Source organism: Phocoena sinus, chromosome 5 (assembly GCF_008692025.1).
Source record: "Phocoena sinus isolate mPhoSin1 chromosome 5, mPhoSin1.pri, whole genome shotgun sequence".
Classification (NCBI taxonomy): Eukaryota; Metazoa; Chordata; class Mammalia; order Artiodactyla; family Phocoenidae; genus Phocoena; species Phocoena sinus.
In genome coordinates, this window is record NC_045767.1 from 103,475,140 (window position 1) to 103,615,244 (window position 140,105).

Here is a 140,105-nt window from a genome sequence, read left to right on the forward strand (position 1 = left end):
TCACAAGAGAGCCAAAGGCACTCAACTGAGATATTTGGAGGACCAACTCCAGAACAGCACTGAAACTGGAAGGTGTTTTTGCCTTCTCCAATAGCAAGAGAGAACAAAGGGTCTGAGGCAGGTCTGAAATGGCTGGGCCTTGTGAACTCTTCAAAACTAACCAATACAAGTTCCAGTCCAGGATAAAGCCCCTACGAACAGACAGAATCAAATACATACCTGAAAGTACACTACTTAAAAACAAAACGTTCAATTTTTTAAAATTAGCATAAATGTACATCAGAAAACCTCAACATACACACACACACACACACACACACACACACACAGAAAACTAATCACAATATGGAATGGCAACACACTTCTATTGATAGCTCAAACACGCAAAAAAAAAAAACAAAACAGCAATATGTAGAAGACTGAGAACACAATTAGCTAGTTTGATATGATGTACAAATACAGAAACTGCATTACAACATTAGTCAGGCTTTTCAAGAATACACAAATAATAAATTTTAACATAACAGGCAATAAAACAAATCTCAATACATTTCCATGAAGTGGAGTCCAATAGATCATGGTCAGACCAAAGTAAAGAAAAAAACATACTTGGTAATTTTAAAATATACTTCTAAACTCACAGATCAAAAGAAAACATGGAACAAACATTTACAAAATGTTTAGAAGTGAACATTAATAAAAACAGTACAAATAAAACTTGTGGGATCCAGCAAATGATATTTTAAAAAGTAAATCTTACCAAAATGGACTTAAAACAAAAATCCTAAAAGGTCATATAACCAATAAGATATTGAATTGGTAGTTAATTTTTCCTCAAAAGGTGGTAGGTTCAGGTGGTTTTACAAGTAAGTTCTATTAAATATTTGAGAAATGGATTATTTCAATGTTAAATAATTCAGAGAATAGAAAAGAGAGAATACTTTGTAATTCATCCTATGTGTCACTCAGCTCTTGGTTAGACAGACTGATGAATGGAATAGAATAGAAAGTCCCAGATGTTTACTTACATGGAAATTGGCCATGTAGATAAAGTTCAGAGGTAAGCATGGATTAGTCACTAAACAGTGTGAAGAAAACTGGCTATCCACACAGTAAAAAAATAAATTTTTTCTCTCTCACACATACACAAATCAATTCCAGGTGGACTAAAGACTATATATGAGATTTTCTTTCAGAAGAGACAATAAATTTCTTAAGACACAAAAAAGAACATGTGAATACATTAAAGTTAAGAAGTTTTCTTTATCAAAAAACAAAGTGAAGGGCTTCCCTGGTGGCGCAGTGGTTGAGGGTCCACCTGCCGATGCAAGGGACATGGCTTTGTGCCCCGGTCTGGGAAGATCCCACACGCCGCGGAGCGGCTGGGCCCGTGGGCCATGGCCGCTGAGCCTGCGTGTCCGGAGCCTGTGCTCCGCAACGGGAGAGGCCACAGCAGTGAGGCCCACGTACCGCAAAAAAACAAAAACAAAAACATAAACAAAGTGAAAAGCCATAAACCAGAAGATATGTGCAATAAAAATAAATGGAAGTATTAGTATCCTATTATGAAGAACTCATGTAAATGAGAAAAAAATAGATAAACTGGAAAAAGGACATCAAGAAGCATTTCACAGGAGAAACTGGAAAGACTAATAACCATGGAAACATGTTCAGCTCAACAATCAAGAAAATGCAAATTAAAGCCACAATAAAATATCATCTTACACCTAACAGATTGGTAAGAATCAGGTCTTACAATAGAAAGTAAATAATAAACTATAATGTAAACTCACACAACCATTTTGGAAAATAATTTCACATTACCTTATAAAACTGTTATGAAGCTGATCAAGCATATGTCTTAAAACCAACTCTGCTTTTAGGTTTATACTCTAAAGAAACTTGCACATGTGTACCAAGAAACTGTATACAAGTGTTCATTTTAGCACTGTAAAAGCAAAAATATGGAAAACTATACCCAACATAAATTATAAAAATGAACCTGCTGAATGAAAACATCAAATTACTAAGACTACATACAGAATACTATATTTTATAAAGCTTACCAACAAAAGTAAACAATGTGTAGCTTTGGTATATTTGTATAAAAACAAAAGAAAAAAAGCAAAGGAATGAATGATTGGTTCAGGACAGTACTCACCTCTGGGGAGAAGGGGAGGCTGGGGACTGGAATAGAGAAGGAACTCAAAAGCAGAGTCAATACTACCAGAAATGTTCTAGTTCTTAATTAGGGAGTGAATACATAGGTGTTTTATTACTGTGCTTAATAACTTCAATGTTACATATATTTTTGTATATGTATCAAATATTACATACAGAAATACAGTGATCAGTGGTTACCAGAGGCAATGTAGCGAGTGGGAGAAATAGGTTAAGGGGGTCAAAAGGTACAAATTTCCAGTTATAAAATAAATAAGTCCTGGGGATGTAACATACACCATTGTGACTATAGTTAATAGAACTGTATTGCATATCTGAAAGTGCTAAGAGAGTAGATCTTAAAACTCATCACAAGAAAAAAAACTAACTATGTGTAATGATAGATTCTTGTGGTGACCATTTCACAATACATACATGTATTGAATCGTTGCGCACCTAAAACTTATGTCAATTATATCTCAATAAATGGAAAGTGACCAAAAAAGAGAAATGGTGACCCTAAATACTTTCATACTGCTATGAAGAAACTATGAAAAAGAAAATCATCTTTCCTTCAATATATATCTACAGATATTTGAGAAAGCAGAGGCATAGGTGGTTAGGTAAAACAGTGGAATTTTTCAGTCACAAAGAATATTGGTCGACCAGTGATTAGTTGTGGATCTTGGGCAAGTTATTGTATTTGAATCTAATCTTTAACTCTCTGGTGGTCCAGCGGTCAGGACTCCATGCTTCCACTACAGGGGGCACGGGTTCAAACCCTAATCAGGGAACTAAGATCCCGCATGCTGTGGGGCTTGGGACTGTAAAGATTAAAAGATTATTATAAAGTGACTGATGGGACTTTCCTGGTGGCACAGTGGTTAAGAATCCGCCTGCCAATGCAGGGGACACGGGTTTGAGCCCTGGTCCGGGAAGATCCTACATGCCGTGGAGCAACTAAGCCCATGTGCCACAACTACTGAAGCCCGCTCGCCTAGAGCCCGTGCTCCTCAACAAGAGAAGCCACTGCAACGAGAAGCCGCTGCTCACCAGAACTAGAGAAAGCCTGCACACAGCAATAAAGACCCAACAAAGCCATTAATCAATCAATCAATCAATCGACTGGTGAAGACTATAAACAAATTGTAGTTATTAATACTCCCCATGACTACTACCCAAATTTAAGAAACTCCTTATGGTTCAGATGGACTAAATTCAGCCACAACCAATAAGATAATGGAAAAATGACTTGTTAAAACAAAAACCACCAGAATTTTTGCATTTAAATAGTTTCCTTTCAAAGACCCCCCCCCCTTTTTTTTCATACTTATGACTCATGTATTTTGCAACTAGAAGTCTGTACCTCATAATCTCCCTCACCTATTTCTCTCCCCTCTCCCTCCTCCTCTCTGGCAACCACCTGTTTATTCTCTGTATCTATAACTCTGTTTCTGTTATGTTCATGCGTTTTGTTTTTTTTAGATTCCACATATAACTGAAATCATACAGTATTTGACTTTCTAAAGATGATATAGACTTCTTTCACTGAAGTTACTATTGCTCAGGGTAATTTTAGAAATCTTCCATTGGAACTGTTTACTTTTGAAAAATTTTTTTCCAGTAGAGGAAAACCTAATTCTTTGAGGGTAGATTTAACCTGTGATAGTCATAAAATATTTTGAATCAAGTCTGATGAATAAAGTACATAGGGCCATTATTAAGATTCTGGTCCAAATTAACATATAACTACGATGAGACTAATTCTCTTGGATGACTTACAAATGGATGTTCAGGTTGTTTTCAAAGAGAAGTTTCAGAAAAGTTTTTAGCAATGGCAAGTAGAAAAACATAATTATAGCTTCATGAGGTTACTAATTGGAAGGACAACATCTTAATGCATAAAGAATCTTATTTCTATATAGTACAAGTCTACAATTGCTGAAGAGACAATTGCTCAAATCAGTTGCCTTTAACCTTTAATTTTTGTACAGGTTAACAAAAATCTTCCTATTTTCAGTTAAGCATAAAGATCTTTTCTTTGAGGAGAAAAATATTCCAGCAACTACTAAATCAATTTTGTATTTGAAGGATCAAGAATAAACAATTACATAGTTTTGAAAAGATTCTATAAAAGCAATCAAACAATGAAAAGCAAAGTTATGAACACTACATAGGAAGAAGTTCCCATTTATAATAGGTACATGCAACATATTTTGAATCAATAAATAGCAACTTTCTGATCTCAGTACTTGGTAGTATATATGATAATTTATTATTTTGATTTGCTGGAATACTACTACACTAACACATGGTTTTAAGAAAATATTATAGAGAAGTTTTATTGCCACTTGTTTACTCCACATAAAGGAGTAAAAGAGACAGAGTCAATGACACCCCAATATAATTTCTTTAGAAGTCTGATACGAGAAACCACAGAAAACATTCTTAACCAATAAGACATGAATTAGATTCTAAATGCATTTTCTGATATAAGACATGGAGAAAAAAGGAACAAAACTCTCAAGTGTACCATTTGCAAGAGTAGTTTCTGCAATTTCAACAATCTCTTATCTACGCATTTAACAGCACTGTAAGTTTGAAATGCTTTTAGGAATTAAGAGAATGAATAATACTCCTTAGAGTACAGTTTATTCAAACATTTAAAAATAAATTAGTTACACAGAATATAGTGAGATTAGTCAAAAACAGTATCAAGTAATTTGTTTTTAAAGTGGCAGTACAACACAGTAAAAGCAGTGGCTTTAATAACTATTCGGGAGACTCACACAGAAGCAACTAGAAATACTTTTCAAAGAAATATGCAAATTTTTACTTTTTCTTTTTTCCATTTATAATTTAGAATTTTAGCTCTACTTTGTCTTTTTGGTAGGTGATCTTAACATCTGAGGTTAAAGGAACAGGCCTCACAATTAAGTAGCCATCTTCTCTGAATATTTCATCCTTCTGTTCCTGTGAATATAATCACCTTTCAGTTGCATGATTCCTTCAGCCTGATTCACATTTCATATCTCAAAGAATATGTTTCTAATAAAGAGACTGTGCATATTGACTCTACTATTAATCTTTTCATACCATTGTCAGGTCCTTCAAGGCTGTGCTTCTGACTACCCACACATGATGTAACAGCCAGCCACATGTTCCATTTACTTCACTTTACTTCCCTTATGAGTAGTTCATATTTTATGGGTAGCTAGGGTACCAACTTAGTAATGTTAGATGACTACTGTATAGATAAAACCAGTAATGGAAATGTAACACCTTCATGTTCCTAAATGCTATACACATGACAAAGGCAGAAATATGTTAAAGAAAAAAACATTTTAAATAATCTTAGAAAGAATAAAAGATCCCCTCCCCCACAAAAATACATGTAACACACTAGTAACCAAACCTAGACAAGCATTATAATGAAAGAACTCCATTAGACATAAGAAATAGCTGAAGCCAGGTTTTGAGCCTTATTCTCCACATCCAGCCAGTTGTAGCCAGTCCACTGAGTGCTACGGAGTTAAATGCTTTTGGGATTGACTGAAATACGGTTATAATTGTACAAGAGAACACTGGTTCAGATCCAGCAATGACTTATGGACTTGCCCACAGGCTGACAGCAAAAAATTGGGACATTTAAATCTGCTTCATGATAGACCTTTATCTGTTAGCTGAGCCCACTTACAATTTTTTCTTCTTATTTTTTTGATCTAATATATCCAAGGCACTGGCTTTTGGAATGTGGCCTTCTGCCTTACTGTACTGACAAGCCTAGGTTGCCATTTAATAAGGACCATCACAGCTACTAGCAATGAGCTTCAGGGCTGGACAGATGGAGTAGTGTTCTTCACTGCCCCAGCTTCCTTGTGAACAAGATGACGGACAGCAGTAAACTATACTAAATTCCAAGGCATGACTAAAGGAAAATTTAGGAAGGCCTAAAAGAGAGGTACCAAACTTGCACTGCAAATACAAAATATAATATTTTAATATTCTTCATAAATATTTATAAAAATATACACATATAACAAGCCACTTTATAATGCTGCTAAAACCATGAAGAGCTGTTAGATCAGTAGACATATCAATATCCTGGGCTTTAAAGTAATGAAATATTTTCAATTAAAGTTCAATAAATATACTGGAGAGAATTAAATATAACAGGAAAAACAGTTTCAATCTTTCTGTTTTTACAATATCTTTTATTGGTAATGATGGACTTGAAGTATTCAACAGTTCAACTACAATCTATAAAGGGTTTTTGTAAAAATGCATTCATTTACTGAAAATAAATAAATCCAGACTCTGTACAGTTTAGAAAAACTATAATGGTGGCAAATAGCAAAATAGAAAGATAATAAATCTTGGGTTCAAAATGAAATGACTAAATCAAAGAAGAGTGTTAAACATATTTCGGGAGTCTCCTCATTAGGAAGTCATATAATGGACACCATTCCCTCTCAAGGCTCTCAAATGGGCACTAGAATAATGTCGACTTTAAAGCCTTCTCCTCTAATATCCCCTCTGGTTCAATTTTTGATTATGAAACAAATCCTTTCGGCATGCAATGAAAAAATAAAACTGCAGATTCGTTCAGAGGGAATTAGTTCAGTTAGATCTTTTGGTGTCCTAACAATTCAAACTGAAATTAAGGGCTTCCCACAGCATTCCTATAAGCTTCTGAAAACACAACTAAAGGGCACTCAGAAAGATGAAACATTTTTCCTATTTCTGTAAATATCCAAGGAATTGAAAACTCAACACCTAGAAAAAGCAAGGCATAAATTCATCAGCACCAAGTAGAAAAGATCTTCAAATGGAGCAGGTCTGTTATGTGTCCTGATATCCTTGTGTTGATGAATAGGTTCCAATCTCCCCTCTAGGAAAAATCCACTGCCTAAGGTTAACACCTTTAGGCAAAAGGTAAAAGCTCAGCAAATGACTTCATTTTACATTTTGATTCATACACACTTTTTAAAAAAAGGAATTTCAAGGTTTTGGCACTCCTTTAAACACATTTTTTTTGGAGGAGATACGGTTTCAGGTTAGAGGGTTAGAGTGTCTTCCTTCCCTACTTCATTATTTGTTAAAGTGGGAAGTATGAACTTTATTACTAGTAGTTTCAGCTACCATTTCAAAAGTTGCACTTAGTCACAATACAACAGTTTACATTTAAATGAGACTCTAGTAGTAGTTAAAACTGTTCAAAGGTGGCCATTACAAAATACTGGTAGTCTTTCTTGCCTATCAGATGTTATTAAATTGTTGGTGGCTGGAGTTCAAGTCACATACAGTCAACCACATTACTGGATCCATGACCTACATCTCGAATTTGGCTAGTTAAACAGGCACACACAGCTACACCTGCTCCAGCTCTGCAGTGAGACACAGATCCAACAAGCTCCCACCTGAAAAGATAGAGGAGAAAGGATGTTATCTTAAAACAAATCATGATTTACTTTACTCAAAAGACAAAACAAAAAAATCCCTATCATGGGACTGGTTTTGAAAGATAGTAAGCTATCCCCAAAGTTTTCTATTAACTACATGTAGCAGCATTTTAGCACTCCGGAATAATCTGTTACTGGAAGATCCCATTAAAGTGTAAAGGAAATAAAAATTACCTATTCAGCACTGGATCAAATGCTTCTACTGTATTTAAGTATGCATTGCCATTATGACCACCAACTGCAAAGATTTTGCCCATCACTGTTGCGATCCCCACTCCACCCCTGGGAGTGGTAAGGGCTGCTACATAATCCCACTTGTTGCTTCGAGGATCATACCGCTCAACTGAACTCAGAGGAGAATTATCATCAAAACCACCTATATAGAGAAAGATTTTTAAAATAGCATTATGTTTCATAGAAATTAACCATTAAATTTCAATTCAATAGCTTCTACAAACCAATCTTTTCAAAACATTTTAGAAAAGCCCAACATCTATCACTACTACCAACTCCTATTATACATATACTACAATTCAAGATAATTTAAATAGTATTTTCTTCAATATTAGGATTAAAAATCTTAAAGTGAGAAAAACTAAAGTCCCTATATTTAAGCAGATAATTTAGGAGGAAAAAAACCCATGGACATTCATATAATTTTCCCTTAGCTTCCTAGAGGCAAGCAAGAAAGTACTAAGATTCCTTCTCTTTGTGTGTACATGTATATATTAGATTTTTAAACAGTAAGAAGGCTTGAGAAGAGAATAAACTACACTAAGTCACTTGACTCATTTAGATATGTCAAAGTTTTCCAACTGTTTCTCTTAGTACTATAATCGTAATCATAATTACAGAGATGGTGGACTATGACTGAATTCTTACCAATTTTTGCCAAAACTACATCTTCATGCTCCCTATTCTAGATGCCGACAGTCCTCTCTATATATCATCTTAACAATGTTACTTATTATGTTCCTGATTGTTAAACACAGAGACTGCTATTTTAACAGTGCTCTTTCCTTTAAAAATATATGTGTCTCTTTTTAGGCTCCACCTCAGTCTACATGGGTAATAGGTCTCCCTGATGACTAAGCCTATTTTCCTGAGGACAGAAGTGTTGGTATTATGACAGTCTATTTAGAAACAAGGTCAGGTTAAAAAAAAAATCAACAAAGTTAACTTCTCTAATGGGTTTAATTTTATTAAATCAACTGAGGTAAAATTCACTGATCGGGAGTTCCCTGGTGGTGCAGTGGTTAAGAATCCGCCTGCCAATGCAGGGGACACAGGTTCGAGCCCTGGTCTGGGAAGAACCCACATGCCGTGGAGCAACTAAGCCCATGAGTCACAACTTCTGAGCCTGCACTCTAGAGCCCGCAAGCCGCAACTACTGCTGAGCCCATGCACCACAACTACTGAAGCCCATGTGCCTAGAGCCTGTGCTCCACAAGAAAAGAAGCCACAGCACTGAGAAGCCCACGCACCACAACAAAGAGTAGCCCCCGCTAGACACACTAGCGAAAGCCCGCGCACAGCAACAAAGAATCAACGCAGCCAAGAATTAATTAATTAAAAAATAAAATTCACTGATCTTAGTTCATAATTCAGTGACTTTTAACAAATGTAATAGTGTTATCACCACCACAACCATGATAAAAAACATTTTTTCACTATAACAAAGGCTCTACTTTTAATTATTGCTAATGCTAATGTAGAAGAGATTAAGTGTTTAATACAGGGTAGTTATATTTTTCACGGCCCTCTTTTTCATGGGCTCCCTATCATTTCCCTAGTTAATGCATATAAATTTCGAACAAAGAACTCAAAGCAGAGGAACAGAAAAGGGAGGATGCAATTAGCTTCCTGTACATACAGTTACCTTCAAAGTTTTCTTGTTCAAATCAGTTGTACCTGTTTTAAGTAGAACTTGAATGACCAAGAGGGTTATTTTAAGGTTCTACCTGAGTCAGTCTTATTTTTACCATGTCTGTTCTACTATAAGTGCCCAGAAGATTTAACAAGTAACAGCAACAATGATACGCCTGTTGAGATATAACATATGTCAATGCCTGTGCTAGATAGGGAGCTGAGAGAGGTAGCAATGGTGTAGTGTAAGAACTCTGGGTTCTCACAGACCCTCTTCAAATTCCAGCCTTGTCAACTTATTTAGGCCTGTGACTATATTATTCACTCTCTCAGTCTCTCACTACCTCAAAGAGCTGCTGTGATGATCGGGCTAGACTGAAAAGGTAAAAAATTATGTTATTTCTCTTCTTTAATACACATAAGCACTGAAATACTCAGTATTACTTCTATTACTTGTAGATGTTTAAGTGCTAACAATATCCCACTCTCTTATCAAGAACTCTTTTAATTTTTTTTTTTAACATCTTTATTGGAGTATAATTGCTTTACAATGGTGTGTTAGTTTCTGCTTTATAACAAAGTGAATCAGTTATACATATGCATATGTTCCCATATCTCTTCCCTCTTGGATCTCCCTCCCTCCCACCCTCCCTATCCCACCCCTCCAGGTGGTCACAAAGCACCGAGCTGATCTCCCTGTGCTATGTGGCTACTTCCCACTAGCTAGCTATTTTATGTTTGGTAGTGTATATATGCCCATGCCACACTTGAGCTCACTTTGTCACAGCTTACCCTTCCCCCTCCCCGTATCAAGTCCATTCTCTAGTAGGTCTGTGCCTTTATTCCCGTCTTGACCCTAGGTTCTTCATGACCTTTTTTATTTTTTTCCTTAGATTCCATATATGTGTGTTAGCATACGGTATTTCTTTTTCTCTGACTTACTTCACTCTGTATGACAGACTCTAGGTCCATCTACCTCACTACAAATAACTCAATTTCGTTTGTTTTTATGGCTGGGTAATATTCCATTGTATATATGTGCCACATCTTCTTTATCCATTCATCTGTTGATGGACACTTAGGTTGCTTCCATGTCCTGGCTATTTTAAATAGAGCTGCAATGAACACTGTGGTACATGATTCTTTTTGAATTATGGTTTTCTCAGGGTATACGCCCAGTAGTGGGATTGCTGGGTCATATGGTAGTTCTTTTTTTAGTTCTTTAAGGAAACTCCATACTGTTCTCCATAGTGGCTGTATCAATTTACATTCCCACCAACAGTGTATGAGGGTTCCCTTTTCTCCACACCCTCTCCAGCATTTATTGTTTCTAGATGTTTTGATGATGGCCATTCTGACCAGCGTGAGACGATATCTCATTGTAGTTTTGATTTGCATTTCTCTAATGATTAATGACATTGAGCATTCTTTCATGTGTTTGCTGGCAATCTGTATATCTTCTTTGGAGAAATGTCTATTCAGGTCTTCTGCCCATTTTTTGATTGGGTTGTTCGTTTTTTTGAGATTGAGCTGCATGAGCTGCTTGTAAATTTTGGAGATTAATCCTTTGTCAGTTGCTTCATTTGCAAATATTTTCTCCCATTCTGAGGGGTGTCTTTTGGTCTTGTTTATGGTTTCCTTTGCTGTGCAAAAGCTTTAAAGTTTCATTAGGTCTCATTTGTTTATTTTTGCTTTTATTTCCATTTCTCTAGGAGGTGGGTCAAAAAGGATCTTGCTGTGATTTATGTCATGGAGTGTTCTGCCTATGTTTCCCTCTAAGAGTTTAATAGTGTCTGGCCTTACATTTAGGTCTTTAATCTATTTTGAATTTATTTTTGTGTATGGTGTTAGGGAGTGATCTAATCTCATACTTTTACATGTAGCTGTCCAGTTTTCCCAGCACCACTTATTGAAGAGGCTGTCTTTTCTCCACTGTATATTCTTGCCTCCTTTATCAAAGATAAGGTGACCATATGTGTGTAGGTTTATCTCTGGGCTTTCTATTCTGTTCCATTGATCTGTATTTCTATTTTTGTGCCAGTACCATACTGTCTTGATTACTGTAGCTTTGTAATATAGTTTGAAGTCCAGGAGCCTGATTCCTCCAGCTCTGTTTTTCCTCCGTTTTTCTTTCTCAAGATTGCTTTGGCTATTCCCCTCCAACTCTATTATACAGTAAGTCAAAAAGCAATACAGAGACACTAACTGCCATCATGCATATGAAATACCTATTGGTTTGCTTAGTCAACACAATTCCCTTGAAATGAAGACAAGAAAAGTAAAGTAAAAATACGGAGGTAGAGTTTTAAACATGAAAGATGAAGATGTAAACAAAGAAGCTTGAATATGAATCTTAAGAATTCAAAAGCCAATCTTAGGACTGATTCCACTTGGGCCTAAATGCAATGTAAATTTGTGTTACTGACACTATCATTGTATGTCCTGTAAAAAATTAAACTAGAGAAATATCCACTCACCAACAACATATAAGCAACCATGGAGCTCACTAACTCCATTGCCTGCTCTTCGCTGACCCATTTCTTTAACTTCTATCCATTTATCGAGATGTGGATCATACCTCTCCACACTAGATAGAGAAGCTACTCCATCATTGCCACCTACTGCATAAACATGGTTCTAAATAAATAAAGAAAAAAAAAACACAAGACATTAGATTTTGAATTGATTTACATGCTGTCCTAATGGTAGACCAGAATGTGCAAGAGAGCAGTATTTCATATAATAATCTGGTGTGTAATCAATATCTGCATACTGGAAATATGAATACATCAGACCTTTCCTTATTTGGTTAGGTATGTGACGCAATGCAATCCAGTGAGCAAGCTGCCACATAACTTACCACAAGAGCCACAGAGCCAACTCCTCCACGGGGAGTATTCATTGGTGCCACTGTACTCCACTGATCAGATTCTATGTCATATCTCTCAACATCGTTGAAGCAAGTGTTGTCATCTAACCCTCCAATTGCATAAATTGGGCCTCCCAAGGAGGCCAAGGCAATTCCTCGCCTGCAAAAACAATAAAAGACACTTCAGCATTCCATTTGTTTCCAGAAAAAAGGTAGCAAAATAATTGTGCTAATGTACCCATTTATCACGTTAAATGTCAATGTGGCTTTTTCCCATTATTTTTAGATTTATCAAAGCTTCTGAATAGATGGCTACAGGGTTGCCAAATTGTGCAAGTCTATGTGAACAGTGCCCTCTGGAGTTTTATAATGCATAGCCTACACAGGTTACTTTAAACTTAAATGAAATAATAAAGGAAAACCCAACAAAATACTATAAATGGAGTCCAAAACATTCAGTTAGTAAAACACTCAGTTGCATAATTAAGAGACTGATGAATTGACAGAGATGGTCTGCTACAGAGGTCAGAAGTCAATCTCATTACTAAATTCACGTAATTGCAGAGCACATTTTGTTGCAGTGTTTCATTACATCACACAAAAGAACATCAATTTTATATTACAAGCTTTAGATCACATTGCTTAACTTCTGAAGGGCATCTATTTATCTTGGAACAGAAGAGACTTAGCCCATGTTAAAAGCTAATTCATCATAATGGTGACTGAAAAAAAATTATATCAATTTCTTAAAAAACACACTGCAGCAATCAAAAGTTGAACTATTCTAAAATTTATCTGTCACTGACCTGGTATATACTTTGGATAATGTGTATTGCTTAAACCTTTACTACCTTGCTTCTTCATCTGTCACCCATTTGAGAAAGCAGTAGACACAACTGATATTAATTTGTCAATATAGGTAATGCACCAAGAACAGTGATTAGCCCATATTCAGTGCTGTGTATTAGCTATTATTATTTCTGGAGAGAACTGCTGCTCTACTGAGATTATAACTCTCAGCTTACCAAAAGAGTATCCTAGGAAAGAATTCTTAAGGATAATGTTGTCATTCATTTTGTGTCCTTAACTTCTTTTCCCTTGAGTATAAAGCAGTGACTTACAAAATACTGTGGTTATAAAAACTTTCAGGTGTGGGTGAACACATGCGTGTACACTCTAGAATATACGAGTGTTATATCGTGGCAGAAGTGAGTATACCATATAATTCCCCCCTCCCTCCACCCACTAAATCACAAGACCATAAGACACTATTGATTATTTCTTACTCCTCAAAACTCTCTTGATTTTTGTGACATCACATGTTTGAGTTTCCTCCTCCATTACATCTCTGGCTGGTACTTTTCAGCTTCCTCTACCAGTGCCTTCTTCTCTATTCTGTCACTGAATTATGAAGTTCCCTAAGGCCTCTTATCACCCTATACTCTCTCTGTAGGCAATTTCATTCTTTCCATAGATTTATAACTCTAATATGTATTTCCAGACATATATACAGCTTCTACTTCAAATCTGTGTGTCTGGATCTTCAACCTTAACTTTAATCTAAGTGAAACTTATTGTTTACCTCCCTGTGCTAGGCAGATTTTAAGATGTCTTCCTCCACAATATTCACCCTCTGGTTTTACTCCTATGATTATACTACGTTACATGGCAAAGTGGAGATTACCCGAATGAGCTTAATCTAACCACGTAAGCCCTATAAAAGCAGAGAGGTTTCTCCAGCTGGTAGCAGAAGACAGGTCAGAAACTCAAAGAACGTGGTGGATTCTGCAAGTCGCTGCTAGTTTGAAGATTGAGGGGAGCACTTGGAAATGGCTTCTAGGAGCTGAGAGTGATCCCTGGCCTACAGCCAGTAAAAACAAGAAACTCAGTCCTTCAATCACAAAGAACTGCGTTCTATCAATAACCTAAATGACCTTGGAAGTAGTTTCTTCCCCAGAGCCTCCATTAGAGCCTACAGCCTACACCTTGATTTTGGTCTTGTGGAGCCTAAGTGGAAAACTCAGTTACAGTTGCTGGACTTCTGACCTGTGGAACTGTGAACTAATTAATGGATGTTGTTCTAAGCTACTAAGTTTGTCATAATTGGTTACACAGCAAAAGAAAACTAATATACCCATTAGAAGACAAACAAAAACTTTATCCTCTACACCGTCTTGCTCTTCCTAATGCAGAAAGTCACACCACTATCCATATCCAGTTGTTTAAGCCAGAAACTTAAGGAGCATCTTAGCCTCTTCCTAATTGTTCTTTTTACCTCCCACATCTAATTATTATAAAATCTTGTTGATTGTACACTTTTGAACTCTCTCTCAAATATGTCCTCTTTCCTCTATCTCAACTTCTACCACTTTAGTCCAAGCCACCGTTATTTCTTCGACTAAAAATATTACAATAACCCTTTTGGTTTCCCAGACTGTTTTCACTCTGGTCTTCTTCAAATACATTCTCCATTTCATAGCAGAGGATCTTTGAAAAGAGAAATCTGATTCTATCACTCCCCTACTATCAAAAAAAAAATGTGTGTGTGTATTTCAAAGCGCACCAGATTAAAAAATCTTGGCAAGCTTGAAAGGCCCTTATTTTTTGCCTGCTATTTCAGCTGTCTGTTGACACTATCCCCTTTGATCTGTCAGCCACATGGGACTTCTTTCATGCTCTCTGCTCTCATTCATCTCCAGATTTTCAAAGACTCTTCATCTCTTTCCATCCACCAACCTTACACCACTCACCACCCACCACTTAATGAGTCTAAATTCTTTTGTTCCTTCAGACCTTAGGTTAAATGGGACTCCACTCTCAAGCATTCTTTACTTACGCTAGTGCTAGCATTATTACCCTTGTAATCATGTCTTATTTCTATCTTGCCTTTTAGAATGTAAGCTCTATGGAGGTAGGGACCCTGACTGTCTTATTTATTGCTGTATCTTCAGCACTTGGTATATCCTGTAATGGGCACTTAACCAGTATTTGCTGAATAAATAAATCAACCCCTAGAGATGCTCTGTTAGGATGATGGGTTTCAATAAAACCATACCTTGAACAAACATCAGTATCCATTTTAGTGAAAAGATGAAAAAGAAAAAGGGGGAAAAACAGAAAACCAGGTATTTAACATATGAATATTATTTTGGAATACACACTGAAACAATGATTTGGGGGGATACAAATTATAAAAACAAATAACATGAGAAAATAAATGCAGTCCTATTATTTTTATACAGTTGGAAAGCTATTGTAATGCTCAGGGTATATTTTAGAAGATTAAAGAAATTCAACTGCTATTTTGTTAGACAAGTTTCACTCAATTCTCAGCTAAAAACCAGCTTAGCATGATAAGGAGGCAAGAGTATAAAGATTAAAAATGTACTTAAGGATTTTCTCCCCTATTTTAATTCATGTGTTAGAATTTAAACTGTTTGTAGTTACCATGTAGCATAAATCAAGCCCTACTAAAGTATTAAAATGTCATTTATAGATAAGTAGCGTATTTTAAGGCTAGGTTTTCCCCACTAAGATTTTCTCCTCATGAGTGAAAAAAAGGCCAAAAATCTCTTTTCAGCCAAACTCTCTTCACATTTCCATGTAAGTTTTCATACTTCTAACACACAAGAAAACTCAGTTAAAAATACTATGTTAAATTAATCAAGAATAGAAAACTAGATGTCAACGTATCCCCATGTGCAAAATTATCTTCAGTTGAGCACCACTAGTACATAGGAATGCAACTATTTTTGAAACTTTTCTGAAAATTTTAAATTATTTCAAAATAAAAAGTTAAATAAATGCTCAGGTATGAGTCAAAACTATGACAATCATTATCATACTCAAAGACATGATTCTATTCTTAAATTCTCAGGAAAATTTTTAAAGTTATAACGAAGCATCACATTGGATGCTTTAACAAAATGTGTTTAGGAAGGTATTTAAAGTTTCTAAAAATGTAGAGTAAAAAATTAGCCCTTTCAGTTACAGGAAGCTTTCTTTATTTTCCACCAACAAATCAAAATAAATGTCCATGCTCATCTACCTCTTTGTGTTCATTGATGCCTTCATCATCCATTTATTATTGAGAGGATCAAACATCTCCATACTACCTAAATGTTCATTTCCATCATGTCCACCCACTGCATACACTCTACCTGTAAAGTAAAGAAGTATTTTCATTTGTTTCCAAGTAAATAAATTTATATATAATCAATATATAATTAAAATAGCACAATAAATTAACTTTCAACAAATATTCTTCTGTTCAACATTATGATCAAGTCACTTCAGTAGTCAAATGAAAATAAATGTAAGCTCCTGCTTAATAAAATGCCTGAAACATGCTGTTTTACAAGTTATTTAAATGTTCAAACATTATCCTGCCCTTAGGTTTCCCAACTTTTTATTACTTAGTAGATGTAATCACTAATCATCCTTGCAAAGAATGTTTAATAAAATGAAAAAATGCTCTTGTATAAAGAAAATATAAAACTCTTAATATATCAAATCTTTTCTAAATGAAACAAATAAAAATTGGAACTATTAACATACCAAAATGGCAACTGTGACTATTTAGGTGTCTGGGTTACAGATGATTTTTGTTTTTTATTAAAATATGTTTTCTTATTTCTCCCCAAAGCATTTATACTTCTATAACTGGAAGAAAAGTGACTTTTTAATTCTCCTAACAATTTATCCATGGTTCTGCGATTAATTCATTTTTAGTAACCAGGTAAAAAACCTCATTTCAATAATAATAATTAGGTATAGAAAAAAGTTAATATATATTTATTATTTGTGTTCAATAAATATTTTTCTTTAGTTTGGTTATTTTGTAAATATAACTCAAAATAGTTTAACTCCCTTTTCCTTAATACTCATCTCCTGTTAAGCATCTATATGCATGAGATTGTACACTGAGCATCTATGGGCATAAAGCAAGTAAACACTCACCAAATAATCTGATATATTGAAACATATTTTATAATGTAGGAATTTTCTTATAGAAAGAAATTCTCAAAGTTCAAATATTTAAAAGAACATTGTGGTGACACGATGTGATTTAACACAAAAGCAGACCCACCTTCCACTGAGATTACACCCACATGTCGCCTTCGACTGTTCATTTCTGGTCCAAAGAACCAACTGTTTTTGTTGATAGAATAGCATTCGATACTGCGAAAGGGGTCACCCGATCCACCTCGACCACCTACACAAAATAGCACACCTAAAGGTAAAGCCACAAAATAGAGGTTAAAATCACAGCTCCCTTTTTTTTTTTTTTTTAACAGCTAATTTTATTTTTTATTTTTTGGCTATACCACATGGCTTGTGGGATGTTAGTTCCCTGACCAGGGATTGAACCCAGGCCCATGGCAGTGAGAGCATGGAGTTCTAACCACTGGACTGCCAGGAAATTCCCCCTAACTAAAAAAAAAAAAAAAAAAAAAAAAGATAAATAAGTGTGGAAAAAACCTTACGAACTCAAAATTTTGATTAACAGGAAAAAAAAAGTTATTTGGATAGCATTTAATGTCATTATACCACTAAAAATCTAATTTTCTTTTTTTCCCCCTCATTTGAACTTTTCAAAGACTAGAATACATCAGTTATCTCAGCTTGTTAACATTCCACTATAATACGGTTGAGTTCCTCACCCACCCTGAAAAATTGCTCTTGCTAGTAAGGTCATGACAAAATCCAACAAACTCATAAAGTTAATTTCTGACTGAATACAATTACAACATTTGATATACTGATCACCCTAGTTTTTTTGGAAACTCCTTAACTCTTGATTTCCATAATATCAAAGTCTCCTTTTGTCTCCAATCATTTCTCTCTTTTCTATGTTTTCTGTTTCATTCTCAGCCTACTTCTCACATACTTCATGCTTACACAGGAAAAGGTCAATCCCTTTACTTAAAATTCCATCTGTATCATAATGCCTTCCAATCTACACTTCTAAGCCACATTTCCACTTGATGTCCCAGAGGCACCTCAAACCCATCATAAAAGATCTCCCTTCCTCACCCACCTAAAGACCTTCGTCCTTCCCTGAGGTATCCTTTCTCTCCCTCGCTATTGCCACAGCCACTGTTAGTTCAGGCCCTCATCAGCTATTACTGCAAAACCTTGTTCTCTCTTATCACTTAGTACTCTTTTGCTTTCAGACTGTCAACTGAATAATCTAATTAAAAGGCTCTTTCAACAGCTTTTCATTACCTGTATCAGTTCTTAAAAATTTTACTGAATGCCAGTAAATTGTACATTTAAAAATAGTTAAAATGGCGATTTTTATGGTATACGTGTTTTACCACAATTTTTCTTAACAAATCAAAACTTTATTCTGGGGACTTCCCTGGTGGCGCAGTGGTTAAGACGCCATGCTCCCAATGCAGGAGGCCCGGGTTCGAACCCTGGTCAGGGAACTAGATCCCACATGCTGCAACTAAAAGATCCTGCATGCCTCAACAAGATCCCGTGCGCTACAACTAAGACCCGACTCAGCCAAATTAAAAAAAAAGGAAAAAAAAACCACCTTTATTCTGATTCAGAATCACCAGAGGAGCTATTTTATAAAACACAGATTGCTGGGCCTGACCCCTCCCCCACCAAGAGTTTGGTTCAGTTGGTTTGGGGTAGGTCCAAAATTTTGAATTTTTAAAAACTTCCCAAGTGAATGCTCATGCTGCTGGTCAAGAGGCCACCACTTGCTTCACACTATGAGAACCACTGCACTACAGGATAAAGCCTTAGTAGAGCATAAAGTCCTTGCATTGTCCAACGCGATTTTCTCCCTGTCTTTCCCTTAATGTTTAAGCTCCTGCATCACCCATATAGTGATCATCCTCAATGTTCTGGTAACAACTTTTGGTAACTCTCATTCATGTAACATACAGTATTGAAATGATCTATGCTGATATCTGTCACCAGAGTCTAAGCGAGATTAAGACAGTGTGTTAAGCGTTTATGCACTAATAAAGACGAGTACAGTGCCTGGCGTGTACTAAACATTCAATAAATGTAAAATAAACTGAATACCCTTTTCTCTAACTGGCACCCAGAAAAACATCTATTTATTATTCAAAACTAAGACTGGGGGTTATTTTCCCTATAAAACCTTTTCTGTCCCTTCCAAAGTAAAAATAACCACTCTTTTTGCTTCCCACTATACCTTTTGATTATATCAACATACCTTTAATAATTTATGGCATTTACTTATTCATATGTCTATTTCTCTAGATCAGACTGAAAGTTCTCTCAAAATAGGAACGGCTGTAGTCTATTTGTGTGTTTACATTTCTAATGCCTAACCCAGAACCCGGCACATAGTAGGCACTTAATATATGTTTGCTGAATGACTACATACATGAATGACCAGAACTGCCTGTGCTATCTTTTCCAACCAATTCAATGTTTTAAGTCAGAGAAATTTAAAGTTGAAAGAGATTTTAAAGATCCTGCAGTCAAAATTATTTATAAACTGAAGCCTTCAGAGATTAAGAAATCTGCCCCAAATTACAGATGCTTTATGGCACAGCTGTATGTAATCATTACATACAGAATGTATGTACATTACATATGTATGTACATTTACATGTACATATGTACAATTACAATGTATGTACATTACATTACAGGAATGTAATCCCAATTATTGATTAGATTTTATTTAAGTGGACCCTAATATTTCAGCTACATAGGTCACCTAGGGACATGACATGGAAGGAAAAAAATTAAAATGAAGTAAAAAGATCACAACACAAATCCTTTCTCCACTGTTCTGTGTAGCCTTGGGCATCCTTTCACTCTCTTTGATTCTTAGGTTCCTCATCCATAAAATGGAATAACACCACCTTTCTCACAATAAGGATCAGATCCTTCACTAAAACCTACTTCATAAAGTTCTTGCAATCATGTAAGAGATCATGTATATGAGGGTCTAATACATTTGGCATATAACCTAGACTGCCAAAATCTTTGAATTCAAGTCTGAATCTGAAGAATTAAATACCTTGACTTCTTGAAACAGGATTCACAACTAAAAAAATCTACACTTCAAAAATTTAATACTTGAAACCAACCTATAAAAGAAAAATAAGCCATTCTTTTCATGTTAAACTATTTAGAAGAACTACTTCTTCATAGGCAGATCTACAACATTCAAATTTTCTTTATGCTATCTAGATAAAGTCCCACTATTCATTACCATGTACTGCCTTTTGTTGTTTTTAGGCTATTCCACAGAACTCTTTTTTTAATAACCACATTAGGTCACAGCAGATGTACAGGAAGTCTGTGTTCAGAGTACTGATTCCAGACTTCACCGACCACATTTATTCTCCCTTATCCCACAAATATATTCTTTTTAAAGAGTAACATAAGTGAACATAAAACTATTTTCTTGGGAAAACATGAAAGTCTGTAAATTATGGCAAATAAAGGCGAAACTGCATGCCTCCTCAAGTATAAGAACTTTATATTCTAAGAGTTTAATGTGGTCTGTTATACTATTAACATTAGATGTATTAAGTACCTTTCTTTTGATGTGATAAAATGCAAAAACAAACATTTAAATATGCAGTATATGTTAAGCTCTATGTTTGGTACCAGGGATACAAAGTTATTAAGATGCCTACCTGTCTCTGAAGGGGTCAAAACATGTCAAATAAATTTCAATGCAACATAGTAAAATGTGAAAAGCAAGTGTCATTTAAGCAAAAATGACAGAGGATCTAATTCTGCCTAGAAGAATCAAAAAGACCCCCAAAGAAAAGATATTTCAGCAGGCTCTTCAGAGTGTATAAGTCTTGTTACAGCTTTAAAAAAAATTGGCTTATTGGTAAAACTATGTGAAATCATGCACAGTAAGAATTCATATATAACCTTACTTGCCAATTATTACTTTAAGACAATCAGATACTAATCATCTTACAACTAGGTTTTGGCAAACATAACCACCCCTCAAATACAACAAAATTCCTTAGAGCAGAGTTGATAAAATGAATAATTTAATTACCAGCAGTATGTTTCCTTGGGGTAGTCCGAATGGAGTATTCAAAGTCAGGTACTGCTCTGCTACTCAAGTGAAGGTGGTAATTTCTTGCTTCATCCAATAAATCTCTACATTTTAGATTTTGTTTGACAATCTGTTCTTTTGCCACAACACCCATAAGAAAATCAACCGGCAACAGCGGCAAACGAACCTAAGATTGTGAATAGTTGTAGATATAAAATTTAAGTTGCAATCGGACAGTTCATTCTCTACTTTCACTGCAGCATGTTCTCTTTTAAAAACTCATTTACCTTCTAAAATCTGAATGAAGCTCAATGTGCCAAGTCCTAAAGCAATTTCCAGTACTGGTCTGTACTAATGATAGCTCAAAGGGATTTTTAAAATATTCAGGTTAAAAAGCAAGTAATGATCTTTCTAATTCAAATAAAACACATTCAGACTTATCCTTAAATGGTTTAGTAAGTAGGAAAGAGTCAAAGCCATTTCCACATCATATTACATCAATGGATAATCTATACTTTTTATGATAAATGGGACATGCTGATTTGCTTCCATATCATTTCATTTCTATACACAATCTTATTCATCCCTACCTGTGCAAGTGTTTCATCCAACCATTTGGAATGATGCTGAGGATTGGCAAGAAGCCACTTGATGGCTGCACTATAGACCTGCTTTTCATTCTCAATATTTAGATCACTGGAGGACAAAAGCTTATGGAGATGCTGGGGTGACACACTTACAAAGTCTTCACACTCCACCACTTCAGGAAAATGCTCACAGGCATACTGATCCGCCATGTCCATTAAGTCTATTCGATTGTGACTTTCTGCAAAGGCTCTTACTGCCAGACAATTGGAGGGATGAAAATGTAACTTCATGTATTCACAACAAGCTCTAGCCACCAGTTCAACCTGTAGAATACAGGCTGCATATAAGAGAGGCTGGACATTGTCAACAGTCAAAGTGAGTCGTGAAGAATAGACAAACTTTACCAAGTCTTCTATTGCATCACCATCAAAATCTCTGATCTCAATCAGTGTTTGCTTGGCTTCAGCCATTTCAGAGAGAAACATAGCTCTGAAGTAGGGAATAACACAAGCCAATACCAGTTTGTGACAAGAGATTAGCTTTGAGCCAACCTGTTCAAAACAAAACAAAGAGAGACTCAGTTTAATATCAAAATTAGCCTGAGATCAGCATTGAGTACATGCTGTATAGCAGGGATAAAAACTCCAGACAAGTTTAGTGTATTTGTTTTAACAATGTAATCCTCTGTCACTTACTTTCAATCTAGGCCAATTTCTTAAGGTCAGGCAATTTTCTTCTTCCAAGTTAGAGTCAAATCTTTTATACATGTATCTATAATGTATTATACCATAAATTATGATTTTTCTGTATTATCTCACATTTCAGAAGCATTTTGTGAATTAATGAGGCTAATAGCAAACATCACCTAGCACTTACTATGTATCAGGCACTATACTTTCTTTTGGTCTAAGAGTTCCTTCTTTTTTTCCAATTTTATTGATGTACAATGTTGTATAAGTTTAAGGTATGCAACATTATGATTTGATATATGTATATATTGTGAAACGATTAGCACAGTTTTAGTAAGCTATTCATCACCTCATATAATTACAAATTTTTTTCTTTCTCTTGAGAACTTTTAAGATCTACTCTCTTAGCAACTTTCAAATATACAACACAATATTGTCAACTACAGTTATCGTGTCAGGCACTATTCTAAGTGCTTTTCATATATTAACTCACTCGATTGTCCCAATGCCCCTATGAGTCAATACTATTATTATCCACAATTTACCAGTGAGAAAATTGAAGCAGAGTAAACAAATCAATGTTAGTATTTACTATGAGCTTAACTGAAGTTTTTTCATTTCCTATTTAAATCATTTTGAAATGATATTTTATAGAAATGTAATAACACTGAAATCTCACCACTTTGTTGAAAAATTAGATTGCTTCCAATAGTCTGCCATTACAAACACAGTAGTGAACTTTGTTGTAGGAGAATCTTTGTTTACATTCTCTATTATTTCCTAGAGATAAATTCCTAAAAATAGAAATGCTGTTTCAAAGGATAAGTACAATTTGGATACATACTACTAAATTGTCCATTTCTGATCCGCTTACAATATTTGTGCCATATTCTGAATGTTATCTTAAGAAAAATCTGCCAATTCAATGTATGAAATATCTCATTGTTTTAGTTTACTTGTTACTAATATGATTGAATCATTCATAAATTTTGGACTACGCTTATTTCTTCTAAGAACTCTATGACTTTTTTTTCTCATTTGTAAGAACTCCTCAGACATTTAGAATATTAGTCATTTGTCATATATACATTTCAAAACTTCTGTTTTATAAGTATGCTTCAAAATTTTATTCACTTCCTATGGACTTTTATATAATCCAATCAATCTTTTTCCTTATGACTTCTGCCTTAGGTGCTATGTTTGAAATGGGAATCATTCTAACAGTCCATAAATATTTACAGGTATTTTTTCTAGTTTTATGTTTTTCACAAATCTATTTCCATCTGGAAGTTTTTGGTACTGAGAAGACAGATATCTTTTTTTATTGATGTATAGTTGCTGTACAATATTATATGTTACAGTTGTACAATATACTGATTCACAATTTTTAAAGGTTATACTCCATTTACAGTTATTATAAAACATTGGCTATATTCCCTGTGTTGTACAATATATCCTTGTACCTTATTTTATACATATAGTTTGTACCTCTTACTCATCTTATTTTGAACACAGTAGTTATCCAGTTTTCCCAGCACTTTATGTTAAATAATCAATGAGTACAAGTAATAGGATAGTAGTGTTTTAGCAATTATCCTGTTTCCATGTAACATTTTGATTATGTAATACACTTATAGTTGTGTTTCATTATTTGGGAACTAATTTTAAAATAAGAACTCCTAAAGAAAAAGGCCTGAGGAATGTTACAATGTATAAAAGGTTTTGCTTATAAATGCCCCTTACCCAGCTTTTTTCACTAATGTAGAGTAAGAATGAATATCACTTATTTCAACAAGTACAAGATGATTGTTTCTGTTGGTTATACTATATTTACTTTGTTAAAATAATTTAGAAGGCAGGATTTAGAGTCTACTGAGATTCAAGTTGTAAACTATACTACAGCAGGAAGCTTGGCATGTTCTCAAATTCACGTTAGCCCTAAAATGGGATCTGAAAGCTGATATTAAACATTTAAAAAATAGTCTAAAAATATCTTTTTTTTTTTTTGATCATCTGCACTGGCCACCACTGAGATTTAGTTTCTATGTAAATATCTGTAAATCTCACATGACGTAAACCTGCTCAATTAAACAACTTACAAAGACTCTATTACATAATAGTACTATAAAATAAGGTACTACAGATGCGGCCAGAAAGGCGGCCGCCCCCTTGCCTGTCACGCACTGCACGTACATTGGGAAACTGGTGCTAAACCATTCGTAGATGACTGCTTCTGGGTCGGGGTTTTATAGGTAGCAGAGGAGCTCCCTCGCTGCAATCTACTGAAAGTCAGCCCTCGACACAAAGTTGTTGTTTTTTTTTAGTATTTTTTTTTTAGGAAAAGAAAGTACTACAATTTTCAGATAAACATCATTTTTACAATGCCTCCTCATCCAAGCTGTACAAATCAATGGCCCTCAAGCTATTTTCATGTTGTTTATAAGGCTCTGTCCCTCTGTAACTTTAATTTGATTCAAATAAACTAAAACATGTATATTTAATATACACACATACACACAAAATCATACCCTTATGCACCCTTTTAGAATAAATACCCATCTTCTAAATAAGAAAATTTTAACATTCAGATATATTCACAAATTTGGGGGAGAAGGTTTATAAACTGTTAATTCCCAGTTAAGGCCCTCATACTGTTTAATGATAAAATGCAAATTTATTCTTGTATGAGAATAAATTCTCGTTGCCTAAAATCCTTTGGTAGGAGTGACAGTGATTTAAAATGCTTCCTTAATCCCCTTGGACAATTTAAAGTTACTGTTATGGACTACGGCTGGTAGCAGCAGTGTTTTCAGTTTTGTGCTGAATTCTGGGAACATTGCTTTTGATTGGAATAAAGGAATTGATACTTGGATGTTAGAGTTCTACAATGGCTGGACATTTTCTTTTGTTTTCTAAGTTTTGTGAATGTGGGGCTAATGCAAACTAACATTTTTGTAAAAATAAATAAATACACATCTTAACTTTAAAAAGATCTTTGAGCCTTATATATGAAATAGGAACATCAAAAAATTGGGGCTTGGCCTCTTGCCTTCCAAGATGGCCCACACTCTGTCTATGGAGTGTGTATCTCCCTGAATAAACCTTTCACTTTACTATGTCTTGCTCTTGAATCCTTGCCTGCACAAAGCCAAGAACCCACACTTGGCAGCCATCCCAGGGACTCAGACATGACTTGGGATGTGACCATCCTCTCGCACCCCACTCTCTTTCCTGCAACATCTTTCCTGGCACCCAATGTGGGGCCTCAAAGGCCATAATCTCGATCCGCCTATTGGGCTATGGCTCCCCTCTGAAGGGTGGCTGGGACTTATCCTGAGCCATGTAGATTCAAGTAGCCCGTTAAGTGGCAGCTGACGTTGCCTGCAGGATCTGGCAGAGACCAGTTCTCTGGCCATGAAGAAGCGCACTGAGGCCAAGGCTTTTCCCACTCAGTCTTTCTCATTCTCCTATTGCTCTATGTCTTTGGACTTGAAAAGATCCACCCAGACGACCACCAAACATCCAAATTAAGACTGCGCGGCAAGTAACTGACAACTTGGTTGGGTCTAAAGAACTCCTTCCAAGGGGCTTATCTGGTGGCGCAGTGGTTGAGAATCTGCCTGCCAATGCAGGGGACACGGGTTCGAGCCCTGGTCTGGGAGGATCCCACATGACACAGAGCAACTAGGCCCGTGAGCCACAACTACTGAGCCTGTGCGTCTGGAGCCTGTGCTCCAAAACAGGAGAGGCCGCGACAGTGAGAGGCCCGCGCACCGCGATGAAGAGTGGCCCTCGCTTGCCGCAACTAGAGAAAGCCCTCGCAGAGAAACGAAGACCCAGCACAGCCAAAAATAAAATAAATAAGTTAAAAAAAACTGGGCTTTTATGCATTTATTAACTTTCCTTTGACACTATGCAGTCTCATATTCTTAAGAGTTTATTTCTAAATTTTTCTTCTCTGGTACATAAATATAAGTATCAATTACCAAAAATATTTTATCAGAAATTTTAAAATGAAAGAAATCGAAGTCTAAAGACTAGATGTTTAAAACTGGGTGAGGGCTTCCCTGGTGGCGCAGTGGTTGAGAGTCCGCCTGCCAGTGCAGGGGACGCGGGTTCGTGCCCCGGTCTGGGAAGGTCCCACATACCGCGGAGCGGCTGGGCCCGTGAGCCATGGCCGCTGAGCTTGCGCGTCCGGAGCCTGTGCTCCGCAACAGGAGAGGCCACAACAGTGAGAGGCCCGCGTACCGCAAAAAAAATAAATAAATAAAAAATAAACTGGGTGAAAAATACACAAACTACAAAATATTAGACATTATTATACCATTTAAAATGATATAAATACTACAGCATATGTCCTTGATACTAGGGAATTTTCTAATTTACATTTTTATTAGATAAGTGAACATATGAATAATTCAAGATGCTTGGGTAAAAGAAAACACGTCAAGCTTAAACCCAAGTAGTGAAATATGTTGAATATCAACATTAACATAATGATCCTTTATTTTTTAACAAAAGCTTGAAATACAAACCGCTAATCCAAACCTTGAGTAACTGTCCATGGATTAGCCAATAGGAATCAAAATACAATGAAACAGGGACTTCCCTGGTGGCACAGTGGTTAAGAATCCACCTGCCAATGCAGGGGACATGGGTTCGAGCTCTGGTCTGGGAAGATTCCACATGCCGCGGAGCAACTAAGCCCATGCGCCACAACTACTGAGCCTACACTCTAGAGCCCACTAGCCACAACTACTGAATCTTGCGCACCTAGAGCCCATGCTCCGCAACAAGAGAAGCCACTGCAATGAGAAGCCCGCACACCAAAACGAAGAGTAGCCCCCGCTCACTGCAACTAGAGAAAGCCTGCGTGCAGCAATGAAGACCCAACACAGCCATAAATAAATAAATTTATATATATATAAAAAATTCCATTAACTATCAGCCCTGACTTTCAAAAGGAACCTATCTATTATCTTACATTAAAGGTCACTTACTTTTCAAGTTTTCTTTTTTCCCCTCAACTACAATATATATTTAAAGTGTAAAATCAAGAAAGTACAGAAAAATATAAGGGAAAAAATTTACTCACAATTCAACAAATACTGTCAACCTGTTGGCATATTTCCTTTTAACTTTTTCCCATGCATTTTGAAACATAATAGACTGTCCTGAACTTTGTCACCTTTTCCTAAGTTTCTGAAAACTTTCAACTCTTCATGCTTATTCTACACAGTGGATGTAACACAGTTTATTTATTCTGATATCAGCCATTAAGACAACTTTTCCATATTTTAAATATAAACAGTATCTTAGAACAGGAAGTTTTTTCAACATTTCAGAATACTTCCTTGAGATAAAATCTGAAAAGCAGAATTAATGAGTCAATAAATATAAGCTTTTTACAGCTCTTGATACATACAGCCAAACCATCCATGAAAAACAAGGAATGAATTTACATATCCATCAGCAGTGTTTGAGAATAATCCCTTCATCAAAATTTCAAAGCAATAAATAATGTTCAATATGTTGATAACTGAACAATTTTTCAATTGATTTAATTTTTACTTCTTTGACATTTTTAGTACTTTAAAAAATCTGGCTATCCCATGAACTATTCTTTTGCAAACTGTTGTTCTTACATAGATTTACTTCATTTCTAAGTATTAATTGTATAATCCCATTACCATGGATTGTTGAAAACAAACATACTAAAATTTTTTAAATCATTAAAAACTAAAGTATATATCAGGTTGAAATGTTTACAATTATGTCACTTAACAGTAACTCAAGCTAAATGTTTGAGACCGATATTGAAATAAAAGTGTAGAAAACACATAGAACAGAAATGAAGACTGGAGGGAAAAAAGCCTATATAACCAAGTCTCCTTTTATGTACATTTATAAGTTGTATTCTAATTTTTCAGTTTAAGCCCTTGTAATTTTGCCCTTTTATCTCAATTAGCTACTCTTTTTCAATAATCCATCAATTTTATTCAGTCAGAGTAGCCATAAACATGTTTAATTGCCAGGTCAAGAAGGGGTTAAATGTATAAGACTCAATGTCTTGGCTTGTAGTGAATTACCATATCACAATGTCTAGTCACATTCACTGTTCTACAATCTTATCTCACTACGTTTACTTTAAAAACCTACACAATGAAAACAATAACTTTTAGGTAGCATTTTGGGAGTCAAATAAACAAGGATCTATGGATATAAATACTCAAATATCCCTTCTTCTGAGCAACATTAAAAATAAAATCAAAATACTGACTTACTATTTGAATGGACAAAAGTAGAAGTGATCATTTTATTAGACTTCTTAACACAGAATGCTTAAGTGTTAAATATAAATTCACTTTTTTTTTTTTAACATCTTTATTGGGGTATAATTGTTTTACAATGGTGTGTTAGTTTCTGCTTTATAACAAAGTGAATCAGTTATACATATACATATGTTCCCATATCTCTTCCCTCTTGCATCTCCCTCCCTCCCACCCTCCCTATCCCACCCCTCCAGGCGGTCACAAAGCACCGAGCTGATATCCCTGTGCTATGCGGCTGCTTTCTACTAGCTATCTACCTGACGTTTGTCTCGGGCTTCCCTGGTGGCGCAGTGGTTAAGAATCTGCCTGCCAATGCAGGGGACATGGGTTCAAGCCCTGGTCCAGGAAGATCCCACATGCCGCAGAGCAACTAAGCTCATGCACCACAACTACTGAGCCTGTGCTCTAGAACCCGCGAGCCACAACTACTGAAGCCTGTGCACCTAGAGCCTGTGCTCCACAACAAGAGGAGCCACCGCCATGAGAAGCCCGCACACCACAACAAAGAGTAGCCCCCGCTCACCGCAGCTAGAGAAAGCTGGCGTGCAGCAACGAAGACACAACACAGCCAAAAATAAATAAATTTGTATTTTTAAAAAATCACTTTCTCCTTTATCATTTCTCTTTTATTAGATTATGCCTGCTCTCCGGTCATGAGTTAACTGCTACATTTATAAGGATAACAATTTTATCATTTCTACCTCTTGGAAGTATACTACTATAATGCAGTTCAAATACTTTGTTTCTCTGCAATCTTTCAGAGCACTTATTCTTACCTGATCAGTTGAAAGTTTTGACAGCCAATAATTATAATACTTAGAGTCTTGAACGTGTTCATTAGAATCCTATAAATACTTGTTTAAAAAAAAAAATCACAGAAACGTGCACTTTCAAAAAAAAGGCCAAACAACATGACTGAAACATAATCAGTGATGGCATCAAGAGGTGATGTAAGGGATTGTCCTCCTCTAATAATCTCTATCAACTTCTTGAGGTAAAATTAACTATGATCTTTAACAAGGATAATGACATTTCCTCAAACTACATAAAACATAAATAAAAGCATCTTTGTAGATGCTAGTCTTGTTGATCTATGATGTATAATTTAAGCATTATGAGAGCTATGCACTACCCCTTTCAAGACAATTTCCCTCTGCCTTTTCCGCACCAAACTGTTGCCCTTAAGAATCTTCCCTCATACATAACTTTAGAGCTGCCACTAGATATACTGTTCTAAAATATTTTCACTAATAAATACATAATAATATATAAACAAGTTTTACCTTTCCCTGGAATGACCTCAAGATTATATATAATCTCCTATGTGAAGCCTTTCCAATCACCTCTCAGACATAGCTAACAGATCCTCTCCTATGCTTCCATAAAAATATCATAAAATGACAATCACTAAATTGTATTTTAGTTAGCTGTGTATGTGCCTATCTCCAGCTAAATTTCAAACTCCCTCAATGCAAGTACAGCACATTATTCAGATTTATTTATACTCTCCATATACTAGGGTAAGACCTTAGTAAATATCTGTTAAATGAGTTTGTTTTTCCAATATCAGTGCTCACTTTGGAATTTAAAAACACACTAATGGCCTTACATATGAACAATAAAACCAGTTTTGATAACTGTCTTTCTAAAATGCTTGTCCTAAAAGCAATAATGATCTAATGAAGCATACTAATAAAAAAAGGAGATGAATATATCAAAGTATAATCCTCAAGGTTATATGAATGTAAAAAGTGAAGTTTGTATTGAACAGAGCATTGTAAACTACCCATAATCCTGCTTGGTTTAGTTGTTCTGTGACAGTTAAATTCTGAAAGTTTAAGAAATGCTGAATTAGAATTAAGAAACAAATCCAATAACAGACCTGCTAAAAGATTAAGCTACAGTTCTTTCTAATAATAAGAATATACTGTAGCAGCATTATCTAATACTTTTGGAACAACAAGAATAGTACACATAATGATCCTAACAGCTGATTATTTATTATTATGTACTGAGCACTGTTATAAGGACTTCACATGTTATCAATTCACTTATTCCTCACAAAAACCTAATCGTCATCATAATTTTACAGTTGAAAAAATAAAAATGATAGCTCCTTTAAATTAGTAAAGTTTCTCATTGCTAAATGACTTCTATCACTGCTTCAAACATAGTAATTTTGGGTTACCACCATATTCTTTTTTTTCCCACCATAGATTCTTCTGAGGCTTTCACTTCAACCTATTGCTGAAGTTACCCAATAAACAAAGAAAAGTTATGAGATTAGTTATTATCACTTGCCCTAAAATGGCTGTATCCTTACTTTTCACTTAAGAAAGTTTACATGCAGTAGCTAGTAAAAATTATTCTAAGATCCAATTATAAAATGTATACAATCAATAATATTCTATTTAATTATTTTCCAACATATACTGATATGATGAACTGATAATCTATTAAATTCAAATAATCTATTTTACATTTTTATTTTTGTCAAATCCAGTGTGGGTCACTGAATTTCACACTTGCGTTGAAAATTAGAACAATGGCATTAAACATAATATACTATACAGATCAGGTGTTCTACACCTACAGTTTAGGTCTTCCTTCATTAAAATTTATACATGGCTAAATTTCACATAAAGCTAGTAAAATTATTTAATAGTTTTCTTCTCAATATCTTAGTGTCCTTACATATTTGTAGGTCCTAATTAAAAGTTTAAGTAAAGAGAATGTAGGTCATTTATTTACAGTATAACACTATACTCCTGGACATTCTGGGCCTAAAACTCAGAATTTATGCATTCAGTTTACAGACTTTTGCTGAGTGTCCCTGATCTGATTCTCTAAGGGTGTCCTCAATCCCCACAACTCTGAGCTCTAAGAACCTGGCTGATCAGGAGCAGAAAGCAAAATCTAAAAGATCCCATAATGGCAAATCTCATGTGGAAAATGCTGCATGTATACACATAAATCCTCAAAAAAATTTAATATTACACTGAGAGATAAGAATAGTAAGAAGTACTTTAAATGAGCTATGAGAAACAATTAGAACACAGGCTCTTCAACACTGCTTTATCAATTTTCCAACTTTATTAAAACTGTCCTTTGTAGCAGAGCAACATGATCATATAGGCCTTAGACAAAGTTTACTAAAGACTTTTTCATCCAAGTCTAAAAAACACTCTACTTCACTGTCAGGTAAAAATAAACAATCTCACTTAAAGACGGTAATATTGAAATAGAGATTAAATTACAGGCATATCTTGGAGATGCTGCAGGTTCAGTTCCAGACCACTGCAATAAAGCAAATATCTCAAAAAAGCAAGTCACATGAATTTTTTGGTTTCCCGGTGCATATAAAAGTTATGTTTAGACTAAAAAACGCTAACCATCACCTGACAACTCAGGGCTGCCACAAACCTTCAATTTGTTTAAAACAAACAAACAAAAAACACATTATCTGAGAAACACAATAAAGCAAAAAAGTGCAGAAAAACAAGATATGCTTACACCAGAATAGGAACACACAGTTAAACACTAGTGCAGTTACATATACAACCAAGAATTCTGACTTCTAACCAACATCAAGAGTAAGTGAATACATCAAGTTGGTTTTTTTTTGGCTGCGCCAGGCAGCATGCAGGACCTTAGTTCCCTGACCAGGGATCAAACCCATGTCCCCTGCAATGGAAGCATGGAGTCCTAACCACCAGACCACTAGGGAATTCCCAACATCAAGATTTTTTAATTCACAAGTTAAAAGCTAATTCCCTGGCGGTCCAGTGGTTAGGACTCCACGCTTTCACTGAGGAGGGTGCAGGTTCAATCCCTGGTCAGGGGACTTAGATCCCGCAAGCCGTACAGTGCAGCCAAAGAAAAAAAAAAAGCTTATCTGGTCAACAGCAATTTATCCATTTCACAAATAATAACTATTTGTTGTTTTAGGGCTCCAGAACTTTCAGAAGTGAAACTAAGAAATAGTGAATATCAACATTTAATTAGTATAATAATTTTATCTTATGCTAGGTTCCCTTTACTTACCCTCCCTTATGTCCCTTCCCCTTCAATGTAATAAAGGGTTGAAACTAAAACCGTTCTGACTATAATAAGTAAAGCACCAAAAATTTGCCTTGCGTGGTTATGGAAACCTTTATTTTACATAATACACTGAAGAGGTTGAGGAAAGAAAAAAAGACAGTCTCACCTTCAATGTGATATCACAGAGTTCTCCATTTTCATAAAACTGAAGAAGAGAACCATGAAAATCTTTCCAAGCTTCATTTGCTTCAAAGATAAAGGAGTCTTCTCCATCACCATCACCAAATGAAGATCTGTTCTTTATTTGCTGGTGCTGTTGCCTCTTCCCCTTTGTGAAGCGATTCCTAGCTTGTTTTGCATTCACAGATTCTGAAGCCATTTGTAACACTCTTCTTTTAATACAGCTCTCTTCTCAAACATCCCTTTTATTCTTTTGTAAAGGACGGGGAAAAGGTTGATGGGGAGAAGGTAGATGCAGTCCACTAAACTTCAGACATTTTTCAAAATGTACTCAACTGCCATTGTCCAGTTAGCTGAGACTGAAAAAAGATAACAACACACACATAAAACAACCACTCAAAAACTGATTACTAGAAATTATAGTTTACCAATACCATATATGTAAAATGACCATATAAATCACTGTTGAAAGAAGAACAGGTGACTTTGTACTTTTACACTAAATGTCACATAAGCCACCTCAGCTAATTGTATCAGTGAAGGGACTCCTTTAAAATCTAATTGGAAAATTGTGGGAAGATGGTGGAGTAGAAGCACAAGGAATCTGTCTCCCCACATAGACAACAACTGCACTGACAGAATCTGTCTGATGTAACTGATTTGAAACTCTGGAGTCTGCTAAAGGATTACAACTTCCAGAAGACTTAGTCAGTAAATTACAGTTGACTTTGGTCAATTTCAGCTCTGTGTACAGTAGCAGCTGCCCACGCTCAGCCATGTGGCAAGCAGCTGTGCATGTGTTTCTGGAGCAGCTTGCACAGAGTTTGCAGAAGCCACAGTAGGCAAGAAGGACTCTACCCTCTGAATATCAGGGATCTCTCCTCTGATTGCTCACTACTGTTTCTGATCACAGAAGTGCAGACAAAGAGGTGGCCAGCCACTGTTATTGCACCTCCTCCCACTGTTGCAGGCCCCTCCCTCTCATCTGAAGTGACTTCCAGGATATTTTAAAGGCTGGTGCCCTTTACCGCTGCATTTTTCACTATTTCCCCTTTTGGAAGTAAGACACTAAAGACTAAGACATTAAAAAACAACTGCATATACAAGGAAAATCAGAAAGTGACCATGCATGCCCAGGAAAAGGCTCAGAAAAGACCTGAGAAGACTTTAAGTTTAAACCTCAAGCTGATCTTCATCATAAAGACAGCCCACAACAATTAAAAAAAAAAAAAAAAAAGCCAAACAACAAAAAAAAACAAGAAGCCTTAAGGAATAGGGAAAAATCTGATTTTCAGAGTTACCACATTATTAGACTCAAACATCTAGTATTTAACAACCAAAAAAATCACAAGGCATACAAAGAAACAGAAAAGTATGGCCTATTAAACGGGAAAAATAAATCAACAGAAACTGTCTCTGTCTAGTAAAAATGCTATTAGTTCTTTTTCAAAGACTTTAAAAAGACTGTCTTGAAGATGCTCAAAGAACTAAAGGAAGATGTGAACAAAGTCATTTGTGTTAACAAAATGGAACCATCAATAGAGAAACAGAAAACCTAAAAAGGAACCACAGAGAGATTCTGGAACTGTAATATTAATAACTGAAATTAAAAATTCATTAGAGGGGGGCTTCCCTGGTGGCACAGTGGTTAAGAATCCACCTGCCAATGCAGGGGACACAGGTTCAAGCCCTGGTCTGGGAAGATCTCACATGTCATGGAGCAACTAAGCCTGTGCACCACAACTACTGAGCCTACGCTCTAGAGCCCACTAGCCACAACTACTGAAGCCCACACGCCTAGAGCCGGTGCTCCGCAACAAGAGAAGCCACCGCAATGAGATGCCCATGCACCACAACAAAATGTAGACCCCACTCGCCACAACTAGAGAAAGCCCACGTGCAGCAATGAAGACCCAATGCAGCCAAAAATAAATAAATAAATGTAAAAAAAATCATTAGGGGGATTTGAAGGCAGATCTGGGCAGGTAGAAAAAAGATTTAGCAAAGTTGAAGCTAAGACAATGAAAATTATCAAGTCTGACAAAGACTGAAGAAACATAAACAGCACCTAAGGGACCCGTGGGACACCATCAAACAGATCAACATACGTATCATGAGAGTCCTAGAAGGATAAAAGACAGAGAAGGGGGCAGAGAGAATATCTGAAGAAATACTGGCTGAAAACTTCCCAAATTTAATGAAAGACATGAACATAAACATCCAAGAGACTCCAAAAAATATGACCTCAAAGAGACCCACACCAAGACATATTATAACCAAACTTCCAAAAAGCTAAAGAGAGAATCTTGAAAACAAGAAGAGAAGTGAATCATCACATACCAGTGATCTCAATAAGATTATCAGCAGATTTCTCATCAGAAACTTTGGAGGCCAAAAGACAATGGGCGGATATGTTAAAAGTACTAAAAGACAAAATGTGTCAATGAAGGATCTATATCCAGAAAAACTGTCCTCACAAAAGTGAGGGAGAAAGTAAGACACACCCAGATAAACAAAAGCTGAGGGAGTTCATGATCACTAGACCTGGTCTGCAACTCAAGGGAGACCTACAAGATGAAAGGGATGAAAGAACACTAGACAGTAATTTAAAGCTATATGAATATAAAAGTAAATACATGGGTAAGTAGAAAAGCTAGTATTATTGTAACAGTGGTTTGTAACTGTACTTTTTATATTTGAGAGACAAATACATTTTTAAAGAATTATTAATGTAAAAAGCTAGTTTTACTGTAATTTTGCTTTGTTACACCAAATCACGTTTCCTACATAATTTAGAATACTTAAAATAATAAGTAAAAAATAGAACTTAAATAAACTTTAAATTAAACAATTTTAATAATTTGAATTTTTAGTTCATGTTTTTAGGCACACAACGTATAAAGATGCAATTTTGTGACATCAACAACTGAAAAGGGTAGAGATGAAACTGTAAAGAAGCAGACTTTCTGTTATTGAAGCTAAGCTAGTATAAATTCAAATTAGAGTATTATAATTTTAGGATGTTAAATGTAATCCTCATGATAACCACAAAGAAAATGCCTATAGAGTATACACATAAGAAAATAAGAAAGGAACTTAAACATTTCACTACCAAAAAAGATCAACTAAACACAAAAGAAGACAGTAATACAGGAAATGAGGCTCAAAAAGCTCTAAGGCACATAGGAAACAAATAGCACAATACCAGAAATAAGTCCTTCCTAATCAGTAATTACTACAAACATCAATGAATTAAACACTCCAATCAAAAGACAGAGATTGGCAGAATGAATAAAAACACATGATCCAATTATATGCTGTCTACACAAGACTCATTTGAGATCCAAAAACACAAACAGGTTGAAATGAAAAGGATTGAAAAAAATATTCCATGCAAACAGTAACCAAAAAAAGAGCCAAAGTGGCTACACTAGTATCAGACAAAAATAAGATTTTAAATAAAAAATATTACAAGAAACAAAAAAGGACAGTATATATTAATAAAAGGTTCAATACAGCAAGAATATACAATTATAAACATTTACATATGTAATGACAAGTCATGAAAACATATGGAGCAAAAACTAAGAAAAGAAGGGAGAAACAGACAGTTCTACAATAATAGTTGGAGACTTCAATAGCCTACTCACAATAATGAACAAAACAACCAGACATAAGTATGGAAACAGGACTTAACACAATAAACCAACTAGATCTAACAGACATATACAGAACACTACCCAACAACAGCAGAATGCACATCCTTCTCAAGTGAATGCACATGGGACGTTTTCCAGGAGAGATGACATATTAGGCCACAAATTAAGACTCAATAGATTTTAAAAGATAGATATACCAAGTATCTTCTCTAACCACAACACAATGAAGTTAGAAATCAATAACAAAAAAAAAAAACCAAAAAATTTACAAAATTGTGGAAATTAACACAATTTTAGACAACTGATGGATCAAAGAAGAAATCACAGAGAAATTAGAAAATACTTAGAGACAAATGAAAACAAAAACACAACATACTAAAACATGAGATGCAGTGAAAGCTAAGCTGATTTCCCACTAAGAGGGAAATTTACAGTTTTAAACACATAAAAAAAAAAAATCAAATCAACAACCTAACTTTAAAACCTCAGGAACTAGAAAAAAGATGAATAAACTAAACCCAAACCTACCAGAAGGAAGTAAATAATAAAGGTTTGAGCAAAGAGAAATTAAACAGAGAAGAGAAAAACAACAGAGGAAAGTCAATCAAGCCAAAAGATGGTTCTCCGAAAAGATCAATAAAATTGAAAAAACTTCAGCTAGACAGACTACGAATAAAAAGAGAGGGACTTCCCTGGTGGTGCAGTGGCTAAGAACACACCTGCCAAAGAAGGGGACATGAGTTCAATCCCTGGTCTGGGAAGATCCCACACGCCATGGAGCAACAAAACCATGTGCCACAACTACTGAGCCTGCGTTCTAGAGCCCGCGGGACACAGCTCCTGAGCCCTTGTGCTGCAATTACTGAAGCCTGTGCGTCTAGAGCCCGTGCTCCGCAAAAAGAGAAGCCACCGTAATGAGAAGCCCATGCACCGCAACAAAGAGTAGCCCCTGCTCGCCGCAACTAGAGAAAGCCCCACGCAGCAACGAAGACCCAACACTGCCAAAGATAAATAAAATTGAAAAAAAAAGAAGGGCTTCCCTGGTGGTGCAGCGGTTGAGAGTCCGCCTGCCAATGCAGGGGACATGGGTTTGTGCCCCAGTCCAGGAGGATCCCACATGCCGCGGAGCGGCTGGGCCTGTGAGCCATGGCTGCTGGGTCTGCGCATCCGGAGCCTGTGCTTTGCAACGGGAGAGGCCACAACAGTGAGAGGCCCGCGTACCGCAAAAAAAAAAAAAAAAAAAAAAAAAAGAAAGAAAGAAAAAAGAGATAAGCCTCAAATCACTATATTCAGAAATGAAAATGGGGACATTACTACTGATTCTGAAGAAATAAAAAGAACTATAAGAGAAAATTATGAACTGTACATCAACAAATTGGATAACCTAGATGAAAAGGACAAGTTCCTAGAAACACAAAACCTATTAAGACTAAATCACAAAGAAACAGAAAATCTGAATAGATCTATAACTTGTAAAGAGATTGTACCAGTAATCAAAAACCTCCCAACAGTTTCGGTCAGAGTGCAGGGAGAGGACTGGGGTTGGCGGCTTGAACATAGCCTGACGGGGTTAGTGCACCACGGCTAGCCGGGAGGGAATCCGGGGAAAAGTCTGCACCTGCCGAACAGGCAAGAGACTTTTTCTTCCCTCTTTGTTTCCTGGTGCGCGAGGAGAGGGGTTTAAGAGCGCTGCTTAAAGGAACTCCAGAGACGGGCGCGAGCCGCGGCTAAAAGCGCGGACCCTAGAGACTAGCGCGAGCCGCGGCTACAAGCACGGACCCCAGGGACGGGCGGGAGACGCTAAGGCTGCTGCTGCCGCCACCAAGGGGCCTGTGTGCGAGCACAGGTCACTCTCCACAGCCCTCTTCCGCGGAGCCTGTGCAGCCCGCCACTGCCAGGTTCCCGGGATCCAGGGACAATTTCCCCGGGAGAACGCACGGCGGGCCTCAGGCTAGTGCAACGTCACGCTGGGCTCTGCAGCCGCAGGCCCGCCCCGCACGCACTGACCCTCCCTCCCCCCCCGCCCCCGGCCTGAGTGCGCCAGAGCCCCCGAATCAGCTGCTCTTTTAACCCCGTCCTGTCTGAGCAAAAAACAGACGCCCTCCGGCGACCTACACGCAGAGGCAGGGCCAAATCCAGAGCTGAGCCCCTGTGAGCTGTGAGAACAAAGAAGAGAAAGGGAAATCTCTCCCAGCAGCCTCAGAAACAGCGGATTAAAGCTCCACAATCAACTTCATGTACCTGCATCTGTGGAATACATGAATAGACAATGAGTCATCCCAAATTGAGGAGGTGGGCTTCGAGAGCAAGATCTATGATTTTTTCCCCTTTTCCTCTTTTTGTGAATGTGTATGTGTATGCTTCTGTGTGAGATCTTGTCTGTATAGTTTTGCTTCCGCCATTTGTCCTAGGGTTCTATCCATGTTTTTTTTTTAAATTTTTTTCTTAATAATTTTAATTTTAGTAACTTTATTATACTTTACCTTTCTTTCTTTCTTTCTTTCCTTCCTTCCTTCCCTCCTTTAGAAAACAAATCATCCCAAATTGAGGAGGTTGTCTCTGAGAGCAAGATTTATGATTTTTCCCCCTTTACCTCTTTTTTTGAGGGTGTATGTGTAGGCTTCTGTGTTAAGATTTTGTCTGTATAGTTTTGCTTCCAACATTTGTCCTAAGGTTCTATCTGTCCCTTTTTTTTTTCTAAATAAGTATTTTTTAATTCAATAACCTTATTATACTTTATTTTATTTTACTCTATCTTCTTTCTGCCTTTTTTCCTTCTTTCCCTCCTTCCTTCCTTCCTCCCTCCATCCCTCCTTCCTTTCCTTCTTGCCTTCTTTCCTTCTTTGCTTCTTTCTTTCTTCCTTCCTTCCCTCCGTTCCTTCTTTCTTCAAACTTCTACTAATTCTCTCTAGTTTTTCTCCCTTTTATTCTGAGCCGTGTGGATGAAAGGCTCTTGGTGCTCCAGCCAGGAGTCAGGGCTCTGCCTCTGAAGTAGGAGAGCCAACTTCAGGACACTGGTCAACAAGAGACCTCCCAGCTCCACATAATATCAAATGGCGAAAATCTCCCAGAGACCTCCATCTTAACACCAGCACCCAGCTTCACTCAACGACCAGCAAGCCACAGTGCTGGACAACCTATGCCAAACAACTAGCAAAACAGGACCACAACCCCACCCATTATCAGAGAGGCTGCCTAAAATCATAATAAGGCCACAGACACCCCAAAACACACCACCAGACGTGAACCTGCCCACTAGAGAGACAAGATCCAGCCTCATCCACCACAACACAGGCACTAGTCCCCTCCACCAGGAAGCCTACACAACCCACTGAAACAACCTTAGCCACTGGAGACAGACATCAAAAACAATGGGAACTACGAACGTGCAGCCTGCAAAAAGGAGACCCCAAAGACAGTAAGATAAGCAAAATGAGAAGACAGAAAAACACACAGCAGATAAAGGAGCAAGATAAAAATGCACCAGACCTGACAAATGAAGAGGAAATAGGCAGTCTACCTGAAAAAGAATTCAGAATAATGATAGTAAGGATGATCCACAATCTTGGAAATAGAATGGACAAAATGCAAGAAACAGTTAACAAGGACCTAGAAGAAATAAAGATGAAACAAGCAATGATGAACAACGCAATAAATGAAATTAAAAGTACTCTAGATGGGATCAATAGCAGAATAACTGAGGCAGAAGAACGGATAAGTGACCTGGAACATAAAATAGTGCAAATAACTACTGCAGAGCAGAATAAAGAAAAAAGAATGAAAAGAACTGAGGACAGTCTCAGAGACCTCTGGGACAACATTAAACACATCAACATTCGAATTATAGGGGTTCCAGAAGAAGAAGAGAAAAAGAAAGGGACTGAGAAAATATTTGAAGAGATTATGGTTGAAAACTTCCCTAATATGGGAAAGGAAATAGTTAACCAAGTCAGCACTACCAAACCAGCTTTACAACAAATGCTAAAGGAACTTCTCTAGACAAGAAACACAAGAGAAGGAAAAGACATATAATAACGAACCCAAAACGATTTAGAAAATGGGAATAGGAACATACATATCGATAATTACCTTAAATGTAAATGGACTAAATGCTCCCACCAAAAGACACATATTGGCTGAATGGATACAAAAACAAGACCCTTATATATGCTGTCTACGAGAGACCCACTTCAGACCTAGAAACACATACAGACTGAAAGTAAGGGGATGGAAAAAGATATTCCATGCAAATGGAAACCAAAAGAAAGCTGGAGTAGCAATTCTCATATCAGACAAAATAGACTTTAAAATAAGGACTATTAGAAGACACAAAGAAGGACACTACATAATGATCAAGGGATCAATCCAAAAAGAAGATATAACAATTGTAAATATTTATGCACCCAACATAGGAGCACCTCAATACATAAGGCAAATACTAACAGCGATAAAAGGGGAAATCCACTAACACATTCATAGTAGGGGACTTTAACACCCCACTTTCACCCATGGACACATCATCCAAAATGAAAATAAATAAGGAAACACAAGCTGTAATGATAGATTAAACAAGATGGACTTAATTGATATTTATAGGACACTCCATCCAAAAACAACAGAACACACATTTTTCTCAAGTGCTCATGGAACATTCTCCAGGATAGATCATATCGTGGGTCACAAATCAAGCCTTGGTAAATTTAAGAAAATTGAAATTGTATCAAGTATCTTTTCTGACCACAATGCCATGAGACTAGATATCAATTACAGGAAAAGATCTGTAAAAAATACAAACACATGGAGGCTAAACAATACACTACTTAATAATGAAGTGATCACTGAAGAAATCAAAGAGGAAATAAAAGAATACCTAGAAACAAATGACAGTGGAGACACAATGACCCAAAACCTATGGGACGCAGCAAAAGCAGTTCTAAGGGGGAAGTTCATAGCAATACAAGCCCACCTTAAGAAGCAGGGAACATCTTGAATAAACAACCTAACCTTGCACCTCAAGCAATTAGAGAAAGAAGAACAAAAAAACCCCAAAGCTAGCAGAAGGAAAGAAATCATAAAAATCAGATCAGAAATAAATGAAAAAGAAATGAAGGAAACAATAGCAAAGATCAATAAAACTAAAAGCTGGTTCTTTGAGAAGATAAACAAAATAGATAAACCACTAGCCAGACTCATCAAGAAAAAAAAGGGAGAAGACTAAAATCAATAGAATTAGAAATGAAAAAGAAGTAACAACTGACACTGCAGAAATAAAAAAGATCATGAGAGATTACTACAAGCAACTCTATGCCAATAAAATGGACAATCTGGAAGAAATGGACAAATGCTTAGAAATGCACAACCTGCCAAGACTGAATCAGGAAGAAATAGAAAATATGAACAGACCAATCACAAGCACTGAAATTGAAACTGTGATTAAAAATCTTCCAACAAACAAAAGCCCAGGACCAGATGGCTTCACAGGCAAATTCTATGAAACGTTTAGAGAAGAGCTAACACCTATCCTTCTCAAACTCTTCCAAAATATAGCAGAAGGAGGAACACTCCCAAATTCCTTCTACGAGGCCACCATCACCTTGATACCAAAACCAGACAAGGATGTCACAAAGAAAGAAAACTACAGGCCAATATCACTGATGAACATAGATGCAAAAATCCTCAATGAAATACTAGCTAACAGAATCCAACAGCACATTAAAAGGATCATAAACCATGATCAAGTGGGGTTTATTCCAGGAAAGCAAGGATTCTTCAATATACGCAAATCTATCAATGTGATAAACCATATTAACAAATTGAAGGAGAAAAACCATATGATCATCTCAATAGATGCAGAGAAAGCTTTTGACAAAATTCAACAGCCATTTATGATAAAAACCCTGCAGAAAGTAGGCATAGAGGGAACTTACCTCAACATAATAAAGACCATATATGACAAGCCCACAGCCAACATCATTCTCAATGGTGAAAAACTGAAAGCATTTCCACTAAGATCAGGAACAAGACAAGGTTGCCCACTCTCACCACTGTTATTCAACGTAGTTTTGGAAGTTTTAGCCACAGCAATCAGAGAAGAAAAGGAAATAAAAGGAATCCAAATCGGAAAAGAAGAAGTAAAGCTGTCACTGTTTGCAGATGACATGATACTATACATAGAGAATCCTAAAGATGCTACCAGAAAACTACTAAGAGCTAATCAGTGAATTTGGTAAAGTAGCAGGATACAAAATTAATGCACAGAAATCTCTAGCATTCTTATATACTAATGATGAAAAATCTGAAATTAAAATCAAGAAAACACTCCCATTTACCACTGCAACAAAAAGAATAAAATATCTAGGAATAAACCTACCTAAGGAGAAAAAAGACCTGTATGCAGAAAATTATAAGACACTGATGAAAGAAATTAAAGATGATACAAATAGATGGAGAGATATACCATGTTCTTGGACGGGAAGAATCAACATTGTGAAAATGACTCTACTACCCAAAGCAATCTATAGATTCAATGCAATCCCTATCAAACTACCACTGGCATTTTTCACAGAACTAGAACAAAAAATTTCGCAATTTATATGGAAACACAAAGGACCCCGAATAGCCAAAGCAACCTTGAGAACGAAAAACAGAGCTGGAGGAATCAGGCTCCCTGACTTCAGACTATACTACAAAGCTACAATAATCAAGACAGTATGGTACTGGCTTGAAAACAGAAAAATAGATCAATGGAACAGGATAGAAAGCCCAGAGATAAACCCACGCACATATGGACACCTTATCTTTGATAAAGGTGGCAGGAATGTACAGTGGAGAAAGGACAGCCCCTTCAATAAGTGGTGCTGGGAAAACTGGACAGATACATGTAAAAGTATGAGATTAGATCACTCCCTAACACCATACACAAAAATAAGCTAAAAATGGATTAAAGACCTAAATGTAAGGCCAGAAACTATCAAACTCTTAGAGGAAAACATAGGCAGAACACTCTGTGACATAAATCACAGCAAGATCCTTTCTGACCCACCTCCTAGAGACATGGAAATAAAAACAAAAATAAACAAATGGGACCTAATGAAACTTCAAACTTTTGCACAGCAAAGGAAACCATAAACAAGACCAAAAGACAACCCTCAGAATGGGAGAAAATATTTGCAAATGAAGCAACTGACAAAGGATTAATCTCCAAAATTTACAAGCAGCTCATGCAGCTCAATAACAAAAAAACAAACAACCCAATCCAAAAATGGGCAGAAGACCTAAACAGACCTCCCTACAAAGATATACAGACTGCCAACAAGCACATGAAAGAATGCTCAACATCATTAATCATCAGAGAAATGCAAATCAAAACTACAATGAGATATCATCTCACACCAGTCAGAATGGCCATCATCAAAAAATCTAGAAACAATAAATGCTGGAGAGGGTGTGGAGAAAAGGGAACCCTCTTGCACTGCTGCTGGGAATGTGAATTGGTTCAGCCACTATGGAGAACAGTATGGAGGTTCCTTAAAAAACTACAAATAGAACTACCATATGACCCAGCAATCCCATCCTGGGCATATACCCTGAGAAAACCAAAATTCAAAAAGAGTCATGCACCAAAATGTTCATTGCAGCTCTATTTACAATAGCCCGGAGATGGAAACAACCTAAGCGCCCATCATCGGATGAATGGATAAAGAAGATGTGGCACGTATATACAATGGAATATTACTCAGCCTTAAAAAGAAATGAAATTGAGCTATTTGTAATGAGGTGGATAGACCCAGAGTCTGTCATACAGAGTGAAGCAAGTCAGAAAGAAAAAGACAAATACCGTTTGCTGAGACATATATATGGAATTGAAGAAGAAAAAAAAATGTCATGAAGAACCTAGGAGTAAGATAGGAATAAAGACACAGACCTACTGGAGAACAGACTTGAGGATATGTGGAGGGGGAAGGGTGAGCTGTGACAGGGCAAGAGAGAGGCATGGACATATATACACTAACAAACGTAAGGTAGATAGCTAGTGGGAAGCAGCCGCATGGCACAGGGATATCGGCTCGGTGCTTTGTGACCGCCTGGAGGGGTGGGATAGGGAGGGTGGGAGGGAGGGAGACACAAGCGGGAAGGGATATGGGAACATATGTATATGTATAACTGATTCACTTTGTTATAAAGCAGAAACTAACACACCATTGTAAAACAATTATACCCCAATAAAGATGTTAAAAAAAAAAAAATCTCCCAACAAATAAAAGCCCTGGACCTTATGACTTCACTGGTAAATTTTACCAAACCCTTAAAGAACTAATATCATTCTTTCCCAAACTTTTCCAAAAAAATTGAAGAGGAAGCAACACTTCCTCACTGATTCTATGAGGTCAGCATTATCCTGATACCAAAGCCAACAAGTGTTGGCAAGGATGGGGAGAAACTGGAACCCCTGTGTACTATTGGTGGGAATATAAAATGGTACAGCCACTGTGGAAAACAGTGTGGTAGTTCCTCAAAAAATTTAAAATAGAATTACCATATCATGTAGCAATTCCACTTCTGGATATATATCCAAAAGAACTGAAAGCAAGATCAGCAAGAAGTACAGCTGATTTACAATGTCATGTTAGTTTCAGGTGTACAGCACAGTGATTCAGTCACATATATACATATGTATATAATATATATTCTTTTTCAGATTACTTTCCCTTACAGGTTATTATAAAATACTGAATATAGTTCCCTGTGCTATACAGTAGGTCCTTGTTGGTTACCTATATGTTAATCCCAACCTCCTAATTTATCCCTCCCCCCCTCATTTCCCCTTTGGTAACCATAAGTTTGTTTTCTATGTCTGTGACTCTGAAAGCAAGGTCTTGAAGAGATATTTATACACCCATGTTCATAACGGCTCTAATCACGATAGCTAAAACGTGGAAGCAACCCAAGTGTCCATAGACAAATGGATAAGCAAAATGTGGTATATACATACAATGAAATATTATTCTGCCTTAAAAAGGAAATTCTGCAATATGCTATAATGTGGAACACCTTGAGAACATTAAAGATATTATGCTAAGTGAAATAAGCCAGTCAAAAAAAGATAAACTGTATGATTTAATATATGAGGTACAAGTAGTCAAAATCATAAAGACAAAGTATAATGATGGTTGCCAAGGGCTGTGGGGAGAGGAGAATGGGGGGCTTGTTTAATGGGTACAGAGTTTCAGTTTTACAAGATGAAAAGAGTTATAGGAATGGATGGTGGTGATGATGGCATAACAATGTGAATGTATTTAACACCATTGAAACATGCACTTAAAAATAATTAAGATGGTTGGGCTTCTCTGGTGGCGCAGTGGTTGAGAGTCCGCCTGTCAATGCAGGGGGCATGGGTTCGTGCCCTGGTCCGGGAGGATCCCACATGCCACGAAGCGGCTAGGCCCATGAGCCATGGCCGCTGAGCCTGAGTGTCCGGAGCCTGCGCTCCCCAACGGGAGAGGCCACAACAGTGAGAGGCCCGCATACCACAAAAAAAAAAAAAAAAAAAAAAAATTAAGACGGTAAATTTTATGCTATGTGTATTTTATCACATTAAACAAAAATCTAATTTGAGAATAATTCAATAGCACATGACTTTCAGGATGTGGAATGCACTATCTCCAAAAAGAGAGGCTATAAGCTAAAAATTTTAAGTTTAAAGACTATCCGATGATGCAAAGCAAAAATAGAGGGTAGGGCTTCCCTGGTGGCACAGTGGTTGAGAGTCCGCCTGCCGATGCAGGGGACACGGGTTCGTGCCCCGGTCCAGGAAGATCCCACATGCCGCGGAGCGGCTAGGCCCGTGAGCCACGGCTGTTGAGCCTGCGCATCCGGAGCCTGTGCTCCGCAATGGGAGAGGCCACAGCAGTGAGAGGCCCGCGTACCGCAAAAAAAAAAAAAAAGAGGGTATTTTGACTGAAATAGGTTCATCCTAGATTTTGAGGTCAGATCATGGTTCCACCATTTACCAACTGAGTAACCTTGGGTAAATGACAATCTGCTTAAACTTTAGTTACCTCCTCTGTGAAACAGAGAAACCACTTACCTTACAGAAATATTCTGGGGATTAGAGATACGGTGTTGCTAAACACGGACACTTCATTATAAAAATCTCATTTTATTTGCATTTTCACATCGAATTTACTAGTATTTACATAAAGTCAAACTTACTCATTATCAAAGCATATTTGATGACTATTCACGCCACCAATAGTTCTGTGCTACAATCCTATTTTAGTGACAGAAACAAACAGACTTTAAGTTAAAATCCGTGATTATACCACTTACTGGCTTTTTTTGAAGTCTTTGCTAACCTCAATTTATCTGTAAATAGGTATACCTATCTACTTCATAAGACTATTCTGAGAATTATATCAAATGCAATAATGGATTTACAAGTGCTTATGAAAGTATGACCCATGTTGCAAATACTGGTATTATTAGCGTGGAAGCTTCACTTATTATGCAGTTTTTGAAAAAGATAAATACCTTAACTAGTCTTTTCCTGTATTACCTCTTTACTGTTAATTGCATCAACTATTTCCAGCTTTTGACAGGAACCAAAATGGTCAATGTAAGACTACAGATTATAGTTATTAATATACTTTTTTTTTTTTTGGCTGCGCCACACAGCATACAAGATCTTAGGTTCCCCAATCAGGGATCAAACCCATGCCCCCTGCATTAGGAGCGTGAAGTCTTAACCACTGGACCTCCAGGGAAATCCCAATAGTTATTAATATCTTCTTAAAGTTACTGTGGTGGACACATGATGGTGACCCCCAATGAGTCATGCCTTCATATAATCCCCTTGAGTATGAGAAGAACCTGTGATTTGCTTCTAACCAACAGAATATGGAAAGGTGATGAACTGTCACTCTCTTGATTATGTTACATTATATAAGCTTGTGTGAGAGCCTCTCCTGCAAGCCTTGAAGCAGCTAAGTGCCATGGAGAGAGCCACGTAGCAGGAAACTATAGGCAATCCCCAGAACCTGAGGGAGGCCTCCACCTGACTGTCAGTAAAAAGTTAGGGTCCTCAGTCACACAACTGCAAAGAAATTCTCCCAACAACCTAAATGAGTTTGGAAGTAGATTTTTTCCATAGTTAAGCATCCATAGGATAACAAAGACTGGCCCACACCCTGACTGCAGCTTTTGTGAGATCCTGAGCAAAGGACCCAGATAAGCCAGACTCCTTACTCACAGAAACCGAAAGATAATAAATGTGTGTTGTTTTAAGCCACTAAGTTAATGGTAGTCTGTTAAACAGAGTAGAGAACTAATACAGACACCTTCTGTCAGGTCTAAACTTTTATCTGAGGAAAGCATGTGTAGATGTTCTAATAGGCAGCAACCACTCTAGTACCTTTTAAGCTCACATTTCTGATGCAGAATAAACAATGAACAGATGGAACAAATAGGAAACAAATACCCCAATTTGTAGTTGAAAACCTCTTCGGTAAACAGTCAGATAGTAAGCATTTCAGGCTTCGCAGATGGTAAATCTCTATCACAACTACTCAACTTTGTCAATGTAGCACAAAAGCAACCACAGACAATAGTAAGTAAATGAGCATAGATATATTTCAGTAAAACTTAATTTATAAAAACAGTTGGTGTCATTTGGTGCTTGGGTCATAGTTTGCCAAAACCTGAGAAGGATGGCTGATTTAAACCCAACTATGTCAATAATCATGTTAAATATAAGTGGTCTAAACACCCCCAACTAAAAGACAGAGACTCAGGAATACTACTCAGCAATAAAAAAAGAATAAGCCATTGAAACATATAACATTATGCTGCATGAAAAAAAAAACAGTCTCAAAAGGTTACATACTATACGATTCCATTTACGTAACAACCTTGAAATGACAGAATTATAGCGATGGAGAGAAGATTAGTGGTTGCCAGGAGATAGGGAAAGATGAAGGAAGAGGAGTGGCTGGGGTTGTAAATGGGTACCACAAAAGATATTTGTGATAGAACTATACTATATCTTGACTGTGGTAGTGGTCACATGAATTTACACATGTGATAACATATACATTCATAAATTAGTGCATGTAAAACAGGAGAAATCTGAATAAGGTAAGCAGACTATATTAATGTCAATTCCTTGGTTATGATATTGTTCTAAAGTTATGCAAGATATTAGCATTGAGGGAAACTGGGTGAAGGATATACAAGATCTATTATTTCTTACGACTGCATGTGAATCTACAATTACCTCAAATAAAGGCTAAAAAAAAAAAAAAGACAGACTGGATAAGAAAAAGTGGGGGGAAAAAAAAGTGAGACCCAACTATAAGTTGCCTACAAGAAAAGAGCCACTTCAAGTATAAAGATACAAATAAGTTAAAAGGATAGAAACAGATATACCATGCTAATAGTAATGCTAATAGTAATAGTAAAGAAAATGGAAGTGGCTGCATTATCAAACACAAACTTCAGAGTAAAGAAAATTACTAGTGATAATAAAAAGACATAAAACATGGATATCCACATGCAAAAGAATAAAGTTTGACTCTTACCTTACACCATGCACAAAAATTAACCCAAAGTATATTAAAGATCTAAATGTAAGACCTGAAACTATAAAACTCCTAGAAGAAAACATGGGGAAAACACTTTGACACTGGATTTGGCAATGATTTCTTGGATATATGACCAAAAGCACCAGCAACAAAAGAAAAAAAATAGACAAACGGGGACTATATCAAACTTTAAAACTTCTGTGCAGCAAAGGAAACAATCAACAGGGTAAGAAGGCAACCCACAGAATGGCAGAAAATATTTGCAAACCATATACCTGATGAGGGGTTAATATCCATAATAAACTCCTATAACACACAATAAAAAACTGACAATCCAATTAAAAATGGGCAAAGAACTTGAATAAACATTTCTCCAAAGAAATACAAATGGCCAATAAACATACGAAAAGGTGCTTAACATCACTAATCATTAGGGAAATGCAAATCAAAATCACAATGAGATACCACCTCACACTTTCAAAACAAACAGAAGATAACAAATGCAGGCCAAGATGTGGAGAAACTGGAATCCTTACATACTGTTGCTGGGAATAGTAATACAGTACAGATAGAACATAAACAGTATGACAGTTCCGCAAAAATCTAAAATAGAATTACCACATCATGCAGCAATCCCACTTCTGTGTATATATACAAAAGAACTGAAAACAGGACCAAGAAGGTATATTTGCGTAACCACGTTCACTGCAGCATTATTCACAATAGCCAAGAGGTAGAAGCAACCTAAATGCCCATCAATGGATGAATGGATTAAGAAAAAGTGGTATACACATAGAATGAGTATTATTCATAGAATGAGTATTATTCAGTCTTAAAAAAAAAAAGAAGAAAATTGTTATATGCCACAACACAGATGGACCTTCAGGACATTTATGCTAAGTGAAATAAGGCCGTCACAAAAAAGACAAATACTGCATGAATCCACTTATATGAGATATCTGAAGTAGTCATATTCTTAGAAAAAAATAAAATGGTGGTTACCAGAGGCTGAGGGGTGGGGAAAAAGAGTTGCCGTTCAATGGGTATAAGCATTTCATTTTTGCACAATGTAAACACACTTAACATTAATGTACTGTACACTTAAAAATGGTTTAGATGGGAAATTTTATGTTGTGAGTAGTTTACCTCAAAAAAAAAAAAAAAAGACACTACATACATAAAAGGGTCAATTCACCAAGAAGATATAATAATTTTAAGTGGTGGAGTCAGGACTCAAACCTAGACAGCAGGACTCCAAGTGTCTGTGCTATTAACCCCTGCACTACTGTTCAGAGCATACTGCAAGTGAAACAGAATTACAGAACAAAAATACATGAAAAATCAAAGTCTAATTCCCCCTTGTAAAACCAGCTATTTTTTCTAATTCCTCTGCTTTTGCAAGTGGCAACGCCATTTTTTCAGTTGCCCTAATTCAAATCCTGAGCCAATCTGACTCCTTTTTCGACTTACATAACCCATCAGTTTTAATTCCCCTGATTTCTACTTGGGAAAAATCTCTCTCCTATTCATCTCTTTCTTCCTACTCTCATTGAACTCTACTCTCTTTCACTGTACTCTAATTCATATTTTCCATTAACCAATCACCATGCTCCTTTGTCCCATCCCTAAACATCCATCAAGGGCAAGGCTGCCAGATTTATCTAGCTATAAGTGTCCCTTCCAAACTGCTTAATGTTATGTATTTCAACAACTTATCCAGACATTCAAGACTCTCCTTGCTCTGACTTCAGCCTACCTCCTAATCTTTTCCTCCATTAATTTTTGACATAAAGAAGGGAAAAGGAGGGGAAAGACTATTTACTAAACCACTGGGTGTCACATATTTTTCCAGAAATCTTACATGTACAGTCGTCCCTCAGTATCCATGAGGGATTGGTTCCAGGACCTCCCTCAAATACCAAAACCCAACGATGCTCAAGTCTCTTATACAAAATGGCATAATACAGCTGGCTCTCCCTTTCCACAGATGCAGAACGTGCAGATACAGAGGGCAGACTGTACTCTGTCATTTAAGCATCACAACTACATTATAGACAGCCTAAACATCCCTGACTTGCTGTCACACAGGTAGAAAATGGCGGAAGGGACTTCCCTGGTGGCGCAGTAGTTAAGAATCCACCTGCCAATGCAGGGAACATGAGTTTGAGCCCTGGTACAGGAAGATCCCACACGTTGCGGAGCAACTAAGCCCGTGTGCCATAATTACTGAAACCCGCACACCTAGAGCCCGTGCTCCACAACGAGAAGCCACTGCAATGAGAAGCACGCGCACCGCAACGAAGAGTGGCCCCCGCTCTCCGCAAGTAGAGAAAGCCCATGTGCAGCAACAAAACCCCAATGAAGCCAAAAATAAATAAATAAAATAAATTTATTTTTTTAAAAATGGTGGGAGTTAGGGTTTCAATTCAGTTCTGATTAAGCCCATTCTTCTTCTACTATATCACAGACTTCACTATTCAATTTTCCTCAAGTTTATGTACAAGTTCTCAAGCTGTTCCTCATGGGGTAATGATGTGAAAGCCTAGCATATTAAGTAATGCTTCTTTCATGAATCTTCTCTAATTCTTCCAATGGGATGTGATCTCCCTTCTATGAACACAAACAGTAGTTTGACTTCTCTAATTCATTTAGTTTTCTTCCCCTTGTGTTTTAGACATATCTGCTTAATACAGTGTGAACTCTTTGAAAAGATTATGTCTCAAATCTTACCTTATATCAAACTACTCTAGCTTACCTAGATATAAGCATCTTACCTCATATCAAACTACTCTAGCTTCTATCTAGTAAAAGGCTTTATTATGGTCATAAAATTATTTCCTTTGTCAGAGGACTGCTCTATAAAAAGGGCATTAACAAATATTCATTTTGATAAAATTACTTTTACATTTGACATCAGATTTGGGCAAGACACAACAGCTCAAAAACTTTCTATATTAAATTCTTTTAAAATGGTCTATTTAAAGAATGCAATGTTTTCAACTTTTTAAAAAATCTATTATATAAAGTAGAACAGGAAGACCGGAGCAGGAAAAAAGTATTTACCCTAAGACATTCACTCTATAGAACTTAGCCGAGGGACTTCCCTGGCGATCCAGTGGTTAAGACTTTGCCTTCCAATGCAGGGGGTGCAGGTTCGATCCTTGGTTGGGCAGTTAAGATCCCACATGCCTTGCGACCAAAACACCAAAACATAAAAAACAGAAGCATTACTGTAACAAATTCAATAAAAACGTTAATAAAAAAAAAGAGATAACATCCTAATAAGAACTGACTGTGAGACTTATAAAGACTGCATATTAATAATGAGTGCAAGTGTAACTCCACCTAAACTCTAACCCAGAATTTTTTTTAATGTATCTAAGATTCTGACTCCTAGGAAGAAAAAAAGATGATACTCCTCCTTCCCCCAATATATTAAAGGGATTAAAAACACCAGAAAAAAAGAGATGGTCCACGGAAGTTTGTTTCTATCATACCCTGGCACATTATGACACTGAGGCAGACAGGAAGTTAAGGCCATTTTTATTGTTCCTCTAAGAGCCAGTAAAGTCACATCAACCAACAAAACAGGAAGTTCTGAAGAAAAAAATAACTTCAAACAGAAGAAGATAGGTTTTACTGGTTCACTACAGGAAATACACAACAAAAAATAATGTACTTTTACACGTAAACACAACAATTCACAATCACAGAAAAGAGGCCTTACAGCAAAAGCATAAAGGTACTACTATGTTGGGGGGACCTTGAAGATGGCGGAATAGTAAGACGCGGAGATCGCCTTCCTCCCCACGGATACACCAGAAATACATCTACACGTGGAACAACTCCTACAGAACACCTACTGAAGGCTGGCAGAAGACCTCAGACCTCCCAAAGGGCAAGAAACTCCCCACGTAACTGGGTAGGGCAAAAGAAAAAACAGAGACAAAAGAATAAAGACGGCACCTGCACCAGTGAGAGGGAGCTGTGAAAGAGGAAAAGTTTCCACACACTAGGAAGCCCCTCCGCGGGCGGAGACTGCGGGAGGCAGAGGGGGGGAGCTTCGGAACCGCGGAGTAGTGCACAGCGACAGGTGCAGAGGGCAAAGCGGGGAGATTCCCGCACAGAGGATCGGTGCCGACCGACACTCACCAGCCCGAGAGGCTTGTCTGCTCACCCGCCGGGGCGGGCGGGGCTGCGAGGTGAGGCTCGGGTTTCGGTTTTGGACGGAGCCAGGGAGAGGACTGGGGTTGGCGGCTTGAACATAGCCTGAAGGGGTTAGTGCACCACGACTAGCCGGGAGGGAGTTCGGGGAAAAGCCTGCACCTGCCGAAGAGGCAAGAGACTTTTTCTTCCCTCTTTGTTTCCTGGTGCGCGAGAAGAGGGGTTTAAGAGCGCTGCTTAAAGGATCTCCAGAGACGGGCGCGAGCCGCGGCTAAAAGCGCGAACCCCAGAGACGGGCGGGAGACGCTAAGGATGCTGCTGCCGCCACCAAGGGGCCTGTGTGCGAGCACAGGTCACTCTCCACAGCCCTCTTCCGCGGAGCCTGTGCAGCCCGCCACTACCAGGTTCCCGGGATCCAGGGACAACTTCCCCGGGAGAACACACAGCGGGCCTCAGGCTGGCGCAACGTCACGCCGGCCTCTGCCGCAACGTCACGCCGCCTCTGACGCCGCAGGCCCGCCCCGCACGCAGTGCCCCTCCTTCCCCCCCCCAACCCCGGCCTGAGTGAGCCGGAGCCCCCGAATCAAAGGCTCCTTTAAACCCGTCCTGTCTGAGCAAAAAACAGACGCCCTCCAGCGACCTACACGCAGAGGCAGGGCCAAATCCAAAGCTGAGCTCCTGTGAGCTGTGAGAACAAAGAAGAGAAAGGGAAATCTCTCCCAGCAGCCTCAGAAGCAGCGCATTAAAGCTCCACAATCAAGTTGATGTACCCTGCATCTGTGGAATACCTGAATAGACAAGTAATGATCCCAAATTGAAGAGGTGGAATTTAGGAGCGAGATCTATGATTTTTTTCCCTTTTCCTCTTTCTGTGAATGTGTACGTGTATGCTTCTATGTGAGATCTTGTCTGTATACTCTTGCTTCCACCATTTGTCCTAGGGCTCTCTATCCATCCATGGTTTTTAAAAAAATTTTTTTTCTTAATAATTAATTTTAATAACTTTATTATACTTTACCTTTGTTCTTTCTTTCTTTCCTTCCTTCCTTCCTTCCCTCCTTTAGACAACGAATCACCCCAAATTGAGGAGGTGGTCTCTGAGAGCAAGATTTATGATTTTTCCCCCTTTACCTCTTTTTGTGAAGGTGTATGTGTATGCTTCTATGTAAGATTTTCTCTGTATAGCTTTGCTTCCAACATTTGTCCTAAGGTTCTACCGTCCCTTTTTTTCTAAATATTTTTTAATTCAATAACTATATTATACTTTATTTTTACTGTATCTTCGTTCTTTGTCTTTTCTCCTTCTTTCCCTCCTTCCTTCCTTCCTCCCTCCCTCCTTTCTTTCCTTCTTTGCTTCTTTCTTCCTTCCTTCCTTTCCTCCTTTCCTTCTTTCTTTCCTCATACTTATACTAATTCTCTCTACTTTTTCTCCCTTTTATTCTGAGCCGTGTGGATGAAAGGCTCTTGGTGCTCCAGCCAGGAGTCAGGGCTCTGCCTCTGAGGTAGGAGAGCCAACTTCAGGACACTGGTCAACAAGAGACCTCCCAGCTCCACATAATATCAAATGGCGAAAATCTCCCAGAGACCTCCATCTTAACACCAGCACCCAGCTTCCTTCAACGACCAGCAAGCCACAGTGCTGGACAACCTATGCCAAACAACTAGCAAAACAGGAACACAACCCCACCCATTATCAGAGAGGCTGCCTAAAATCATAATAAGGCCACAGACACCCCAAAACACACCACCAGACGTGAACCTGCCCACTAGAGAGACAAGATCCAGCCTCATCCACCACAACACAGGCACTAGTCCCCTCCACCAGGAAGCCTACACAACCCACTGAAACAACCTTAGCCACTGGAGACAGACATCAAAAACAACGGGAACTACGAACGTGCAGCCTGCAAAAAGGAGACCCCAAAGACAGTAAGATAAGCAAAATGAGAAGACAGAAAAACACACAGCAGATGAAGGAGCAAGATAAAAATGCACCAGACCTAACAAATGAAGAGGAAATAGCCACTCTACCTGAAAAAGAATTCAGAATGATAGTAAGGATGATCCGCAATCTTGGAAATAGAATGGACAAAATGCAAGAAACAGTTAACAAGGACCTAGAAGAAATAAAGATGAAACAAGCAACGATGAACAACGCAATAAATGAAATTAAAAGTACTCTAGATGGGATCAATAGCAGAATAACTGAGGCAGAAGAACGGATAAGTGACCTGGAACATAAAATAGTGCAAATAACTACTGCAGAGCAGAATAAAGAAAAAAGAATGAAAAGAACTGAGGACAGTCTCAGAGACCTCTGGGACAACATTAAACGCACCAACATTCAAATTATAGGGGTTCCAGAAGAAGAAGAGAAAAAGAAAGGGACTGAGAAAATATTTGAAGAGATTATAGTTGAAAACTTCCCTAATATGGGAAAGGAAATAGTTAAACAAGTCCAGGAAGCACAGAGGGTCCCATACAGGATAAATCCAAGGAGAAATACGCCAAGACACATATTAATCAAACTGTCAAAAATTAAATACAAAGAAAGCATATTAAAAGCAGCAAGGGAAAAACAACAAATAACACACAAGGGAATCCCCATAAGGTTAACAGCTGATATCTCAGCAGAAAGCCTACAAGCCAGAAGGGAGTGGCAGGACATACTGAAAGTGATGAAGGAGAAAAACCTAAAACCAAGACTACTCTACCCAGCAAGGATCTCATTCAGATTTGATGGAGAAATTAAAACCTTTACAGACAAGCAAAAGCTGAGAGAGTTCAGCACCACCAAACCAGCTTTACAACAAATGCTAAAGGAACTTCTCTAGACAAGAAACACAAGAGAAGGAAATGACCTATAATAATGAACCCAAAACAATATAGAAAATGGGAATAGGAACATACATATCGATAATTACCTTAAATGTAAATGGACTAAATGCTCCCACCAAATGACACAGATTGGCTGAATGGATACAAAAACAAGACCCTCATATATGCTGTCTACAAGAGACCCACTTCAGACCTAGAGACACATACAGACTGAAAGTAAAGGGATGGAAAAAGATATTCCATGCAAATGGAAACCAAAAGAAAGCTGGAGTAGCAATTCTCATATCAGACAAAATAGACTTTAAAATAAGGACTATTAAAAGAGACAATGAAGGACACTACATAACGATCAAGGGATCAATCCAAAAAGAAGATATAACAATTGTAAATATTTATGCACCCAACATAGGAGCACCTCAATACATTAGGCAAATACTAACAGCCATAAAAGGGGAAATCGACAGTAACATTCATAGTAGGGGACTTTAACACCCCACTTTCACCCATGGACAGATCATCCAAAATGAAAATAAATAAGGAAACACAAGCTTTAAATGATACATTAAACAAGATGGACTTAATTGATATTTATAGGACACTCCATCCAAAAACAGAATACACATTTTTCTCAAGTGCTCATGGAACATTCTCCAGGATAGATCATATCGTGGGTCACAAATCAAGCCTTGGTAAATTTAAGAAAATTGAAATTGTATCAAGTATCTTTTCTGACCACAACGCCATGAGACTAGGTATCAATTACAGGAAAAGATCTGTAAAAAATACAAACACATGGAGGCTAAACAATACACTACTTAATAATGAAGTGATCACTGAAGAAATCAAAGAGGAAATAAAAAAAATACCTAGAAACAAATGACAGTGGAGACACAATGACCCAAAACCTATGGGATGCAGCAAAAGCAGTTCTAACAGGGAAGTTCATAGCAATACAAGCCCACCTTAAGAAGCAAGAAACATCTCGAATAAACAACCTAACCTTGCACCTCAAGCAATTAGAGAAAGAAGAACAAAAAAAACCCCAAAGCTAGCTGAAGGAAAGAAATCATAAAAATCAGATCAGAAATAAATGAAACAGAAATGAAGGAAACGATAGCAAACATCAATAAAACTAAAAGCTGGTTCTTTGAGAAGATAAACAAAACAGATAAACCACTAGCCAGACTCATCAAGAAAAAAAGGGAGAAGACTCAAATCAATAGAATTAGAAATGAAAAAGGAGGAGTAACAACTGACACTGCAGAAATAAAAAAAATCATGAGAGATTACTACAAGCAACTCTATGCCAATAAAATGGACAATCTGGAAGAAATGGACAAATTCTTAGAAATGCACAACCTGCCAAGACTGAAGCAGGAAGAAATAGAAAATATGAACAGACCAATCACAAGCACTGAAATTGAAACTGTGATTAAAAACCTTCCAACAAACAAAAACCCCGGACCAGATGGCTTCACAGTTGAATTCTATGAAACGTTTAGAGAAGAGCTAACACCTATCCTTCTCGAACTCTTCCAAAATATAGCAGAGGGAGGAACACTCCCAAATTCCTTCTAGGAGGCCACCATCACCTTGATACCAAAACCAGACAAGGATGTCACAAAGAAAGAAAACTACAGGCCAATATCACTGATGAACATAGATGCAAAAATCCTCAACAAAATACTAGCAAACAGAATCCAACAGCACATTAAAAGGATCATACACCATGATCAAGTGGGGTTTATTCCAGGAATGCAAGGATTTTTCAATATACGCAAATCTATCAATGTGATAAACCATATTAACAAATTGAAGGAGAAAAACCATATGATCATCTCAATAGATGCAGAGAAAGCTTTCGACAAAATTCAACACCCATTTATGATAAAAACCTTGCAGAAAGTAGGCATAGAGGGAACTTTCCTCAACATAATAAAGGCATATATGACAAGCCCACAGCCAACATCATCCTCAATGGTGAAAAACTGAAAGCATTTCCACTAAGATCAGGAACAAGACAAGGTTGCCCACTCTCACCACTGTTATTCAACATAGTTTTGGAAGTTTTAGCCACAGCAATCAGAGAAGAAAAGGAAATAAAAGGAATCCAAATCGGAAAAGAAGAAGTAAAGCTGTCACTGTTTGCAGATGACATGATACTATACACAGAGAATCCTAAGATGCTACCAGAAAACTACTAGAGCTAATCAATGAATTTGGTAAAGTAGCAGGATACAAAATTAATGCACAGAAATCTCTGGCATTCCTATATACTAATGATGAAAAATCTGAAAGTGAAATCAAGAAAACACTCCCATTTACCATTGCAACAAAAAGAATAAAATATCTAGGAATAAACCTACCTAAGGAGACGAAAGACCTGTATGCAGAAAATTATAAGACACTGATGAAAGAAATTAAAGATGATACAAATAGATGGAGAGATATACCATGTTCTTGGATGGGAAGAATCAACATTGTGAAAATGACTCTACTACCCAATCTACAGATTCAATGCAATCCCTATCAAACTACCACTGGCATTTTTCACAGAACTAGAACAAAAAATTTCGCAATTTGTATGGAAACACAAAAGACCCTGAATAGCCAAAGCAATCTTGAGAACGAAAAAAGGAGCTGGAGGAATCAGTCTCCCTGACTTCGGACTATACTACAAAGCTACAGTAATCAAGACAGTATGGTACTGGCGCGAAAACAGAAAGATAGATCAATGGAACAGGATAGAAAGCCCAGAGATAAACCCACGCACATATGGACACCTTATGTTTGATAAAGGTGGCAGGAATGTACCGTGGAGAAAGGACAGCCTCTTCAATAAATAGTGCTGGGAAAACTGGACAGGTACATGTAAAAGTATGAGATTAGATCATTCCCTAACACCATACACAAAAATACGCTCAAAATGGATTAAAGACCTAAATGTAAGGCCAGAAACTATCAAACTCTTAGAGGAATACATAGGCAGAACACTCTATGACATAAATCAGAGCAAGATCTTTTCTGACCCACCTCCTAGAGTAATGGAAATAAAAACAAAAATAAACAAATGGGACCTAATGAAACTTCAAAGCTTTTGCACAGCAAAGGAAACCATAATCAAGACCAAAAGACAACCCTCAGAATGGGAGAAAATATTTGCAAATGAAGCAACTGACAAAGGATTAATCTCCAAAATTTACAAGCAGCTCATGCAGCTCAATAACAAAAAAACAAACAACCCAATCCAAAAATGGGCAGAAGACCTAAATAGACATTTCTCCAAAGAAGATATACAGAATGCCAAGAAACACATGAAAGAATGCTCAACATCATTAATCATTAGAGAAATGCAAATCAAAACTACAATGAGATATCATCTCACACCAGTCAGAATGGCCATCATCAAAAAATCTAGAAACAATAAATGGTGGAGAGGGTGTGGAGAAAAGGGAACCCTCTTGCACTGCTGCTGGGAATGTGAATTGGTTCAGCCACTATGGAGAACAGTATGGAGGTTCCTTAAAAAACTACAAATAGAACTACCATATGACCCAGCAATCCCACTACTGGGCATATACCCTGAGAAAACCAAAATTCAAAAAGAGTCATGCACCAAAATGTTCATTGCAGCTCTATTTACAATAGCCCGGAGATGGAAACAACCTAAGCGCCCATCATCGGATGAATGGATAAAGAAGATGTGGCACGTATATACAATGGAATATTACTCAGCCTTAAAAAGAAATGAAATTGAGCTATTTGTAATGAGATGGATAGACCTAGAGTCTGTCATACAGAGTGAAGTAAGTCAGAAAGAAAAAGACAAATACCGTATGCTAACACATATATATGGAATTTAAGGGGAAAAAAATGTCATGAAGAACCTAGGGGTAAGACAGGAATAAAGACGCAGACCTACTGGAGAACGGACTTGAGGATATGGGGAGGGGGAAGGGTGAGCTTTGACAGGGCGAGAGACAGTCATGGACATATACACACTAACAAACGTAGTAAGGTAGATAGCTAGGGGGAAGCAGCAGCAAGGCACAGGGATATTAGCTCGGTGCTTTGTGACAGCCTGGAGGGGTGGGATAGGGAGAGTGGGAGGGAGGGAGACAGACGCAAGAGGGAAGACACATGGGAACATATGTATATGTATAACTGATTCACTTTGTTATAAAGCAGAAACTAACACACCATTGTAAAGCAATTATACCCCAATAAAGATGTTTAAAAAAAAAAAAGTACTACTATGTGAAGTCAGCCCACTTTATTTTCTTTTTTCAAACTTCTTTGCATTTATAATCTGACATTTTAGCATGTACTATCAAGATGAAATACTATTATGCAGAATACTGTATTAACTCATACTGTATTATCCTCAGAAAGGTCTTTACAGGCAAAGAGTGACTTTTATACTAAATATTATTCAGAAGAGTACTAAGTAGAAAGAATTCCAAATGGCACTTTGATTGAAAGCACCTCTAAAGTAAACTCAATGCTATATAGTTACTGATGCAGTACTTACTACAGGCAGCAATAGTGCTATTAGACTCATTCTTCTTTAAAATAACCTTAGTTTGTACTCTTTACAATTCAGTTAGAAGATTTTAAATGATACAAAATATATTTTATAGCAGTTTCTGATTAATTTTAGAGCTATATCTGAAAGTTGACAGAGAACGTGTGTGTATTTACCAAACTTAACTCGTGTGGATTTGTGAAATAAGATTGTAAACCCCACCTTATGTTGTATAGAGGAAAACATGACCGCACGTAATTCTCCACACACTTCATGCTATTTCATACCTCTCTGCCTCTGTTCAGGCTATCTTCTCATTTTGAAATGCCCTTTACCAACTCCCAGTCTTATCAACTGACTCTTACTCATTTGTTAAAACTCAGCTGAGGTTCATTTGCTCAAAAAGGCCAGCCCTGAAAATCTCCCTTATTCCTAGCCTGGATTGGGTGTACTTCCTCTGTGCTCCTATAACAATTTAATCACATCTTTTTCATTGTACTTATATAGTGGATTATACCATACTCAACTTTTTAGTCAAATTTATAATACTCGTAATAATTGCCTGTTCCCTATTAGTCTTTACCGTAACACTATGTAAGTCCCCAAAATATAGGCACTTTCTACGCACTCCTACTGCTCCCATGTTGAGCACAACACATGGTAAACAGAGGTACTAAAAATACTTTTGGAATGAACAGATTAATTATGAACCCTGGAGACTATTTTTCTATTATCCAAATCAACATATAAATTATCTTAACTAAAATAACACTGCATTCTGCATATATTATTTTAATCACAATCATAAAGGATGTCACTTAGCAGACATTTTTGAATTACTTCATTTCACAGGTAAATGTTTCTTAAAATTTATTTTTTTACTTTTAAGTCAGAAAAAAATTAAGCTACACTCATTATTTCCTTTTTATTTACAAAAGCAAAGAGTATAGAGATTTTAGATTTTGAATCAAATGGTCCAGAAAAAAATATATTATGCCAATAATTAAAGGAAAATTTGCTGCTTTGACAAACTGAATTACAGCTTCAGTAGTTCCTACTTAGTAAAGGTACATGCAACTTCCAAGAATTTACTACTGTGACTTACAAAAAAATGTGTTTCTTAGCATTAGCATGTTTAGATACAATTGTTATTTGTTATCAGAATCTGCTTGTTAAATACTACTGTCATTTCCCTGGTCTAAAAACAACATTTTCACTGCACTGTATATTTTGAAAGATGTTTCTATTTTAGAGTCTGTTTTATTGAGAAGGCATTCTACTGAGGCTTCACTACCAATAATCATTTCCTTGCTTGAACTGGACCACTTAATTTATTACAGTCACAATAAAGGTCTAGTATAAACAGTTTAAAAAAAAAAAAAGGACTTGAAGTTTACCTAAATATGTGAATTGCATTTGCAAACTCTTAAGAGGAGCCCCTATTATTATTTTTACTTGAGAATGTCATAGAAGTCACAGGGTTGTACTCAGATAACAGATGATAATTACTTGAATAAAAACATGAAGCCTACTAAAAAATTAATTTATAATTTGTTTCCAAGTGTCAAAAGATGAGATATTTCCCACTCAATATATGAAATAAAGCAAAAAACACAAAGCTAAATAATAATTCTTACTTCAGGGAGAGCCGTGCTGGTCAGGCATAGTCCCTCTGAGTAGAGCACATTTCTAATCTTACAGAGCTTGAGAGGAAGTGTGGCATTCAGTGGCTGGTGGACTTGCAGAGGCTTGCAAAATCTTATTCACTAAGGGGAGTTGTTGTTGATTTATTACACTGACTTAAAATGAATGCTAAAGAACTGTCATTTATTGAGTAAGCAGATTTGAAATTGGTTCTGATGACTAACTGTTACCATGGCTATACAAGAATCAGTCTTCTCTTTGGAGTTTGGGAACTTCCTTTTATTTTTACAAAATAAGCACATAAACCAACATATGCATATATATACTAAGGATATATACTACTCATGTGGTTTTATAACATTTCAAGAAATTTCAATTAAAAAACAAACACTGTCAGTATTAAGGATAAACACCATCTGTCTTATATTAATCATTCAATCAGTCATCACATGTTATATTGCAGGTTCTGGAAATTCAAAGATGAATATGAAAAGCAACAACAAAGTGCTTTACAGCAGTACTAGCAGTACTATTCAAAATGGATCTGGTCCACAAACTTTTTTTTTTTAAACAGGTCTGCAGTGAGGCAGTACACAAATGGAGTGTCTAGAAACTCTGATAGCAAAGCTATATTTGAAAGTAATTTTATGTCTGTTGAATTTCATAAAAAATTGAATTTTGTGTGTCCTTTATTTCATTTTTCCAGTAATTAATTTATTTTTGTTGTCTTTACCAAAGTATTAGTTCACAAACTAGTTTTTCACTACAGCGTCTGAAAAGCACTACTTTATGGGACTCAAGAAAGGCAGGTAGCCACAATAGGTGAGGCTGTATTATGTTTTGCTACTAAGATACATGCAAAAATAACATGTATTACACACCAAGAAAGTACCCACATTAAAATTTGAAGAATGGTGTTGTCAGTGGCCTAGACGAAAATCCCTCAGAAGATGATACAGCACACTTAAGAAAGGCTGCATCATCAATCCTCTAGATGGATGAGATTATAATGAATGGAAAAACAAGGGACTCATTAAAATGTTTCAAGTGTCAGATCCTAAATGTGAAGAAATTTAGGAATACCTTAACCAATCTATCTCTTGTATTTTTCTTTTTTTAAAAAAAAATGTATGCAGAAGCATAATCTAATTTTTTAAAGTAATCTGTCCCCCCAAAAGATGAATAAGACATGACATAATTCCCAACATTAAGGAGCTTGAATCATCTAGATGGGACACAAACAGGTGATAATAATAATGTGGTAAAGGCAATAGTAGAGATATATGCCAGATAATATGGGAGAGCCTAAACTAGCCTTGGTGATCAAGAGGGCTCCCCATTGAATGCAATAGCTCACACGTACTCAAAGTTCCCATTCCACTTTATCCAACTATAACCAAGTTTCATATACTCTGCTCCCTAAACTTTTCTCATACTGTTGGCCTTGCTTCTCCAGCCACACCACTTTAGTCACAGGCCCCATCATCTCACAGTTATTATTATAGCCTCCCCACAGCCTCTTCTCTCCCCAATACATCCTTCTTACTGCTGCCAGTTATCATTCCCAAATTCAAATCTCATCACATCACCTCAATGCTTAAAAACTTCCATGGATAATGTAACAGTAAGTAGAAGAAACTAGGTACACACTGTATGATCTGTATTTTATAGATGTATATGTGATAGGTTTCTAACTTGAACTGCTGTTTACAATCAACTAATGAAACAATTCCAAAGCCTCTATTTTTTACAGAGAAATTTGTGAAGGAAAATAAGGAAATATAAGTTTAAAGCTGGCTGCAGAACTTCAAGGCATGGGCTATACAAAGTATAATCCCAAAGCTCTTCAAATTCTAAGAAAGAGAGAGAAATGACTAAATGTTTACTCTTATTATAGCTAGCATTCTGTTTTAACTAGGTTAAATATTCCTATATATTATAAACATTTTATAATACTTTAAAGTCCCTTATATAATGATTATATGGTACACTTGTTGATTTTATAGGACTTAAGAAGTAGCACGGTATAGGAGAAAAAACAGTGAGTTAGGTATCAGGAGAATTGGATTTTAACTACTGCATTATTGGGAAGTTACCTAATCTCTCATGTCTCAGTTTCTTCATTTATAAAAGAACAGCATTGGTCTAGGTCAGGGATCAACAATCTTTTTCTGTAAAGGGCCAGACAGTAAATATTTCAGGCTTCATGTGTCATTGAGACTGTCACAACTACTCAACTATGCCATTGTGGTAGGAAAGCACCCATAGATAATAAAGTAATGAGTGTGGTTGTGTTCCAATAAAACTTTACAAAACCAGAAGCAAGCTGGGTTTGGCCTACAAGACCAAAGATCTGGGAAACTGCTGTTTACAGTCTTCCTTGATATCCTGGGGGATTAGTTCCAGGACACGGCACTTCGTACCAAAATGCAATGATGCTCAAGTCCCTTATATAAAATGGCATGGTATTTGCATATAACCTATGTACATCCTCCTCTCATATACTTTAAATCCTCTCTGGATTAATTATAATACCTAATACAATGTAAATGCTATGTAAATAGTTGCCAGTGCACAGCTACTTCAAGTTTTACTTTTTGGAACTTTCTGGAATTTTTTTTCTTGAATATTTTCTATCTGAGTTTCCTTGAATCTGCATATATGGAATCTGCAGATACAGAGGGCCTATTGTACTTCTAGTTCTAAACTATGAGAGTACTTTTTTCCTATTTAAAATTATTTAAGCTGTTGCCTTTCTTTTCAGAGAAATCTAGTCATATTTAACACAAGGCACATAAACTAGTGGTTAACAGCCGACTTTAGAGCCAGTTTTGAGATTCCCTACTAGTTGTGTAACCTTGGGCAAGTCACTTAAAATCACTCTGAGCCTCAGCTTTCTGTAAGATTGTTGGGAAGGATAAATGAAGTAGTATAAGTAAAGTACTTAGCCCTGTGTCTAGTTCACAGCAAGCATTCAATAAATGGACATTATTACTTTTACAAATTATGTGATCCTCAGCCCTTGGTGAGGAACACAATCCTCCAATCAACATTTTTTCCAGCAAAGAAACAAAATATGCTATGTAGTGATCTACATTCAGATTCATTTTTCACTATAGCAAAAGATGAGAACTGGCTATATTACTCTAAGTCTTTCTTTTAAAAAAAAATAAACAGTCAGCATTAGTTGAGTGCTTACTATCTACTTTTTATGTATGACTGTATGACTTTGGTTAAGTTATATAACCTTTTATCAGCCTCAGTTTCTTTACCTGTAAAAATGAGGAAAGTTACAGTACAAACTTCATAATTCATAAAACTGTTATAAGGACTGAGTTAATAAATTGGCACAGAAGTTATACAAGTATCTGCTATTATTTGAGTTAGATATTTCACATTTATTCATTCCACTCCTCAGGACAACTCAAAAAGGTATTATTCCTATATTTACAGTTGTAGACAATAAGGCTCAGAGAAGTTAAGAAACCTACCCAAGGTCACACAGCTATAAGTGGCAATGCCCAAGACTCAACACAGGCTTGCATGACTATACAGCCAAAACTCTTAACACTAGGCCAAAGATGGCATTAACTGTCTTTGTACAGGGAGTGTAACTACATCTTTGTATGGTATGCATAGATTTTAAGAATTAAATATGGATGTTAATAATATTCTCCCCATACAGAAAATGTTTTTGAATTTTTTTAAAAGTTCAAGAGTAAGAGAACACACATAAAATCACAGATTTTTAAAAAATTGAAGTATAGTTGATTTACAATGTTGTGTGTTTCAGGTGAACAGCAAAGTGACTCACTTATACGTATTTTTTTCTTTTTTCAGGTTCTTTTCCCTTATAAAATCACTGATCTTCTCAACATGACAGTATTTCCATAGATAAAATTTTTGCTAAAATGATTCCTGTTTTCTGTATCCAATTAATTTAACTCAAACTTTCATTATTGAAGAAATACGCAATCCTCTGCATTAAAATAACTAAAGATGCAACACAGTGACTTTTATATATATGTGTGTGTGTATACAGATATACACACACTATGCAAATGCTGTCATTCATCTCTAACTGATCTTCAAGATCCATATAGACCTCTCAGACTACTTTTATAAAGTGCAAATCTAGAGAGCTGAACATAGTTCTGCTACTTTATAAATCCTCAAGTATTTATTTAGAACCTTGAACTTTGAAAAGCATTCAGCTATCAAATGAGAATACCAATATCAAAGGGGAAAAGAGGGGCTTCCCTGGTGGCACAGTGGTTGAGAGTTCGCCTGCCGATGCAGGGGACATGGGTTCGTGCCCCAGTCTGGGAAGATCCCACGTGCCGCGGAGCGGCTAGGCCCGTAAGCCATGGCCGCTGAGCCTGCGCGTCCGGAGCCTGTGCTCTGCAACGGGAGAGGCCACAGCAGTGAAACGCCCATGTACCGCAAAAAAAAAAAAAAAAAAAAAGGGGGGGGGGGAGAAAAAAACTCAAAAAAGAGGGGGACTTCCCTGGTGGTCCAGTGGTAAAGAATCTGCCTTCCAATGCAAGGGACGCGGGTTCGATCCCTGGTCAGGGAACTAAGATCCCACATGCCACGGGGCAACTAAGCCTGCAGGCCACAACTGCTGAGTTCATGCACCTCAGTGAGAGAGCCCACCTGCCGCAAACTACAGAGCCCACGCGCCCTGGAGCCTGCACACCACAACTACAGAAGAGAAAACCCGCACGCCTCAATGAACATCCTGCATGCCTCAACTAAGACCCAACGCAGCCAAATTAATTAATTAATTAATAACTTTTAAAAAAGACATTACTCCACTGGATACACTCATTCATAAGTTTGTATACCATCACTTCATCCACCTCATACTCTTCAGACCTTGTGACTGCTACTGGTAACTGACCCAGAAACAAAAGTTGGCTTCACACTGTAAAGCCTTATAGCCCAGCAATCTATCACTAACAAAGAAAATAGGGCAGTTTGATATAGCTTACTTCCAAACTCTATTACAGGAATGAACTCAAACTTAGAACACTAACCTACTTCTGAAATTCCCAAAATGCAAATAAGATTAATTTTAAATGTCATAATTAAAATCACAAATTAAAATTTAATCTACATAAGCTGACTGTAAATTTCACATTCTTTCCAAACTAGCAATGCTGAATGTTAAAATGATCATCAATTAGAATTCAATATAACTTCACATTCCATGTTATATAAAAAGAAATATTACAACATAAATATACTATGTAAGTATCATCATCTAGTTTGGAAGAGAAAATACTTAGTTTTCTTTAGCATCTGGTGTTTTGTTGAGAAAAGAAAAAAAGTCCAAATTTTAGAATAAACAAACCAAATTATCTTTTAGCATTTCAAAATCATATTCTAACATGCTGGATTGTATCAGGGTGACATTCTTTGCCATGCATTTTAATGCCCATCAAGCCTGGAGGGGTAGGAGGAGGAGTGGACATTATCTGCCTAACAATAATGGATCAATCAGTGGTGTGCGCTCCAGGTATAAGCAGCAGCACTCTTATTGGTATGAACATAATATATCAAAAATATCAACCTCTATTTCTAGAAGAAAAACAGGCACTCACGGTGCTTCAAAAATTATCTGTATACACATACACAAACACACAAAATTCTGTTCGCTTTCCTTTATCAAAAAAATAATTTTAAAAATAATCTGCAAAATAGTAAAGAAACCTCCTTAGATAACTGAAGCTAATGCTTCAGTTCAGTTAAAAAGGGCCGTGAACTCCTTTTAAACATACATTGAAAGCTGTGGGTCTTCTCCCCAGAAAAACACAAATTTACACAGAATTCAGACTCTTGGAAGACCATTTATGGACACATCCACAGATCCAGGTTAAGAACCACAGACAAAGTAGAAATTTTCTCAAGGTCCCTTTGACCTCCATAATTTTACCTCTGACTCACAAGAACTAAATTATTCATAACCAGACAATGAACTCTCTGTACAGCCAACCCTTAAAAAAAGAAGTTTGACAGTACTTACATAAGCAGTATTCAACAGAAAATAAACTACACTGGCAACATTTTGAAATATAGCATGTGACTAATGATACCGATAAATATGATAGTGCATTACAGTTTATAAAATTACTTCACATTATAAAAATGAATATTTTTACCCCCTTTTACAGCTAAGGAAATAGAGGTTCAGAAAATAACTTGACAGAGTCACAGAGCCAACAACTGAAGAGCTGGTATTGTAATCCAGAGTTGCCTAGTTCCAGAACTGAGCTCAATATGTTATTATATCCTGATGCTTCCACAAGAGCCCCTCACACAAAGAAAATAGATTTTTTTAAAAAAGGCCTAATGGGTCACATTTTAGTGTAGTTGTATCTTGAATACTGACATCAATTTTTTTAAAAAAGTATATTTCAAATGTTCCACTTCCTCTTGCTTCATTGGTTTACATAAAACATGTTTTTCAGAAAAGTGAAGAAACTCTCAAGCTAATGAGTTTCAGGACTGAAAAATATGACATTTTCTTATTCTACGAAGCATTTCTTCTCCCTCAACTCTTTAGTTCTTAATACACAAAAATAAATGACTCTTTGTTGAAAATTCAAATATAAGAAACCAGTTTAAATATCCAATGTTTTAAAACACAAAAGCTATTTGAAATTAATTTTTAGGACGTTCAAAATAGCCCCTTTAATCTTTTCAAAATGACAAACCCATTTTCAGTTCTCTACAACTCTTAAGAGTTCTTGATTTTTTGAAAAAGGGTCATTTGTCTAATCCCACAGAATGTACAACACCAAGAGTGAACCTTCATGTAAACTCTGGACTTTGTGTGATGATGTATCAATGCAGGTTCATCGAGTGTAACAAATGTACCATTCTGGTGTGGGGATTTTGTTAGGGGAGACTGTGCATACATGGGGCAAGGCAGGGGGCATATGAAATCTGCACCTCCCACTTAAATTTGCTACGGGGCTTCCCTGGTAAGCGCAGTGGTTGAGAGTCCGCTTGCCGATGCAGGGGACACGGGTTCGTGCCCCGGTCCGGGAAGATCCCACATGCCATGGAGCGGCTAGGCCCATGAGCCATGCCCGGTGAGCCTGCATGTCCGGAGCCTGTGCTCCACAACGGGAGAGGCCACAACAGTGAGAGGCCCGCGTACCGCAAAAAAAAAAAAAAAAAAAAATTTGCTATGAACCTAAAACTGCTCTAAATATAAACTATTTTGATAAATGGTGGGGGGGGTCTAATTTATCTACTTCACTTTCTTCTTAACAAATGAGGAAATAGTATTTTTTAAAATTGCCCTCACTGGCTGTGAATTAAATTTCCTGCCAGGATACAGAATGTGCAATTATTACAGAATATATTACCATCTTAGAAAATAATAGTAATCTTATCAAATGCTGAAAGAATTAACAGCTTTAACTGTTAACATGATGAAGCTAAATGCAATAGAGTATGGTATCCTAAGATTTCTTTTGATATTTATACTCTTCGTATCTTAAGGGCGATATACAAAGTGACTGAAAGTTTGAAGTAGGTCATGGGTTGACTGACAAACTAAAGTGGGTGCCCCTAGGAAGGAGGAGGAAAAGCAGCAGCCAATGAAAAAAGCCACCGCCAAGTAGAGAGATCCTCTGCTTACCCAAGTCTAACCCTCTGGCAGGATTCAAGACTCGAGGGAGGTGGAGGAAAAGGATTTCCTCATAGAACGGAAATGAGGAACACCAAGGGTCAGCAAGTATCAACCTACACAGGAAAAAAAAACAATGCAAAGAAAACAAAGAAAAAAAACGTGCAACGAGCAGATAAAATACCTGTGTCGAACCAGTTTCTTTCAAGAACTTTCTCCCAAAGTGGTAACATTAGCATAAGGTAAAGGGCCAAACGTAGTTATGCTATTAATGCAGATTAGAAGGAATACTGAGAAAAGTTCAATTTTCTACAAAAAGTCATCCGATCCAACACTGCCAAGTGCGAACACATATAAAAAGCTTTTCAAACTCAGGCACCCAAACGCTAGGACAGTGCGAATCCAGTAAAGGACCAGCCCCGGGCTAGAAAACTCGAGCGAAGTAGATAAATCGCCTCCCGCAGGAAACCAGCAATAAGCCCAGAACTGAGAGAAGGGAGGAGAGAGCAGGCATCCGCGACTGTAAAACAACTCCATTGAGCAGCTGCGTGTTTTGAAAGAGGCTGCAGTTTCTGGTGTCTCACCGGGAGGCACTCTTCGATCCGGTCTCCACCCCCGCGGATGGTCCACCGGGCGCGGGCTGCAAGCCCCCAGCACCAGGCAGTCCGATCCTCAGCGAGCCCCGCGGACCGGCCAGTCCCGACGGGCCACGAACCCCTCAGGCGGGCCAGTCCCAGAGGAGCGGCTAACCCTCCGGGAGGGCAGCAAGCCCCCGGAGCGAGCATCCCGGACAGCGGTTAACCCCCGGCGGGCTGCGCGTCCGGCGCCGCAGGGCCCGGAGTCAGCCTGCCTGCCCCACCCCCACAGGCCGCGGGTCCCAGGGGTGTAGGGCCGCCCTCCCCGGACCCCGAACCCGTGCCCGCCGCACCGCACTGCTCATGCCCGGGACCCCCGAGAACCACCTGCTTGCCCCTCTCTTCTTCGAAAGACGCAGAGGAGCGAGCCAGGGGGCCGCTGGCTAGGCTGACAGAGCCAGAGACTGGGGTTTCCCTCGGGGAACGCGACCCCGTGGGAGCCACAGAAACCGTGCAGCGGTTTAATGGGCCCAAACCCTATCAGCTGTGGAGTTTGGGTTACTGCGCGCAGGGCTGGAGTTTCCCCGCGCCGCAGGCACGAGCCCGGGCGGCGCTACGATTTGGGGTAGGAAGGACTTGGCAGGAGGGGCAGCACCGCACAAAGGAAGAGGGGAGTGAGGCGGAACGAGCGTCCGGTTACCTCAGTCCTCTGCTCGTCCCTCCGCTTGGTTCCTCCCGGCTTCGCCAAGGATGCAGGCGCGCTATCAGGTTCCCGCAGCCCCGAGCGGCGCCTTACCAGCCCCAAACGAGAACCCGACAGACGCGCGCTCTGTTGCGCGGCCTCGCCGAGCCCAGCTGGTGCCTGGCGTCCTCTCGCCCGCGTCTGCGCACAGCACTCTGGGAAGTGTGGTTTCCAATTACCTCCTCTGGTGGTCCGCCCCCGCCCCACGTGCTCTCCGAGCCGAGCTCCGCTTGGGTAGCTGGAGTTTTCACCCGACTGGGAGCGTTATCCTGCCGGATGCTGACGGGCCAGGGCCTAGCGGACGTCCCCAAAACACATTTTTAGATAGGCCATGGCATAAATACCTGTGGAGTTACCCGTTTCTTCACTTCTGTGGCAGTACTGTAAGTCCCCTCCTGATCATGGTGAGGGTTCTTAGGGTTTGTGTCTCTAAAAAAAAAAAAAAAGGGAAAAAATGGCTTCTATATTACTGTCAGTTTCTCCACAGGCTCTACAAAGGATACATAAAACAGCTGGTGTTTATAAGCACATAACCACAGTTTATAAGCCCACGGAAGCCGTTGATTGACCTAAGCAGTCGCTGCTAACAAGCAAAATTTTTGCAAGCAAAAATGATGTTGAAATAAACTGATTTTTCGATAAAGTCAATGAAATGTAGGAGTAGGGGGATAATGAGAGAGCAAAGAAAAAACTTTGAAGAAGGATATTCCCCGAAATGTGTCTTTTGTTAGAGCAACCTATAGCTTTCACAACCCTAGGAATCTGTTTCAGAATAAATTCAATCCTAGGTACATTTATAAATATTAACACATAGGTTTGGATTGATTTTGCTAGAAAAGAGTTTTTTTTTTAACATTAGCATCTTATGTAAAAACCCCAAAATGACTTTGAATTTGAAATTTCGTTTCTAGGGGAAAAAAATCACTTTTATTTTTTTAAATAGCAGAAATAGAAATAAATCTTAATACTTCAGAATATTTCTCTTCAGAACATTATATTTTTCAAATTTAATGTAAATACATTTTGAAAAATAGAGCAAGGCCAGTTTTAGTGTACACACACACACACACAAATTGTAAAATTTGTCTGGAAGCATGATGTAATACTATACATTTAATAAGACCATGTTCTAATAGAATTTTTTTATAATCTGAACTTCTTAATTGCATGTGCAGTATCTTCTAAAAAATGCTTATAGAGCAGAACTGCTCTTTTTCCTCTGCTAATTGACAAATACCAAACTACTTGTAGTTACAACATCAAAGAAATATACACAATATTTCAATATTGTTACCATTTATTTTTTCAAAAATATTTAGTGAGCACCTACTATATGCCAGACACTGAGTTAGGAACTGGGAGATACACAGTGAACAAAACCAAATAGTCCCTGCCCTTGTGGAGACTTAAGATCTAGTGGAGGAGATGGACTAAACAGATAATGAGAAATAAAAAGGTATGCAGAGGGTGGCAAGGGGAGTGGGGAACATATAAGGTATACCAATATAGAGCTTTTTGTTGGGAGAGGGGAGTCAGGCAAAAATTCTGAAAGTTAAATGAAATTCTCAAACCAAATAACAATAAACTGGGGGGGGGAATCCTTCCCTAAAATGTGATATATCCACAACAATGCTCTCAAATAAAATAAAATCTTACAAAATAAATAAAAATAAAATCTTACAAAACAAGATACATCTTGATAGGATTCAGAACATGCTACCCCAAAATATGGCACCTTGTAATACTGAATATCTTAAACTGAAAGAATTTGAGAAAACAGAAGCAGGAAGGTCACTCTTCATTCCCGCCTCACTCTTCTTCCCCAAAACAGGTCATCAAACTCCCATATAAAAAGTATCCTCCCTATACCAGGAGTAAAGAAGACATTTATACTGCCAGAGATGGAATTTAGGGCCGAGAAGTCTGTATAAACATACATAAGATAAACTAACCCTTATCTTCCTAGTTACTTCTTCACCACTTACTAACCCTAGCCCAAACACCACTGTCTTGTCAATTCTTCACACACTTATTGTTTGTCTAAAAGGTATAAAAGCTTCTTGCTCAGGTCACTTCTTTGCGTCTTCATTCTCTTGAATGTACATGAAGTCTCCCACATACCCGTAAAAATTCAGTAAAATGTGTATGCTTTTATCCTGTTCATCTGTCTTTGTCTGTTTAGTTTTCAAAGGTAGACAGAGACCCTAGGAGAGTCAAGGATAACTTCCTCTGCCACAACCTCAGTGAAAGAAAAGAACACACATTTCCTAAATATGACAAAGATATCTTCTTAGCTTTTATTCATTCTTCCCTAGCTCCATTTGAGAATAAACAGGACTAGCCTTAATAAGTAAGGACCTTTCATTAGAGACCCCTTACCTTCCCTAAAGTTCCATAAATTAAAATTGGTAAAGATCTGATATCTGTTGGCTCACTGTCTGTTGTACTTTGGTCCAAATAAATTGCAATGTTTTAACCTCAATTGACATTTGCATTTTAAGTCTTTATCTCTAATCCTGGAATAAAAGGCTTTATACAATCTCCAAAAGAATTTCAAATGGGGCCTGCCAAGGGATTTGGAAAGACTAATGAAGGGGACCATTTTATTTTCATTTGCAGTGGAGGCAAAGCTTTCAGTCAGTGGGCAGTCCCTTGGACAGCTGCCTGCCTATGAAAATTTCCTTAAAGAGTCTGAACAAGAAAGACCACCCCTCCTGTCCAGGTCAGAGTCACTGGTTTGCAATTACCTTTCTTCCCACTCCTCAACTCCCATTTTATCACCCTCCTCCTCAGCCAACTGCCAGCTTCATCTTCCCTTAACAATCACTTCCTGCCTTCTGCCCCATGATATACTGGATGGCTGCATTTTCTGGCCTCACCCTAGTGGCCTGACTTAACCTATTTTAGTTACTTTATGATAGTTCTTCCATCCATTACCCTTGCCATTAATCTGACACAGGTATCTCTAAGCCTTTGTTGACCATTTTTCACTCTCATCTCTGAAATACTTAAATTTCCCTAATTTCTCTCTGGGCCTTTGTAATTGCTATGCCTTCTCCCTCTTTGCCTGGTTAACATCTACTCGCCAACCAACATCAACCTAGTTACTGTTTTCATCAGGAAGTCTATCCCGGTTACAGTTTCCCTCCTCCACATTAATGCTTCCTGTACATGCTCACATTACAACCTATTTTTGCCCCTCAGGTAGCACATGTCAGTGAGCATTTTAGTTAGATATCTATTCTTTCATTTGTCTGAAAACTTCTTAAATAGAAAGTAGGAGCACAGTACTTGATATGAGGTGGCTGATTAACAAATACTTGGGAAATAAACGAATGCATATCAACTTTGTGCAGTAAAGAAGGACCCAACAAATATTTTCTGTGAAGAAAATATTTTAGGCTTGCGGACCTTCAGGTCTCCGTTGCAACTATTCAACTCTGCTTCTTAAAGCATGATGGCTAATTCTCACTGGTGCCTCCAGAGTACCTATATAACAGGGAATTTGAGTTAAAGATTTGAATGGAAGTAGTGGGGCTGCAGCGTTGACCAGAGGACAGTACTTGAGGATATGTTTACATAGCAGGTACACTGTTCTTGTTTAGAGTGATTATTTATTTTGGGTAGTTTGGGGGCAGGTCAGTAGATGGAGCTAAATCAGAAGGCATCCTTGGTATAGCCACTGCCAGTTAAGTTTGTGCACTAAATTATTTCTTTGGAAAATTACCTGTTGTGTTGGTGAGTTTTTAAAACGTATCATTTAATTCAGGTTTGCTTTTTCCCCCTCCACTTTTAACATTTCACTTTGGCTATTCCATCCTGCCCAAGTTAAATCACTTTCCATTTCCCATGAACCTGCCTAGACATGGTTGAACTTTCAAGCTGCCTTTGTGGGAGCTGTGGAATCTTCTCTCCAGCAATACGTGACATAACAGGATGAGAGCATTTTGCCTCTATCCCTACCACACTCCAGAAGTCTCCTGACTTTAATTATTAGAAAAACCCATTTAGAGAAACTTTGTTTTGCAACGTTTGAAATGTGTGCAATACACTTCTGAGCAAAGTTGTATCCATATGTGTGGTAGAAAGTCGTACAGTGATACAAATATAATTGTGTTTCAATTCCAATACTATTCCAAATGTATGATCTCTATGAAAACTACTGTAGATCTATATTACATTAGCTTTCTGATATCATCTTCATATTCTCAAAGAAATTCTATTCCTCCAAGTTTTCTTTTTTTTTTGAATTTTTTAAATTACAGTGCAGAATGGCAGATACTGCTAATTCCTAAACAGTATCTTCCTGCCTTCTTCATTAATGAAAGAACCCCAGTGTTTTTGAAGGGATGACTAGGTACCCAGCTAACAAATTATTTGTCACGCTCCCTGACAAAGTTCTATTCATAAGGTGTAAGTACAAGTGTTGCGTGGGACTTTAGGGATGGCTGCTTAAAGGGAATTTATTCAGCTGGAAGGTACCTCTCTTATCCTTCTTTCTTCCTGGAAATAATGGCTTGAGTTTTAGCAGCCACCTTGGACTATGAGGTTATTTGAGGGTGAAAGTCATGTACAGGATGATGGAAGAATGACAGAAAGAGCCTAGGTCCCTCATGACCACTGAGCCACGAAAATAGTCCTACTACAAGCCTTCCAGTGTTAGAACTTCCAGTTGTGAAAAGGATAACATTTGTATGTGATAAACAAAATGTGGCTGCTTCTAAATTTTAGAACTGGCAAAGTGGACTGCCCAGGCTTGCAGGCTTTCTTTCCTTATTAATTAACAATTTAGGACTGTTCTTTCACTGGGCCAGTGGAGAAGGAAGAACAATAGTCAGGAGACAGGAAGAGATCAGCAGGTGAAAACCATTGATTGAAAGAGATAAACCAGGGTTGAGTAATCAGATAGGGTGTGTGAATTTATTTCACTAGGCCTTGACAATTCTGCACAGAAACCTTAAGACAATACTTGGAGGTTATCATGTTGCAACCTTGTGATGATGGTGTAATTTTCCCCTAAATGGTTACAGGCTGTCCTGTAACCACAGACTCATGCACTCATAATCCCTGCACAGATGGTACAGAAAGAAGCTCAAATTTTCAGATCCTCTTTGTAAGTGATTCTCTTTGGAAGTTTATAAGCCAACGTTGAAAAAGAGATATTATTATAATTGCATTTCATTTTCAAGGAAGCAGAACCAAAAGAAAAACTTTCAGCCAATTTCCTCAGAGGCAAAACTGGGTTATTAGAATAGAGTAGCCTGTTGTTCAGCCTATATGTGAAGTTTCAGTTGCTACTTTTATCATCAACTGAGCCTTGAGTCAGAAGCCCGTGACTTCCTGGTTGGAGGTGCCACAATAAGACTCTTGCTTTATGCTCACAACTGTTGAATAGAAAACAGATGAGGCCAAAGAGGGCTCAGGATAGAAGATATGTGATCACCTTTGCTGCGTGCTGCCTTGGCAAGCAGTCATTTACATGTCAGTCAAGGAGTTTTAAACTTCACTCAGGCTACTGTCCTTAAATCTGGACTACCTTTTTCCTTTAGAAAAAATTTAAAAGCAGTGTCCATCTTACCTGCCTCTCCTTCTCAATGTGAACCCTTTCCTCAAGGTCTGCCAAAAGTTTCCCTTCTCTCGGGCTTCCCTGGTGGCACAGTGGTTAAAAATCCACCTGCCAATGCAGGGGCCATGGGTTCAAGCCCTGGTCTGGGAAGATCCCACATACCGCGGAGCAACTAAGCCCGTGCGCCACAACTACTGAGCCTGCACTCTAGAGCCCACGAGCCACAACTACTGAGCCCGTTCACCTAGAGCGGTGCTCTGCAACAAGAGAAGCCACGGCAATGAGAAGCCCACGCAACACAACGAAGAGTAGCCCCCACTCGCCGCAACTAGAGAAAGCCCGCACACAGCAACAAAGACCCTATGCAGCCAAATAAATAAATAAATTTATATAAAAAACAAAAGTTTCCCTCCTCTCTCCTCCCAAGAAGCCCGCTCTCACCCTCTCAGGCAGGCTGCTGGCAGATGACTCACGGTACATTTAATGAGCCATTTGAGGCAAATTTAATAAAGGTGTGGACAGGTTCTAGGAAAAGCTAAAAGGAGCATGCAGTACTCCTGAGCTAATAAGAGAGCAGTTATCAGAAATGGAGGGGAGAGAAAGCTGTGTGTAGAGGCCTGCTGACTGTAATAAAGCCTTGATGACTCCCTGCAGGAAGGGTGCTAGGATAGAAGTACCCCAATCTCCCCCTCCTTCTCTTTGACTTCAGGTGACAACCCCTGCCAAAGGCAGCTTCTGGAAGCCAGTGGATAAGGAAGTCTGTTAATTTTGTCCATCAACGTAGATTTTCTGGCACAAAGCTGTATAGAGAAGGGTGAAGAGGGATTTAGAAAGACAACTGGAAGATATTCAGTCACCTGCTCTGACATTTTTGCTCATGCTGGGCTTATCACCTACCCTCATTTTCAACTGTCATATAATCCACTGGTCTGGTCTACGATTCAAGTGTGTGACCCCCTTTTAAATAGAGAAATGTTTCTCTCCTCAGTTGGCATTTTTAGCTGCATCATTCACGCTGACACTTAACCATATACAGCCTTTATTATCACTTAAATGTTTTAAATGTATGTGAGTATCCTGTTATATTGTAAGCTCTGTGGATCAGAATTTACGAGTTATGCTTCTGTTCTATCTCCATAGTACCTAACACAGTGCTCAGCACAGACCAGTTGAAACAAATTGTAATCTTCTTAATTCCCTCCCTGATTTTATCCCCACCCCTTACCTGCCCCAGCAGATGCTTATACCTTCATATTATTTTGTGGACACTCAAGGTGAAAAAATTATCTAAAATCACCATTAGATGGTTCTGATGAACCTAGGGGCAGGACAGGAATAAAGACACAGATGTAGAGAATGGACTTGAGGACATGGGGAGGGGGAAGGGTAAGTTGGGATGAAGTGAGAGAGCTGCATTGACATATATACACTACCAAATGTAAAATAGATAGCTAGTGGGAAACAGCAGTATAGCACAGGGAGATCAGCTCGGTGCTTTGTGACCACCTAGAGGGGTGGGATAGGGAGGGTGGGAGGGAGGCTCAAGAGAGAGGGGATATGGGGATATATGTATACATATAGCTGATTCACTTTGTTATACAGCAGACACTAACACAACATTGTAAAGCAATTATACTCCAATAAAGATGCAAAAAAAATTTTTTAATAAAAATAAAATCACCATTAGAAAGCACAAGAAGTCTAGATATGTTTGTAGGGGTGTTTCTGAAGTTGGATAGTGGGGTATGCAGGTCAAAGCTAGACTTCCATCAGCAGACACCTGCAACTCTTTCCCTGATGGCTTTTTCTATCTGCCTCACTAGCCCAAAGGCAGAGGAGGCTGGAAGCGCTGGGAAGTTCTACTGTCTCCTATCTCCCCACAAGCAGCTCTCAAATAGTGACTGAAGGGACTTGGTGACTAAAAATCAAGCAACCTCACCGACCTGATGGGGGGAGGGGCAGGCAACTCTGAGGTACCTTCTACACGGGTTCCCAGAATTCCCCTGGGGTTTGAGCCCAGCTGCCCGCAGGGGTGATCTGTATGATAATTCATCCTTAATTAGCTTCCTTCCCTTTGTTTTTCTCTCTCCCTCTCTGCTGCTGCCAGTGCTTCTTGGAATCACCTCCCAAATGAAATACGGACTTAAATTCTTACCTTCAAGTTTACTTCTAGGGTAGAATGATGTGACATCACCAATGATATGCAACCCATTTGTGGTAGGAATATACAAGATGTACTTTTCTTTATATACCTTCTCTGTCCTGACATTTTCCTCTTTCTTTGCTTTCATATCTAAACATATTATTGATCCACCTAAGAAAAATTCCAAAGACATTTAAAAAAATTAAAAATAAAGTTAGTGTTTTTTTAATCTTATTATAAAAGCAATATATGCTTCTTGTTAAAAAATTAGAAAATAAAAATAACACCACTATTCTAAAATAGCAACTGGTAATGTCTTGCTGTGTATCCTTTTGGAACATTTTCTTTACATGAATTAAAGTAGGCTTTTTTATTTGCTTTTTTTCCCCACTGAAGAATATATATTGAATAACTTGACAAGTCAAAAAATACTTATGTTTAACAACATTCAAAAATGATTGCAGAGTGTTTCACTGTATGGACTTACTACTACTGTTCCTTCAATCAAGTTTCACTTTTAGTTATTTTGAGTTTTTCAGTTTTCAAAAAAAAAATTACTAGGTTGTATAACTTGTAACTAAATGTAACTTCTAACTAAATCATCAAGGTACTTCCGCAAAAGTGGAACTGCTACATCAGAGAACACATATATTCAAAAGATTTTTGACATCTTACCTAAGTGACTCCTACCAGCAATGTATGAGGTTGCTTATTTCCTGACAGTTCTATCAACTCTATTTTCTTCTTTAAGCCTTTGCCAATAATTAATTTCATTGCTCTGATTAATAACAAGAATGAACTTTTTAATATTCCCATTGGTCATTCTTTTCCTTTTTTTATGATTTGCCTTGTTTCCGTACATAAAGACAATTGTAGGAAGACAATGCTGCTGTAATACAAGCTGGAGGTTATGATCTCATTGCTTTTTTTTTTAAAACATCTTTATTGGAGCATAATTGCTTTACAGTGTTGATCTCATTGCTTTTTATTAATTGGTTGGTTATTCTTCCTCCAAGAACAGTCCTAAGAAAGAACTCTGACCTCTCCTTGCTTCAGATATCTAATTCACACTTAAGTTTAACCTCAACCCCTGTACCAATGACCTTTCACATCAGTGAAAGCAACCTAGCAACCTACTGCATCTCTCCATTAGCTTTCCTATCAACATTCAGTTTCAGCATATTGAGTCCTGACTTCCAATCTGTTGCCATTCCCAACTTTCTCAGTTCCATCTAAACTCTCTTGGCCTCCAAAATTTGAAATAGCAGAGCTTCTTTTTAACCTTTTTTCTTTTTTGTACTCAAATCCAATCAAACATGATTATGCATTTTCTTTGTTCATAATATTTCACAGATTTTCTCCTAAAGCTTTATCTCTACAACCATGACTCTAATTTAGACCCATCACATTCTATCTAGAGGACTTCTCCCTTCAGAGCTAATAGAGTTTTATGTGTACAATTTTCAATATTTTAAAATAATTAAATTTATCCTGCACTTAACAGTATATGTGTATACATAAGGTAAAAAGAATAATTAAAGTCTTACTCTGAGGGTTCCTTTCCAAACACATTCCTCTCTCTCTCCCACAGAGGTAAATACTATCCTGAATGTATGTTTATCATTCCCATATATTGCTTTGTTTGCATATATTACTCTATTTGAATTTAGTTTGCAAGCTTTTGAACTTTAAATAAGCAACATCATATTATATGTATGTTTTTTGCAACTTGCTTTTCTTGCTCAACATTATATGTAAGATTTGTCCTTGTTGATGGTTTATTCATTTTTTTTACTACTGTGTAGTATTGCATTGGATGCCTATACCATAATTTACTCATCCGCCCTGTTGATAGGTATTGAGTTGTTTCCAGTTTTTCTTTTTTCTATTACAGACCACACTGTTATGTACATTTGTGACATGTACAAGCTTACATAGCAAATGCAAGAGTTTCTCTAGAAGTGGAATTTGTGATTTCACAGTGTTCATAACTTTGATATCACTAGATAATGCCAAATTGTCTTCCAAGATTTACACTTAGGAAAGTTTCTGAGGATTTCAGTCATCCCACACTCTAGCAGCACTTAGTTTTGTAAGATTTTGTAAGTTTTGCCAATCTGGTAAATATAAATAGTATCTCCTGGTTTTAATTTAAATTTATCTAGTTATGAATGAGATTTTAATGTTTCATATGTTTACTACTAATTTAGATTTCCTTTTCTGCAAAATTCTTCTTCAATTTTTTCCTTATTTTTCTATTGGATTTTTGTTCTTTTTTCTGATTAGTTTTTAGGAATAATTTTCAATATCCTAAATAGTAATTTTCTGTTCATTATCTGAGTATTAAACATCTTCCAGTTTGTGGCTTCTTACTTTTTTTTTGTGGTACACCGGCCTCTCACTTTTGTGGCCTCTCCCATTGCGGAGCACAGGCTCCAGACGCGCAGGCTCAGTGGCCATGGCTCACGGACCCAGCCGCTCCGTGGCATGTGGGATCTTCCCGGACCGGGGCACGAACCCATGTCCCCTGCATCGGCAGGCGGACTCTCAACCACTGCGCCACCAGGGAAGCCCGCTTCTTACTTTTTAATGATATCTTTTGATAATCAGTTTTTAATTAGAATGTATTGATAATAAAATCTATCAATCTTTACCTAATGGGTTGAGGTTTTTATATCTCCTTTAAGAAACACTTTCCAACTGAGAGTTAAAAAATTTTCTTCTAAAACTTTTCAGTTTCACATTTTATATCTAAATCCTTAGTTTATTTGAATTGATTTTTGTAAATGAAATTGTTATCATGTTACCATTTATAACTACACCATAGTCAGCCTATAGAAGATACTCAGTATTTTTCCACTTCTTTTTTTATTCTTTGATTTATTATTTTAAATAAATGTTTTTTTAAAATGCTTATTTCAAGCTAAGTGAATCTTTTAGAAGCACTCCACAACGTGCTCTTCGTTATCATTTAGATGTTGCGTAAACTACTAAAAACACAGGCAAGCCAACGATTTACCACAATCAGCATTAAATTCTTGGATGTACCACTAGATTTTAGAGTGGGATGAGTTCTGGGTCCATAGTGTAGATTGTAGAGATATTTTTAAGTATTTGATCTGCTAAATGAATAAAATGTAAAAATATACTTGTGTCATCCTTTGAGATGAATTGGATAAGCTGCACCTTTGTTGGGGAAAAAGCATGGTTGTTATCAGTGAATCATGATCTATCATGATCTCTAACTATAACAAATCAAGCATTAAAAATTATGTTCTATACTTCATATTGTATATTTAAATATGAGCTCCTTAATGGAATATGAATGATAAAACACAGAGTCTCTCTCTTCAGGTTTTTCAAACTCTACCAGTTCCTAATATACCCCCAGGGGAAAGCCAGACCCGCTCAATGAGTTGGCACCAGAATTAAGCCAAAGCTTGTCTTTGAGATAGGCACAGCGGGAGGAAGCGAAGGCACCGTAGTAATAGTTGTAAAACACTTGGAGCTCCCTCTGCTGGAATATATTGGTATAGTAGTAGTGGCAGTGCAGTAGAGCAGTAGTGAAGGAAGCACTACCTACAAGGTAGAAGAAATGGAAACAAAAGGAAACAATCCCAAAGTTAGCTTTGATACCAGGTTAAAGGGAAAGTTTAAAACAACAGTAGACTTTCTTCTAGACAAATTTTGTAAAATTTGTCATTTTCCTTCTACTTTAGGGATATTTGCCTTATAGTACAAAAAGCATTATCTTGATTCATTAATTGACACCTTATGGGAGCTGCCTCAGGGAAGAGCATAACATCATTCTAGAACGTTGATGACTGAAAATGTGTTTATAGACTAGACTTTTATTCATTATGTAACTTTTGGAAAGTCATTTAACTTCTCTGTATTGTGTTGCTCTAATTTTAAAATGAAGATGACAATAACAACCCCAAACTCTTTGACAACAGAGGGTAAATGAGAAGCCAAAGATGTGAAACAAACTTCCAAGGTGTCACATATCCTCGTGGCTAAAATCCCAGAACTGGTTGGTAACCATGTTCCCAGATGAATAGTGTTGAGTCCCAGGCACTGTGTCAGGTCCTGGTAACACAGTGATGGATAAAGACTGTCCCTCACCCTCCTAGAACTCACAGTTTAACAGCCTATGGGAGAAGACACTATAATAACACAAACAGTAACAAAAAAACATGGCAAATCCTATAAAAGAATGTATTGGAAGGTTATAGAGACACATAATTTTCTAGATGGTCAGAAAAGTCTTCAAAGAAGACTTTGTGTTTGAGTTGGGACTTGAATGATGAGGTACTTTCCAGTATATATTTCTTTCTTAAAATTTTAGTTTATTTAGCTGTTCTTAGTAGGAACTCTCTTCCAAAAACGCTTTTTAAAAACATGATAATTAGGGGAACAGAAAGTTAGCCTAGTTCTAGTTTATTTCATTGGAAGTCTTAATAAGCAACATACTGATGCAACCATTAGTTTAATAAATAAATTACTAGACTGAGATAAATATATCGGCATGGGAATAAGGAAAATATTGGCTGATGTACAGGAAGAAATTAATGGAGAGAAAGATTATAAGTTATATATTTATCATTTATATCCTACTTCTGAAAATAATGTTAGGCTTGATAGCTTTTAGTTGGTATATTAAAGATAATAATAGAAATTTACCATTAGTAATGATGAGCTGTTCTGTTTCTGCTCTCCCTTCCAAAAAAAAAAAAAAAAATCTGTGTCCTGTTAATACTTTAAGATCCTTGGATGCTAAGCATTATCTTATATTTCATGCATTTAGCCTTTAATGATTTCTCAACAGGCAGGAAAAAAAATTTATAGCTGCATTTGCCTACATTAGAAAAGAAGAAAAACTGTAGATCAATAACCTAATTGTATACTTTAAGGAACTAAAAAATGAAGAGAAAATTAAACTGAAAGCAAACAGAGGGAAGGAAATAATAACTGACTGGAATTATATAAAATGGAAAATATAAAAACAAGAGAGAAAATCAAAGAAATCTAAAGCTGTCTTTTTGAAAAAGATCAACACAATGACAAAGGTTTAGCAAGACTGGCCAAGAACAAATGAAGGAAGACTCAAATTACTAAAATCACAAATGTAGGCATGGACATTACTACCAACCTTACAGGAATTAAAAAGAGATTATAAGGGAATTCTATGAAAATTATATGCCAATTATAGGTCTAGATAACCTATGTGAAATGGACAGATTCCTAGATTTGTTCCAACTTCCCAACTCATTTTATGAAGCTAGTATTACTCTGATACCAACAAAGACATAAGAAAAGAAAACTATAGACCAATATCTCTTATGGATATAAATGCAAAAGTCTTCAATAAAATACTGGTGAAATGAAGCCAGTATTACATTAAAAAGATTGTACACCTTAATCAAGAGGAATTTTATCTCAGGAATATAAGAATGGTTCAACATATGAAAATCAATCATTTTAATATACCATATTAAAGAATGAAAGGGAAAAAACTACATGATCATCTCAGTAGATGCAGAAAAACTACTTGACAGAAGCCAACACCATTTCATGATAAAAGCACACAACTAGACGCAGAAGAGAATTCCCTCATCCTGACAAAGAATAACTATGAAAAATCACAGCTAACATCATACTTAATGATGAAAGACTAAAAGATTCCCCCTAATATCAGGAACAAAGATGTTCTCTCTTGTCACTTCTGTCCAACATTGTACTGGAGGTTTACCCAGGGCAATTAGCCCAGAAAGAGAAACAAAAGACATACAAATTGGAAAGGAAAAAGTAAAAATTTCTCTATTCATGGAAGACGTGACTTTCTATGTAGAAAAACCTAAGGAGTACATGCATACACACAAACTATTAGGGCTAATAAATAAGTTCAGCAAGTTTGCAGGTTACAAGATCAATACACAAAAATCAGTTGTATTTCTATATACTAGAATAAACAATTCAAAAATGAAATTAAGAAAATAATTCCAGGGCTTCCCTGGTGGTGCAGTGGTTGAGAGTCCGCCTGCCGATGCAGGGGACACAGGTTCGTGTCCCGGTCCGGGAAGATCCCACATGCCGCGGCGAGGCTGGGCCCATGAGCCAAGGCCACTGAGCCTGCGCATCCGGAGCCTGTGCTCCGCAACGGGAGAGGCCACAGCAGTGAGAGGCCCGCGTACCGCAAAAAAAAAAGGAAATAATTCCATTTACAATAGCATCAAAAGAAATCCAAGACTTGTACATTGAAAACCATATACATTGTGGAAAGATGTGAAAGAAGACCTAAATGGAAAAACATCTCATGTTCATAAATTGGAAGATTTAATAACATTAAGATGTTAATACTTTCCAGATTGATTTAGAGATTCAACATAATCCCAGCAACCGTTTTTGCAGAAATTGAAAAGCTGATTCTAAAATTCACGTAGAAATGCAAGGCACACAGAATAACTAAAACAGTCTTTAAAAAATTAACAAAGTTGGAGAATTCACATTTCCCAATTTTAAAACTTACTACATGGACCTCCCCGGAGGTCTAGTGGTTAAGACTCTGCACTTCCACTGCAGGGGGCACAGGTTCAATCCCTGGTCGGGGAACTAAGATCTCACATGCCAGGCAGTGTGGCCAAAAATAAAAAACACTTACTGCAAAGCTACAGTTATCAAGACAGTGTGGTACTGGTGGAAGGATAGACATATTGGATATTCACATGTAGAAGAATGAATTTGGATATCTATTTTGTACTATACACAAAAATTAACTCAAAATGGATTGAAGATCTAAATGTAAAAACTAAAGCTATAAAAAATAAATAAGTTAATTAATTAAAAAGAAAACAAAACTAAAACTATAAAACTCTTAGAAGAAAACCTAGGCATAAATATTTGTGGCTTTGGATTAGGCAATGGATTAGGATTAGGTCTTGAGATACAACACCAAAAACACAAGTATTAAAAGCAAATTTTTAAAGTTGGGCTTCCTCAACCCTAAAACTTCTGAGCTTCAAAAGACATCGCCAAGAAAGTGAAAAGACAACTCACCGAATGGGAGAAAATGTTTGCAAATAATATATTTGATTAGGAATTTGTATCCAGAATGTATAAAGAATATTTACATCCTACAATAAAAAGACAACCCGATTTTTTTTTTTTTTTTTTTTTTTTGCTGTATGCGTTCCTCTCACTGTTGTGGCCTCTCCTGTTGCGGAGCACAGGCTCTGGACGCACAGACTCAGCGGCCATGGCTCACGGGCCTAGCCGCTCTGCGGCATGTGGGATCTTCCCAGACCGGGGCATGAACCCGTGTCCCCTGCATCGGCAGGCAGACTCTCAACCACTGCGCTACCAGGGAAGCCCAAGACAACCCAATTTTAAAATGGGCAAAGGACTTGAATAAGCATTTCTCGAACAAAGGTATACAAATGGCCAACAAGCATGTGAAAAAATGCTTAACATCATTAGTCATTAGCAAAATCGCAAATCAAAACTGCAGTGAGATGCTACTTCACACCCACTAGGATGGCTATAATAAAAAATACAAACAATAACAAGTGTTGACAAGAATGTAAGGAAATTGTAACCTTCATACATTGCTAGTGGGAATATGAAATGGTGCAACCACCTTGGAAAACAGTTTGGCAGTTCCTCAAAAAGTTAAAAGTAAAGTTATCGCATGACACAGGAATTCCACTCCAGGTATTTACCGAAAAGAATTGAAAACTTATGTCCATACAAAAACTTGTATGTGAATATTCATAGAAGCATTATTTGTAATAGCCCCAAACTGGAAACAACCCAAATGTGCATCAACTGATACATAGTGGATAAACACAATGTGGTATGTCCATACAAGGAATATTATTGAGCCCTAAAAGGAAATGAAGTACTGATATAGGCTACAACATGGATAAATCTTGAAAATATTATGCCAAGTGAAATAAATCAGACACAAAATGCCACATATCCTATGATTTCATTTAAATGTAGTGGCCAGAGTAGACAAATCTATAGAGCCCCGAAGTGTATTAATGGTTGTCAGGAAGTGGAGAATGACTAGGAATTATATAGTGGTGATGGTTGCACAACTATGTGAAAATACTAAAACCCACTAAATTGTGCACTTAAAAAATCAAAACAAAACAATCATAGCCTCAACAACATTTTAAAACTTTGGAGGTAGCTAATAATACCTAACACTTTCTAACACTATTGTTAGTGTTCAAAATCCATTGCAGATATTAACTCATTTAGTGCTTATCACAAGCCTATGACATAGTCCTATTACTATCTCCACTTTTTAGAGGAGGGAACCTGAACTCAGAGAGATTAAGTAACTTGCCTAAGGTTATGCAATTAAGAAAGGGACAGAGCTAGAATTCAAACCCAAGCAGCCTGACATGGAATCCATTCAACCAACACATTTGGCTTGCCATTGTGACTATGCAACAAAGTTCCAAAGGAACTGGTAAACAGGAAATATGTTTATAAAAAAATAATTCATGGTGACAACTATTATTGTGCCTTCTAGAGGATATTGGAAATTTTAATCTTTTTAAGCAGAGGAATTTTTAAGCAGAGGAATTTTTTTTTATTATTAATTATCCTGGGTTAGGAAAGGCCCTTTCCTGGCACTTACATTTCAGATGTTATCAGCAGCATGCAATCTCAAAAGCTTCCATATGAATTCTCTTTGAAATGTGTGTTTTTATTAAATCTTTGAGCTCTGTTTGCAGTACTCAATAGACTTTGAAACATTCACTTTATTTTGAAGTGGCAGCTGGGAAGAAAACAGGATGGGACATTTGGCTCTGATAGTTAACAAGGGCTGAGTTTCTTTTAATGCTGCCAACTCAAGCAGACTCAGTGAGGCTTGTGCTGCAAGCTGCTAACAGTGGGATTCAGTTCATACTGGAGAGTCTGGCCAAGGTCCACTTTGTCTCTGCACAGAGGGGAGCACTTCAGAGCAAGTGATGACTTATTCCCTGCCATGCCAAGATTAATCTGCTGTATGTTCACTCATGTTCATGATCAAGAATCCCAAAAAGAAGGTTGTCTTTTGTCCCAAAGAGAGCTATTTGGTAGAAAACCTCTACATACATCCAATGTAGTCATTGATTTTCTTGAAAACAGGAAAATCTTCATGTGAAGTAGTAACTGAGAGATATAAGACTAAGGGCAGTGCCTAAGTGCTAGAGATGGTGATGGCTCTGACTGTTTACACTCTCGCCTACCATAATTCATTGTCCACACAGTTGCCAGAATGAGAGCGAGGCTAAAAAAATTGAGATGACGTTTTACTTTCCTAGTGGCTTTCCATTGCACTTAAAACCCAAAGTTCTTACGATCGCCTATAAAGCCCTGCGAAATCTAGCCCAGGCTGCATATCTGAGTGTGTCTCCTACTTCTAGTTTCTTCAACAACAAATTGCAAAGAAAGAAAGAGTGGGAGGGAAAACTATAAGTTTGAAGAAACTTAAAAAACCTATAACGTAGAGAATGGACTTGAGGACACGGGGAGGGGGAAGTTGGGATGAAGTGAGAGAGCAGCATTGACATAGATACACTACCAAATGTAAAATAGATAGCTAGTGGGCAAAATAAATAGCTAGTCGGAAGCAGCTGCATAGCACAGGGAGACCAGCTCAGAGCTTTGTGAGGGGTGGGATAGGGAGGGTGGGAGGGAAACGCAAGAGGGAGGGGATATGGGGATATATGTATAGGTATAGCTGATTCACTTTGTTATACAGCAGAAACTAACACAACATTGTAAAGCAATTATGCTCCAATAAAGATGTTAAAAAAATAAAAAATAAAACAAATATACAAGATTAAAAAAACCCTATAAGGCGCATGTAGTGCGTACATTCCAGTTGGATTCTGAATTGGACAAAACTATAAAAAATTATGAAGCAGTTAGAGTGACTTGAACATGGATTGGATATTTGTATTAAGAATTTAGTTTTTCAGATGTAATAACAGTATTGTGATTATGTTGTGGTTTTTTTAAAGAGCTCTTAGAGATACATACTAAAATCTAGGTGAAATGGTATCATATCTGGGATTTTCTTCAAAATAATCTAATGAATTGAGGAGTGTGGAAGTAAAAATAAAATAAGATTGACTATGAGGAGATAATTACTGAAGATGGATGATGAGCACATGGGATTTTTATACTATTCTCTTTACTTTTCCTAGGGCTCTTGACTTTTCTGCCCACTTGCCATTTCTATTAGTTATCTTCAAACCTAGGACACTATCACTGTTCTCTTTATTGATTTCGAAACTGTAAAAAAAAACCCTATTCGTTGGGATTCCTGCAAATTTCTATCTGATCACTTTCACGTCCTCTTAAATTACTCCCACCTTTTCCACTGTGTTTCTCTAAGATTTACCCACATTCTCAGGCCCTCAGATCCTGTGACTCTTCCACTCCAACAGAAGATGTGGTCTTCTACTTCACCTTTGAAGGTTTAGGTCATCCAGCATGAAATCTCTTTCTTCCTCTTTGCCTTCTAAAAACCTCTCTTTAACCATATTTTCTTGAAATTTACCATGTTTATTTCTTGGATAAATTTTACTCTGGATCCTTTTTATTTGATTGATCTTCTACTATATGTAATACTTGTCCATTTCAAACATAATTCAGATAGGATCAAAATCCAGAATTCAAGGATAAGAAGATTTTACAAAAATCTTTTATAAGTATATAAAAAGATTTTACAAAAATCTTTTTATATACTTACATATGCAAACATGTATCAAAGATCATAAAACCTGTTTTTTCTTTTTCTTTTTTTTTTTTTTTTTGCGGTACTTGGGCCTCTCACTGTTGTGGCCTCTCCCGTTGCGGAGCACAGGCTCCGGACGCGCAGGCTCAGCGGCCATGGCTCACGGGCCTAGCCGCTCCGCAGCATGTGGGATCTTCCCGGACTGGGGCACGAACCCGTGTCCCCTGCATCGGCAGGCGGACTCTCAACAACTGCGCCGCCAGGGAAACCCCTGTTTTTTCTTAATAAATTTATTTATTCTATTTATTTTATTTTTGGCCGCATTGGGTCTTCGTTGCTGCATGTGGGCTTTCTCTAATTACGGCAAGTGGGGGCTACTCTTCGTTGTGGTGTGTGGGCTTCTCATTGTGGTGGCTTCTTTTTTTTTTTTTTTTTTTAACATCTTTATTGGGGTATAATTGCTTTACAATGGTGTGTTAGTTTCTGCTTTATAACAAAGTGAATCAGCTATACATATACATATGTTCCCATATGTCTTCCCTCTTGCGTCTCCCTCCCTCCCACTCTCCCCATCCCACCCTTCCAGGCTGTCACAAAGCACCGAGCTAATATCCCTGTGCCTTGTGGCTGCTTCCCCCCAGCTATCTACCTTACTACGTTTGTTAGTGTGTATATGTCCATGACTCTCTCTCGCCCTGTCAAAACTCACCCCTCCCCCTCCCCATACCCTCAAGTCCGTTCTCCAGTAGGTCTGCGTCTTTATTCCTATCTTACCCCTAGGTTCTTCATGACATTTTTTCCCCTTAAATTCCATATATATGTGTTAGCATACGGTATTTGTCTTTTTCTTTCTGACTTACTTCACTCTGTATGACAGACTCTAGGTCTATCCATCTCATTACAAATAGCTCAATTTCATTTCTTTTTAAGGCTGAGTAATATTCCATTGTGTATATGTGCCACATCTTCTTTATCCATTCATCCGATGATGGGCGCTTAGGTTGTTTCCATGTCCTGGCTATTGTAAATAGAGCTGCAATGAACATTTTGGTACATGACTCTTTTTGAATTTTGGTTTTCTCAGGGTATATGCCAAGTAGTGGGATTCCTGGGTCATATGGTAATTCTATTTGTAGTTTTTTAAGGAACCTCCATACTGTTCTCCATAGTGGCTGAACCAATTCACATTCCCACCAGCAGTGCAAGAGTGTCCCCTTTTCTCCACACCCTCTCCAGCATTTATTGTTTCTAGATTTTTTGATGATGGCCATTCTGACTGGTGTGAGATGATATCTCGTAGTTTTGATTTGCATTTCTCTAATGATTAATGATGTTGAGCATTCTTTCATGTGTTTGTTGGCATTCTGTATATCTTCTTTGGAGAAATGTCTATTTAGGTCTTCTGCCCATTTTTGGATGGGGTTGTTTGTTCTTTTGTTATTGAGCTGCATGAGCTGCTTGTAAATTTTGGAGATTAATCCTTTGTCAGTTGCTTCATTTGCAAATGTTTTCTCCCATTCTGAGGGTTGTCTTTTGGTCTTGGTTATGGTTTCCTTTGCTGTGCAAAAGCTTTGAAGTTTCATTAGGTCCCATTTGTTTATTTTTGTTTTTATTTCCATTACTCTAGGAGGTGGGTCAGAAAGGATCTTGCTGTGATTTATGTCATAGAGTGTTCTTCCTATGTTTTCTTCTAAGAGTTTGATAGTTTCTGGCCTTACATTTAGGTCTTTAATCCATTTTGAGCTTATTTTTGTGTATGGTGTTAGGGAGTGATCTAATCTCATACTTTTACATGTACCTGTCCAGTTTTCCCAGCACCATTTATTGAAGAGGCTGTCCTTTCTCCACTGTACATTCCTGCCTCCTTTATCAAAGATAAGGTGTCCATATGTGCGTGGGTTTATCTCTGGGCTTTCTATCCTGTTCCACTGATCTATCTTTCTGTTTTCGTGCCAGTACCATACTGTCTTGATTACTGTTGCTTTGTAATATAGTCTGAAGTCAGGGAGCCTTATTCCTCCAGCTCCTTTTTTCGTTCTCAAGATTGCTTTGGCTATTCGGGGTCTTTTGTGTTTCCATACAAATTGCGAAATTTTTTGTTCTAGTTCTGTGAAAAATGCCAGTGGTAGTTTGATAGGGATTGCATTGAATCTGTAGATTGCTTTGGGTAGTAGAGTCATTTTCACAATGTTGATTCTTCCCATCCAAGAACATGGTATATCTCTCCATCTATTTGTATCATCTTTAATTTCTTTCATCAGTGTCTTATAATTTTCTGCATACAGGTCGTTTGTATACTTAGGTAGGTTTATTCCTAGATATTTTATTCTTTTTGTTGCAATGGTAAATGGGAGTGTTTTCTTGATTTCACTTTCAGATTTTTCATCATTAGTATATAGGAATGCCAGAGATTTCTGTGCATTAATTTTGTATCCTGCTACTTTACCAAATTCATTGATTAGCTCTAGTAGTTTTCTGGTAGCATCTTTAGGATTCTCTATGTATAGTATCATGTCATCTGCAAACAGTGACAGCTTTACTTCTTCTTTTCCGATTTGGATTCCTTTTATTTCCTTTTCTTCTCTGATTGCTGTGGCTAAAACTTCCAAAACTATGTTGAATAAGAGTGGTGAGAGTGGGCAACCTTGTCTTGTTCCTGATCTTAGTGGAAATGCTTTCAGTTTTTCACCATTGAGGATGATGTTTGCTGTGGGCTTGTCATATATGGCTTTTATTATGTTTAGGAAAGTTCCCTCTATGCCTATTTTCTGGAGGGTTTTTATCATAAATGGGTGTTGAATTTTGTCGAAAGCTTTCTCTGCATCTATTGAGATGATCATATGGTTTTTCTCCTTCAATTTGTTAATATGGTTTATCACATTGATAGATTTGCGTATAGTGAAGAATCCTTGCATTCCTGGAATAAACCCCACTTGATCATGGTGTATGATCCTTTTAATGTGCTGTTGGATTCTGTTTGCTAGTATTTTGTTGAGGATTTTTGCATCTATGTTCATCAGTGATATTGGCCTGTAGTTTTCTTTCTTTGTGACATCCTTGTCTGGTTTTGGTATCAAGGTGATGGTGGCTTCGTAGAAGGAATTTGGGAGTGTTCCTCCCTCTGCTATATTTTGGAAGAGTTTGAGAAGGATAGGTGTTAGCTCTTCTCTAAACGTTTGATAGAATTCACCTGTGAAGCCATCTGGTCCTGGGCTTTTGTTTGTTGGAAGGTTTTTAATCACAGTTTCAATTTCAGTGCTTGTGATTGGTCTGTTCATATTTTCTATTTCTTCCTGATTCAGTCTTGGCAGGTTGTGCATTTCTAAGAATTTGTCCATTTCTTCCAGATTGTCCATTTTATTGGCATAGAGTTGCTTGTAGTAATCTCTCATGATTTTTTTTATTTCTGCAGTGTCAGTTGTTACTTCTCCTTTTTCATTTCTAATTCTATTGATTTGAGTCTTCTCCCTTTTTTTCTTGATGAGTCTGGCTAGTGGTTTATCTATTTTGTTTATCTTCTCAAAGAACCAGCTTTTAGTTTTATTGATCTTTGCTATCGTTTCCTTCATTTCTTTTTCATTTATTTCTGATCTGATTTTTATGATTTCTTTCCTTCTGCTAGCTTTGGGGTTTTTTTGTTCTTCTTCCTCTAATTGCTTGAGGTGCAAGGTTAGGTTGTTTATTCGAGATGTTTCCTGCTTCTTAAGGTGGGCTTGTATTGCTATAAACTTCCCCCTTAGAACTGCTTTTGCTGCATCCCATAGGTTTTGGGTCGTTGTGTCTCCATTGTCATTTGTTTCTAGGTATTTTTTGATTTCCCCTTTGATTTCTTCAGTGATCACTTCATTATTAAGTAGTGTATTGTTTAGCCTCCATGTGTTTGTATTTTTTACAGATCTTTTCCTGTAATTGATATCTAGTCTCATGGCGTTGTGGTCGGAAAAGATACTTGATACAATTTCAGTTTTCTTAAATTTACCAAGGCTTGATTTGTGACCCAAGATATGATCTATCCTGGAGAATGTTCCATGAGCACTTGAGAAAAATGTGTATTCTGTTGTTTTTGGATGGAGTGTCCTATAAATATCAATTAAGTCCATCTTGTTTAATGTATCATTTAAAGCTTGTGTTTCCTTATTTATTTTCATTTTGGATGATCTGTCCATGGGTGAAAGTGGGGTGTTAAAGTCCCCTACTATGAATGTGTTACTGTTGATCTCCCCTTTTATGGTTGTTAGTATTTGCCTTATGTATTGAGGTGCTCCTATGTTGGGTGCATAAATATTTACAATTGTTATATCTTCTTCTTGGATCGATCCCTTGATCATTATATAGTGTCCTTCTTTGTCCCTTTTAATAGTCCTTATTTTAAAGTCTATTTTGTCTGATATGAGAATTGCTACTCCAGCTTTCTTTTGGTTTCCATTTGCATGGAATATCTTTTTCCATCCCCTTACTTTCAGTCTGTATGTGTCTCTAGTTCTGAAGTGGGTCTCTTGTAGACAGCATATATAAGGGTCTTGTTTTTGTATCCATTCAGCCAATCTGTGTCTTTTGGTGGGAGCATTTAGTCCATTTACATTTAAGGTAATTATCGATATGTATGTTCCTATTTCCATTTTATATATTGTTTTGGGTTCGCTACTATAGGTCATTTCCTTCTCTTGTGTTTCGTGTCTAGAGAAGTTCCTTTAGCATTTGTTGTAAAGCTGGTTTGGTGGTGCTGAACTCTCTCAGCTTTTGCTTGTCTGTAAAGGTTTTAATTTCTCCATCAAATGTGAATGAGATCCTTGCTGGGTAGAGTAGTCTTGGTTGCAGGCTATTCTCCTTCATCACTTTCAGTATGTCCTGCCACTCCCTTCTGGCTTGTAGGGTTTCTGCTGAGAGATCAGCTGTTAACCTTATGGGGATTCCCTTGTGTGTTATTTGTTGTTTTTCCCTTGCTGCTTTTAATATGCTTTCTTTGTATTTAATTTTTGACAGTTTGATTAATATGTGTCTTGGCGTGTTTCTCCTTGTATTTATCCTGTATGGGACCCTCTGTGCTTCCTGGACTTGATTAACTATTTCCTTTCCCATATTAGGGAAGTTTTCAACTATAATCTCTTCAAATATTTTCTCAGTCCCTTTCTTTCTTTCTTCTTCTTCTGGAACCCCTATAATTCGAATGTTGGTGCGTTTCATGTTGTCCCAGAGGTCTCTGAGACTGTCCTCAGTTCTTTTCATTCTTTTTTCTTTATTCTGCTCTGCAGTAGTTATTTCCACTACTTTATCTTCCAGGTCACTTATCCGTTCTTCTGCCTCAGTTATTCTGCTATTGATCCCATCTAGAGTGATTTTAATTTCATTTATTGCATTGTTCATCGTTGCTTGTTTCATCTTTATTTCTTCTAGGTCCTTGTTAACTGTTTCTTGCATTTTGTTCATTCTACTTCCAAGATTTCGGATCATCCTTACTATCATTATTCTGAATTCTTTTTCAGGTAGATTGCCTATTTCCTCTTCATTTGTTAGGTCTGGTGGGTTTTTATCTTGCTCCTTCATCTGCTGTGTGTTTTTCTGTCTTCTCATTTTGCTTATCTTACTGTGTTTGGGGTCTCCTTTTTGCAGGCTGCACGTTCGTAGTTCCCGTTGTTTTTGATGTCTGTCTCCAGTGGCTAAGGTTGTTTCAGTGGGTTGTGTAGGCTTCCTGGTGGAGGGGACTAGTGCCTGTGTTGTGCTGGATGAGGCTGGATCTTGTCTCTCTAGTGGGCAGGTTCACGTCTGGTGGTGTGTTTTGGGGTGTCTGTGGCCTTATTATGATTTTAGGCAGCCTCTCTGCTAATGGGTGGGGTTGTGTTCCTGTTTTGCTAGTTGTTTGGCATAGGTTGTCCAGCACTGTGGCTTGCTGGTCGTTGAGTGAAGCTGGGTGCTGGTGTTAAGATGAAGGTCTCTGGGATATTTCCACCGTTTAATATTATGTGGAGCTGGGAGGTCTCTTGTTGACCAGTGTCCTGAAGTTGGCTCTGCTACCTCAGAGGCAGAGCCCTGACTCCTGGCTGGAGCACCAAGAGCCTTTCACCCACACAGCTCAGAATAAAAGGGAGAAAAAGTAGGGAGAATTAGTAGAAGTATGAGTAAAGAAAGAAGGAAAGGAGGAAAGGAAGGAAGGAAGAAAGAAGCAAAGAAGGAAAGAAAGGAGGGAGGGAGGGAGGGAGGGAGGGAGGAAGGAAGGAGGGAAAGAAGGAAAAAAGACAGAAAGAAAGATGATACAGTAAAAATAAAATAAAGTATAATATAGTTATTGAATTAAAAAATATTTAGAAAAAAAAAAAAGGGACGGATAGAACCTTAGGACAAATGTTGGAAGCAAAGCTATACAGAGAAAATCTTACACAGAAGCATACACATACACCTTCACAAAAAGAGGTAAAGGGGGAAAAATCATAAATCCTGCTCCCTGAGACCACCTCCTCAATTTGGGGTGATTCGTTGTCTAAAGGAGGGAAGGAAGGAAGGAAAGAAAGAAAGAACGAAGGTAAAGTATAATAAAGTTATCACAATTAAACTTAATTATTAAGAAAAAGAATTTTTAAAAAAAAGTCATGGACGGATAGAGCCCTAGGACAAATGGTGGAAGCAAGAGTATACAGACAGGATCTCACACAGAAGCATACACGTACACATTCACAAAAAGAGGAAAAGGGAAAAAAATCATAGATCTCGCTCCTAAATTCCACCTCTTCAATTTGGGATCATTCCTTGTCTATTCAGGTATTCCACAGATGCAGGGTATATCAAGTTGATTGTGGAGCTTTAATCCGCTGCTTCTGTGGCTGCTGGGAGAGATTTCCCTTTCTCTTCTTTGTTCTCACAGCTCACAGGAGCTCAGCTTTGGATTTGGCCCTGCCTCTGCGTGTAGGTCGCTGGAGGGCGTCTGTTTTTTCGCTCAGACAGGACGGGGTTAAAGGAGCCGCTGATTCGGGGCCTCCGGCTCACTCAGGCCGGGGGTTGGGGGATGGGGGTAGGAGGGGCACTACGTGCGGGGCGGGCCTGCAGCTGCAGAGGCAGCGTGACGTTGCGGCAGAGGCCGGCGTGATGTTGCACCAGCCTGAGACCCGCCGTGCGTACTCCCGGGGAAGTTGTCCCTGGATCCCTGGAACCTGGCAGTGGCGGGCTGCACAGGCTCCGCGGAAGAGGGGTGTGGAGAGTGACCTGTGCTCGCACACTGGCCCTTGGTGGCGGCAGCAGCAGCCTTAGCGTCTCCCGCCCGTCTCTGGGGTCCACGGTTTTAGCCGCGGCTCGCGCCCGTCTCTGGGGTTTGCGCTTTCAGCCGCGGCTCGCGCCCGTCTCGGGGGCTCGCGCCCTCAGCCGCGGCTCGCGCCCGTCTCTGGGGTTCGCGCTTTTAGCCGCGGCTCGCGCCCGTCTCTGGAGATCCTTTAAGCAGCGCTCTTAAACCCCTCTTCTCGCGCACCAGGAAACAAAGAGGGAAGAAAAAGTCTCTTGCCTCTTCGGCAGGTGCAGGCTTTTCCCCGAACTCCCTCCCGGCTAGTCGTGGTGCACTAACCCCTTCAGGCTATGTTCAAGCCGCCAACCCCAGTCCTCTCCCTGAGCTCCGTCCAAAACCAAAACCCGATCCTCAGCTCGCAGCCCCGCCCGCCCCGGCGGGTGAGCAGACAAGCCACTCGGGCTGGTGAGTGCCGGTCAGCACCGATCGTCTGTGCAGGAATCTCCCCGCTTTGCCCTCCGCACCCGTCGCTGTGCACTACTCCGCGGTCCCGAAACTCCCCCCTCCGCCTCCCGCAGTCTCCGCCCGCGGAGGGGCTTCCTAGTGTGTGGAAACTTTTCCTCCTTCACAGCTCCCTCCCACTGGTGCAGGTGCCGTCCTTATTCTTTTGTCTCTGTTTTTTCTTTTGCCCTACCCAGTTACGTGGGGAGTTTCTTGCCCTTTGGGAGGTCTGAGGTCTTCTGCCAGCCTTCAGTAGGAGTTCTGTAGGAGTTGTTCCACGTGTGGATGTATTTCTGGTGTATCCGTGGGGAGGAAGGTGATCTCCGCGTCTTACTCTTCCGCCATCTTCAAGGTCCCCCCTGTGGTGGCTTCTTTTGATGCGGAGCATAGGCTCTAGGTGCGGGGGCTTCAGTAGTTGTGGCGCACAGGCTCAGTAGTTGTGGCTTGTGGGCTCTAGGGCGCAGGCTCAGTAGTTATGGTGCATGGGCTTAGTTGCTCCTCAGCATGTGGGATCTTCCCGGACCAGGGCTCAAACCCTTGTCCCCTGCATTGGCAGATGGATTCTTAACCGCTGCCTCAGGGAAGAATCCAAAATCTGTTTTTATAGCAGACATGGAGTTAGTCACAGGACTATCCCGAAAGATGAAAACATTTGGGTAATTGCATCTGGAAAACTCAATAAGAAAACAAATATCAGTTTGCATAATGGGGAAAGATCTTTGAATTTCAGCTTTATTGTTAGTTTGTTTCCATATTAATTTAACTCTTGATTTAGAAATCATGTTTCAAAGATGGTATTTTCAAGTCAGTATTTTAAGATTTCTGTAAGCATCTAAAACAACAATCCTTTTTCTACTGAAAAGAAAAGTAAGGCTGTAACTTGTCTTATGTTCATCTTTATATCACCAATGCTTAGCACATAATAGATGATCAAAATGTACTAACTGAATTAATATATGACCAACTCTAATATTTACCACCTTTTTCCTTTAACAAATATTTATCAACAGCCTACCGTAATGTGCTATGAAAGATCTTATCACATGATCACCCAGGGAAAGTGTTGGAGCTGGAGGGAAATGCACATATGAAGGTCTGGTGGTATAAAGAAACTCGGTGTGTTGGGATACAGAAAAAAGGCAAGTTTTGCTGGAATGTGGTGACAGAGTGGGAGAGAAGTAGGAGAGGGGAGTCAGGTGTATACTCAGGGGTCAAATGCTGTCAGACTTTATAAGGACTTTGTGTTTTAAGGGCAGTGGAAAGCTATCAGGAAAGCAAAACATTGTGATCTGATTTTTTTTCTAGCCTTGCTCTCATTCTCACTACTGTGCAGACATTGGATTGTAGTGGGACAAGAGTGGAAACAGGCAGAGTTCTTTCTGCCTTCAGTACTTAGGCAATGCCCTTACTCTTGTGTCCCCCAGTTCTGACTTCACGTGGTCATTTTCGTGTTCTCAAGATGAACTTGAGTCATATAGAAGAAGATTGTAACATATGGGAGTTAAGGATGCTTAACCATATCTAACACACAAGTCGGGGGTGAAAGAAAACCTAGAAGTGCCAAGAAGAGGTAAAATAAAAAGCAAATGTATCTCTTCCCATTAGTCTTTAACTGAATGGCTGAATCTCCTTTGAATCAAGTTAGTTTCTTCTATAAATCTTATGAGCAGTCCCAAATATTATAATTCTGAAGAGTTTCCTTGGCTCATTGGTGGTTGTAATAAAGTCCCACTCCCTACACTGTTCAATTCAAGCTCCCAATTGTACTTAGTATTTTAAAGAAGTGCATTTGCTTTCTTTTCTGGGTCATAACCCAGTTTGTTGAAAAGCTAGCAAGATCTTTGATAAAATGTTATAGGGGCTGTGAGAATGAATTGAAAGTCTTAAGTTAAAACGATATACTTACAGTTTATAAGACAAGAGAAAATTAAGGCTCTAGAATTAATGAAAAGTCAGAACATTTTAAAGAATACTACTATGAGGACTCTGTAATTTAATAATAATATTTCAATTAATATTGATAAATATTTAAAGCATTTTGTAGGAGACAATTGTAGAATTGAATATTAGATAACCACATAAGTAGATTACTTTATAAATTAATTTTGACAACCAATACTTATTATGAATTAATGAAAAATAAACACATGATAAAATCATAATCAGAGAACTGCAAATATTTTGCAAGAGCATTTTGTTTAAAAACCAATCATATTGGCAAAGATTTAAATGAAATAGTAGTGCCTAGTGTTCATGAAGGTGTAGGAGAAAAGACATGTACTTTTTTTTTTTAATATCTTTATTGGGGTATAATTGCTTTACAATGGCGTGTTAGTTTCTGCTTTATAACAAAGTGAATCAGTTATACATACACGTATGTTCCCGTATGTCTTCCCTCTTGCGTCTCCCTCCCTCCCACTCTCCCTATCCCACCCCTCCAGGCTGTCACAAAGCAAGACATGTACTTTTAAATAATGCTGATAGGAGTGTAAATTGGTACAACTTTTCAGGAAGCACTTTAGCATTCTCTATCAAATATTTAATGTGCCCATCCTTTGCTACAACAATTCCGCTTCTAGAACTTGGTCCTACAGTAGCATTTCTGTAGGTACATGGATACATATAAAAAGATGTTCACTGCAGCATTGTTTGTGGTAGTAAGAAAAATTGGAAACAGATTAAGTAACTTTCAAGACAAAATTGGTTAAATGAGTAATGGTACACAAATATAATGGAATACCATACCATGACTAAAAACAATGAAGCAGATCCATATATAATGACACAGAATTACACCCACAATCCATTTTTGAACTGAAAAAAATGATGTTAAAATATGATCTTATGTTGTAAAAATAATAGTGAGTGCGTATTTGGATTTGCATGGAGAATGGTGCTTCTCATGAAGCCTAACCTGAGCTCCCTGTTTAAAATTGCACCCACCCATCTTGCATTCCTAACCCTCCTTGCCCTGCTTTACTTTTTTTTTCCATAGTACTTAGCACCTTCTAATATACCATATAATTTAAATATTTATTATTTGTTGCTTTTCTCCCTCTAGAATGTAAAATCTATGAGAACAAAAATATGTGTCTATTTTGTTCATGGATTGTCCAAGAGTCTTGATAGGACATTGCCTGGCACAAAGTAGGTACTCAATAAATATTTGTTGAATAATCAATGAAAGGGAGGATTCCGGGAGAGTAGGATTAAGGGGGGGGCAATGGGGACTTTTACTTTATACATTATTTTATTGCTAGAATTTTTATGATTATATTTTGCCTTTGTTATTTAAAATGATATATAACAGAATTACAAATTCTCTATTTAGTTTTGAAATGTATAGTATCACTTGTCCTTCAAGTTATAAGAACCCTGGTTTTCATGTCCTAGGAAAATGAAGAATGTGTTCAATATGAGTCACGGCCATCACTAAGAACTGTGCCTGAGGCTAAACATGACTAACTACAAAACCCATGTTTTAATTGTGTAGAGGAAAAGTTAGTTCAGTTCTAAGTGTCTTTATCCTGTATAAATGTCCATTGATTCATATCTTTCTCCTTTGATTGACCATTTGCTCTTTGAGTTTAAGGATGAATCTTAATTTTAGATTCCTCTAGGCATAGCTCAAATCTCACCCCTTTCATGAAATTTCCCTGCCTATCATTAAGTGATCTTTCATTCTTTACATATGTACAGTGAACAGAGAGCACAAATTTTCCTAAATAATCCAGATTTCAAATTCTTGGACCATTTTTTTCTCATAAATTTCTCAAAATGTCCTAGCAATTCCAGAATTTCACTATCTAGGCTACATCTCCTAAATATCTCTGTAGCTCTGAGGAGAGGCACAGCATACTTTCTACCTTTTAAAAATAGGAGACAGCATGACATCTTGGAAAGAATATGTAATCTTTGAAGTAAGACATCTGGAATCCTCAACTTGGTCTTTTACTAATGGCATCACCTTGAGTAACTCTTAGTAACTGTTTTCTATAAACCTAGGGATTGTAAAACCTATTCTGAAGCAATCTGTGAGAATTAAATGAAATTATGTACATAAACCACCTACTTCAGTGTCCAGCGCATAGAAGATGTTTAATAAATGGCAGTGACCCCTGCTCGCTGCAATTAGAGAAAGCCCACGTACAGAAACGATGACCCAACACAGCCAAAATAAATAAAATTTAAATGACATCTTTTAGTATTTATCAAGAAACAGTAATAGAAGTATAGCAGTTTACTCCTGCTATAAGTCACTCAGTTCTTATTTCTCTGTACTGTTACCTTTTCCTATCTGTGCATTTTTCTCTTGAGGACCAGAATGTAAGCTGCTCGGGGAAGCTTTAATTTTTTAATGTTGTTTATTGTGCCTAGGACAGTGAGAGGCATAATAAATGATTATGGATTGAATAAAACAAAACAAGATGTTTGGCCTCTGAGTTTGGGCATCAAGAACTAGTATTGATAAAAAACAAGGTCCTACTGTATAGCACAGGGAACTATATTCAATATCCTGTGATAAACAATAATGGAAAAGAATGTAAAAAAGAATGTATGTATATGTATAGCTGAATCACTTTGCTGTATAGCAGAAATTAACACAACATTGTAAATCAACTATACTTCAATAAAATAAATTTTAAAAAAAGAACTAATATTGAAACGCTAACTTTAACAGTGTCTGTGGGACATCAACAAGGGTATAGTTTTTTAACTAGAGTAATTATTAAACACATATTTATTGAGTGCCCAGTATGTGCCAAGCCCTTTTCTAGATACGAGACGAGTGAAAGTTGGAAAGAAGAAAAATTTCAAATACTGGTTAACACTATGAGATAAATTGTATCCATGTTTTTCCTATTATTTTTGTTAATATAAAGGGTAGCACTTTTATCCATTTGCTGCAGTTCTATCATGTTTGGTATTAAGACCAATTTACTTGACGTTGTATGTGCTTGGCATTAAAAGCAGGATAAGAATTCTATTTTCAAAAGGGCATAGTTAACTGCTAGACTCTCTGCCAAAGCAATTTTCCCTCCCTTCCTTTAACCTCCAGAGGAGACAATTGGTTACATTCTAAGCAGATGATTGCTCGGAGAGTGGGCAGCAAGCCCTGCGTGGGCAGCCTGCTCGTTTAATTTTAAGCGAGATCTTTGTGCCTTTTATTATATTAATTAGTGCATTGGCAAGGTCGAATGGGATTTTTAAACCAGCAGGGGTTTTGCTGATCCCTTAATTTGCAGTTTGTGATGGCTCTTTTGTTTTTGTTTTGTTTAATCTTTCCACTCATTAAGCCCTTCAATCTAGCGTTAGCTGCAACTCCTGCAACTCCCTGTAATGCTAGAGCGTGGGGAGTGATATGTAAAAAGGGATGGTGGCTGTGATGAGGGGGGCAAGATACACTTTCTCTTTGGTGCTGGTTTGAGAGTGGACAGCTACCCTTATTTTAGGCGCCTAGGAATTTAACTACAGGTGTGAGCTCTGAGAGAGACTATGCCACATAGCATGTGTTTTTCAGTGATGTGTAGAAAAATTCTTCAAACTTTTATTCAAGCTTTAGGTGATGCAGGTAAAAATCACTTGATTTAGACATCCTGGGCTGGTGAAGGGACTGTGGGAAATGCATCAGGAAGGAATGTATTTGTGGATTTGTGTAATTACATGCTGAGGGAGAGTTTCCTGCTGCCCTGCTTATCTTCTCACCACTGTTTGAAGGCAAAGATGCTCCTGGGGTTACTTCATCTAATTCTCATCAAACCCATCTTAATTTCTTGCTTCACTCTCAAATTCTATGTGAATTTCATTTCCTTCTCCACTCCCAGGGCAGGCTTGACCCATGGCTTTGAGGGGACAACTGCAAGGTCAACTCCTGCACCCCTCTGTCCAACACCTATAAAATGGAGGAAATTGTTTATTACTTAAAAATATTTGTTCTTGAAAATTCAAACTTTAAAAAATATGGGACTTTGGTGTGGGGCAGAAATGCCAAAGAGTTCTTGCTGAGGAAAATTTGAGAATTAAGATGTGATGAAGTAGTGAATAGATGCTTTATGGTTAATTTGGCCGTGTAATGAAACATCCCATTTTAAACCAGTTTTCTTTTATGTTTTCTTAAATGTATTTTGTTAAATTCCCAATGGAATAGGTAAAGTTCATGTAAAAAGATCATAACCAAACAAGTTCTTCTGACATGAATGGAGTTTTTACCTTAAAAGTTACTACTCTTGGGCTTCCCTGGTGGCGCAGTGGTTGAGTCCGCCTGCCGATGCAGGGGACGCGGGTTTGTGCCCCGGTCCGGGAAGATCCCACATGCCGCGGAGCGGCTGGGCCCGTGAGCCATGGCCGCGGAGGCTGTGCTCCGCAGCGGGAGAGGCCACAGCAGTGAGAGGCCCGCGTACTGCAAAAAAAAAAAAAGTCATTTACTGTAGAATAGCCAAGTTATAAATAAGCATGTAGAAGAGCCTCCAAGTTATAAGCTAATCTGCTTTGAAAAAACATTCGGCACCGTGTCTAAAACTAAGTTAATACACAGTTTCTTTTTGCGCTCTTTTTTAAAAAATTATTTATTTATTTATTTTGGGCTGTGTTTGGTCTTTGCTGCCACGCACGGCCTTTCTTTAGTTGCGGCGAGCGGGGGCTACTCTTCATTGTGGTGCACGGGCTTCTCATTGAGGTGGCTTCTCTTGTTGCAGAGCACGGGCTCTAGATGAGCAGGCTCAGTAGTTATGGCTCACAGGCTTAGTTGCTCCGCGCCATGTGGGATCTTCCCAGACAAGGCCTCGAACCCATGTCCCCTCCATTGGCAGGCAGATTCTTAACCTCTGTGCCACCAGGGAAGTCCCCTGTTTCTATTTGTTTTTCAAAGGAAGTGATGCTTGAAAGGGTACATGGCATATTTTTTGAAGTGTTATATAGTCATTCACTAATAGAAATGTGTGGTTTTGAAAACTATGACTGGGACTGTTGAACACTTTGAAGGCCATCTAGGTTATGAAAAATGTAATTGTTTTTGGAAACGTCATCAGTGTTAAGTGTTTTGTGCAAGACTTGTGTAAGGTTGTTTGTAAAGTGTCTGAATTTTTTTTTTTTCTGAGACATGGTCTGGAATAGGTAAGAAATATTAATGACAATTTATCTTAGAAGGGATGTTTACATTACAGTTTGATTTAACTTCCCTTTAAATTTTATTATGTAGTATTTATTCTGGTTTGGCATACATCAATGACTTGTTGACTATAAAAGGTTAGCCACATTGGGTATCTGTGTGGCTTATCATCTTACAGAGGGAGAATTTTATCTTTGACTATCCTTTTAAGGAAATAAAGTGATGTAGAACGGCATAGAAATACGGACAAAACAATGATCTTCCGAGTCAGATAAACCTAAGCCTTGAATCTAGGCTCCACAACCTACTGGCTGTGTCACTTTGAACAAGTTACTTAACCTCTCTTAACTTTAGTTTTCTAATCTATAAAATGGGAATTCTAATAATACCTCCATCTTAGAGTTATTGTGTGGAGCATGGGAGAAACTGCACATAAAAGTGCTTAGCACATTGCCTGATACATGCTGATACTAAAAGTGGATAACTATAATTATTTCTTCAAAGACTGTCACTTTATAAAAATAGGTAGGCCTCTGTCTTTTTAATAAACAAAGACATATCTCTTCCTTATATACAATGGGATCTCACTGAACGTTCATAGACCATTACACTGAATGAAAATCATGGGTTAGGAATCAGATCCAAGTTCCTATAAATGGGTAAAGAGGATAATGCTTTACAGGTTTCAGCAGAATGGAGATCAGTGGGAGGGATCTGAAAAGAGACACAAAAACACACCAAACTAAACTGTTAGATGGAAAAAATTAACAACCGGTCACAGCATAGTGAAAAGGGGTGCAGCCTCTGTCACCAGTCTACCAGGGTTCAAATTCCAGCTTTACTACACTAGTAACATGATAAGGGGCAAGTTACTTAACCTCTCTGTGCCTCAGTTTCTTCTAAAATGAGGTAAATAGAAATACCCAAAAGAGTTGTTAAGATGATTCCCAGAGTGAATATTCATAAAGTGTTTAGGACAGTGCTTGGCATATAGTAAAAGCTATGTAGATATTGGCTCAATAAATAAATATGAGTTTTCTTATTACCTAAAAACAACTCCATAGTAATTTGGCCACACTATGCAGCTTGCAGTATGTTAGTTCCCCGACCAGGGATCAAACTCCAGATCCCCTGCTGTGGAAGTGTGGAGTCCTAACCACTAGACCACCAGGGAATTCCCAACAAATCCATATTTAGATTGTAAGGGTAACTTAGTATGAAGAGTGTCTCAGAAGAAATTCCTGTAACATATACAAGGCCCACTTTTGCATTTTCACTATTTTTCCTATTTTCTTCTTCTTTTCCAGAAAAAAAGATATTATTAGGATCCATTTAATTGTGGGAGAGAAGAGCTATGATTCAGTCATTTATCTTTTTAAAGCTTTTTTTGGTGTGTGAAGTTGTTTTGATGAACACATAATTTGGTGTTCAGCCTTAATGCTTTCACCAGCAATTTTGAATTGAACCAAAAGGGCATAGGAAGTTTACTTGAAGAAGTGGCCTTTGAGGTGCTTTTATTCATTCCTCTAGCTCATATGACCAGAGGGACCAATGCAAACAGAGTATGCTGGGTCCAAGACTGGCAGTGAGCCTCCCCCACCAAAAGCACTGGCATGCTTTTAAAATTGGAAGCTTTTCATTTTAGATGAGACTGTAACTGATTTCCATTCTTTAGCAGGAAGCTTTGATTCTTGATAAAGATCTGCTTGTTGCTCATTATGCATCATTATCATTGCCTCTGAAGTATAGTTGGAGAAAAGCATATCTCCAGTTTTCCTTCTGGGAGGATTTTACTAGATCCTAAAGCAGTTTAATCTTTTTTTTTGCGGTACGCGGGCCTCTCACTGTTGTGGCCTCTCCCTTTGCGGAGCACGGGCTCCGGACTCGCAGGCTCAGCGGCCATGGCTCATGGGCCCAGCCGCTCTGCGGCATGTAGGATCTTCCTGGACTGGGGCACGAACCCGTGTCCGCTGCATCGGCAGGCGGACTCTCAACCACTGCGCCACCAGGGAAGCCCCTAATCTTTTTTTTTTTTAAAGCTATGGGATAAGTTCTAATTAAAAAATACTTTTATTTATTAAAACCCAATTTGTTTTCAATTTGTTTTTCTAACATCTAATTTTTTTCTTTGTTTATTAATTGCAGAGTTATTACACTCAAAACAATTCCAAATCTAGTAACTATAAAAAACAATCTCATGGACTGAGAAGGAAGTTTCTTGAACAGGGAGTCCTCTCTGCCTGGTACTATAGGACCATAAAAATGACTAGTCTGGCTGAAACCATACATAGCAATCTTCAGCATCAATGGGAAGAACTGCAATTGTTCCGTGGCCTTCTGTCAAAACATTAAAACTTTTTTTTTTTTTTTTTTTAACATTAAAACTTTTACTGTTGGTTATGAATGTATAAAGAAATCAAAAAAATAGTAAAACTAATATTTATTTAGTACATTGTAATTTAAAACATTAGACATATTGAGAATTTAAATGTTTATTTGTAAAAAATGTATCACAAATAGTTTGAGTAGTGCTCGCCTTCTAATTGCATAACTTATGATATGGAGTAGGTAACTTTTCTAAGCTTTAACTAATTCTCATATTCCTTTCTAAGTTTGGATCAGCTTCCAATATTTTATCTTTTGTGTTTTCAATGTTGTAAAATATCTCCAAGAGTTGCTTTAATGTAAAGTGTTTTTCTGTTGCCTTTTCCCCTGGAGCATCTCTATCCTTTTCATTACAACTGCTTTCCTCATTTATGTCAACAAGTTTGCCTTCACTAAGTTTCTCTGGCTGCATATGTAATGTCAATATCCCATGGTCTGCTCTTTATAACTCCATTTATGTTTGATTTGAATTTTATATCTAGTGATACCACTTTTTGTTTCTTTGCTGTACTTTCATCTTTCTTGGCCAATTCCTTCTTTCAATGATCCATTTTGTAAAATGTCACATGGGTTTATCGCTGGGAAACAAGAGGGGACCACAACTACATTTTTGCTGTTTGTGTGTGAACTGAATTCCAGATGTGCAGTGACCAATCACTGCCAGACTTCAAAAGGAGTGACATGATTGGTCACTGATCATGTGTGCATCTGCTATTTACATAGTGATTTGTGGACTAAAAAGCAAGCTGTAAAGTTGATACTTACGTAATTACTCAGTTACTCTACCAGGGTAATAGAGATTGGTAATAGAGATTGTTGGGGGATGGTGTTATTTAACTATCCTGTGGAACTGAATTGTGAATATCAGAACCATGAAAAGTGAAGACTGACTGTATATAATTTGCATGCTTTCTTTAGTAAAAGTTGAGAAATGTTAAAGCAATGGCTCTCAACATACTGCCTGCGTGATCATTCTGGAACACTTATTTGATTACATCATTCCTCTGTTAAAGATAATTGAGTGACTTTTTGTACAAGACTGTGAGAATGAACACATTCCCTCATCTTCCCTGTAGCCAGGCACCCCCACCCTTTTATTTTTGGCCGCATCTCGTGGCATGTGGGATCTTAGTTCCCCGACCAGGGATCGAACCCGCACCCACTGTATTGGAAGCACGGAGTCTTAACCACTGGACTGCCAGAGAAGTACCAGGCCCTTTTCAACATGACTTTTTAACCCCTGCCATCAAGAGGTAAGTGTATTTCCCCTCTCCCTGAATCTTGGTTGACCTTGTGACTTGTTTTGGCCAACAGGATGCTGTGATGTTCTGCCACTGCTTTGTACATTTCCTCTCTTGAGACCCTCCTCCCTGCTGTATAACCACATGGGTGGACCTAGCCAGGAAAGAATTGTCCAGCTAAATTTACAACAAAGTGCCCACCCACAGAATCATGAGCTAAGTAAATACCTTTGTTTTCAGCCATTAAACTTCGGAGTAGTTGGTTATGTACCAATATGTCACTAAGTATTCCAATACATATAGGACAAATTCTAACCACAAGGCCTCCCAGTCATTGCTTGGACACCCCTAGCAACAGAGAACTTCCCACCTTTAACAGTAACTTTCTCTACTTTTGTGTAATATGAGATTAAAAATAAAACAAAACCCAAAAAAGATGGCACTGATAATTATAGTTATCAAATCTTTGAAGAGCACTGAGTATTTTTGAGGGTCATTTCTTTATAATAACTGAAATCTATTACCCTGCAGTTTCTATTCATTGGATCCAATTTCCCTTCTTAGGGGTACATAAAACAATCTAAATTTCTCTTTCACATGGGTGCTCTTCGAATATTTAAAGGTAGCAATTTTGTGCCTCATGAGTCCTTGCCTCTTCAGCCTAAGTATTTCTAATACTAGCTGACATGTAACTTTCTCCCAAGACTCTTGTCATTTCCATTTCACCAACAAATTCCTCCCTACTGGTCAGAGTTTTTCACAGAGGAGCAATTCCCCTGGTCACCTTTACATGATAAAATCGTTGAGCAAGTCAGGAAATTTTCAGATCACTGTTTTTCAGCTGATGCAAGGAGAGCAATGTTGTAATCTGCACTATGAAAATAACGTCCTTTTTCTTTTTTTCCATCTGGCCTGCTATAGCAGGGACTCTTTAGAAATGATCCTGAAACTGTTTCAAGGACAGAAAAAAATTAGAAGAAGCTAGGATTCAAGTAGTTACACTTGCTAGGCACAACTCAGGACTATTCTAGAATCTTTTCTATCTAGTGTTCTTGTTTTAGGAGGATTTTTATCCTTGGAGAAAGACCTGTTTTACCTCTCATATTGCTTAAGTTTACTTAATGTTGCTATTTGAACCTCTAAGGCCATAAATATCGATTTTCATCTGGATGCCTTCTCTTTACATCTTGGGTCCAGCCCCAAGGCTGTGGAATCCTCACCTAAGACAATAGGAGCTGCTTCTGCCATAGAGCTGTGCACAGTAAACAATGCCCTGTGTTAGGACAGAGTGCCAGGGTAGAGACCAGAAGTAGGGACCAAAGTTTGCTGAATATGTAAAGACAGCCAAGAATCAAATTTGGGAAGTTGTGGGTTTTTTTAAGTGAATGACTTGTATTTGAACATCATTTATTGGTTAGAGAGGGTATAATACATGTATGTGTAATCAGCCACTAAGATCCAGGATGAACAAGGGGAAGTGAGTTACTTTTGCATCTGCTCCCAAATCTAAAGTGATATATCTTTTCACCCTGAGTGGGGGGAGGAGAGGAGGTCCTTCAACTTGACTTCTTACAGTAATTTTTGCTTAAATTGCTATTAGAGCAATGTCCTCCAACTGGTCCTATTTTCCAAATTGTGTTTTCTACCACCTTATTGCATCTCTCATGGCAAAAGTCCTCTGCGTATTAACACATATATGGAGGTCTTTTCAAATTCCCATTTGTGCATAGTCCCCAAATTTGCCAATTTGAGTTGTAGCAATTTTCTTTTGAGTTGTAGCAATGTTTTCTGAACTCTGGCCAGCATTTTTTCACCAATATAAATGCATGGGTATCTTTGAGTCCAAGCCAATTCCCAATACTGGATCCTGCACATTATATTAATTGCCATCCTTTCGCTATGTCAGTGGTATGTTCTACTTACAACTTCAAATTCTCTTCTCCCAACCCTGCTCTCTTCTAAAATGTTTCTAGTTACTGGTGATTTGTGGTCTAGACCAGAGTTCCTCATATCTGCCTGATCAGCAACCCCACAGAAGCCATTTGGTCTTCAGAAAATCCTTTTTAAGTAGGTAAAGTAGGATAAGGGTTGGGGTGAAAATCAATATCCAGCCACCTAGGTCATCAGGAGTTTCTTGGACTTTTGCATTCTGAGAAGGTCATATGGCACTGGGTATGTCTGGGTCTTTGGAACATTCTTTCTTAGATTACACCTCCCTTAACCCTCACTCCCCCCAACTCCAGTCTGTAGTCACTGTCTCAGTAGTTTCCCTGATTTCCCTGTGACACTGACTGTTGAATTCCAAAGGCCCTCAGAGGTCATGCTATATTAGGGTCTATTCCCCTTCTGTCACCAGGAGTCTAATAGTTTGGTAATAACCGTGAGAGGCAAATCTGGCTCTAAAATGATGATTTCATCTGAGATCGAACTGAATTTTCCACCTTAGTTCAAAACAACCTGGAGACTTTTAAAAACAAAATCACAAAATAAAACAGAAAAACTTGTTACCTCTATGTCATTTAGACGCCTGGTCCCTGAAAGAGCTGGCTAAACCCGGCTTAAAACCCTCATATCGTGGTCTGTGAAGGTTCAGCGTTCTCCTGGTTCCACACACTGCTCTCTGCCTTAAACATTCTCCTTCCCTTCAGACTGTCTCTGATCAGCCCCGTGAGACCCTGGAGATTAAATCTGTGTATTCACCATTTTCTACTCACTAAACTTCCAGCCTTTCATGATTTTTTCCTGCAGATCTGCATGAAGAATGATGGTGGTCCTAAAGAGATGTCACCATGTAGGTTTTTGTCATCCTCCTTCCACCACCCTACTCCGTTCTTTTCTTTTCTTTTCTTTTCTTTTTTGCAGTATGCGGGCCTCTCACTGCTGTGGCCTCTCCCATTGCGGAGCAACAGGCTCCGGACGCGCAGGCTCAGCTGCCATGGCTCACGGGCGCAGCCGCTCCGCGGCATGTGGGATCTTCCCAGACCGGGGCACAAACCCGCGTCCCCTGCATAGGCAGGTGGACTCTCAACCACTGCGCCACCACGGAAGCCCTCTTTTCTTTTTTTTTTTTTACATCTTTATTGGAGTATAATTGCTTTACAATGGTGTGTCAGTTTTTGCTTTATAATGAAGTGAATCAGTTATACATATACGTATGTTCCCATATCTCTTCCCTCTTGCGTCTCCCTCCCTCCCACCCCTCTAGGTGGTCACAAAGCACCGAGCTGATCTCCCTGTGCTATGCGACTGCTTCCCACTAGCTATCTGTTTTACGTTTGGTAGTGTATATATGTCCATGCCACGCTCTCACTTTGTCACAGCTTACCCTTCCCCCTCCCCATATCCTCAAGTCCATTTTCTACTAGGTCTGTGTCTTTATTCCTGTCTTACCCCTAGGTTCTTCATGACATTTTTTTTTCTTAGATAACATATATATGTGTTAGCATACGGTATTTGCCTTTCTGACTTACTTCACTCTGTATGACCGACTCTAGGTCCATCCACCTCACTACAAATAACTCAATTTCGTTTCTTTTTATGGCTGACTAATATTCCATTGTATATATGAGCCACATCTTCTTTATCCATTCATCCGATGATGGACACTTAGGTTGTTTCCATCTCCTGGCTATTGTAAATAGAGCTGCAAAGAACATTTTGGTACATGACTCTTTTGGAATTATGGTTTTCTCAGGGTATATGCCCAGTAGTGGGATTGCTGGGTCATATGGTAGTTCTATTTGCAGTTTTTTAAGGAACCTCCATAATGTTCTCCATAGTGGTTGTACCAATTCACATTCCCACCAGCAGTGCAAGAGTGTTCCCTTTTCTCCACACCTTCTCCAGCAGTTATTGTTTCTAGATTTTTTGATGATGGCCATTCTGGCCAGTGTGAGGTGATATCTCTTTGTAGTTTTGATTTGCATTTCTCTAATGATTAATGAAATTGAGCATTCTTTCATGTGCTTGTTGGCAGTCTGTATATCTTCTTTGGAGAAATGTCTATTTAGGTGTTCTGCCCATTTTTTGATTGGGTTGTTTGTTTTTTTGTTATTGAGCTGCATGAGCTGCTTGTAAATTTTGGAAATTAATCCTTTGTCAGTTGCTTCATTTGCAAATATTTTCTCCCATTCTGAGGGGTGTCTTTTGGTCTTGTTTATGGTTTCCTTTGCTGTGCAAAAGCTTTGAAGTTTCATTAGGTCCCATTTGTTTATTTTTGTTTTTACTTCCATGTCTCTAGGAGGTGGGTCAAAAAGGATCTTGCTGTGATTTATGTCATAGAGTGTTCTGCCTATGTTTTCCTCTAAGAGTTTGATAGTTTCTGGCCTTACATTTAGGTCTTTAATCCATTTTGAGCTTATTTTTGTGTATGGTGTTAGGGAGTGATCTAATCTCATACTTCTACATGTACCTGTCCAGTTTTTCCAGCACCACTTATTGAAGGGGCTGTCCTTTCTCCACTGTACATTCCTGCCACCTTTATCAAAGATAAGATGACCATATGTGTGTGGGTTTATCCCTGGGCTTTCTATCCTGTTCCATTGATCTATCTTTCTGTTTTTGTGCCAGTACCATACTGTCTTGATTACTGTAGCTTTGTAGTATAGTCTGAAGTCAGGGAGCCTGATTCCTCCAGCTCCGTTTTTCGTTCTCAAGATTGCATTGGCTATTTGGGGTCTTTTGTGTTTCCATACAATTTGTGAAATATTTTGTTCTAGTTCTGTGAAAAATGCCAATGGTAGTTTGATAGGAATTGCATTGAATCTCTAGATTGCCTTGGGTAGTAGAGTCATTTTTGCAACATTGATTCTTCCAATCCAAGAACATGTGATATCTCTCCATCTATTTGTATCATCTTTAATTTCTTTCATCAGTGTCTTATAATTTTTTGTTTACAGGTCTTTTGTCTCCTTAGGTAGGTTTATTCCTAGATAATTTATTCTTTATGTTGCAATGGTAAATAGGAGTGTTTTCTTGATTTCACTTTCAGACTTTTCATCATTAGTGTATAGGAATGCCAGAGATTTCTGTGCATTAATTTTGTATCCTGCTACTTTACCAAATTCATTGATTAGCTCTAGTAGTTTTCTGGTAGCATCTTTAGGATTCTCTATGTATAGTATCATGTCATCTGCAAACAGTGACGGCTTTACTTCTTCTTTTCCGATTTGGATTCCTTTTATTTCCTTTTCTTCTCTGATTGCTGTGGCTAAAACTTCCAAACTATGCTGAATAAGAGTGGTGAGAGTGAGCAACCTTGTCTTCTTCCTGATCTTAGTGGAAATGCTTTCAGTTCTTCACCAATGAGGACGATGTTGGCTGTGGGTTTGTCATATATGGTCTTTATTATGTTGAGGAAAATTCCTTCTATGCCTACTTTCTGGAGAGTTTTTACCATAAATGGGTGTTGAATTTTGTTGAAAGATTTCTCTGCATCTATTGAGTTGACCATGTAGTTTTTCTCCTTCAATTTGTTAATATGGTGTATCAAATTGATTGATTTGTGTATATTGAAGAATCCTTGCATTCCTGGGATAAACCTCACTTGATCAAGGTGTATGATCCTTTTAATGTGCTGTTGGATTCTGTTTGCTAGTATCTATGTTCATCAGTGATAATGGCCTGTTGTTTTCTTTCTTTGTGACATCCTTGTCTGGTTTTGGTGTTAGGGTGATGGTGGCCTCCTAGAATGAGTTTGGGAGTGTTCCTCCCTCTGCGATATTTTGGAAGAGTTTGAGAAGGATAGGTGTTAGCTCTTCTCTAAATGTTTGATAGAATTTGCCTGTGAAGCCATCTGGCCCTGGGCTTTTGTTTGTTGGAAGGTTTTTAATCACAGTTTCAATTTCAGTGCTTGTGATTGGACTGTTCATATTTTCTATTTCTTCCTGATTCAGTCTTGGCAGGTTGTGCATTTCTAAGAATTTGTCCATTTCTTCCAGGTTGTCCATTTTATTGGCATAGAGTTGCTTGTAGTAATCTCTCATGATCTTTTGTATTTCTGCAGTGTCAGTTGTTACTTCTCCTTTTTCATTTCTAATTCTATTGATTTGAGTCTTTTCCCTTATTTTCTTGATGAGTCTGGCTAATGGTTTATCAATTTTGTTTATCTTCTCAAAGAACCAGCCTTTAGTTTTATTGATCTTTGCTATCGTTTCCTTCATTTCTTTTTCATTAATTTCTGATCTGATTTTTATGATTCCTTTCCTTCTGCTAACTTTGGGGTTCTTTTGTTCTTCTTTCTCTAATTGCTTGAGTTGCAAGGTTAAGTTGTTTATTCGAGATGTTTCCTGTTTCTTAAGGTAGGATTGTATTGCTATAAACTTCCCTCTTAAAACTGCTTTTGCTGCATCCCATAGGTTTTGGGTCGTCGTGTCTCCATTGTCATTTGTTTCTAGGTATTTTTTTATTTCCTCTCTGATTTCTTCAGTGGTCATTTCGTTATTAAATACTGTATTGTTTAGCCCCCATGTGTTTGTATTTTTTACAGATCTTTTCCTGTAATTGATATCTAGTCTCATGGTGTTGTGGTTGGAAAAGATACTTGATACGATTTCAATTTTCTTAAATTTACCAAGGTTTGATTTGTGATCCAAGATATGATCTATCCTGGAGAATGTTCCATGAACACTTGAGAAAAACGTGTATTCTGTTGTTTTTGGATGCAACGTCCTTTAAGTATCAATTAAGTCCATCTTGTTTAATTTATTATTTAAAGCTTGTGTTTCCTTATTTATTTTTATTTTGGATGATCTGTCCATTGGTGAAAGTAGGGTGTTAAATTCCCCTACTATGAATGTGTTACTGTTGATTTCCCCTTTTATGGCTGTTAGTATTTGTCTTATATATTGAGGTGCTCCTATGTTGGATGCATAAATATTTACAATTGTTATATCTTCTTCTTGGATTGATCCCTTGATCATTATGTAGTGTCCTTCTTTGTCTCTTCTAATAGTCTTTATTTTAAAGTCCATTTTGTCTGATATGAGAATTGCTACTCCAGCTTTCTTTGGTTTCCATTTGCATGGAATATCTTGTTCCATCTCCTCACTCTCAGTCTGTATGTGTCTCTAGGTCTGAAGTGGGTCTCTTGTAGACAGCATATATAAGGGTCTTGTTTTTGTATCCATTCAGCCAGTCTGTGTCTTTTGGTGGGAGCATTTTTTCCATTTACATTTAAGGTAATTATCGATATGTATGTTCCTAGTCCCATTTTCTTAATAGTTGTGGGTTCATTATTGTAGGTCTTTTCCTTCTCTTGTGTTTCTTGCCTAGAGAAGTTCCTTTAGCGTTTGTTGTAAAGCTGGTTTCGTGGTGCTGAACTCAGTCAGCTTTTGCTTGTCTGTAAAGGTTTTAATTTCTTCATCAAATCTTAATGAGATCCTTGCTGGGTAGAGTAATCTTGGTTGTAGGTTTTTCTCTTTCATCACTTTGAATATGTCCTGGCAGTCCCTTCTCGCTTGCAGAGCTTCTGCTGAAAGATCAGCTGTTAACCTTATGGGGATTCTTCTGTGTGTTATTTGTTGTTTTTCCCTCGCTGCTTTTAATATGTTTTCTTTGTATTTAATTTTTGACAGTTTGACTAATATGTGTCTTGGCGTGTTTCTCCTTGGATTTATCCTGTATGGGACTCTCTGTGCTTCCTGGACTTGGTTAACTATTTCCTTTCCCATATTAGGGAAGTTTTCAACTATAATCTCTTCAAATATTTTCTCAGTCCCTTTCTTTTTCTCTTCTTCTTCTGGAACCCCTATAATTCGATTTTTGGTGTGTTTGATGTTGTCCCAGAGGTCTCTGAGACTGTCCTCAGTTCTTTTCATTCTTTTTTCTTTATTCTGCTCTGCAGTAGTTATTTCCACTATTTTATCTTCCAGGTCACTTATCTGTTCTTCTGCCTAGTTATTCTGCTATTGATCCCATGTAGGGTATTTTTAACTTCATTTATTGTGTTGTTCATTGTTGTTTTTTTCATCTTTAGTTCTTCTAGGTCCTTGTTAAATTTTTCTTGCATTTTGTCTGTTCTATTTCCAAGATTTTGGATCATGTTTACTATCATTATTCTGAATTCTTTTTCAGGTAGACTGCCTATTTCCTCTTCATTTGTTAAGTCTGGTGGGTTTTTATCTTGCTCCTTCATCTGCTGTGTGTTTTTCTGTCTTCCCATTTTGCTTATCTTACTGTGTTTAGGGTCTCCTTTTTGCAGGCTGCAGGTTCGTAGTTCCTGTTGTTTTTGGTGTCTGTCCCCAGTGGCTAAGGTTGTTTCAGTGGGTTGTGTAGGCTTCCTGGTGGAGGAGACTAGTGCCTGTGTTGTGGTGGATGAGGCTGGATCTTGTCTTTCTGTTGGGCAGGTCCACGTCTGGTGGTGTGTTTTGGGGTGTCTGTGGCCTTATTATGATTTTAGGCAGCCTCTCTGCTAATGGGTGTCTTGCTAATTGTTTGGCATAGGGTGTCCAGCACTGTAGCTTGCTGGTCGTTGAGTGAAGCTGGGTGCTGGTGTTGAGATGGGGATCTCTGGGAGATTTTTGCCGTTTGATATTACATGGAGCTGGGAGGTCTCTTGTGGACCAGTGTCCTGAAGTTGCCTCCCCCACCTCAGAGACATAGCACTGACTCCTGGCTGAACACCAAGAGCCTTTCATCCACACGGCTCAGAATAAAAGGGAGAAAAAGTAGTAAGAAAGAAAGAAAGAGGATAAAATAAAATAAAGTAAGATAAAATAAAGTTATTAAAATAAAAAATAATTATTAAGAAAAAAATTGTTTTAAAAAGTTAAAAAAAAAACTAAAGCAAAAACAAAAAAACGAACAGATAGAACCCTAGGACAAATGGTGAAAGCAAATCTATACAGACAAAATCTCACACAGAAGTATACACATACACACTCACAAAAAGAGGAAAAGGGGAAAAAGTAATAAATCTTGCTCTCAAAGTCCACCTTTGGATGATTCGTTGTCTATTCAGGTATTCCACAGATGCAGGGTACATCAAGTTGATTGTGGAGAGTTAATCTGCTGCTCCTGAGGCTGCTGGGAGAGATTTCCCTTTCTCTTCTTTGTTTGCACAGCTCCCGGGGCTCAGCTTTGGATTTGGCCTGGCCTCTGCGTGTAGGTCACCGGAGGGCATCTGTTCTTTGCTCAGACAGGACGGGGTTAAAGGAGCCGCTGATTCGGGGGCTCTGGCTCACTCAGGCCGAGGGGAGGGAAGGGTATGGAGTGCAGGGCGAGCCTGCGGTGGCAGAGGCCATTGGGACGTTGCACCAGCCTGAGGCTCGCCGTGCGTTCTCCCGGGAAAGTTGTCCCTGGATCCTGGGACCCTGGCAGTGGCTGGCTGCAGAGGCTCCCCGGAAGAGAGGTGTGGATAGTGACTTGTGCTCGCACACAGGCTTCTTGGTGGCAGCAGCAGCAGCCTTAGTGTCTCATGCCCATCTCTGGGGTCCGCGCTGATAGCTGCGGCTCGCACCAGTCTCTGGAGCTCCTTTAAGCAGCGCTCTTAATCCCCTCTCCTCACGCGCCAGGAAACAAAGAGGCAATAAAAAGTCTCTTCCCTCTTCAGCAGGCCCAGACTTTTCCCTGGACTCCCTCCCGGCTAGCCGTGGCACACTAACCCCCTGCAGGCTGTGTTCACACTGCCAACCCCAGTGCTGTCCGTGGGGTGTAAGCACTGAAGCCCAAACCTCAGCTACTAGCCCATGCCAGTCGTGGCAGGTGAGCAGACAAGCTGGTGAATGCTAATCGGCACCGATCCTCTGGGCGGGAATCTGTCCACTTTGCCCTCCGCACCCTGGTGGCTGCGCTCTCCTTCGTGGCTCTGAAGCTTCTTCCCACCTCCGCCACCTGCAGTCTCCGCCCGCGAAGGGGCTTCTAGCGTGTGGAAAACTTTCCTCCTTCACAGTTCCCTCCCACTGGGGCAGGTCCCCTCCCTATTCTTTTGTCTCTGTTTATTCTTTTTTCTTTTGCCCTACCCAGGTACGTGGGGGATTTTCTTGCCTTTTGGGAGGTCTGAGGTCTTCTGCCAGCGTTCAGTAGGTGTTTCTGACGTATCTGTGGGGAGGAAGGTGATCTCCGTGTCTTACTCTTCCGCCATCTTCCCCGTCTTCCTTGCCTTCTTTTCTTCCTTTCTCTCTCTCTTCCTCTTCTGAAACTACCACAAAATCCATCCACTTGTCTTATGTAGGGCTTTCTACCCACATTCAGACCCTCTCAATTTCTTGGCTTACAACCTACACAGGTTAGACAAGGCATTTCTTATGTGCAGATACAGTATTCTCCCTGAAGGGAATTCTGTGGAATTCAATTTTTCCATTTCATTACACTAGAAAAATAGATTTTGAAAGGTTCTGCTATGGCAGGAACTATTTACAGTGTCATATTTTGGAAGGAGGTAATATTTCATCTTTACTTTTGTAGTCTATTGCTTTTTTTAGTTGATTTTGCCAAATAGCCTAAAATAACACAAGCTAGAGTAATTTTAACAGCAGCCTGAGATAGAGAAATACTTCATCCTTGACCCACATATTGTTGATTTGGTAATGCTTTCTTTTTGCATCTCCTTTCCTTAAGACTCTAAGGTGATGAAGACTCTCAGCTAGTGTAATTAATTGGTTTTTGTTTATTGAGGTGCTAAGCAAAGCTGAGCTACTCTCTTTCTGCTGATCTCCTTATCTCTTGTTTAAGCAGATTGTTCGAAAAGAAAGAGGAGGAAAGGGGAAGGAGCAGGAGGAAGAAGAAAGAGAAGAGGAAGGAGGAGAAGGGCTTCTTCATCATTGTTGCTCTTTCCCCCTAATTTGCTACAAAGGCCATCTGAAGCCTTGGGGCTGTCCTGTTCCAGTAGAGGACACTACATATGCTCTGAAATAAAACTTCCATTTGATACACATTATTAAGCATGATTTCAGTAAGTGAAAGGGAGGACAAACTATTAATGAGATACATGGCTGAGAATGGATTATAAAGAAATACATTTTCTTCTTCTTTATTTATATCATTAATCATTGAGGGGAGGAAAGGAGGTTTGGTCCTTTTGTTTATTCCATTGCTTTTCTTTCTTGGAGAGTCTCTGTGTTTTACTTATTTTGTCAAAATTTAAATGAAGGAATTTAAAGAATAGTACTCTTTCATTTCAAATACTTCGAGAATTTACTGAGTTATTTTTCTGGTCCAGTAGTAAATTCATTCCAGATGGAGCTTCAAAGAGTTTTTTGCCAAGGTTTATATCAATATAATAATGTAACAAAAATTGTCAAGTCATAAAATTCTGTTTAATGCACCTGCTTGCTCGCTCCATCCCTTTCTTTCCCTGCTCCCCATCTCTTTCTGTTTTTAATACTTTATAATTATTTAACATTATAATTATTTAACATTGTTTCTACTCATTTTGGACACCACAAATTTTATACCACTTCCCTTTTAGGAAGGAAAGAGAATATGAGTACTAATCCGGCTGCCAAATGACTCAGAGTTCCCTTACAAACAAGACTTCCATGACAGTTAGAAATGCTGAACAGAAGGCAGATCAGAACTTTATGTCTATTTAATGATTTACTGTAGACCCATTGTCTAAATTGCTTTAGGCCCTTCCTCATTTCTTTCTCTTTTTTTTTGAAGTATAGTTAATTTACAATGTTGTGTTAGTTTCTGCTGTACAGCATAGTGACTCAGTTATACATCTATATATATAATATATATTATATACAATATACATTCTTTTTCATACTCTTTTCCATTATGGTTTGTCATAGGGTATTGAATATAGTTCCCTGTGCTATACAGTAGGACCTTGTTGTTCATCCATTCCATATATATTAGTTTGCCTCTGCTAATTGCAAACTCCCCAGAAATGTGGAACACTTCATAAAATTTGTGTGTCTAATCTTCTCTGTGTGATTCGAATTTTATTTCATTTTTTTTTTTTTTTTTTTTGCGGTACGCGGGCCTCTCACTGTTGTGGCCTCTCCCGTTGCGGAGCAACAGGCTCCGGACGCGCAGGCTCAGTGGCCATGGCTCACGGGCCCAGCCGCTCCGCGGCATGTGGGATCCTCCCACACCGGGGCACGAACCCGCGTCCCCTGCATCGGCAGGCGGACTCTCAACCACTGCGCCACCAGGGAAGCCCTATTTCATTTTTTTATAGTTTTTTTTTATTGGAGTATAGTTGCTTTACAATGTTGTGTTAGTTTCTACTGTACAGCAAAGTGAATCAGTATATGTGCTGCCAAAGTGAGCACGCTTCCTGATTTCTTTTTGCTCTGCAGTCATGGACTTACTTTCATGGATGACTTATTCCTATGCTCTTCCTTCAGATTCAGAAGATAAGTGTCTGAACTAGCCAGAGAAGTCCACTTTTTTTGCTGTTAAAGAAAATAGATTTATTGAGCAATTTTTTAATATTTCATTACATACTTTTTGACAACTGCTCTAAGTAGCATCAATTTTTAACCATCTGCCTTTTCATAATTTAAATTTTTATCAGAGAAATACACGTACTCAGATTTTAACAAGACTTGTGCTGAAACACAGTGTCCAGTGCCACACTCATCCCCACCATCATTCTCACCAGAAGAAACATTTGTTTCAACTAGCTATTCATGGAATTTATTTCCCCATTTCTAAATAACATGTTTATACTACTATTTCTTGTTTTTTTTCTGTCATTTTACATATTCCCAATTGCTTTCTACAAATTAACCATCTTACACTTCCAACAGCTTCTCTCTAAACTTGCACAATCTTCCTCCATCTAACCTCCCAGTATAGTTATATGATCCTTTTTAATTAAACACATATTGAGAGTTTACATTATTATGACTGTGTAAGCATTATTCACAAGGGAGCCATATATCATACTATGATTACTTTTCTTTTCCTTTCCTTTACAATTCCCACCCCCCTTTTTTTTAATTGCCTGTGAGGCATTCGGGATCTTAGTCCCTGACCAGGGATTGAACCCATGTCCCCTGCAGTGGAAGTAAGGATTCTTAACCACTGGACCCCCCAGGGAAGTCCCAGTAATTGCCTTTTTAAAAAGCTTATTCTTTTTTTAAAAAAAAATGATACTCTTTTTTTATCCACACACCACTTATTCATTCAAAACTCTTGAGAGCAGGGTCAATCTCCTCTAAATTATACATGTATATCAGGTAAGTAATCTGTTTTTCTCCCCCCCGCCCCCCCCCCACCTATCCCTCACCCCTTCCTCTTTCTGCAAACAGCTGTCCCCTGGAGCTTTCTTCTGTTCTGATTGGGATTGGTTGTCCTCTAGGTCTGACACACAGATCCTATCCTAGAATTTTCTTTGCCTCCCTGTGTTGGAGTTCCTATTTCCTAGGTCCTACACCTTTTCTAGTTTACTTTCCATTCTGTGAAGAACCTCTTCTAGTAGCTTCCCAAGAAAGGACATATGATGGGTAAAGTTTCTGAAAATTTGGAATGTCTGAAAATGACTATATTCTATTCTCATATTGATTAATAGGTTGGGAATATAATTCTAGGTAGAAAATTTCCCCTGGGATTGTGAAGACATTGTTTCATTGTCTTCTAGCTTCCAGTGTGAATATTGATAAGCCTATTTTTTCATTCACAATCTTTTATGTATAAACGATTTTCTCTTTCTGGGAGATTTTAGGAGTTTTTCATCATCCTCAGTGTTCTGAATATTTATGATGGTGTGTCTCACTGTCAATCTTTTTCATTTATTCCACATGTTATTCAGTGGGCTCTTTCTACTTGAGAAGTCACAACCTTCATTTCTGAGTAAGGTCCGTGAGATAAGGAATTATACTGCTTTCCTGTTTACTGCTGAATTCTCATCACCTAGCACAGGGTCTGGCATATAGAAGGCACTAACTGAAAAGAGAACAAATGAATTCATGATTAAATAAATAGGGGAATTTTTTGGTTATAGTTCTTTGTTAATTCCTCCCCTCTTGTATTCTCTGGAACTCTGGTTCTCCTGTTTTCTATTCTTCTCTCTTTTTGTTTTAAAACTTTGTCTCTTTGCTTTTTTTGGTGGTACGTGGGCCTCTCACTGTTGTGGCCTCTCCCGTTGCAGAGCACAGGCTCCGGATGCGCAGGATCAGCGGCCATGGCTCACGGGCCCAGCCGCTCGGCGGCATGTGGGATCTTCCCAGACCGGGGCATGAACCTGTGTCCCCTGCATCGGCAGGCAGACTCTCAACCACTGTGCCACCAGGGAAGCCCTTATCAAACATTCTTTATGTGTGAAAAGTTGTTCTAGATTTTGTTTAAAAGTTCTAGTGAATTTCTTGAGGATTTATATAACTTTTTATGGACTTTGCAAAAATCCCCAAGGAAAAGTCATAGTGAGGGCTTATCTACCTGAAGTGGGGTGGAGACAAGGAAAAAAAATAACATCTCTCAAAATTATCCTTTTCTATATATTAAATGTAGAAAGAACAACTCAAGGGCATTGCCAATAGTACTTTCATCGCAGAGTGGCACTTAGATGGCAGATAATTTTGCTCCCTCTGGGAGGAGCTGTTTGCAAGGAGTTTATGGAATCAGCCTATCACTGCTGGTATCCAAAATGAAAATGAAAGGAGTCATTGCTAGAAGGACAGATGATAAAGTTTAGATAAAATTTTGTTTCCCCTCAACAATCTAAAGCAACCAATATTTAGAGCAGTGGTCTTTTACTTTTTAAACCATGTAGTTAAAAACAGTTAATACATACACATATTAAAAAGTCAAGTAGTGCTAAAGACTTAAAAATGTGTGCCCCTTCACCACTTTTACTGCTTTTAGCTATTTCTTCTGATATTTACATGTGTATTTCAAGGGAAAAAAAGATATAATCATTAGATTCATCAATTTTAGATATTATTGACTTCAGTGTTAGCCCAGTCCCTCTAAGAGGCAGACACAGAAGCGAGAACTTCCTTAGGGTAAATGCCTGTGAGAAAAAATGGAAAGGGACCTTGGAGAAGGCTAGGAAATGCTGTCAGACTGCCTGCAGGTCTTACTAAGTCAAGAGATAGGGAAGGGCAGAAGATAGGGTGGAGTTACCTTAGACCACAGAGCAGCTATAAGGAAAGGTCAGCAAGGCCACTGGGGAGTCCTTGAGTCACAGTAACCCATCATAGGAATCCCCTATCTCTCAGTCATTGGCTGGGAGCACACCATGGGTATGACCTCCACATAAACATGGTGATGGATTTCAAAGTGCAGTAACTGGGCCCATGGTAGATATGCTCCCTGCATCTAGAGATCTGAGAGGGGACATTCTCGTGCCTGTCACCACTTCCAATACAACAGGTAAAGATTTTAGCTCCCTTACACAGACCTCCTTCCTGTTTTTCTTCCCTCCAATATAATTACACTCCAGTTTTGATTAAATCCATATTCGGTGCTTTCATGATAATGATTATATAAAATTTTGCCCCTAGCTGAGCCAGATAATGCATTATAATTATAGTATATTTATATGTTTTGGTTTTCCTAGAGATAATAATTGCTTCATTTTTTCCCACTTGTTTAGTTTTTTTTGAACTTATGGATCAACTTGCCCACAATTCCCAATAGGTTTGTAAAATACCTCTTAAAATCAATTTCCGTATAGTAAACTTAGCAGCAAATGCTAGGTTCAGGGCTGGTAAATGTTTAACAACTAGCTCTCCTGGGGTGGGAAGGTTAAAAACCCTGATATTTGGCTTTTTCCCTTCTCCTGTGTAAATATTCCCACCATGGCAGATTTCAAGCTACCAATGTGATATCCCTGAATGCAGAGCTGGGAAGAGAAGCACACAGCCATTAAGGACACTCCCAACAAAAATATGGCCAGAGGTTTACTGGAAATAAAATGTTTTAAACTTGTAGTTTCCATAAGTATTTATTAAAAAGTAATTTTATAATTTTATTTTCCTTTAAATTTACTACAATTCTGTTATAACTGAATGCATTTTACATAAACAATTTACCTTTAGGTTTTCATGTTTGAACATCTTGCTGTCATTGGGAACATTGGGAAAAGAACAGTAATTTTAGTGCTTCTAATACTGACGATTCATCCATCCATCAAAAACTTGCAGCTTCAAAACAAATTTTGCATGGAGGTAGCCATGTGACTGAGTTCCAGCCAAAATAAGAAAAAGGAAGCAATATATGTCACTTGTAAGCTTAGCCTACCAAAACCTCCATTCTCTTTTTCACCTTCTGGTGACAGAATGTCGAGGACAAAGCCCTCTAGGAGGTCAGAGCCACATGAGAGTAAATTGGTCTCCTGAAAGGATTTCATGTTGTAACCACAGAACCAGCTTGAACTGGTTCTACTCTGTCAGTGACAAGATTCTGAGTTGTTTTTCAGAAACAAGGGAACAAAGCCACAAGTCATGCAGCTGAAGCATGCGCACAGAAAATTCTGACCTCAAATAACACTCAGAACCAAAGGACCAGGATGTGACCGAAACCTGAACACTGGAACCCTTTCAGAAGCCAAGGGTCTGTTGTCCAGGAAGATCCAGAGCTGAAGCCCTTTGCCGTATTTTACCATAAATGGCCAATTTCCAAACCTCTGATGGAAACCTGCCCCACCAGCATTTCCACATACCAAGCTGTTCCCCAACCCCTTAAATTTCATCCCGAACCCCAGATATGGGAGACGGATTTGAGGCCTGTCTCCTGTTTCCTTGTTGTCAACCTCACAATCAAGCTCTTTTCTCAGAAGCCAGTGCCATAGTAGTGTTACCGAGTCCAAGCTCGTATTGCTCACCACACAACAGGCTAGTAAGTCGAGAAGACAAGCTGTTGGGGCAAGGAATGGCAACTTTATCTGGAAAGCCAGCAGACCGAGAAGACGGTGCATTCATGTCCCCCCAAACCATCTTGCCTGAGTTGGTACTCAGGCTTCTTTTATACTGAAAGGAGAAGGAGTAAAGTCAAACATTTCCAGCTTCCCATCAGCCTCTGGATGGGATGTGTTAATTTCCTCCAGTCTGCAGTCATTCACAGGTGGGCCTGGTCGGGTTATTTCCTATGAGCTAAACAAAGGTATTTTAGCTTAATGCTCATTACCTGGGAGGCAGGGTTCCTGGAGATAGGCCATTATGTATAATTTAAGCTTATAGGCAACATCCCTTTAGTGATTGACCTGTAGTAGAATGCAAGTTTCTTCCCTATTACAGTATTGGCTTCTATGTGTGTTGGGCAGCGAGTCCTTTCTTGGTAACAATGTGAATGATAAATAAAATCTTACTCTATGAACAGCTGGGATTTGGGGATTTATCTGTAAAAGTGATTATTGTTACCTTAATGAATGCACTTCTTTACACAACTATTTTGCATGTTGAGTTATTCAAGAAATATTTAACACTTAATAAATAGCAGGCACTTTTATCAGGTAGTTACGATACAGTGGTAAATAAGACTGATAAAGTTCTTGGAGCTTACATTCCCTCAGAAGGGAGAGAACCACTAAGCAAATAAATAGTAAACAAATATCAATGGGAGGTGCTATGAAAGAAATACAATAAAGTGAAGAATGACAGGATAAAGAGGCTAATTCAGATGGGGTGATCATGGAAGCTGAAGTCTGAAGGGTGCCTCAGCTGCATTTTCAAATGCTTCTTTTGACAAGAAGCATTATTTTTTTTTGACCATGCCACGTGGCATACAGGATCTTAGTTCCCAAACCAGGGATCGAACCTGTGCCCCCTGCGAGGAAGCACAGTGTCTTAACCACTGGACTGCCAAGGAAGTCCCTAGGAATGGATCTTTTTTTTTTTGCGGTACGCGGGCCTGTCACTGCCGTGGCCTCTCCCGTTGCGGAGCACAGGCTCCTGACACGCAGGCTCAGCGGCCATGGCTCACGGGCCCAGCCGCTCCGCGGCATGTGGGATCTTCCTGGACCAGGGCACGAACCCGCGTCCCCTGCATCGGCAGGCAGACTCTCAACCACTGCGCCACCAGGGAAGCCCTGGATCATTTTTAAAAAGAATATTTCAGTGCTTTGTACCTCTTCCTTCCCAGTTTGGCAGAAAGAGTTAAATGTCCCCCCAAATTCCATGCTCCCTCTCACAGTATGCAGGTATCACTGGAAAGCAGCTGCTCAGCCAAAGATTGACTAGTTCTACACTGAGGCCTTGTTTTATTATGGTAAAATATGCTTAACATAAAATTTACCTTTTTTTTTTTTTTTTTTTTTTGCGGTCGCGGGCCTCTCACTGATGCGGCCCCTCCTGCTGCGGAGCAGAGGCTCCGGACGCGCAGGTCCAGCGGCCATGGCTCACGGGCCCATCTGCTCCGCGGCAGGTGGGATCCTCCGGGACCGGGGCACGAACCTGCGTCCCCTGCATTGGCAGGCGGACTCCCAACCACTGCGCCACCAGGGAAGCCCGAAAACTTACCATTTTTAAGTGTACAGTTCAGTGGTGTTTAGTACATTCACGTTGTTGTACAATCATCACCACTCTCTATCATCCCAAACTAAAACTCTGTACCATTTAAAGGTACAATCCCCAGTCCTCCTTCTCCCCAGCTCCTGGGAACCACTGTTCTACTCTCTGTCTATATGTGTATGGCTATTCTAGATATCTCATATAACTTGAAGTATACAGTATTTGTCCTCCTGTGTCTGGCTTATTTCTCTTAACATAACATCTTCAAAGTTCACCCATGTTGTAGCATATGTCAGAATCTCCTTCCTTTTTAAAGGCTGAATAATATTCCATTGTATGGATATAGCGCATTTCGTTTCTCCATTGATCTGTGGATAAGGTGGGGCTGCAGGTTTCTTAGAAGTGGCTGAGGCTTCTCCATTCTTCTCCATTCTCTCTTCCACCATCCACTTCAGAGAACTCTGAGATCCTAGAAAACAGAACAAACAGAACTACGTGTACCCTGGAATAACCATGACAGCTGCCCTCTGACCAGGCACACCTGCCTGGGTCCTTTATATGAATAAGAAAAACACTTTCATTGTATTAGCTAACCACTGGAAGTGTGGAGGTTATTCGCTACAGTATCTTGTTTAACCACAACAAGCATTATCAGGCTTCTCATACTCCTTTACTTGGCAAAACATTTTTTGGTCACTGACCCATGAAAATATTTTTTTTCTCTTTTTACTTCCACAATTTCTCTGCTTCTAGAAAACCACAGTCCCTTAAAAATCAAGAAAGCAGGGCTTCCCTGGTGGCACAGTGGTTGGGAGTCTGCCTGCCGATGCAGAGGACACGGGTTCGTGCCCCGGTCTGGGAAGATCCCACGTGACGCAGAGCAGTTGGGCCCGTGAACCGTGGCCGCTGAGCCTGCGCGTCCGGAGCCTGTGCTCTGCAACGGGAGAGGCCACAGCAGTGAGAGGCCCGCGTACCACAAAAAAAAAAAAAAAAAAAAAAAAAAAAAAAATCAAGAAAGCAAACAGTAATGAAGTGGCACTTTGCACTCCTCGTCCCCCTCCCCCGCCACTAAAAGTAGGAATTGTGATGTCTTTTCTGGCACCTTTTCTAGATTAGCCCATCTCTCACCTTGACTGAACTAAGATATCCTTCTGTGTGAACATGGATCATGTTTCAGTTCAAATAATGAATTTTCTTTAACTGAGACTGAAACGAGTTCTTCATACCAAAATCATCAGGCCTCCACTTGGCAGGGGCCCTGGCAAATCAAGAGCAACTGCTGCCATTTGTGTTGACACCACCTCCAGATGTGTTATGTTGGTTTGTTTTTGTTTAAGCATTGCCAGCCAGAGTTTATAATGCTCAACTTTCTCCTGTTCAGCAAGGTCCTGAAAACTGAGGGCAGAGCGTTCTATGAATAGAGTACAGACTCTGATACGATGCAGCCAGCATCGGGTGATAAGTTACATAAGTGTAAATAAAACACGTTAACAGTTTCCATGCTGATGAGAATGACCCCAGGGTCAGACTCTCCACCCAGATTTCCAGGATTCCAGGAGCCCTAGAGATCTCTGAGCTTTCTTCCCTCAAATCTATTTTCAGGCCATTTCAAAAAGATAAGTTGCTCTCTAAGACATCCTTTAACTGACAGGTGAATTTTCCTTGGATTCAATCTAGAATGATTAAAAAGCAGGTAATAAAAATTTTGAAATGTGTGTTGGAAAAGTCAAGGGACTGTAGTTGACTCCATCTCTGCGGGATCAGAAGGCCCTCGGAGCACGGTCACTCTTGGAGTTCAGAGCTGGCCTTAGCTGAAACACCAAGCCTCGTTGTCTCTGGCCACACTGGGTCCTGCGGCACCAGCTCTCAAAGGTCCCACTTGAATGGGGAATGGAGGTGGGTGAGGGTTAGATAGAAAGGGAAGGGGGAGAGAGGAATGGGAGTTTAAAACGGTTAGAAATTAGAAAACATTAGAAATGAGAGAGAGGGAGCAGAATGAGGGGGAAGGACTTGGCAATGTGGTAGATGAATTAGGAGGGGGAGGAAATGGAAGGAGAAAGGGAGAATAAAGTGGGAAAGAAGGAAAGGGGAACAGAAAAATGGGAAATAAGGAGGAGAGAGGGAAAGGGATGGAAATTAACCATCACTGAGTACCTCTACATAAATGGTAAACCACCTTGAGGTGGAGTCTCACTTTCCAGCTTGAAGGGACAGAGGCTGAGGCTGGGGTTTAGGCATGATGTCAATGAAGTCTTACCCTGGATGAGGGCTGATTGGTACTGGAGGTGCCTTCAGCCAGGACCAGATCCACAATCTGCAGGGCCCTGAGCAAAATGAAAATGCAGGATCCCTTGTTCCTAAACTATTAAGAATTTCAAGATGGCAACAGCAGAGCATTAAATCATTCATGGGGTTCTTCTGGGCATAAGACTCTGTGCAAATGTACACATGTCCATGAAGCTGGTCTTATCTACAACATATTAACTTAACTAGAAAGTTAGAAAAGGAACTCCAACAGTGTCTATATGATATAAAACCATCTGGTTTACTGAAACTGGAACTTTGGCACCATTTAAGTAAAATGGTTGCTTGTTTGAATTTTTCTCAAGCCAGCTATTTAACTTGTGGTATATGAATTTAGCTCAGAGTTTTCTTTCATACCTGGCTCCACTCTCTAGAGCTTTATCTTTAAGATAAGACTTGTGCTTGCTTACTGCAAAATGACAACTGTGAAATTAATAGCTACTCATAGTTTTTAATATCAGGCTCAGAGATGATATTAATTGCACAATAAAGGGTCAAGTGTTAGCTCACATTTATTGAACAGAGGGAGAGCTTGTGATAAGTTCATGCAGGCACACAGGAAAAATGCATGGAGAAGAAATTCATAAAAATGTAATGATGTCCAATTATTAGGAAGGCTGAATTAGTTCATTTAACTGGTATATTTTCTTTTATGCTAAAAATAATAAATTAAAATGATATTAGGCTCCCTTTCTCCTGTATTCTACATAGCTCCAAGTTTCATATTTAGTTTGTCTTTTTGCTAATAAAAGTTATGTTCTTACAAAAAAGTCAAAGATTAGGAACTTTCTGGGTATCTCTGCTTAGTTGTTGACACCTAGCTGTCCTTTACCTACCGAGGTCCAGCCTCAGCAGAACAGGATTGCCTGAGGGGAGACGGAGTCGGCGAGGACAGAAGACACAACACCTCTTAGGATGCAGGAATTCTGACAAACTTTATTGCACACACTATACCTTTTTATACTTTCAAAACAATAAACTGATTTTAGTTTATTACTTTATCAATCATCACCATCATTTTCTCAGACCAAAAAGAACCTTTTACATAAGCATTTCACATGCGCAGTTTACATAATTTTCTTATTATGTCTGTAATTGTCCCTTGTGATTGAAAGCAATTGTCCCTTGTGGCTAAAAAACGTCCTTTGTGGTTTCCTCAAAATTCTCAAAAGTCGTCACGTCCTTTTCCTTGGTTCGCTTTGCTTCAGTGCTTTACTCCCACATACTCTGGGTCAGCGCCCTTTTCTTTGTACGTATCGCCTCAGTGGTGCAGGTAAGAAGCCTTGTCACGTCTCACTCTTGGCTTAACCTAAAGACTCTTAAAGCTTTTTAATGTTTAATCATCATTAAATCAAAAGCATTTCATCAAAGCATTCTTAAAACTTCTTAATTTTATTTATATACATTTTCATAAAACACAAAAATATATACTAACAGGTGGACACAATTTATGTGGCCACTCACTACACGTACGGGGAAGCCAAAGCGGTGGGTTTGGGAGCCATGGTGGTAAACATTGAATCTTTAATCTAGACTTTAGATCTTCCTAAAAATATTTACAATAGATCTATTGTCCCTTATACTTATTAATATACAACCCAGGTTTACAGTTTAACTTTAACGTTGCAGCTGTATGTTCCATTAAAAAGTGTTTCATCATAACTTTATTTCTTATTAAACTTCCCTTGTGCCAATACCAATGTACTCCAAATATATCTTGCACTCCCCATTTTGGTCATATATCATCTAACTTTTCCATTAACGTAGGCTGTTGCAATATAAACATTCCTATAACATTACTTTTAATCCAATATGCAGGTCAACAAGTAGGAACAGCTGGTGTAGTTGGAGGGGGATTTTTAGGTTTTTCCCACTTTACTCTATATAGAAGCCTTTCTTAAAATCCCCCATGAGTAATGGGAATATTAGTACTAATACAAGCAAATACTCAGAGCTTTTATTATATACATGGGAAATTGAGAGAATCCACGCTGTGGGAAGCTTTGCTTTCCCATGACGTACATACCCGTGCCTGCCATGCAAGCACTATTGTTCTCAGCCTTGCTGAGGCACAACAGCACTTTTCAGGGTCTCAGCCTTGCTGAGGCACAGCAGCACTTTTCAGGGTCTCAGCCTTGCTGAGGCCCAGCAGTACTCTTCAGGTGGCTCTCCACATTTACCCACAGAAAGGTAGCTGGGTTTCTGGGCAGGAATCTCCCAGCATGCCCTACTCTTGCTCAGATGTAGGATAACCAAGATTATCACCCTTTTATTTTTGCCTTCCTCCAGGATGTGCATTTCTCAATCTCTAATCCACCAAGTTTGGGATTTTATAAGGGCAAATCTAAGTTTTATTCAGAAGATACCAATTATCTATAGAGAAACTAGCACTCAAAAACTTTTTCATTCTGAAAGAATTTCAGATTTGCACAACTGTGGCAAAAATAATACAAGTGTAACCTTCAACCAATTTCTCTAAATGTTAATATCTTACACACATCATAGTACAATTATTAAAACTGGGAAATTAACATTGTTATCATTCTATAATCTACAGATCTTATTCAAATTTTGCCAGTTATCTCACTGATTTTAAAATGTTCAAGCTGATTTTGTAGTAAGATGTAGCTGATAACATGTAGTTTTCTGATTTAAGAATTTTTCCCTAAAATGTGTTTACCATCTGAGTTGTTTGTAATCTTAGAGGAAACACTGATGCTGGTGAAAATCTGAAATTGTCATATTAAGGCAAACTTTCTCTATAAATGATCCAGCTTTAGTGCTTGAATGGGAAATTTGTTTCCTCTAAACTCTGGAAAGATGAATTTGTGAACTTCAATAACAATGCAACAATTTCTAGATTTAAAAAATTGAATATTTTACCCACTGAAAATTTCTTTCTCTTCTTTGATTATGCCCTCTGCCCAATGATATATCATGTAACATAATGATAACCCAGATGTATATAGTATTGTATTAGGGGCTTGACTTACTTAATATGAAATGGCCTAACTTGGATTGGATTGATATGAAATAAGGAATATTCCCAATAACATATATAGAATATATTAAAAAAATAATAGAAGAAAGAGATGGAGGCAATCCAAATGTTCATTGACAGATGACTAGATAAAATGTGGTATATACATACAGTGGAATACTATGCAGCTTTAAAAAAGAAAATCCTTTCACATAATACCACATAGATGAACCTTGAGGACATTATGCTGAATGAAGTGAGCCAGTGACAAAAGGACAAATACTGTATGGTCCTACTCCTATGAAGTATCTAAAGTAGTCAAAATCCTAGAAACAGAAAGTAGAAAGGTGGTTGCTAAGAGCTGAGGGCAGGAGGGGAGAGGGAATTAGTGCTTAATGGACAGAGAGTTTCAATTTTGCAGGATGAAAAAGTTCTAGAAATCTGTTCCACAAGAATGTCAATACAATGAACACCATTGAACTGTACACTTCAAAGTGGTTAGGGTGGTGAATTTAATGTTATGTAGTTTTAAAGTCACAATTTAAAAAAATAGTAGAAGAGGTGGAAGCAGTTAGAAGTAAGGATCAAACAAGCTGGCAAAAAGCTGACAATTGTAGAGGCAGCGTGACGAGTATATGAGTCATTATACTATTTTAAAATATATTTTAGAAGTCTGTATAATAAAAAGCTGAAAGAAAGAAAGGAAGAAGGAAAGAAGAAAAGAAACGAAGGAAGGAAAAAAGAAAGAAAGAAAGAAAGGAAGGAAGAAAGAAAGAAGAAAGAAAGAAAGAAAAAGGAAGAAAGAAAGAAAGAAAAAAAGAAAGTAAGAAAGAAAGAAAGAAAAGAAAGAACGGAAAAAAGAAAGGACTTCCCTGGTGGTCTAGTGGTTAAGACTACATGCTCCCAGTGCAGCGGGCCCAGGTTTGATCCCTAGTCAGGGAACTAGATCCTGCATGCTTCAACTAAGAGTTTGCATGCCGCAACTAAATATCCCAAATGCCACAACTAAAAAGATCCTGCATGCCACAACTAAGACCTGGCACAGCCAAATAAATAAATATTTAGAAATAAAGAAAGGTTTCTAACTTCTGGATAATATTTTTGTAACATTATTTATAATCACACAGCATTCTTGATCCAAAATGAAAATAGCATTTCTCTTATGAAAATATTTTAGTTGAATTTTTAACTGTCAAAATAAAACTCAAAATTAAAAAAAAACAACCCTGGAAAGACCTTGACAACAGAGATGACACTAGAAAAAATTTAAAATCATCTCAAATTCTACCACCCACTAGAAATACTTTAGTGTATAGACTCCAAAGTTTTTTTTTTGTTTGGCTGCTCCAAATGGCTTTCAGGATCTTAGTTCCCTAACAAGGGATCAAACCAAGGCTCTTGGCAGTGAAAGCCTGGAATCCTAACCACTGGACCAAAAGGGAATTCCCTTTTACTCCAGAATTTTAAACAAATAATATTTTTTAATGTCAGTTTGTTACTGACTTTGCTCAGAGAAAAAGAACCTATACTGACACCATGTAGAAAATGACTTCTTCCTTGTTTATCAAGAAAGTCTTTCAAAATAGCACATAAATTAGCTATTACACACTGTATACGCAAAACTATGTGTTTATACATAGGCTTTTTTTCCCCTGTAGGGAAGCCAAAGCTTTCACCAAGCTTTCAAAGGCTGCTGTGACTTAAATGGGTTGAGAACCACTGCTTTAGATTATATATTCAATTCAAACAACTCTTTGCAGCCAGTCATTTCTTCATTAAGGAAAATTTTGAAGGACTTTAAAAAAATTGAATTCAACTTTGAAATTATTAACGCACATCTTCACCAAGGGAAAATAACCACCTAAGGCCGGATTAAAGCACTTTGTTAGTAATTTTCACTGGCATTAATTTCACTTTTCTTTGGGTGAACAGTTATTTATAATGTACTTGGTGCCCTGCTCTGTTGTAATCTTTAAAGCAAGAATCACACAGTAATCTCTGATTTTTCTATAGCCTAGTATCATCTGTTTCCTATCAACACTTTTTAAATGAAATTCATGCTGAATAATATCTTTTCTTGCATGAACTATAGAAAAAGACCTGTTTGGTTTGAAAATAGTCTGTGAGTTGGTGCAGTCTGTTTATTTTGGATATTCTGTATGCTGAATTCCCTAAGATAAAAAGGAGCACTCAAATTTGCAATATTATTAGATAACCAGGTAGGCTAGAACTACAATATTGTTTGAAGTATTTAAGTTATATCATTCCAAATTGAATTCAACATTGAGTGGTCTTCTTTTCCTCCTACATAGATAGTATAATTTTGGTGATTGAAAAATAGGGTATGTTTTCAGAGCAGATCAGAGTGTGGGTAAGAGCTCAGAAAGGGGAGGCTGAAAAGAGAATGAATATAATGAAGGAGAAAGTGAGGACTAAATGCACCAAAATAATTCAACAAAGTATGAACTAATGAATAAAGAGCCATTGGAATGAAAAAGGTATTGAGAAACCAAAAGAAAAAAATTCTAGCTATTTGAATTAGATATTGGAATAGGCAATTTCGGTTTTGAGTTATTGTTCTGAAATTGTTATCTTTTTTTGCGGTACGTGGGCCTCTCACTGTTGTGGCCTCTCCCGATGCGGAACACAGACTCCAGACGCGCAGGCTCAGCGGCCATGGCTCACGGGCCTAGCTGCTCTCCGGCATGTGGGATCTTCCTGGACCGGGGCACGAACCCGTGTCCCCTGCATCGACAGGTGGATTCTCAACCACTGAGCCACCAGGGAAGCCCTGAAATTGTTATCTTAATTTACACAGGTTAGCCTCATATTTAAAAGTAACAAAATCTCTATTGAAATAATGGCTCATTTTAGAGTCCAATAGGTAAATGATTTTGCTTTTCATAAGTATTTTGATGTGAGTTTATAACCGTTCTTTAACTGCACACTGAGTTTGTAAAGCTAGTTTGACTGGGAAGTGATTGCATCCTAGGCAAGTCAGCATGTGATTACTGTTACTATAAAAGATTCCTTTTGTAGACTGAAACTTTGTGTTCCTCCAAAATTCGTATGTGGAAAGTTAATCCCCAGTGTGATGGTATTTAGAGGTGGGGCCTTTGGGAAATGATTAGGTCATGAGGGCAGAAACCTCATGAATGGGATTAGTGCCCTTATTAAAGAGGAATAATATTCCCCAGAGGAATCTCTCACCCCACCCCCCCACCCCCTTCTGCCATGTGAATACACAGGGAAAAACCTTCACCAGACATTGAATTTGCCAGCATCTTGATCTCGGATTTCCCAGTCTCTAGAACTGTGAGATATAAATTTCTGTTGTTTATAAGCCACCAAGTTTATGGTATTTTGTTATAGCAGTCTGAACAGATTAAGACAGTTCTCATGAAATACATGTCACTTAACTTTCTTACAATCCCATTCTTGTTGCAAGCAGCTGACAGGCAAATTTGATCAGATGTAGTGTAACCAATCCAATAAAGAAGGGGTTTTCAACAAAACACCTAGCATATTTGAAGAAGTAAATTGAAAAAGTTATGCTATCTAATAATCTTAGATACAAGAGAAAGCAAAAAGAAAGTGTGAAAGGACACTTAGGACAGGGGTTGGAATTTCCTCCCTATGGTTTCTCATATAATTTGTGAAGAAATAAGCACAGAGGTAACTGTTGGATTTGTTGTAATTATCATATATTTAGGACAGCCAAGTTCTGACACGGAGCTGCACTAAATTCAAAGTTAATGTCATAAAAAGCAATGCTTCTCAAACTTTAACGTACATATCAATCCCCAAGGGTCCTTTAAAAAAGTACAGACTCTGATTATGTAAGTCTGGGGTGGGACCCAAGAGTTTGCATTTCCAACACACTCTCATGTGATGGCCATGGTGCAAGGGAATAGAGCAATACTGTGATGAGTCTTTTGAGTATCATGCCCTCAATAAATGGGGAACTTGAATGTTAGATGTTATCTCATCCTTAAAAACATTATCATATGCATAATATAAGATTTAGATCCGAGACTAACTGAAAAATTTCTCTTCAGCCATACATTTGCTTCGGCGTCCCTTTAAGCTGTGCACAAATCTGAAGAAGCTGGGCACTGCTACTCTTAGACCTGGGCACACAGACACCTTGCCTCAGAGAGTCTTCCTCTTTGAAGTGACTTCTTTGAAATGTTCTAAGTCCTCTTTTGGTGCTGGCCCTGTTTCTCCCTTTGGAGAGCTGTCTGTCTCTCTGTGCACATGGAATTGACCAGATGTCCTGGAGCTCTTGTATGTATGGTGTCATCCTGGGGCTGTTTTCAGACCCCAGTTCTAGGAGAGGTGCCTGGTGAGCAGATTGCTGCTGCTGCTGGTTGGCAAGGTATTTCCTTTGCAGGATCATGTGAAATTGGGCTGTTGAAGTGATGCTGACATGCTGATTTGGGGTGATTCACACTTATTTCGGATATAGGTCTAATTTAGGGCTCTAGGCTATCTAAGGTCCACTGCTCAGGCCACATGTGTGGGCCCAGGCATCCACTTTCACTGTCTATGTGCTAACCATGCTGCCACTTCTGCTGTATAACACCCAAGGGCTCCAGGGGTGGCATCAGGTGTCCTTACACTCCTTGCCACTGGCATTTAGGGCAGTTGCCCCATTCCCTTTGTAGGTTCTACACCATGGGTCAAGGAGTCCTTTGGGAGTGGCTGCATCTATCACTTCTGAGGGCTTTCTAGACGTTCTTCACCACAACAATGGACCCTTCTGATGGATGTGGTGATGCTCTCTTCTCCCTGGTTAGTGTGTTAAGCTCTCCCAGATGAGAAACAGACATTCCTTGCATGAATTTGACTATTTATTTTGTTATGCCTAAAATCCCCTTCCTGCTGGTGGTATGAGAGACAAGGTGCAGTCAGTGTTGAAAAAGTTCACATTCTAGGAATGCAATAATTATGGCCTAAAGAGTTCAAGGCAAGACATAGAATATGTGTTGTTCCATGTTATGTTATAACATTCTAAATGATAAATTTAACATGACCAGAAAACAAATTATTCACGTTTCCTGCATACTCTGGGTCAGGCTTGAATTTGTGGTTATTATCAAAGAAGTGCCATAACAATCTTCGAGTGATTGGAAGCTAGTATTTACAAGTAGCACAATGGATGGTGCAAAATCAAGAGTAATGATGTGACTAACATGATACAGATGGTAGTAGAGTGTTGTAGAGGCTAGAAGATTCATATTATTTTAATACAAACATGTTACAAGCACCATGGTGTTATGAGAAATAATAGCATTACTATCGTTTCTTATGCTGAAAGATATGAAATTGGCAAGAAATGGCTCATTTGATAATAAGGAAAAAAAAGAAATGACTCTTGAACCAAACAAGAAGAAATAGCACCTGGATACCAAGAAGAATCTTTACTTGCATCGAGTGGACAATAAATAATTTTGTTATTATTCTAAATCTTCATCAATATATCCCTATACCTCAATGGACCTATGAATTATATAATACTTTTTCTTTTTTTTTGGCCACACCATGCGGCTTGCAGGATCTTAGTTCCCCATCTGGGGCTTGAACCTGTGCTACCTGCAGTGGAAGTGTGGAGTCTTAACCACTGGACTGGCAGGGAAGTCCCTGTAATACATTTTTAATCGACTTATTTATATAGACAGGAACCCACAGGAAACATTTGCCCAGGGCCCTGCACACCCTAGAGTTAGCCCTGGAACTGGGATTTTGGTGTTAGTGAGTACCCTTGAGGAGATTTCTGAGATGGAGATTGTCAGAGTAAAACATTTAGAGACATACCTGGAACTGACAAGGAAGAAGTCAATAGTCAAAGTATACAGGAAAAATAGGCAAAGAGAGCTCGATACTTGTGCTTCTAGGTATTTCTCTGAGTTTCATTCACAAAGGCTTAAAGCCAAAAATTGGATTAAAAAGGGAAAGTTTTTCTTTGCATCTAACGTTGGGATTTTATTTATATGGGTCAGTTCCTAACTCAAATCCTCAGATCCTTTCTCTCACACTCAGAAAAATCAAAACTTCTTACTGTGGCCTGTGTGGTCTCCAACAGTCTGGTATCTCTTTTGGCACGTCACCTACAACACTGCCCACTTGCTCGTCCACTATGGTCTCAGTGGCCCTCATACAGTTCTTCAGAGAAGTTTGTTCCTTCATCAGAATTTGCACTTTCATTTCCCTAGATATTTGCATAGGCCATGCTTTCACTTCACACATATTTCTACCCAAAAATGTTAGTTCTCAGAGAGTTCTTCCTTGACTCTACTATTTTATTATTTATTTATTTATTTGGCTGAGCTGGGTCTTAGTTGAGGCACACGAGATCTTTAGCTGCGGCATGTGGGATCTAATTCCCTGACCCAGGATCTAACCCAGGTCCCCTGCATTGGGTGCTTGGAGTCTTAACCACTGTACCACTAGGAAGTCCCAACTCTTATTATTTTAGAAACTCTCTCTCATGATATCTGCAGTCTGTTGTTTGTCCTGCTAGAATGTGAGCTCCATTAAGGCAAGAAGTTTGCTTTATTCACTCATGTTTCCTGGGGTCTAGAACTGTGGCTGACACTCAATAAGTATTTGTTAAGTAAATAAAGAGTAAATAAATTGAGAAAAATTGGAAACATCCTAAATGTTATATTACAAAGGAATGATCAAATATAGTACCATTTAGTACTGTGTGCCCATGAAAAAGGATGAGGTTAAACTCTATATACTGAAAGAAAAGGCTTTGGGCATATGTTGGTCAGTTAAAAAAGCAAGTTACAGAATATAATGCGTGTCTTGAAACAATTTGTGTAACACATGCAGTAAAAGAATGTAATGTATTTCTCATATATGTGCTTGTGCATGCATTAGAAAAAGATAGGAAGATTGTACATTAATAGTACATTTAGGGACTGGGATTGTGCAGGGTGGGTTTATATTTTTTACTATACATAGTCCTCTTTTGAAGTTTTGTAATCATACTTTAAAAATAATACATTTTAAGGTTTCTCTCATAAATTCTTAGTTTTAAGGCAAACAATTAAAAGAATATCATGAACAAAAATTATTGCCAAAGTAACAAGGAAAAAAATCATAAAACAATAGTACTCTGCTCAGTGCCTCACATACAAAGGACTCAGTAAGTTTCAGCACATACACCAACACTCCTAACTGTCAAAGAAGCTGGAGTTGGGAGAACCCCTTGTTCCCCTCAACATCTGCAAGATCTCTCTGCTACCACACAGATCCTTGCTTCCTGAAGGAGGCTCACAGAGACTGAGAGATTAGAAATCAAAACTCTTAATTTTATAACTACAAGAGGTCATTTTTTAAAAGCACAACAACACATTTATCATTTGTTTTTAAGAAATTGTTTTTATTAATGATTTGTTTTTAATGAGGATAAAATAGGAGGATAGTCGATGTAAAAGCAGCCTATAACATGTGTGAAAAACACAGAAAACAAGATTATTCTTGGTGTAGTTGGAATCAGATTTTTCTTTCTATTAAGAAAAAAAAAAAGACCACTCTCTTTTCCCCTCCATCTCTCAGATCTGTGGTGCACTATTAGGTAGCCAGCCTAGTTCCTTTCCCTGTGTTAGCTTTCATTTTTGAAGCTCAAAACTGTCTAAACATCTCTGGTACCAATGATATGTGAAAACATAAACTACAAAGAAGAGGTTACCATGGGGTTAAAATTTTAGATACTCTGAGATTCAAGAGAGAGTCACCTTTTATAATGTCATAGTATTTTAAGAGATTATGAAAAGGGCAGAAAGTGTGGAGGGTCCACTCTTGGTGGATATAAGAGCTATATAAGGGACAGAATCAGGTGAGAAAGCTCTGTTTGGGGCTGATGAAAAATGGAGAAGCTAGAGAAAGCTCCCAAACATTGAGTTTCGTAGGAGTAATCTTTCTGCCTTTTGGAGCACAGCTGCCTGCTTAACTTGATCTCTAACTGCTCACTCACACTGTGTACTTGCTGACAT

General features: G+C 38.2%; 1 protein-coding gene across 4 annotated transcripts; it reads right to left on the reverse strand.

Moving 5' to 3' along the window:
• Positions 1-348: 348 nt before the first annotated feature.
• On the reverse strand, positions 349-71,736 carry KLHL8 (kelch like family member 8). 4 transcript variants are annotated; one of them, XM_032632986.1, is made up of 11 exons: positions 71,538-71,731; positions 52,513-52,638; positions 33,199-33,571; positions 21,973-22,521; positions 21,383-21,569; positions 17,447-17,590; positions 16,406-16,517; positions 12,349-12,517; positions 11,966-12,125; positions 7,797-7,998; positions 349-7,580 (listed from the first exon to the last, which is right to left on the reverse strand). In XM_032632986.1, the coding sequence occupies exons 3-11, from the start codon at positions 33,409-33,411 to the stop codon at positions 7,457-7,459; spliced, it is 1,860 nt and encodes a 619-aa protein (XP_032488877.1). In that variant the 5' UTR covers positions 33,412-33,571; positions 52,513-52,638; positions 71,538-71,731; the 3' UTR covers positions 349-7,456. The 4 variants fall into 4 exon arrangements, with proteins under 4 accessions (XP_032488877.1, XP_032488880.1, XP_032488876.1 ...); XM_032632989.1 differs by having other exon boundaries at positions 22,123-22,521; positions 71,538-71,717; XM_032632985.1 differs by lacking the exon at positions 52,513-52,638 and having other exon boundaries at positions 71,538-71,736.
• Between the last annotated feature and the right edge of the window lie 68,369 nt (positions 71,737-140,105).

Bases quoted from the DNA above. Each gene is read 5' to 3' on its own strand.
- KLHL8 (XM_032632985.1), bottom strand. From the start codon at position 33,411: ATGGCTTCAGAATCTGTGAATGCAAAACAAGCTAGGAATCGCTTCACA. The intron at 16,518-17,446 runs GTGGGTCTGCTT...TTTACTTTACAG, and splicing joins GGGTGTAATCTCAGTGGAAG to GTAGAGTGTATGCAGTGGGT. The intron at 12,518-16,405 runs GTAGATGAGCAT...TTGTTTTTGCAG, and splicing joins GCATCAATGAACACAAAGAG to GCGAGGAATTGCCTTGGCCT.